The sequence below is a fragment of the Oreochromis niloticus genome, linkage group LG4 (genome assembly GCF_001858045.2).
Source record: "Oreochromis niloticus isolate F11D_XX linkage group LG4, O_niloticus_UMD_NMBU, whole genome shotgun sequence".
Taxonomy (NCBI): domain Eukaryota; kingdom Metazoa; phylum Chordata; class Actinopteri; order Cichliformes; family Cichlidae; genus Oreochromis; species Oreochromis niloticus.
The window spans coordinates 13,448,517-13,592,695 of NC_031969.2; the positions used below are offsets into that span (position 1 = coordinate 13,448,517).

The following is a 144,179-nucleotide window of genomic DNA, read 5'->3' on the forward strand; positions in this document are numbered from 1 at the left end:
TTATAGAATATTCATAACATACTTCACACCGTGTACATTATAACATACCATAATAGACCCATTTCTGTAATATACTTACACATCTATATTATTGCTAATATATATTGTAATATATCTATATCACGGCTAAAGCACTTCTGGATGGATGCAAACTGCATTTCGTTGCCCTGTACCTGTGACATGTGCAATGACAATAAAGTTGAATTCTATTCTATTCTATTCTATTCTATTCTATCCCAGCTGTCATAGGGCGAGAGGCGGGGTACACCCTGGACAGGTCGCCAGTCACACAGAGACAGACAACCATTCGCACTCACATTCACTCCTATAGGCAATTTAGATTGATCAATTAACCTAATCCCCACTAACTGCATGTCTTTGGACTGTGGGAGGAAGCCGGAGTACCTGGGGAGAACCCACGCAAACACGGGGAGAGCATGCAAACTCCACACAGAAAGACTCTGGCCTGATGGTGGAATTGAGCCCAGAACCTTCTTGCTGTGAGGCAACAATGCTAACAACCGTGCCACCGTGCTGCCCAGGTATCAGTAATTCAGTAAAAAACTTTAATATGTAATAAATAAAATAATGCATAAAAATGTAACTAACTATGAAAATGTAGCTAACTTCTTCAACCCTGTCTTACACCTGTAAGTACACTTCTATATAAACTGGTATTTTTCTGCCACACCTTTAATCTCCTCTTAACTGTAATCCTCTTTTGTAAAGCCACTTGCAAAGAAGCCCAACCTACATCTGTCTGCTAGTGTTACAAATTGGTTTCTAACCTCCTGTTTCTTTACTGAAAAAAAGAGAAAGAGGCGGTCTGGGAGAAAGTTACCCGGCCACTTTGCTTACAACAGCAAACATGATCAAAATCAGTCGGGTTTTTGCCTTGACAAGAAAAAAACCCAGCTTTAATTAAGGTTATTAATGACTTTAGAATCAAAGTGACAGATGTAGTTCTTTTGGATTTGCTACATCAGATACTATCCACTACAATATCTGAATTAGAAGATTTGGGAGTTGGGTTGCCCATTTGGATCAGGACTTGATGGGTTTGGGAATTTTACCTGTAAAACATATTTGATCTCACCTGGCGTTCTTATTTTCTCCTTCTGACAGGTAATAGTTATAATAATAATAATAATAATAAATTTTATTTATGAGCGCCTTTCAAGTCACCCAAGGACACTTTACAATAGGAAGACACATAGTAAAACAATGGCAAAATAAGAACAATAAAACAAAAGCACAAGATAAAATTAACAAACAGTGGATTCACAGTGAATATGCAGATTTGAACAGATGAGTTTTGAGTTGGGATTTAAACTGGGGGAGAGAACCAATGTTTCTTATTTCTGGGGGTAGGCAGTTCCACAGCCTGGGAGCAGAGCAGCTGAAAGCTCTGCTTCCCATGGTGGTGAGGCAGAAGGAAGGTACAGCAAGCTGGATAGAAGAGGAAGATCGAAGTGAACAGGCAGAACAGGTAGTGGTTAACAGGTCAGAAAGGTAAGGAGGAGCGAGGTTATGAATGGCCTTGAAGGTGAGCAGAAGAAGTTTGAATATTATCCGGAATTTCACAGGGAGCCAGTGAAGTTCCTGAAGAACAGGGGTGATGTGCTGGTAGGAGGGGGTTCTGGTGATAATGCGAGCAGCAGAGTTCTGAACCAGTTGAAGCTTATGGAGGGATTTTTGGGGGAGACCATGCAGAAGAGAGTTGCAATAGTCAATACGGGGTGTAACAAGACTGTGGACAAGAATGGACGTAGACTGGGTGGAAAGAGAAGGAAGTAATCTGTTAATTTTGCGTAGATGGAAGTAGGCAGAACGGGTGAGATTATTGATGTGAGATTTGTAGGAAAGTGAACTGTCTAGGATGACACCAAGGCTCTTAACCTGAGGAGAAGGGAAAACTGTGGAGTTATCGATCGTGAGTGAGAAATGGTTCACCTTTAAAAGGTTGGATTTGGTGCCAATAAGGAGGATCTCAGTTTTATCCTCATTGAGCTTTAAAAAATTAGAGGTAAACCAGGATTTTAACTCGGATAGACATTCTGAAAGGGAGGAAGGTGGGAGGGAGGAGTCAGGTCTGCAAGAGAGGTATAACTGGGTGTCATCAGCAAAACAGTGAAACTGGAGATCAAATTTGCGGAAAATGGTACCTAGAGAGAGGATGTATATTATGAAGAGAAGAGGGCCTAAGACTGAGCCTTGGGGTCCACCAGAGGTGACGGGGAATAGACGAGAGCGGAATGATCTTAGTTGAATAAACTGGGAACGGTCGAGGAGATATGATTGAAACCAGGCGAGGGGTGTGTCAGAGATGCCGAGAGAGGAAAATCTGCTTAGAAGTACAGAGTGAGAAATGGTGTCGAAGGCTGAGCTCAGATCTAAAAGGACGAGAATGGTGAGAAGACCAGAGTCAGCTCCGATTAGAAGATCGTTAGTGACTTTAAGTAAAGCAGTTTCTGTACTGTGACATGAGCGAAAACCAGATTGAAATCTCTCGTAGATGTTATTATTAACCAGGTGTAAATGAAGTTGAGCTGCAACCACTTTTTCGAGTATTTTAGAAATGAAGGGTAGATTGGAAATTGGACAGAGGTTGTTAAAGTTGTTGGGATCTAAAGAAGGTTTTTTCAGTATAGGAGTGACTAGAGCAGTCTTGACTAAGGAGGGAACGATACCGGTGGTGAGAGAAGAGTGAATGATAGCAGAGATGAGTGGGAGTAAAGAAGAGAGGCAGGATTTTACAAGCCCCGTGGGCATGGGGTCAAGATGACATGTGGCAGGCTTTGATTTACATATGAACTTGGAAATATCAGATAAATCAGGAAGATGAAAAGTGGAAAACGGCTCAAAAAGGAGAAAAGGTTCTGGAGAGAGGGTAGACACAACATTTGATCTGAGTTGCTGGTGGATGTTATTGATTTTCCTAGTCCAGAACAGCATCAAGGAGTTGCAGGTTTCAGAGGAATAGAAGTGTGGTGGTAAAGCGTTGGGGGGTTGAATTAGTTTGTTAAAAACTGAAAACAGAGTCCTTGCATTACCCTCATAAGAGTCGATAATACCAGAGTAGAAGCTTTGTTTGGCCTTGCTGATGGAGTCTTTATACTGAAGTACATGGTATTTATAGATTTCAGAATCAACAGTTAAACCAGATTTCTTATATTTACGCTCTAGCTGCCAAGCTTTGGCCTTCAAAGCTCGGAGGTCAGAGGTAAACCAGAGAGCAGAGCGAGCGAAGGAGCCAGAGAATCAAGGGCAGTGCGTAGACAATTATTATAATATAACAACAAATCATCAGGAGTGGAATCGAAGTCCGGAATCTGAACATTGTCCAAACTGGTAGTGAGAATGTCCATATCAATGTTCTTGATGTTGCGGAACGAGATGAGACGGCTTGGCTTGGTAGAAGAGCAGCAGAGAGTGAGGTTAAATGAAAGGAGGAAGTGGTCAGTTATGGGGATTTCAGTAGCAGAAAGATTCGAGGGAGTAAGACCAGAACAGCAGACCAAGTCCAGGGTGTGTCCTTTAGAGTGAGTGGGAAAGTCAATAAATTGTTTAAATTCAGAGCCTTCCAAAGAGGAAGAAAAGTCTCTGGTGAGCAGAAGGTCATTATTGTCCATGTGAATATTGAAATCTCCCACCAAGATCACATTTGGGGAGAGAGATGAAAGATGGGTTAGTAGATTAGCAAAGTCACTGAGGAAGACAGGGTTAGGTTTGGGGGGGCGGTATACAGTAGCTATGATGGTGTGAATGGGTCCAGTCAGTTCACATGCAAGGACCTCTAGAGAACTAAAGGTACCAACATTAACTGGCAGGACTTTCAAGTGCTGGCGAAGGAAGATCGCGAGACCACCCCTAGAGATCGATGGTTGACAGCCCGATCAGGGTTCCTGCGATGGCGGCGAGTATCAGACCAAAACGATTTAGTTCCATTGGAGTTATGGAAAATCCTGTGGGACCCGCGATGGATGTATCTCCGGCGAGACTGGAAAGTGATGTCCGGGTGGTAGTGGAGCTCCGCCAGCGACGGGAGCGACAGCTGCCCGCGAAGGCGGAGGAGCTCAGCGGCTGAATAGCGGAGCAGTCCAGCCGTAGGATGGTAGACGAGCGTCAGGAGAATCCAAAATACTGCCGACCAGTTCAGGAACATCTTGGCCCACATCTTCGATTATGTGGAGAAAAGGGGCCGAGCAGGCCGGAGCGACGAACAGGTAGGCTAGAATAGCTCAAACAGTTAAGCTAGTGCAACTCACTGAGAAGAAGACGTCAGAGCACATTCAGCTGAAATAGCAGATGTTGAGGACAAGCGTTGCAAATCAATCCCTGGCAGAGACCGATCTGGTCCTGAGTGTGAATGTCCCTGTTCATTCAAATCACATTCAAATCTGAATCCAAATAATCCGAATAAACGAAAATGTACCGGTGAGTAGCGGCAGCCAGGCGCGCCAGCGTTCACTCAAGCCGGAAGCCAAGAGAAACATCTAACCAGGTAGTTAGCATCAAGTGTATGGTCCTTATTTGACAAATAAGGACCATACACTAGTTTTTATTTCAGGCAAGAATGCTTCAGAAACAGTTATTTTGGGAATTGGTTATTGCAATCTGTTTTTGTTTTAAAAATAGCATTCAAATATTTATTGCTGTTAGAATAACTGAATATGACTAACAGTCAAGTGAGACATCAGTCAAAGTCAAAAATGAACAAACCTTTTATCGAGGATGTTGATAGTCAAGTCAATGCAAGCGTAGGTGGCTCACTCGATTAGTAAAGTGCATCCATAATTCAAGGTAAAAAGAGGTGTTATTGAAAGATGTTAATTTTAGCTAACATAAAACAGGCCTATAACAAAAAGTAATTACAGGGAAAACTGAATAATGGACTCCTTAGAGGTTCTTTTAGTACAGCCGAATAAGATGAAACAGCACACACTTGTCACTCAGAGTCGTCAGGCCCTTAATTGTTGATGTAATTACTCCGTATTGACTCACTTTAGGAGACAGGCTCAAGTGGATATTTAAGGAACTAGAACTTTTGGTAGTTAATGTTGGCCAAATTTTCTTTGCCCCAGTAGAAGGAGATGGATCAATCCAAATATCAGTGGTATTGATATCAACACTGGTATTGGTTTTAGATCGATACAAGCAACAGGATCAATACTGTCTTTCGATCTTCTAAGTTCAGTCTGTAACCCACTAAATTGTCCATCCATCCGCTTCCGCTTATCCTTTTCAGGGTCGTGGGGGGCGGTGGAGCTTATCCCAGCTGTCATAGGGCGAGAGGCGGGGTACACCCTGGACAGGTCGCTGCCAGTCACACAGAGACAGACGACCATTCGCGCTCACATTCACACCTATGGACAATTAATCAATTAACCTATCCCCACAAACTGCATGTCTTTGGACTGTGGGAGGAAGCCGGAGTACCCGGAGGGAACCCACGCGAACATGCAAACTCCACACAGAAAGATCCCGGCCTGATGGTGGAATTGAACTCAGGACCTTCTTGCTGTGTGGCAACGGTGCTAACCACCGTGCCACCGTGCTGCCCTCCCACTAAATTGTGTTAAATAAATTATTTTTTAGAAATGAAAAAAGCCCCAAACATACACTTTGAACATTGTCTGAAGTCTTGTGTGATGACTCTGATGTTTATTTTATTTATAGCCTTTAGCACATTTAAACAACACAAGATGACCCAAAGTACTTTAGAGACGTGAAACCTTCAGCCAGTGAAAAGCTAAGGAATGGCAATGTTTATCAATAGGGGGTGGTTCACCTCCACTGCACTGAAAGGGAACTAATTTCAAAAAGAGGTCAACCTCCCATCAAACAGCTCCACTGTTATTGTTATTTTATGTGATAAAGTTTAAATTGCGCTGCTGTCGATTGTTTTCAGCAAAGTGCAAGAAAGTGAAAATAAAGGATCAAGCGTCGACAGGTTAGAGAAAATATAGTTTAGAGTGCCCCATAGGAAGCCATAATCCTTTTATTTTTCCTAGCACTGTGTGCAGCCGGACTCTTAAACTACACCTGACTTTGTGTAAGTAAATGTAACTGATCCTCTTACAAATAATGCCCAGACTTGCAAGAGCTTCACCTTTATTTGCTCCTGTACTGCTCCTTGAATTTAAGAGCTTTTCAAGCATATGTAATTACTTATCTTTCAGAAGGCTTCACTCATCTGCAGCAAAAGATGAAAAGGAGCAAATTAGAGAAATAGCAATATACTCCTCTCATGGCTTGAGTGCCTTTGCATCACCATGGAAACTGAGTTCTACCTGATAGTGAGACAATCAAATTAATCTTGTTGTGTTTTGCAAACCCAAAGAGTAATCTCACAGTTTCTAAAGGTCTGCTTGAGCTGACCCTAAGTACTGCTGGTAAAAGCAAATTTGGTTTACTGGTTTTTTCCCACTTTCATTCTGCAAGCAGCTGTGATCCGATATTGTGCTGCCCACCGCATGAGTTTGCAGACAACAGGTTGCAGGGAACGTGCACATGAATGGTGTTTACTTCATTGAGTAGTTGGAGAGGTCCAGCATGTCGCCTGCAGTTTTTTAATCTAACAATTTACTGTGACTGCTGCTCTCAGAAAGAGAAAAGATAGCCACTGAAAAACACTGTGGATGCCTGACAGTGACTTGAATCTGCAGCTGTAGGAACTGTTTGGTTTATAGCAGCAGCAACTTATATACTGCTACTAAAAATAGTATAGTAAGTTACTGCTGTTACTATGTTAAATTACTGTGACTAAAAAGTACTTTAAATGCTTGATCGATCTATCTATCTATCTATCTATCTATCTATCTATCTATCTATCTATCTATCTAGAGCTTGATCATCATCATTCATGACTTTGTGGATGACGGTGTGTTGCAAACACACACCTACACATGATATTTATAATTTTCTGTGTATCTGATCTGGACGTTCAGCCTAAATGCCTGTAAGCTCCCCCCGAATGAGAACATTCATTTGCATATAAATGTTCCTGATAATAACAGCGAGTAAATATAAAACATTACCTTTAAATAAAAAATTAAAACTTTTTTAAGTGAACAACACTCTATTCTAAAAACAAACACACAAACGCACACAAAAACATCATCATATGTGTGTTTTTTCGTGAGGTGAAGCCTGAACACCCCTCTTTAATGAAAGAGCAGTTTTTTGTTTTTTCCACACACCAGCACCAAAACTGGTTCAGGATGACAGAGTAAGGCAGTTTACATGCTTAAAGTTTGTTTGACACTAATCTGCGTTCATCAGAATTGTTGTTTTTTTTTTTCCATGAAACCATTCCCTTTGACTGCGGCTCTTCCCTAAGCCACTCTCCCTCTGCCTCTGTGAGCCTTCCACAAATTCAGTCTGTAGATTAAAGAACACACGGCGCTGCTGCATGCTGATCCACATCTGTGTTTGCATTTCCCAAAGTGTGCCATTGAAAAATTAGACGCAAATGAAAGCTATAGATTGTATTCACTGGGTACCTGATCAGACACACGCACGTGTTCACACACTCGCACTTATAAAAGGCAGTAGAACTTTTCCAATATCTTGCCTGTGTTCTACCCTGTGAAACTAATCTGTGCTGTGTATCTGCTCAGCTTCAGGTCTTATTATTTTGATATATCTGCCCTGGGATGGAGAGTTTTTGTGAAGCACATTTATTTTTTTTATTATTTATGTAACTTGTCAGAATGTAACATTCATCACTGACTGCTGATATTACGTTAATGACTTTTTGTTATTTGTTGAGACTCGTCCGATTCCAGTGGAAACTCCAGCTCTTGTGCTAAAAGTCGAAGAAAGAAAAGAAATTGAGATAAAAAGCTTGAAAACAGAATGCTCTTTCTGTCTTTTCCCACTGAGCAGAGAAACCTGTAAGACAAAAACAAACCTCTCGCATGCAGTCACACGATAGCAGAGCAAACACGTGCGTCGCAGCAGCAGATGTACACCAACAGTCGGAGTGTATGTCAAGTCAAATATGCTGATGAAATGCACCAGGGGGGTGTTTACTTGCTTTATTCTCAAAAGGTTTACACATTGTACATCACATTTACAGCATTTCACAACTTTTTAAGCGTAGTATATAAAAAATATTTTTAAAAAAGTTCCAACCCTATATACAAGTCCCCCTAAATCCAGTGTCCAAGCAAGATTCAACATCAGCCACTGCTCATTAGGCTAGAGTACATGTCACTACACATTTACTGTGAGCTGAATGTAATATGGAAATAAAAAAATGATAACATAACATTATGACTTTTAACAGACAAGCAAATAATTCTACGCAGTATTTGAATAAATGTGATTGTGGCGATGTGACATGCAAACCTCCTTTTCACAGTCAAAATAAAACTGCCAATAAAACAAGAGTGAAAATGAAGCTGGATTTTCTGCAATGTGGAGATTTTTCTGCCTGTGAATTCATCTGTTCACGTTTTCTGGAATAATTAGATACTCGTGATAAAAGTTATTCAGTCTGCTCCTGCCGAATGTTCAAGTGTACTGTGCCTCCGCTTCACATGACAAGGGAAAGAAAATGCTGTGCTGCCATCAAGTGGGGAGTTTTCAGCAATCAGTGCTGTGATTTTTTAAATGAAGCCATTCAGCGCTTCATTAGTCCAGATTTAAGTTAAACGGTGATTTTACAATCCTTCTCTCCAGATAAAGATTTGCTAAGAATTTCAGAAATTCTCTTTTTGAGCTTCTGGGGCACGACCACCTGCAACTTATAGCTGTTCACATTAAAAATTAGTCATATAAAGTCCTGAAATGGACATGTTTGTTCTATTAACAATACATAATAAGATTCGCTATGATGATTCCCACCATTATATACATCAACTGCACCAAATTTCCTGACCCTGAATTTCTTCCCAGAGCTTCAGGAGATGGTGGTTGTCCAAGAGTCGTGGAGTTGTTCTCTGGAGAACTTGTGGAAGACTCTGTAAAGACAAAAGGCTCTTAGAATAAATAAAAAGAAATCACAAGTTTGTTACCACCTATTAAAAGTGAGCTCACCTTGGACTGTAACAGTAGAGGTATTCTCTCTTGCTCCCCCCGTGGAGCGTAGCTTGCACATGTATACTCCCTGATCAGCTGGGCTTACGTTGATGAGTTTCAGGACGAGTGAAGTCCCATTTATTACTTCACAGCTGTTCTCAGGCACAATGTTTCCATTTTCATATTTACACATCCATTGATTTTTACTAGGAGATACCCAGGACAACTGCTTAATACTTAATGAGTCTAAGTTGGCTTCACATGTCAGTGTCACATTTTGTCCAAGCTGTGCTGTGATATTGGGCGAAGTCTTCAACTCTATTTTTGGGTTGGCTGAAATACCAAAGAGAGAGGACATAGTATTATCAGTTGCTCAAGTTACATCCTTGAACATTTTTAGTCACGTTTTAGCTCAATATGCTAACAGGAGCAATGTTTTAATTAGTTAACAATTGTCATCCTTAAAAGAGCGCTTATTTATAATGAAAATATTTACTAGAAATACTCTTCAGTGGGAATTCACTGTCTGGATTAGAGTTTAATTGGATTTCAGGAAAATGTATCCAAGTATTGCCAGGAAACAAGATTTAGGATTATGACTTTGTAAATGCTAAATTTAAGCCACTTTCTTGTTTTAAGTTTGTACCAGGATAGCTGACACTAGCAGGCTGTTAGCTTAGCTGAGCACAGATAAGGAACAGATACCTCTTTATTACATGTCCCTGTTAAAAGTAATAAAAACTATAAACTATCAAATAAGTAGATGAAGGAATAGAGTTATTGAATGGCTACTAAACACAACTGGATTTTCCTCATTTTGATGCTAAGTTAATAAATCAGCTGCTGACTCTGAGTGCACACGATGACAGAATGTGGGGGTTTTTCTGGTAATTTTAGTTTTAGTTACTTTATTCTTTTGATTTTAATTGTCTTTTCGCTGTTCCCAATACTGATTTTTGGTGATTTATCATTCAGTAATTCTTTTTCTTTTCAGACACAGACTCTCCAAACATTTCCTTTGTGTACTAACTTATTTACTTGCGCTCATGTATTGCTAACAAGGACGTTGCTGAGTGCCCTCTGATGGACAAACATCAACACTCATAACATGGCTGAAGGGTGTTTCTCTCATCTCATTCTCATTTTTTAAAATTTAAAATTAATAATTGTTAGTCGACAATGTGAAACAGATAATATCCACCCACTAAAAACTGTAAAAATAAATAAATACAATGTCAAGCTCTAGTTTTTGATTTTTTGTCATTAAGCTGAGTTTTCATATTATTAATATTTTACATTATTTTGAATTGCTAATCTTGGAGTTATTTATATCTGGTTTCTTGTGTTTTCCTTGCATTTCAGTTTATAAGTGTAGTCTGCCCCAGTGTTCACCTGGGTCTTCTCTGCTTGAGGTTTCTTGTCTTTGTGTGTAATCCAGCTCCCCTGGTATTTTCTGTTTTACTTTGTGCATTTGTGTATCTCACTTTTAATTTCACTTATGTTTTGTCTTTATGACTTTATTGTGTCTAGTTTTCTTCCAGCTGTGTCCGTTTCCCTGATTAGCCCTCATTGTGTTTAAATAGTGGTCTCTCTTTAGCCCTTGTCAGAGCATCAGCGTATCCATCCTTGCTTGATGTTTGTTTTGGCTCATTCTGGATTTCTGTTTCTGACATGGAGTAGTTTTGGACTCCTGACAACCTAAATAGAGTTTTTCTTTGAATCCTGCATTCGGATCCTTCTTCCTCTGAAACCTAACATATTCATTATTTTCACTAAAAGACAACATAGAGACTTTATGTTGAGTATTAGATGACAAAAATGTACTCGGCTGATGTCCCAGAGACACATTCTTACACTTAGTTTATTTATTTTTTCTTGTTTGCTGTAATTGCAGAACGTCACCATGTGTCAGACTAGCTCTGTTTAACTGTGTTTTATTGACATCATGCTAAGCTTAGCTAACTACTGTCAGTTCTTGAAGCTCTGCAGAAAAGTTGCATTCACTTATACTTCCAAGGATACTACACATAATGTTAAGATCCAGATTTTACAGGACATCGTAAAAGCTGTCAGCCGTCAAGTTAGTTGCTAATCTGCAGATCATGCTCTTCTTCTCCCAGACATGGTTATCAAAATGCTCCCATATGTCAGGAAAGTATTTTCAGCAATATCACCAGCATGAATGGGATTAGGTCCATCACACATTTGATAAATACCAGTCTCAGTTATTGGGTCATTTTTATTGTATTCACTGGCAAGAACACCAGTTTGGTATAGTTTACCAGAAATACAGGAAACTGACTTAGAGACAAATATTATGGAGTAAAGTTTACTGCCTCAGTTGGAGGTGGAAGGCTTTTATACTGTCTTTTAAAAAAACAAAAAAACTTTCCCCTGAGGACTTCTTTTTAAGCACTGTTCATGCTCAAAACAAAGACTTACCTTCTGCTGCAGCTAGCCAGAAAATAGAAACCAAGGCAGCAACGTGTCTCCATTCAGTAAGTAAGAAAGCCATCATTTTAACCTGCATGAAAATCAATGTTTTCAACATTAGATGTGTCAGATAAAAGCCAAGCACAGAGAGCTACTACATGGGATAAAACAGGTCTGTCTATACGTACCACCCTGCTGTCTTTGATCCACTGTAGATGTCTGTGGTGTTTAGTTTGACTCTGTTTTATGGTGTCAGAGCACACGGGCAGAGACCGTAGGAAAGAACACACACTGCCTCATTCTCTGCTGTTAAGACACTTCAGCTTAGGGTATCATATTTACTCAGCATGAACAGACATGCCCTGCTCCAACAAATTGAGTTTTCTCTTCTTGAGAAAACAACCCAGGGCAACAAATTTAATACTAGCTCTTACAGTTAGTTTATTTAGTTTTCAGTCATCTATTTTGAACTAGTTGGCTTGTGATTCATTGATTGATTGATTGATATTATATCAACTCCCCCACTAATTGAGCAAATGCAGGAGTGTTTATGTGTTTAAGTGTCCAACCATCCATCCATCCATTTGCTTTCACTTATGCTCATCAGCTTCCCAGCTACCATGGGGCAAAAGGCAGGGGACAGGTCACTCTGGACAGCTCACCAGCCAGACGCAGAGCTATATCATGCTTAGCCCTAAACGTATCATTGGCTAATGGTATTTTCTTAAACTCACGTGTTTACTGGCCATATAACTTTAATTATTAATGTTTGGAGGATACGTCAGAGGCAAAAGAAAATAAGCACAGGTATTACAATAAAAGCAGTCGAATTGCAGACTTGTAAACATCCGGTCTCACAACATCGTGGCTATCAATGCCTCATCGAGGAAGTTGTGATACTTGAAGGAAATATTTCCTACTTTTTTTAAATTTGTAGTTATTTTTTTTACTATTTTACTATTTACTATTTTATTTTTCTACTTTATTTTAATTTACTTAACTAAATGCTGTTTCACCTCTGGTTTTAGTTTTAGTTAAATTTAATAATCTTGGTGATTACAAATAATTACATTTAGGATGTACGTGTATGTCACCAAGCATCAGACAAAAGAAACTCATATTTTCACAAGGTCTGATCTATCCAGAGACTTGATCTTGAATGATTGTTAATAATTTCCTCTTTAGAACTGGAAATGACAGAGAAGACTATATGTGGCGTAACTTTTTACACCACATATAACGACTGGTGAACTGAACAGAGCAAAAGAGAGTACAGTCAACACACCTTACTTTTTTCCCTCAGAGCAGGAGACACTTTTTTGTTACAATCATGTGGTTTGATTTAAGTTTGAAGGATTTTGTAATGTCTGTATCGCTCTGACTCATTTAAATGTAAACCATTATTCTCTGGAAGAAAAGTGAAGAAATGTGCCGGAAAACAAATGCATTTCAGGCGATTTTCACCACAGCGCTGACAAAGACTCATCATGTCTTTTTTCCTCAATATGTGGCAAGTGTCTTTGTTTTATTTGAGATCAGGGTTTGTCTTTGTCTAAATCCTTTTCAGCTTTCATAACTTGAGCTGGAATCTTGGCCACGAGATTCTAGTGTCAGCTATCATGGCTGAGATGAGCAAAGTGCTATATTAATACATTCCATCTATTTAAATTAAGGACAAGCATACATTGGTGCCCATATATTTATTTTTTTTTAAGTGAAAGTGAATGTTTTAAAAGTTCAGTAAACTTTAACAACAAGAACAGAACACGTTGAGACAGGAAAGCAAACATGAGGGGAAGTTTCAGCCTTGAGCATATTCATAAATAACACTTATAAACTATTTTTTTTAGTTTCTGTGGATAAAGGTGCATTTTAACCCAAACCAAAGTCTTTTATTAACCCCAACCAAGTGGTGTATTACTTAAATCTAATCAAACTGAGTTTAAATTAGAGTTTCTATAAAGAAAGAATATATTCTGTCAGAAAGCCTGTCTAGCAGAAAGAGGTTGATGTAAATACAAAGACTGTTTATACGAGATAGACCCAACTTTTGAGGAAGTAGAAGAAGAAAAAGAATCTGATATATTTATATGGCATCTATTAAGAAACCCAGGATGGAATACTATTGTGTTTTCACTCCCAACAGAACTGCATTATAAGCACTCACATGCTTTTTATAGGACAGTGAGAACTAACGGCCTTCATATTGCGAACTGAGAGCAGGATGAATATAGGAGTCTTAGATTTGAGATTTCTTGAGATTTTAGAGGGACCACAGAGACAACACAGAACCGTAGTGTGCCACTCCCCCTTCCACATTGTGCTCTGGAGGGTCAGAGGTCAAGCCAAGTACAGTGACTTGCGAGAGACTTTATGTTCCTATATGCGATGATACACTTGACACTGGGCAGGAGAATAGTAACAGAGAAAAGGATGGCATGATGATCAGAGACAGCGAGGTCAATATAGTGCAGGTCAGAAGGGGCTATATCCTTCCAGTGTGTGATCTTTGGGGTTTTAAACATGGTGACCAATGCTAAAGCAGTCTAAGAGTGACATTTCTGCAGCAAAGGGTAGTTGTGAGAGTCAGTATAGATGTGAAATATAAAATTCACAAGGAGGAGTGTGGAGGGCGTCAGACATACAAAGGTAAGCATCTCAGACAGCTTAGCTGAGGCTTTTGGGGGTGTTGCAACAGAACGTCTTGCAGCTGCACAGACCCAGACAATGTAAAAACAGAGACTTAATGACTTTAAGGGATTCAGGAGTGAGCTGACAGCAGAGACTCTGGAGTTAAAATATAGAAAGGTTTTATTTTATAGTTGTCATGTCAGTAAAGGAAGAACACTGGAAGCTAGTTAGCAAGCTAACCTGCTTACTAGAGCCTAACAAAGACAGGCTGTAGAAGTTAATGCAGAGTATCCAAAGGACTTTTTCATTTCGTTTCATGTTATCCTAAAAAGGGTGAAGTTAAATATCATTTATCAGGCATTTTTATTCAATACCAACCAAGTCGCAGCCTGTCTGACATCGTAATACCTTTACTCACTGATTCACAGTTACTTAATGAGCACTGGCATGTTTCAGCTCGCACTCACACCAAGGAAAAGTGTATCCTCACCTGAAAGATTTTACTGATGTACTTAGAACTTAAAAATCCCTCTAATCATGGCAGCATACACCAAACATCCATACATCAAAAGAGGAGAACAGTCTATAACATGCATTGTGCAATGGAGTTAACAGCAAGTGCCAAAGAAGCAGCTTTTGTTGCAGATGCAGTGAACATGTTTGAGCAGAGGGAAGGAATTTTGGCTTTAGTGTTGTTTTTTGCCGAATCATGCCTTCATACAGTAAAGCACCATGCACCCAGTGTTTATGTCTCAATGTTTTTGACAGCAAACTCAAGTGATGGCAAAAAAACACTGTTCAGAATGTTCAGACCTGCCCAGTGTGCAACGATTGTTTCGAAGTTTGACTTAGGATTTTCCTCATGTTACAGTGTGAGACATGCTGTGTATCCTGAGGGCTAACTCCCCAACATAACTGCATTTATAAGTCAAGCCCTCTCTGGAGTTGACAATTTGCTTCAGGTGATAGTGATCTGTAAATATCACTTTACTGCATGAATGCAGATGACCTATTGGCTCAGCACCTTTATGTATAAAGCACACCTATGCCCAGAGTCAGTTCATGAAATATGAATGAAATAAATATGTTTCAAGTGAGTAAAATTTGACCAGTAATCACATCAAAATCCCCGGAAACTGAAACTAAGGTTTTCCAAAGTGCTCATATATATGTTGTATGTAAGGAAAACTATGAAAGCTGAGTGCAGCTCTCGAAGTGGCTGTAGCAAAAACTCTGATGTGGGAGGAGTTCATGGAACAAGACTTTCAGCCAACCTTAGAGGGATTCTGGCTAACCGCCCGGTGACTCACGAGGGGAAATTGGCGCTTGACTCCCATTGTGTAATGTGGGAATGTGGCACTGCTCACTTTAAGATACAGTAAGGGGTTCAGTCCCACTGACACACTGGACGGGAGGGGGTGTATTTGTTTGCATTTGTGTGTCTATAGCATGCCTGTGTTTTGTCATTGTGCTTCCTATTTTCACACACATGGTTCCAGCATTGTTCCATTTCAAGCACCAACACCTGTCTGATCCCACACATTCCCAAATATTTTGCCTTCTGCCTGTCTGGGAACTGCTTTATTGTTTATCACACTGTCGATCTGCAGGGCCCACAAATACCCCTATACAGGAAGTCTGCCTCAGCTCTCTGATAAAAAAATGTCCTAATCCCTAATCCTGTGGGTTTTACCCAATAGGTATGCAGTGGTCAGCTGGAGCCAATGTAGGTAAGGGGACTCGCCCAGTACTAACTACCTGGATGTTGTCCAGGTGTCTTCCCTGCTAATCCTGATAAGAAGAAACCGGAATGGTCTTCCAAGTCAAATTTGATTAGTCCCGCCTCTTGACTTGTTAACATGGCTTTAGTTGCCTGGACAGCAGGCTCCAAGGAACCAGTCATTTTTAAAACTTTTCATCCTGGATGACACCTAGAAAATCATCCTGATCAGGAGGTGCTGGGCCCGAACAGAGATAAAATATCAAACATATATATCGTCTGTACCTCTTGGAACTGCGACAAAGTTAAACATTTTAAGAAACCAAATATGCAGTGGGTCTACCAGACCTGAGAACAAAAACATGAACGCCACACAAGAGTTAGGCTAACATTAAAAAAGCTCAGCTGTTTTAAATGAATAACATAGCTAAGTTATTGAATCTCACTGTAGCAGCACAGATTCAGTGATAACCTGCTGTTTGTAAATGGGTTGATCACATAAGAGCTGTACTTTAACTGTGGTTGAATAATAGATACAGCACCAAATAAGAAACAAAGTCAAACCTTCAATGTACAATAAAGAATTACATGAAAATAAGTAGTGGAAAGTAGCAGTAAGGTCACAATATGACAAGAGTTGCAGTGCTGTGGCAGCTGAGTGCATGTCTGTATCTTTAAAACAGCAGTTTAAGCAGAAAAGGTCAGACCAGCCTTTTCCCTCTCCTCTAGGTTTTAGCATACTACTTCCACTACTACTAATACTGCTACTACTAATAATATTTTAATTGTAAAATCAGTTGTGAAAATGATAATAATTAAGGTTAAATAGTGAAATTTAAAATCCCCCAAAACAGTGGAGAGAGCATTACACTTTAAAGATACAGTGTCATCGAAGGAAGAATCAAATAAAGGTAGAAAAATATACTCAGATCGATCTGTCATCTTCTGCTTATTCAGCTCATGGTTGCAGCCACGCTGGAGCCTCTACAGCTGTATAAATAAGCATTCACACCTATGGTCAGTTTACAATCACCAATTAACCAAATGTGTTTGGCGGTCATGTGGAGTACCTGGAGTGAATCCATGCAGACACAGGAAGATTATGCAAACTCCAAAAAATGTCTGAGACTGGACGTGAACCCAGGGCTTCTTGATGCAAAGCAGTAGTATTAACCACTAGCTTGTGAAGATAACACAAAGCGAGTTGTGATCAGAAGTATCTAAATTGAGTAATCAATTGAATGATATTGATTGGAATCTGTGAGCTGTATCGGTACACAGCCAATGCTGGGAGCCAGAATTCTGTCTGTGTTGTAGCAGATCAATTACTTATTTCGCTCAATCACATGCAAATCAATTCAAAAACTTTATCTAATTTCTTTTGTTCCAGATTTTTGGTTGATATTCTGTCTCTCTGCATTAAAATGAAACTCCCATAAAAATGTTCATTTCTTTGCAAGTGAGCGAACTTACAAATTCAGCAGGGGATCAAATAATTATTTCCTCCACTGTGTTTGGTGCATGCATATTTTATTTGCTATGACATACACAGTGTATTCATTCAGATCTTAATGGATCTGACTCTTGGTGGAACTGTATAAATGACCATTAAGACTGGTGCTTTGTTTGTGCTCAACACCAGTATCAGTGCATCAAGCACTATGCATTACTTACAGTTTTTTATAGGAGTTATGATATTTATGTCTCTGTCGAGCAGGGGATCTATTTCTGAGTAGTAATCTGACCAAACCCCCACTGATGGAAATAAATCACTGGGTGCTAGAAGTGAGGATGATAGTTTGGAAAGTAATAAAGAATTTAAATGAAATAATGACTGAAGAAAGTGTCAAAAGACCGTGGCTCTGACATGAACTCAGAATCACTGGTAGTGAAACATGTTGAATGATGTGGTTGTCACAGGCCACTTTCATTCAGATTAGCAATGTGTAATGATTGGAATAAATCATTCTACCGTAAGAAGAATAATCTACAAGTGATGTAGATATTAGAATGTAGCAATGTAGCAAATGTATCCTAGAGTGGAGTGTTTGATACAAGAATCAGGTCTGATTGTTTTTAACTTAGAACTTATCCTTTCACTTGCAAACTGCAGAGAGTAATACAAGTCCTTAGTAGAAGATCCAGGAAATTAACTTCTATTCACCTACACCCTGGTGAATAGAAGTCATTGACACAAAGCTCCTAAACATGCCAAAAGAACCATCATGACAGGTCAGGCCCCTGCATGGTATGTACTACGGGCAGACAGAAGAGTTGGCTGATATCGAGAAATGGTATCAAAACTGAGAGACAGCACTGAGGCACTAACAGGTACGACATCTAAGCATAAGATCCATAGATAATACTATATGTGATTACCATTTAGATGTATTCATAACTTGCTTCCAACACCTTTACAAATGGAAATATTTATAAGTTCAGCAAGTCAGAAAGTAGCCAACAACGGTGACTATATGGAGACGTATAGGACAATGAAATTGCTTTAAAATTGCTCGCTGCAAGCAGGTAAAACAAAGCATGATATAAAGCTCCCACTGCAGAAAATGTCTGCCTCTCATTGATCCTTGTCAGGGAGAGCCAAAGTGTTAAAGTGGCCTCAAAAATCTAAAGGCCCTCTTATCCGTGCACTGAGGTTCATGGGGTCTTCTAGGAATGAAGCAATTTTCCAGCAGGGTTTATATGTAGTGATCTCTTATCTCACACTTAACCCGCACCAAAGCAGGTTAGGTCTGCAGCATGAGTTACCATGGTGACACACTCTTTTATGAAGTATACTGCCTCTGTGACCCTGAAAGCCCTGGGTTTAACCTGGTGGCACAACGCTAAGCCCACACACCTTTGTTAAGTATGCGTTGAAACCCATGAACGGTAATAATTACTGGATATTTCCACAAGGGCACTGGATATACGGGGATGTTTTAGTGCTACGGGTATGTGTGCTGCCTTGAATGAAACTCAGCAAGCAAAGAAAGTTACGTGGGCTGAAGAACTGTGCACTCAGTCCCTGATTTTCACCCACACATCTTCTCCTGCTAGACACCAGGAAAAAAAGATGTAATATATTCACTATGACTGAATTTCATGATCACAAATATGAAGCTTAATACATCTGATTTTCTGCCAATATCCTAAAACATTCTGCATTTTCCCCAGGTGCATATTTCCCTATCGAATACTAACTCGGTGTTTGGTATAACACTTTTAAGACTTTGTGTGTGTGTGTGTGTGTGTGTGTGTGTGTGTGTGTGTGTGTGCCCTTGGGCATTTGCTTCTGTGAATTTTCAGCAAAGCAGAGCAAGTCCAAACCAAACAGTGGGAGGGTGGAAGTAGATGCTCAAGGGACAAGTAAACAGACAGAGAGAAAAGATGGTGAGATTAAGATAAGGTTAGATAGATCGAGAGAGGCTGTAACAGCATGTCACTAAAACAGCAAATATTGTGGAGAGTGCGGAGACGGAGGGGTCAGTGAGAAGATGATGGCTTATGATAAGAAAAAAATCAAAAGAACATATTTATTGTAGCTGATATAAATCCCAGAAGTAGAAGAAAGCAAATAAAAGAGAGGAAATGAAAAAAGAAGATATGAGATATTTAAGAGGGTCTCTGTGGTTAAAAGAAAGTAGAGCCAAAGAAAGTTTAGCACTAATTTATAAGTGATGTCTTTACATCTAAGTAGAAACTTTTTTGTGATTAGGAAAATACAGATCAATAAATCTTTCTCCAAATATTTAATCCAAAAACCATTTGCTTTGTATGAACTACAGTATTTATTAACCAGTAGTTTCCCTCAGTCTGATTTTCACCATATCGTTCCCATCCAAAAGCATAAGCATAAAAGAGTCCAGATTCTGGGATTGTGATGTCCCCTTGAGGATTTTTCATGAAAGAACACCTGAATTGAGCCTGAATTAAGCTGGAAAATCCGATGATTAATACTCAGAGGGCATCTTCTAAAAAAGGATTAGCATTTTAGAAATTCTGTAATGCTTAATAATACGGTGTGGAACCCTGTAATTAAATGGAATTTCAATGTATTTCGTTTGAAAATAGAATGTAATTATACTTACAGGTAGGTACACTCGAATAAGTGAATAACAAGTCAGACTTTTACTTGGAAACAAAGAAATAATTCAACTGCAAGTCAGTTTAATTAAGGTGTAAGTAATCTTAAGTAATACATGACTAATCTGTAGTAGTGAATAACTGATGTTATTTTGCAGGGAAGAAGAAATAATTACATTGTAAATAAATGTAAGTTGTGCATATGTAATTTTAAGTACTGTTTAATTTTTTAGTAATTTTGCAGAAAAACAAGCAATATGTTTGTGTATAAGAAGGCTGTACTTTTTAGGACACAGGCTTTATTATGGATTGGAAAAGTCTCACCTTTTCACATCTTCAGCTTTATTTCATTTATGCTGATGTGAATGGTGGATTTATTATTCAGCTTTCCTTTTATTTTAACAATATAAATGCGATCAGGACTGTTCTCCCTTACCATGTTACAAGACAAAAACAGTACTGTCAAAATTTGCAGGCCTATGTCACCACATAGCTATGTCTATGGAGCCAATTTTGTTTCTTTCACAATCATTGTTCAAACATAACTTTCAAATGGAGTGACTCCTTTTCTGTAAAATCCCTGGAAGTCAGGCAAGGTTAAACTACTCTGAAAGCGCCAAAACAGCACGATGACAGGACGGAGCTGCTCGTGCTCAGTTGTGAGGACAGTCTTTATCATGTACATAGAGGGTCCCCCCCTTCTAATTTACTTAAATCCCTCCACAAAACAGACTCCCAGAGCTCTGCAGGCCTATCCAAATGTCTTCTTGCACATTCAAGTCCTCTGTTATGTGTCAGAAATGCAAAACAGACCGAGGTTTTAAGCACGGCCTCTCTGTTGTTCTTCTAATATTCTTCTCTGATGCTTTTGTTCCTTTTTCTCCTTGCGCTCATTTTCTCAGCTGGTGTTTTCAGTTGCCTGCTGCACCATGCGGTTCAAACTCAGACACAATGCTGCTGTTTCTCTTAGAAACCCACACCTCTTAAATAAAGAAATGATTTCTTCTGTTAGCCTTGCCATGTTTGCCGTTCAACCCCAACATGACACTGCAAAGGCAGGATTATTTATACCTGAATCACAGCTGATGCACAAAATCTGTGCTCACTTTGCTCATTTGTGCAGCTGCATCTACATATTGTTTCCAAATAAAAAGATATGAATGACATATGCATAAAACAAACATCATTTTAGCTCTTATAAGCACATAGACACATAATATGCTGTCTGTCATGGGTAACCCTTGCTGGGATTTTGCGTTCTGGAGCCAGTCAGAAGAAGGCCTGTCATGCTGTCATTTTACAGTAAGTGAATGTGATCTCACCGGTGATGAATTTTAAATCTCAGCTTGGGCTCGTAATGTCAGCAGAGCCAGCTGAACTGCTCTGCGGGCCAAGAGCCAGCGTAGCAGCAACAGATATAGCCAAGACAAAGCAAAGCAAACGCAGTTTCTATGGCAACAGAGGAAGCTGTTGTCTGCCGTCCATTAGGATGGAGCCCCCACCCCAATAAATAAATAAATGATAAAAACAATATTAATAAAATAAAGTAATAAACCAAATGGTATGGTAATAATAACGTAAATGGCTCAAGTGTCTAAAGGATGGTGCCAGATTTTATTTGTTTGTTTCCAGAAGCTCACTAGAATTCCTCATGGTGCCAGATCATAAAGCATCAGAAGAAGAACCTTATCTGCTTATATCTGTTTTCCTTGCTTTTACTTGTTTACTTGGTTATTTCCATCTTTAAAAAAAATCTTATTGTTATTCATCTGAAAGGGGTACCAATCCAGCCACTACCTGATGTAAACTCAGAGTTACTCACTATGGACTGCCCGGTGATGTGTGTTTTGAGTTAGTTTAGAATGAACTCAACCTGTTAGTCTGCAGCATCTTATTTTAAAATGATCTGTGGCCTATAAGTCAAAACGAGGCTCACAAGAGGAAGATTACGCTCCTGTTGTTGTATTCTATATCCCGCCCTCTGGGTGTCGCTGCTGATCTGCTGTTTGCCTCGCAAGTGGAGCTGTCCTGGGTGCTGAAACGTCGCCACAAACGGAAACCTGCTGCTGGGGTAGTATGAGTATTTCTGAACATTGACTCCGAGTTGAAATGATTTGTGTTGCAGATTTTCCAGCTTTCATGGACGTTCTCAGCATTCTCAGGCTGAAGTTTTCCCTCTGCTCTGCTGCTGCAGCTTTGGATTCAGTCTATGAGTAAAGAACACTTCTCTATCTGCTCTAAACCAACAACAACAACAAATCCAAAGGTCTTTCCAAGTTGCCAGCCTGCACGAAGGACACATTATTCTTCTCCATAATGGCCATTGTAAAGGTATTTTATAGAACACAGCAGCTCGTGCTCTTTTCTTAAAGGACACTTCCACCGTGTTTTATTCCCTTACAGCACACCGCGTCTTGTCTTCCCTGAAAGGCCACTCGTCATGGCATTATGCTTTGAAAGAGCACCTAAATCTACACTTCAGTGTGTTAGAGTATTTTTTCTCCTAACAGAAGAGCGCCTATACAGAACCTCCAGCTCACCCCTATTACGCCAACAACTCAGAGAACCGCATTACATTTTGTGTACACCAGAGCGTTTCATCATGTTTTCTAGTTTTCCTTCACTTAGAGGACCCTTCTGAGGGCAATCGATTTCAAAGTGTCGCATGTGGAGGCGCTCCATCCGGATTTATCCACAACTGAGAACAAACATTACAGGACTGTGACGTGTTTTCTCCTTTTTGTTGGGTAATTTACGCATCAGTCAGGCTCACTTTAATTATTGCAGATTGTGTGTGTGTGTGTGTGTGTGTGTGTGTGTGTGTGTGTGTGGGGGGGGGGGGGGGGGGGTATTGTTTCGTTGTTCTGTAAAGAAATACAGTTTGAAAAAATATATTACCATTATATTCACATTTTTAGAAATTATGTTTTTACCTTTATCTGCCCATTCATTTCTAAGAACGGTGTCAACTTTTGTATATCACCCTGGATCATTAGATGGCGCTATCAGTAACACACCCCCAGCTAAAGAGCCACTCGTGTAATAGGAACAGAGTCAGAGCTCCATCCACTCAGAGTGATCCAATGAACTCAGCAGTCCTGGGTTATTGCACTTAATGCCGCGTGGATTTTCCAGGACAATTAACCAGCACCGGAGCTACGATCATAACTTATTAAAAGAGACAATCACAGCTTACACCGGTCCCCGTTCGCTCCTCTACCGTATCCTCAGAAGGACCATCCACCCCGCTGTCTGCATGACACACCGGCAGGATTTCCGCTGAACTTGTTCCCAGCGAACCGGGAAGGCTGGGAAGTTGCGTTGTCTTGGACGCACTTCCCGTCGTTGTCCAGGACCCCGGCTGAAAGTTATGCATTTGACGCCGCTCGGCACACACACTTGCACGATGTTAAGCAGAGCCGACGCTTTCTGTGAGTGTGGAAAATGATCGCAGCCAGCAGCGAGCTTTCCATTATGCTGAGGAGATGTCTTCTCACTTTCAAACCGTTCAGGTAAGAACGCGTTGGTTTCGCTTTTCCACGGCTTAAAGCATTTCCTCCCTCCATTATTTAGCCTTTTGACTGTAGAAACGGTAACGCGAGAGCGCATTTCCTCTCCTTTTGATTTTTAATATGACTTTTTTATTTTTCGTGCCGCAACGTCGTAAAAAATAAATGGGATTCAAGGGAAATATAGCAAAACCACTGCAAATTGATCGTTTAGTGTTTCCCAGACTGTGACTGATTAGTGTTTCTTGCTTTTTCCCCACAGTAGAGCAAGTTTTAAAAGTTCAGAGCTTTGCGATTAATTGGAGTAAAGAAGCAGCCGCTGTGCCACAATTAAGATTTGCTTACTCAGCTAAAGCTTCTCCACAAAAGCAGCTTGGAGAAGCAGTGGAAGCAAAGCGAGCAGACAGAAACTCATTAAAACTTCAGAGTTTGACAACACGGGCTGAACGCAAGCTCGTGAACTAAACAGCCCCGCGTAATTAGCAACCTTGACCACGCGCAATTATCTCACATGTGGCTCTATCACACACTGAGGCTGTAGCTGAGCGGCTGCAGTCAGCTTTCAGCCTTACCTTAAAAAAACAAAACAAAAGGTGTGTAAGCGCAGGACGATCTGACCTGCAGTTCTGCTCCATGAACAGGATTGTTTCCAAAACACTTTCTCAGCACGGCTCCTGAAGCGTTCAGAGGAGCCTGTCTTAAGTCAATCGCTCCAAAGCGTTTGTTTTTCAAAGCTTAAGAAATGTCGTGCTTCTCTACCACATGCAGCCATTTGCCTGTAACAGAATACTTTTGTTTTGGATTTCTGCTCGCTGAGCGCAGTGAGATGCAGCAAACCCATACATATCATGGTTCATGTGAAGTGACACAGTCAAGAGTACACGGTGCCCCCCCCCTCCCCTAAAAATTTTTTTTTGGCTTGACTGAGACAGAATGATAGGTCCAAAATGTCATGATGTATTCAGTGTCCTAAGTTTAAACTGAACTCTTCTGCACTTCCTCTGTGACATTACTCTACCTGTCCTTTGTCTTCTGCTTCTTTCTGTCTCCTGAGCTCTATCCTTGGCTTTTGGTCTTATGTCACAAATCGCCCTTTTGTCTGTCTCCCTCTCCTGCAGGATCTTTGTGGTGGGGATTGGCTTCTTCAGCCTGTGCTTTCTAATGACTTCTCTTGGGGGCCAGTTCTCGGCCAAGCGACCCGGAGATTCCCCCTTCACCATGCGAGCTGAAGGTAAGCCTGCGGTTATACATCAGTGCCGCTCGGTAGCCTGTGACTTCAGTGGCTGTGCCCTGCACTTGTAATGAACAGGCTGGAAACATGCTGAGAGCTTCATGGGGCTTCCTTGATTACTGCCAGTGAACTGACAGACCTGCTCACTTTGCTCATCAGGAGTGCGTCAGGGGGTACCGTCGCCTGGAGAGGCTCCTCTCTTTTACACCGCCGTCTTTTTTTTTCCTCGTCTGCTTTCACGTCATGACCCTCTTGTGATCCAAAGGGACTCTATTTTAGTTGTAGTCGCAGCTGAAAATTGACTCATGGTTTTGTCCATCTTTATGCTGGTTATTTTACCCCGCGTGTGGGCAAATAGTGCAGAGCCACACGGTGTGTCGTGCAGAGGAAGTAATCTACAAGTCGGCCAGATCCCGCAAGCTCAGCCAAGCAAGAATAGGAACAAGCATTTAAAAGTGATGTAGAAAATGACTGAGGCTATAATCATATTTACTGGTGATTTCAAAGATAGTTTGATCATTGGATGGCTGGAAGCTGTGTGTTTCAGGGTGACAGCTACAGTTATCACAAGGTAATTTTAAAATACCAACAAAGGCTTTACCGTCACAGAGATCTCTCAAATGAAATCCGTTCCAGAAAGAAATCCGAACTATGCGCAGCCATCCCTCAGAGAAACCGGTTATCTTTCAGGGCACGTCCTCTGTGTTTGCGCTATGTGCCTCTGCATACAAACCACTACAGCACAAGCCATTTGGGAGAGTCATTGTTAGCTTTTTGGACTTTGTGTCGCTCACCTTTTTATCACCGCTTGGCACAATGTTGACACTGTGTGTCATCCTCTGTGACAGAGACCAGCTGGCATTAGAAGAAGCAATGCTCCCTATCCACTGCCACCCATCCAAGGACACCAGTTGTTACCAATTTGTGTTAGCAACACACTACGCTGATGCCAATTCATTCCTATGTAAAGTAGACAATGGCATGAATTTAATCTCTGGTGAAGAATGCAGTTTGGCTCTGGGTCAGTGAGTAAAGGGCACACCGTTGTGTGGTTTTTGTGTGTGCAAGCTTTAAAGATGTTGCTGACTGAATTACTGCTAGACACGTCTTGGTTGTTAAAACTCTTAATAATTCTCAGACCAGGAAAAAAAATCTGTAGTGTAGAAGGGAATGTTGAATCAGGTGTGATCATGGGTGATAATTTCAGGGATAGCATCCGTTTATGTAAGGGTATACAGAGAAATGGTTCAAGGTGAGGAAGCCAGAAAGGAGGGAGTGTAAGACAGGAGAGCTGTCTGATTAATTAATCGCTCACAGGCTGCAGTCAAGGGAAGCCATGAGGCCTCTGGCTCATTAAACGCTGCTAACCAGGGAGAGCCCAACCATGTAAAGGCTCATTCTCCATGTGCATTTGTGTTTATGCACACGTGCCTGCTTGGGAGTGAGGATTAGTGGACCAGGATTTAGAATAATTAAGTTGGGATGAGTTGCTCAGTGGAACGGCACCTCGAAGGCGCTTACTATAGCTATCGCACCCATCGAGCCTTTGCACTGGATGCTCTGGAGAGCTGCAAGAGCAAAGGCTGGATGCATCTGACCCCACATTGTAGCTCTTTTCAATTTCTTTGTGATCATTTCGTAAAAAGCGTAGAAGCGCCTTAACGCCCACAGCACTTTTGTATCGATGAAAATGGCCAGGCTGTGCTGACAGGAACCGCAGCTCTGTTTACTGCTCATCTTGTGAATGACAATAACTGCCTGAAGAGCAAAAGGTGTGGAAAAAAATATGTAATTACTGGGTTGCTACCTTCTGTTTCTCTCCCCTGCCTCTACATTTCTATCATTCTCCTGGCTCTTTTTTTTTGTGTTTTTGGCTCTGCCAGAGACGGAGAATTGCACTGGGATGCAAAGCTCTATCCAGATTTAAAGTGCATGCACTTCCTTCATTACTTCCCTTTGAAAATACGGGAAACTAATGATGTGGAAAAAGTAAGGGGGGGGAGGGTCAGAGGGAGACCATTTCTTCCAGAGTGGGGTGCATGAAAGGCGGAGGCGTTTGATCCTAGATATCTTAAAGGCTCCAGAGGTGTACCGTAGCTTTCTAATAAGCTCTTTGAAGACCACCTTCACAGTATGTCCTTTTGCCACGGGGGTCTTGATGCAGTTTATCCATAAAGAGAGAAATGGGCCTAGCGCGGTTTCAGGTTTTTACCCAGCTCAGAGCAAGACTAAATGGTTCGGATGTTAATGTGCTCTTCATTGTTACATGCAAGCTTCATTACCTGAGTTTTTTTTTTTTAACTGCTTTTCCTGCACCCTGTGAATTTGAATTCCTTAATTTGCCTCTTCATATTAATTAATGAGTGAATATTAAACAGTTTTGCAGAAATTGCTCCTAAAACAATAATAAAGTCATACCAAAGGAAATAAGATTATAATGAATAACAATGAGCTGCTTACAAGCTGCTTTAGCCTCATAAAGTGCTGAGTTACAGCAGGGCAGCAGGTGTGCGGGGCGCGTTGTTCAGCACCGTGTTTACTGCCATCCTTTCACAGACACTGATGGAACTTTTTTATTTCACGGATCGGCGATCTTCACTACGTGATGGATGAAAATGAGCCTTTTCTGACATCGATCATAGCAAAGCAAGGGTGTGGCATCTGCACGTCTAGCAAAGCTGCAAATGCGAGTTTGGTTTTTTGAATAAAAAGTTTGATAATGTGCTTGAAATCGAAGCACTGTCCCTCCAGCGTGTGTGTGTGTGTGTGTGTGTGTGTGTGTGTGTGTATTGGTACTATGAATAAAATAAACCCAAGTTTTCTACTGCTGGAACTTCACCAGCAGTTGAGAATAAATGGGAAATGATTGTGCAGGTGACTGCCTGGATCTGTGCCTGACAAAGAAGAGGTGTGGATAAAAGATGACTGCTCATCGTTCACACTTTCGCCTGGTGGAGAGAAAAAAAAAAGCAGCTTTTTTTTTTGGCTTGGATTGTGAGGCGAATATGACAATGCAGACACTGATTGCTGTTTGTGACAGTTTGTGGCTAGATTCAACCGCTAACATGCTTTTTCAGATTGTTATTTACAGCTTTCTGGTGCTGAGCATCTTTTATTTAAAGAATTGTCATCAGGGTGTATTGTGGCTGATTTATTGCATGCTATTTTTCCCCCCTTCCTTGTTTTTTTGGTATTACAATAGACAGATTTAGGCAGAGATAATACTCATGCTATAGTTGAACTATAAAGAAAACTGTTATTTATTAGTTTTAAGTGGTTAAGTTGACTGGACTGTTGAATTTTGTGTGTACATATTAGTTAATTATTGTGACCTAGGGAAAAATAAGTACAACACTTTTGATTACAACTTTCTGCAAATTAGTAGCAGTAAAATAATTGCTTCCATTGGAGTGTGGCCACAGAATATATCTGCGCTTGTAAAGTCAAAATAGAGAAAAAGGAAGCAATGGATTTCACACAAGCAATATACTCTTACACCATACAGAGTCCTATGCTAGATGAAATTATTATGGTAGGCTGGTTGATTTCAATGGCTTTTTTTGGGTGGAGAGGATACTGATCAAGTATTGTCACTTACGTGAGCTGCAAACTGGGTCAGGAAATTCACTTTCTATTCTTGTTGTTTCTCTTTGCTTCCATGTATTTTTTTCTGTGTGCGTAAACAGGAAATATGTTTATGCAGAATAGTAGGCAGTGAAAGCATGAAAGAGGATAAAAGTACTACACTCCCATCTTGGAAAATAAGTGGAGATGCTGTGCAGGCATACAGTATGTTTCTTAGTAAACTGAGCTTTAGAAATGTACGTTTCAGAAAGTGAATTTGGGAATTTCAAGTGTAATTGATTTTGTTTTTAATAGTAGGTCCATCTAGTCCAGGGGTGGGTGATTAATTTTCTCAAGGACACTGGGACTGTTGTGGAGTGCTGTACCATCCTGATACAAAAATCCCAGTTTTTCATGTGGCCCCTTTGGAAAATTAATCATCTACTCCTGAAGTAGCAAAGTCCCAGTTCTTAAGGTCCCAGCTCACTAGCATCATATGAGAAACCAAAACTGTTACCTTCCGCAGCAGTCCCAATTGTGGCCTGGTGCAGACCTCCACAACAGTCCCAGTTGTGAGCTGGTGCAGACCTCCACAACAGTCCCAGTTGTGAGCTGGTGCAGACCTCCACAACAGTCCCAGTTGTGAGCTGGTGCAGACCTCCACAACAGTCCCAGTTGTGAGCTGGTGCAGACCTCCACAACAGTCCCAGTTTCTCATGTGACCCCTTGACAAAAGCAGTTGCACACACCAGCTCCAGTTGGTATATTTTTAACCATTTTGAGAAGCTAATCACATTATGCTATCACAATACATTTTCCAAAATTAAAGGTAGTATCAGAACAACCTGATGCATTGCAGTGACTGCAGAATGATCCGGAACACATAACTGTAGAAAAACTGCAAGTGAAGAAAAAAAATTGCCCTAAGATACAGAATTTATTTGCTGTAATGCGATCTTTTGTACTATTATTATTGGTCATGTTTTTGTTGTTGTAATTATTCACTTCGAATAATTTGGCAGTTAGACTAATTATCTTAATTACCCTAATTTATTTGATAAGGACCAATCTCGGAGTCATGATGTAGTGATGGGAAACATTTGTCACATGTCCTCCTGTGTATTGATATTTGTATCACGAGTAGATATCCCTACTCAACTGAACCATTTTAGAATGATATGACCTTACCACGGGTCTTCTAATTTCCCTGCAGCAACTGAACACAGCCTGGCTGCTTATTATCCAATTTGGGAGCTATTAGAGAAGCTCAGTGTGTTCCCTTGTCTGGGAACAGGGTTTAAAAAACAGGGTGGAGTGAAAGAGAAGAGGTGGTGTACACCCTATACAGGTTACCAGTTAATTTAATGTTCAAGAATTTGGACTGTGAGGACACTAGAAGACTCTCACAGACTCCAACATGAATCCAGAAAGGTTTTAACTGGGATCCTTCAGGCCCTGAGGCAAGAGTGCAAAACAATTCACCACCATGCAGCTTTCTTATAATAATCCGTAATTTTTCTCCCAAAAGACATAAACACATTTCTTTCCAAGGTCTTTGCCTAAGCACATTCAATTTAAAATAAAATACTGTAGACTGCATTAGAGTTTTTAAGGATCAGCTTTAATTGGAGTAGAATTAGAAAATTATTCAAAGAGCCGCTTGTGGGATGAACCTCTTTCCTCGGAAGTCCAAACATAGCTGGAGACATGCTTACCAAATGGTTCATAGGCAGCAGGTTGTCACTGGAATGGCGGTTCATGCACAAAAGAGTGAGTTTGAGTGAAAGATGAGAGTTGCTATTTAGATTCAGGTTCAGATGCCTTTCAGTAAAATGCATAAACATGTGGTCATGTGTAAGGGAAAATAATATAGAAGAGATGGAAAAAGGTGGTTACCACAGTGCAAGCTCAAACCCCAGTGACTTCACTCATAGAAAATCAAAGTCTGAAGAAAAAAAACAAAACAAAAAGAGGAAAGCACCGGGGGGGTGACCATGACCCAAAAGAGCCAACACATCCCATCCCATCTGCCAAACATGGATAGGATCTAGCATGGATCTTAAATGGCTGCCAATGGCACTGGCACACTGCTGACACAAGCTTCAGGATCGATGCAGATCTATGTATAGGAGGATTCTTTAAGCTTATCTTCAGAAAACTGACAGACTTGAAGGAGCACATTTTATCACTCAGCAGGACAACAGCAATCCTAAACCAACAGCCTGTGCATCCAAAGAGCTTTTCAGGATGTCTGACCGAGCCAGTCACCTTATCTGCTGGAGATTTGGGCAGTGAGACTTCACAGCAAGCAAAGCTGGAGCTTGCTCTGCTGAAGGCCTCAGAGATTATAGGGGAAGATACAAAGAGCTCCCAGACTTCATTGAATATACATGATTTTCCACAAAATAATAAAATTATTTACTGCCACCAGTAACCTTTAGATATATTGTGTTAAAAGGGCTATATCTCACACATAGTTCTTTCAATATTAATATAAACCGACTCAGATGAAAGTTGAGAAGTCTCCACTTCTTTTTCAAAATGTGCTGAAGCGCAAGGAACAAAAAACTGTAAATATCTACAAGCTGTAAATTAGCAACCTCTGTGCTGCTGCTCTGAATAAAAATCACACATCCAATTAAAATATATTTTCACATTTGCAAATTGATAAAGGTGGAAATTCTGCGTTTCGCTCTGTGCGGTGTAATCCAAAAATCATCATGCGTCTGACTAAATGTGTTGGTTTATCTGCACACCTTGGATAGAAGATAAAGGTTTTAATTGAAGTTAGAGGGAGTCGTGTTTTTAAAAAATAGTGCAGGTTGTTTCCATTTTTCCAGGCTGTCGAGCATAATAAGAGGTTGGAGCTACACGCAGGATAAGTGACAAAGGTTTTCTGCTCTAATAGCTTCTGGATCTGGCAGCTCCCTCACATGTGCCAAAAAACAGAGAGCAACTCAATCTCAATCAGCCTTTTCTGTAATGAATATTTGAATCTGCAGCGAGAGGATGGGGGGAGGGTTAGCTGAGCATGTCTGAGTTCAGAGCAGGAGGGAATGTATGATTTTTATCCTGGTGACAGGTGAGGTGGAGAGGTTCAGCTCTAAGCTCCCTCACGGAGAAACCTTGCCAGCCAGAGTGCATAGCAGGGAAGATTGGATTTATTTATTTAGCTTTCTGTGGTGCTAATGGGGAAAAATAATAAATTATTGAGTAAAAGTCAGACGTTAAACACTGCTGCAATTGATAGTTTGGTTGATAGTTTGGATTTGTTTGATTTTTAGCATATACTGTATATAGATAACAAAATCTTTAAATCCCTTATTTTAACCTGACGAAAATCCAACATCAGTTGGGCTTTATTCTTAAATCTGACCTATAGAAATGATACATTTATATATTTTGAAAGGTTCAAAAAAGCAGTTGAATAGTGGTGCTCCTGCTCTCGCATTATTCCATTGGAATCAAACACATAAAAGATCTGCAAGTGATTCCAGGTGTTGAACTTGCACTTGGTAGCCGTTCACTGGCACTCAATGTGTCAGTGGAAGCGAGGGAGGTCATTAGGCTGAAACCCAAACTAATCCAATCAGGGAGATTGGGGGGGGGGGAAATAGGAGTTGCCAAATCAGCAATCTGGTTAATTATTAAAAACGAATGAATGCACTGACGAGCTTAGCAACACCAAAAGGCGTTGAACACAACAGAAGACAGCTAAAGTGCATGATGACAGAATTATTTCCATAGTTAAGAAAAACAACTTCACAACATCTGAACAAGTCATTAACACTCTCAGGCAGGAAGGTGTATCACTGTCAAAGTCTAGAGCTGAGAGACACCTTCTGTAAATACAGCGGGGATATAACAAGGTGCAAACCACTGGTTACACTCAAGAAGAGGAAGGGCAGATCAGACTTGGCCACAAAACATTTAAAAGAGACTGCACAGTTAAAGCAAGAGGCAAAAAACCCGTCTTTGAACCAGAGTGACGGGGAGGGAAAAGTATGGAGAAGGAACAAGTCATGATCCAAAGCATGCGAAATCATCTGTTAGTCATGGTGGAGGTAATGTTACAGCACGGGCAAGTATGGCTGCCAGCGGAAATGAGTCACTAGTGTTTATTGATGATGTGACTGTTGATGGAAGTAGCAGGATGAACTGTGAAGTCTGCAGAGCTACACTCTCTGCTCAGATTCAGCCAAATGCTGCAAAACTGACTGAACAGCACTTTACAGTGCAATTAGATAATGAGCCAAAGCATACTGCGAAAGCGACCCAGGAGTTTCTCAAGGTAAATAATGAGATATTCTTCAATGGTCAAGTCAGTCAGCTGATCCCAGCGCTATAGAGCATGCTTCTTAGTCATTAAATACAAAACTGAAGGAAGAGAGACTCACAAACAAGCAGCAGCTGAAGGCGGTTGCAGTACAGGTCTAGTAGAGCATCTCAAGGGAGGAAACGCAGCACTTCATTCTGTCCAGGGGTTCTTTGTTAGATTTTAAGCTTTCAAGTATTTTAAACAGTCCTATTATGTAAAATGATCTAGGTTTGTCCAATAAATCCTCTGAAAATGGGGGACTGTGTATAAATGACTGTAATTCTAAACCCGTTAATACAGTACTTAAATTAAAGCTGAAACTTTGCACTTTAAATCAATGTGACTAATCTGTAAAGAAGCAAAACTACAACAAATATCATTGTACAAATACTTACTGGTCTAACTGTATGTCAGTACACAAAGCAGTTAAAATCACTCCAACTAAAGCAACCTCAGAGTGCTGCCAATGTCCCTTTAATGCTTCTATATTAATCATCCAACAATGCAGAAGTATAATTCTGGTCTATTACTGTTTTGACAAAATTTAAACCTTTTTTTTAATGACAAATCTTCAAACTCTATCTTTGTGTGCATGTTTTGCAGCTTCAGCTTTAGCTCTGGTACTCTTTGAGCATTTCTGCTGTGCTGCTCTTCCTCTGTACCCGCACAGATTTATTCTCTTTTTAATATTTCAAGCTGTATCAATGATTCTCATTGATCTACAGTGTACAGGTGGGTGGTATGACCTAAAACATGATTCTTAAACCCACTATATTTTTTTCAGACAAAAGGACCCTTTTCTGATTTATTTTGTCATGTTGCATATGTTAATAGTAAACTACCTATCATTTCATTACCTAGTTTTACCAACCCAGCCTTGACCATCAATGACTAGATTACAGCAGCTTAACCTCTAGGACTGATGACTAGCTGGAGATGGATTTCTTTGAGGGAGTTTCTGGCAGGAAGGACCCCCCCCAACTTTTCAGTTTGGTTGGGCTAAGGTTGAAAAAAAGTTAAAATCCATCCTTTAACAGGGTTAACCATATCTGCAGAACCTTGTGTGGTAGAACATCCTGAATCTGTTTCAAACACAAGAGTGATCAAGTTCATCTGGACTTGTTAGAAATGCAGTACTCTGCAAAAGTCTAGAGACACTCCTCATTAATTTACATTTTGCTAGGAAAATGAGAAATGCAATGATTTACTGAAACATGTAAAATGCATAGAAATACAATATATAAGGCAAGTGAGCGAAAAAGCAGTAATTTGCAAAGAAAAACCTTGAAAGACCTTCAGAGAAGATCTATTACTTGAACATTTTTTAAAAAAGGACAAAGTCTGGAGGCAAAATATAAAGAAATGGGGGTGGCTTAAGACTTTTGCACAGTATTGTTTTTGATGAGCTAAAATCAAAGTGAATGTATTTATCTAACGATGGTATCATGATATCCATGTCTTCACACTAAAGATGGGATCCGAGCTGCTGTTTCTGCTCACAGTCATGCAGTCTAACCTGCTGCTGGCCTTTCCTGGTCTGCCTCTGCACTCTTTTGTTCCCACTTACAAATTTGTTGCTGATTTAAGCAGACTTGCTCTTGCAAACAAACAAGGCTTAACCTTTTCCCTGAGGTGTTTTCCATCATTGCAGTTTGTTTCTTTATATTGAATGCATATTTTTGGAAATTAAGTAATAAAATACAAAGTCTTTTCAGCTTTTTCTTGCATGTAGCGCCTAATTACAACAATAGTCAATTTCACAGCTACTTTTATTGTGTGGTATAGACTCCAGAACATTTATATAATTCAGAGGAAGCAGGTGCATTGCAGAGTCCTTCTAGCTTTATCTATCAGTAGGCTAAAGTTAAAATACCCTCTTTCCCTTTAAGTAGCATCTGCACACTGCTCTTTCTTTCAAAACGGTGTACACGGCTGAAGTAGTATATGTATATAATATGACAACATGCATAAATAATAAATAAATAACCATCAATAAATGATTTTTAAAGCAATTTTCTCTACACTGCAATTACTTCTAGTAGGGTAACCACATGTATGGGCCATTATATTAACATTTCAATAAGTCTGTCTGGGAGTTTTGCATGTTCTTTCTGTGCCTGCGTGGATTCTCTCTGGGTATTCCGGCTTCTTCCCACATTTCAAAGACATGAATGTTAGGTTAACTGGTGATTTTAAACTGGCTCTAGGTGTGAATGTGAGCATAAATTGTGGTATTTCTCCCTGTGATGGATTGGTAACGCGTCGCCCAGTGACAGCTGGGATAGGCTCTGTCTCAAATATTAATTTACATAGAATTATATGAAGTGCACGTGTCATCCTCACGGAAACCTGCTGATAGTTTTTCTCCAGGCACACGTGGGGGCCACTTGCTACGTGTCTCTCTGTGCTTTATTGTCCTTACTTATCGAGCTCATTAAAGCAGTGTTCCTTAATTAATTTATTATGTAAGTATTTCTCTTAAAAGAGCAATTTTTGCAGCCATGTCAAATATGGGGAAAAAATGTGAAGACTGGGACTCTGTTAAAGTTGCCCAGAGGGCTGCAGAAGGCAACAGCAATCGGACAGAAAGCACGGTGTGGGCTGTACATGAGCGTGACATGTCCTACTTATTTTTTTGTTATGCTATTATGCCAAAGAGTGCAGGGCTTTTTGTTTTTTTTAATGTCTGCAACTAAAATGAACACACATAATTTGTATGAGTTTTGTGAATTCAGCGTTGAGGTGGTATTAAAATCAATAAAGGCAGTGGCAACGCTCTGTAAACGACTCAGGCTTCACACACTCAAAGCCACTTTCCAAACATACCAACATTTTCTTGGCCCAGCAGAAATGCTTCTGAAAAAGCCCAGAGGACGAGCTTTAAATGCCACTGACTTGAAGGCTGAACATGTAGGGTAAAAGCAAAGTTTGCTATTGTAGACTCAAACACTGAGGCTTGGATGGCACATAAACAATTTGCTGAGGAACTATGGCCAGAGGGCACAGACGCGGCCTAACACATTTCGCGGTGCTGATGAGAAAACTGTGTACGATTGTGGATCAAGTGATGGGGAAAGAATGGGGAAAACACCGAGGGCCACAGCTACAAAGATAAAAAGATGCTGTATATCGGGCGGACAGGCTGGGTAAAAACTGTGGTATTGAACTTCTACACGGAGCCTGTGGGTGTATTGGAAGGCAGTTGTTTATAGCCGGTCAGCAAGTGCTTTGGACACAGCAGCCTACAGTAAAGATGGTGATCTAACTGGAATTTGTTCATAATATTGATTGTGCTGTGGCACTTCTGAAATTGAGCCTTTAAAGGAGATTAGCTGTTGTTAAATGTGCCTTTTATTAACCAGCTGATGAGGAATGACACAGAGGAGGCTCTACATTAGCACGTAGATACACTATCAACTCCTGCTGCACTGCTGTCGGTGCACTCAGATCTGCATGGGAAATAACACATTAGCTAATGTTTCCCAAGAGACGACAGAAAACGGGAGTAAAAGGCTGTCTGATGAGCAGTTGATTGCAAACATATATAAGGTTTAGTGCTAAAAATGCACTGTGCAGGAAAGGTGGGGGCGGTGGGTGGGGTGCAGTCTCAGTAATAGTGATTTACTTGCACAATGTGTGAGAGCTGGATCATTACTGTGGAAAAATGTGAATTCTTCCCACACTTTGGCCCAGGGGCTTTGTTTAGATTTACTGCAGCGAGTAGACGGCAACTGATAGGGGATCATCTGAACCTAGCAAAGAGTCTGAATCCTCCTTATTAAGAAAAAGACTTTCCTTTTTTTTTCGTTTTTTTTTTTTTTTTTTAATAGATGGTTTTAAGTAGTGGTTGTTATTGTTTTTCTGCAATTTTCAAATAGACTTTGGCGTTTATTTATGTGGCCTTACATGCTACAGTTTAGACAGCATGGTAATGTACTAGCTTTCTTCTTTCTAATCTTCTTTTAAGAAAAAAAACCCACTAAAATCCTGGTTCAGTGTTTTATAAAAGTGTTGTATTAAACTGCTGCTATAATGCTCCAAATCGTAAAGGGAATTCGTTTATTCTCTTTCTTTCTGCCCGTAGAATAAAAAATTTGTTGTCTAACTACTGAATTATTCAAAAGGAGACATCTTTAGGCCAGTTTGACTGAGGATAATAGAAAAGCCTCAGCCAAAGAACAAAATATGCACAGGCAATAAAGGAAAGTATATCAGTGCAACATTTCTGTGAACCTTTTTTGAGAGGCACTCCTTTTTGGGGGGGGGGAAGAAGCACACATACTCCCACAAACAGCAGGAGAAGTTGAGTTTTTCTCCCCTCTCCTTATTTTATTTACTGGAGATGTAATGCAGTTTATTTATTTATTTATTTATTTTATGTGAAAGGTGACTTTTCCCTGCCCCGTGATAAATGAACCCTGACAAGGGAAGTGCAGCCTGCACACATTGCAGTTTCCAAAGCCTAATGCAATTGATGAGGGAACGCTCAAAGGTGAGGTTTTATTTTCACTCTCGGAGAACAATATGAGGCTGTTGTTGGTTTCTGATATTTTCTTTTTTCAGGAATTCAGGCTACAAATTCACTCCTAAGTCCCAAGAGTGGAACTCTTTATCTCAGTTCTTCAAATTTTTCTCATCAAAAGCGACTTAAGACCTACCGCCTGAGGCACGCCGAGCTAATTGTGTTTTCTTGGTACTTCGTGCATTTACATTTTAAAATGAATACTTGGCGTTGAGCTTAGTGTGACTGAAGCAAACAGCAGAGGGTCAGGACCTTGGCTCAGCTGTGGTGCATTCTGGGACCTGCTTTGACCTGGTTGTCTGTTTCTGCAAGCCTGTTAATTGACTGGGTATTTGCAAACAGCACCCTTCTGGGTTACCACCAGTCAGGTCATTAATAATCTGAACTAAGCGCCAAAACAAGTCCAACACTGAGAGTCTAATTTGACCATTCCTTTGTTTTGCTGGGTGTGCTGGTTCCCAGTGAGCAGCTGGGTTTAGTTATGAGGGATGAAAGTAAAGAGAAAATTGACTGAGATGATGTTAAAGGTAAACCAGAGTAAACTGGGTAATGAATTAAAGTAATATAATAATTAATATAGTAAGACAGGCTCTTTGAGAATCCATGCATAGGGAGCAAAAGAGGCTGAAGAGGTGGAGGTATGCTCTGGAGAGAAAAGTCAGTAGAAGCAAGACAGAATACATTTGTGTAAATGAGAGGGAGACGGGTGTAACAGTGAAGATGCCACGAGCAGATGTAGTGAAGGTGGATGAGTTTATCTTCATGTGGTCAAACATCCAAAGCAAAGGATGGTGCACAAGAGAGGTGAAGAAGGGTGCAGGCAGGTTGGAGTTTCAGGGGTAATTTGTGGACCCAGGAGAGTTCAAGATGTTAACATTTTCATGGAGAGTGACTGGACACGATTAGCAATGAGTACATCTGAGGGACAGCTCAGGTTGAGATAAAGGAGACAAAGTTAGAGAGACAAGGCTGACATGTTTGGGTATGTGTACAGGAGGGATAGTGGGTAAACTGGACAAAGGATGCTGAACATGGAGCTGCAAGGCAGGAGGAAAAAACAAGACCACAAACAAGGTTCATAGATGTATTGAAGCAGGACATGTAGAGGGTTGGCTTGACCAGAGGAGGATGCTAGAGATGTGTTGAGATGGAGGCAGAGGGTCTGCTGTAGTGACCTCTAAAAGAGGCAGCAGTTTACACTTGAATGACTTCTGTGTTATTTCAATAAATTCTTGTGCCTTATCCTGTTGCTTTTGATATCCTCATCTTCTCTGTGCCATCTTTCTGATTTTTTTTGGGGGGGTGTTATTAGTCACATAGTATTTATCTGTCTCTATTTTTTGTTTTGTTTTTGTTTTAGTACTTGGTGGCCAAGAGTCTCGTGGGGTGCTGAGAAAAATCTGTGACATGCTGGAGGTAATAATGAAGAGGATGGATGTTCTGTCAAAACTGGGCAACACAACTGACACCCACAGGCTGGATGAGCTGAGCTCGGCACTGGACAGGTACAGTATAGCAATGGCTTGCATTTCGATATGTGTATGTGTATATATGTATACATGTCTATACACTTATATATGATGCCAAGCTAGAGTTGTGTGTTCTGTGGTTTCCTTGGCAACTGACCTCTTCTTATGCCTGCACTTGCTCCAGGTTTAAGGATAGGAAGCTTCCTCCTTTTGGTGCATTTGTTATTTGTTTCCCTCTTGGATATCGTGTCCATCATCTCCGTGTCTTCATCATAGACAGGAAATTTCTCCTCTCAGAATTCATTTCTGGTAATCTCTAGAGAGATCTGCAGTGACATTTTCTGTTTACAGTATGGCTTGGTCACTGTGTAACCAATTCGATCTGCATTTAATGAACGAAGGCAGACGTATAGTGCCTCACCTAACCTGAACCCTGATTTCACAAGTGTGATGGGAAAATATTTACTGTACTCTGGCTAAAGCTCCACATATTTATATTTCTATGTTACGGTTTAGTTTGCTCTGCAGAACGCTCCCTGAATATACCCTCAGTCGCACAGTTCTAACAATCATTTAATTGGCCTCTCAGGGACTAAACTGGAAATGTTACGGTGACAAAGGGCAAACAGTTTCAAAACCAACCACAAATGCTGATACGTATTGAGTAAAAGTTCACACTTGAGGTTAGCGTGAAATCTTCCAGCAAGAAAAATTTCGCTCACCTAGTATAATGCTGCGAAAGTAATTAAGCTATCCACTTGGTCTTCACCAGCTGATAGCCTTTTACGCTCCCCGATTCATGGAAATATGAGATGCTTCTGTGTGAAACAACCAATGTATGTTTGCACAATGAGAGGCTGTGTGTGGGATTCCTGTGCTCTACTGTATATCTGTGTGACCGTTAATTAATCTGTGCTGCCCTGTTGCAACTTAAGGGATAGAAAAAGATCTTTGGCTGCCGCTTGCTTCTTGGGTGCTGGCTCTGTATGGACTGAAGTGGAATGAGATTGGGTTATAGAATTATGTTAAGTTATGCATATAAGCACAGTACGATTGCTTTCCTCTGACACACACGCATGCACACACACAAAATAATAAATGCTGCCTAAATGAAATCAGACTTTTTCTGCTCGATCTGCATCTGGCCCTGGACCACTGTTTCATTTGTTTTTGCGAGTTTCTGCGGGTTTACATATTCAGAGCTGTTTAATGAGCAATATAAATTCCAGAAATACTACTATATAACACGAGTGCTCATTTGAATAATTCATTTAAGTGTCATGTAAAACAGCAATGATACACTGCAATAAAGTGGTTCCACTAATGAATGTTGGTTGGTTACAACTCAAGCAGCAACCATCGTTAAAGTTGTGTGCTGATGTGCAAAAGTTTAAGGTCAGGATTTACTTTTCTCTTAGTCTTTGCATGTCAGATGTTTATGAAGCAACGTGTTGAGCCGTGCAGAGACGAGGATCAGGCCGCAAAGGATCGTCTTTAACCGTTTTAATAGTATTCACCAGCAGCTGCAAACATAAAATATTTACTCTTGTGAAAACTCTCCCTGCAAGGCAAATCTAGTAATAGCAACCTATAATCTTATTATATAACTACTTTTCTTTGGACACGCAGTGCATATCTGAAGTAGAAAGTGTAAATAAGTAGGGAAAAAACTGTTCTCCACAGCATCAGCACTATTACACAGTCTAATGCTACGAAGTGCTAATGCTGAAGTTGTTATTTGCTAATTTGGTTAATCAACCAAGAGGATACAGATCTAACTTCTTTCCTCTTCTGTAGTTACAGTTTAATCCACATGTTTTTGGACAGTGAGATATTTTTGTAATTTAGCCTCTGTACACCACAGTGTATTCAATTAGACGTTCAAGATCTTCAGTATAAAATTAAAAACTAAATGTGACACTTCTGCTAAACGGCTTGAATTCAAGTTGAAACTCTGCACTTTAGACACATCATGAATATTTCATTTAAAATCCACTGTGGTGGTGTACAGAGGCAAAGTTGTACACACACACGTCATTGTCTAAAGACTTATGGGAAACAACTGGTTTGGCAGGATCATTGCGTTACCTTGCATAACACTGATTTCAGCCACAAATGGGTATTACTTACTCACTTGCATGTATAACCAGAGAAAATAGCCAGGTTACTCTGTTTTCAGGTGAAGTGATGTCTGAAATTGAGTATTTACTTTCTAGTTGTGTATGATTATACTTGCAAGATAATATCCAGCAAGATTCCAGGAGAATAATTGTTTTGTTTTGTGTATTGTTTAAGAAAACTGATTTGGTTAATTACTACAGCAGAACTACTTCCTTAAGTTTAATGGAAGACCGTGGTTTGTTTTACAAATACACAATGCATTTAAATGTACCTGACATACATTACAGTGAGTGAAAACATCTTCTAGAGCAGTGTTTCCAGTTTCTAGAGGGCAGTTTAACTACCTGCTCTAATTAATTGGAGATAAATTATCTAAATTTCAGGAGCGGTACCACACCTCCAAACACGCCCCTTCTGGGTATTATCTACTGTTGTTGAGAATAGATTGCTTAATATAGATCAGAGTTAAAAGAGAATATAGTTTGGGATTGCTTGCAATATTACAATATGGCGGTTAATGGGTGTAAGAATACAAAACAGAAAATAGGCCTGGAATGGTAACAAAGAACTGGGGTGCAGGGCAGGAGGACAACTAACCCCCACCCCCAGGACAGTAGCAAGAGTTACTGAGGGTGAGGGGCAGACAATTGCCAATGGGCACTACATTAAAAGGAGATGGGGGTCAGGGTGTCAGCTAGGGCTGCCACAAACGATTATTTTGATAGTCGACTAGTCACCGATTATTTTTGCGATTAGTCGACTAATCAGATCATGCATCCATTGGACGTAAAATGTACACCTGAAAATATGTTAAACGTTTATTTTGTGACCCAGAAAGAATAATAATTGTAATATTAAAACTAACTAGCTGCCGCCATTGTTGACAACTGCGCTGGGCTGCGCTATGAATTCTGGGACACAGTTTCTTCTTCTTCGGGGTTTAATGGCAGCTGGCATCCTTGTACATGCAGTGCTGCCATCTTCTGTTTCAGTCCGTTATTACACTCTTAAATACTACTACTTATTCCTGCGTCTTTTGGGATCTTACAAAGCTTCAAACGACGCGTCGACTATTAAATTAGTCGTCGACGATTTTAATAGTCGACGTAATCGTGACTAGTCGACTAATCGTGGCAGCCCTAGTGTCAGCACACCTGGCCACTGTACCAGTGTTTTTCCATTGTGGGGGTGTTTACTGTAGGGAGGAGGAGACCAGAGGTTATAACTGTAACTGTTGTGTGGAATTCTTTAGATCAGCCTTTAGAATAGGACTGCATAGGATGCAGTGTGCTGATCTCCAGATGCATCTGTAAGGAAAATTGGTAATAAAAGGATTGTGTGAAACTTGGAAACATCTCTGCGTGATCTCTACCAAGACAAAAAGAATCGGAGAGAGACCGGCGTTGTCTCCTCACACTGTTCATTCTCGTTTTTGTGCCCCTCCCTCCCTCCCCTTTTTTCAATTCTTTCACTTCTTTCACTTCTTCACTTCTCATTAGTACATGGGGATCTGGCAGGCCCAGGAGCCGCCGCTAGTCCCCATCAAGGCCTTCCCCAAACCGTAGCTCATTTCTTGATTAAGCCGTTCGCCTTTATCTACTAACACCGCTAACAAACCTAAAATGAGGACGTGGGCCCAGCTAGTGAAATGGGTTGCCAACTGCCAGTAAAACAGAAGAAGACGAAGAAGAAATTACATAATAGTCATGTTGTGAGACGACGCAGCATGTAACAGCAATAGATAAATATTTGAAAAGAAAAAGTAGTCAATCTGACCTGGGTCGTGAAGAGAATTCTGACTCAGATGAACGCCTTAGCATGAATAGTAAATGGTAAATGGCCTGTATTTATATAGCGCCTTTCTAGTCCCTAAGGACCCCAAAGCGCTTTACATATCCAGTCATTCACCCATTCACGCACACATTCACACACTGGTGATCATAGTGGTCATAAAAAAAGCAAAAAAGGTGTACTGGGGACAAACCGAACTAATCCTGCTGTACCTGGTGCACGGAGAAAACTTATCAATATGCTTTTTGTGACATTTTTGTTTGGTGGGGTGCCGTATGATTTTTCTAATGTGAAATATGTGCCATGGCTCAAAAGGTTGGGAAACACTGGTCCAGAGCATATATGATAAGAGCAATCACATTGACCACGAGAACTACAGTCTTCCCACAGTAACCGCTCCTAACAATTTCAGGTCCTTTAGATTATTAAAGGCCCTTTTTCCAAACTGTGTTCTGACTTTGAGTTGGCTGTACTGGTTATGTATTTATACTCACATGTACACAGATAAGAAAAAGCCAGCCCAAGCAGAAATGTATAATTTAAAAAGCAATTGGTAAAAAGTCTGTGGGCATACCGAGAGACTGTCATGTAATTTCCACATTCAGTAATAAAACATAAAGCACAATGGTAGACACTGATCAGATGCATTCAGAAAGAATAGGTCAGTGTAATCCAAGGAATACTGGGAAAATAAAGTTGCAGAAATCAAGTATTTCCAAAGAAAGAAACTTAATTTAAGTTTCAGCTTGAACACAAGCTTTTCAGTGTGAATTTTAAATAAGAAATTCTGATCTATAATGATGCCTAAATATTTATACGTCGTAACCAATTCAATTTTAGTCCCCTGAGCTGTTTTCATGGTTTTGATGTAAGGGAGTTTGTGTGCAAACTTTTTGCCATTTAAAAATAAGATGAACTAGACTTTTATTTCTTCCTGCATTAAACATAAACTTTGAGTTAAATGCCACTAAACGACATCAAAGAGGCTGCAGACGTTTCAGGGTTTGTACTACTGAAGGGCATGAACAATAAATAACGGTGTGTTCTGCAGGTTGGGAAATATGGTGAAAAAGTTTTAAAACAAACTTGTTTACGGTGTTAACCATGTGTGTAAAAAGTCTTTCTGGCCTAAAGGTTTTCAGCAGCAAGACCAGGAGATAATCTGGGTGCACTTCAGCTTCTTGCAAACAAAATTACTCGTATGCTGAGGGGATGAAAGTGGTTGCTTAGAAAAAAACCCTCAAACTTTAAATTTAAGAAAAGGTCTTATTAGAATATTTTACATTTTTTCTTAACATGTAAAGATTTTACACTTATCCTTGTAAACACAGACCTGAGGATTTCCTTTGTGTATTAAATTCTGTATACCTTTGAGTTTTCATATAGTTGGTTGGATAAGAGATTATAAGACATAATTCAGGGGACATTGCAGATTACGACATCTGACATTTCTTTTTAATAAAATGTTTTATACATCAGCTGAAAATCAAAATAGTTAATGTTGGAGCTGCAAAAGTTAGTAACATGTATCACGATTTATAGAAATGTACACACAGGTTCATAACAACTTACCGAATGCTCAAACGCACAGTACATAACTGACTACCTATGAATTTTAGACATCTTTAAAAAAGCGTTTTTTCAAATATCAGCAGAAACTCATTGATTTTTATTCTGAGGCATACCGGGGTTTCTCACAAGAGTATTTTATAATTCATCGCATAAATTCTTTAACAATTAATGGGGGCATTCCCAAGGTGTTAGAGCAAATGTTAAAACCTTTGCTTTTTTCCTTTAAAGACTTCTACTAAGATGTACATCAGCAAAACTTAAAATATATTTATGTATACTTACTTTGGTACTTAGTTTTTTTACTCATTTTGGCATACTTTGAAAAAAAAAAAGGGTTTTAACCTTATAATTCAGTAGCATGTAGCAGCACCTTATGCAGTAATAACTTTAACTGATTGTTTTCTGCATGACTGAAAGTTGCTTTACTTTGTTGAGGTTTGCAGGGATTTATTAATGCACAGCTCTCTTGTCTCTCTTCCCAGAGCATTTTAATCAGGTTCTGGTCTGGATTTTAACCGGGCCATTGCAACAACCTCATTCTTTTCTTTTTTAGCCTTTCTCTGCTTGACAGCTGGTATGAGGTTATGTCTGTCCAAAGGACGTTATTGAAAAAGGCTTGTAGCTGGCTGAAATGCAAATTTGCAAACCTAAAGTGTGCTGCCATGTTCTTCTTAGAGATGACAGCCTTTCTCCTTCCAACCAACCTAGTTTTTCATAGAGCAATGAATTCTGTGAAAAAATTTCTTTTTCACATTTCTGTAGCCTCTGGGTTGAAATGAAAGGTCCTGGATGTTGCAAAGTTCCTGAAACTCCCCTGTTGGACTCCTCTGGGTTTTTTTATGCATTTAGTTTGGTTTGTTTTCTCGTGCCACAAAATTATGGTAACTTAAAACTGTGATATTGCATAATGTTGCCGATTTCGGACTCTTCTTTTGTCTTCATCCTATTTGTTCTTTAGTTCATCCACTGCATCGTCTTCTCCATTGTAAATATTGGTCCCTGATCCTTTCGCCAGCAGCTTTTAGGCCACAGAGGTCAATTGGAGTGAAACACATTTGCTAACAACCTAATTGTCTTCTGCTTTTATTTCCCCAACGGACCCGCTTTAATATGCAGAGTTACTATATTATCCCAGCAAATAAATGATCTGTCAGTGTTTTAAAAGCTTTTTCGATTTCACGCCTCAAGATCTAGATAATTAACATTTCTTCTTCTGGTTCACGCTTACTGCGAAGAGTGGGAAAACAACAAACACTTCTGAATGGAAGGAAGCTGTTACAGAAATATAGCGCTGTCTTTCACTGACAGGCCTGTTTGTGGTTCACATTTAAGATATTTCGGGTCTTTACAGAGTGTTTGTGTGTGTTTTTGTGTTTCATATGCTTGATTAGGATCCAGCCCATTGGTCTAGTGGAGCGAATTCAGGCCATAGCCCAGAACATGTCTGACATGGCAGTTAGAGTGGAGCAGATCCTGCAGCGCAGCATGGCCAATAACAGAGGTATGATTTAAAATGCACACACAAACACACACACACACGAAGAAAACAAATACAGCCCTTCTGATGAATCTTCCCGTCAATCTCCAATCCATCTAATCCCAGAGACACCTTTCCTGCTGCCCACATACTGTAAGCCAAACTGTCAAGTTTGGATCCAGTTTAGCACTTGGCTGCACAATTTATGTCTAACATCCACTCGCTCGTTGGTCATATTGAACATGATAGACATTATTCACAGAACATTACCCTGGAGAATAGCAATCCAAACATGCAATATCAAAACGACACAACTGCAGGACATCTAAATCACAAAGATGAATTGCTGCCTCGTTAATGGGATCCGGGTCTTGTCAAGCTTTCTTTATTGCCCTTCATTCTCAGTTACTTTATTGGGAAAAGAATAGAAATCAGCGTGATTTAATTCACAGCTCAGTTCCTCCTCTGTACCCCCACCTTGCACTTGACTGAAAACAATTCAACACGACGTCCGATTAAAATACGCCAGATCATTTTTCTGTTGACATAATGGGCGATATCACTCAAGTGGGGCTGATCTAGTTACCTTTGGTTACAGCTGAATGGCAGTGGCACTTTTCTTTGTGAGAGGTCTGTTGTTATCATGCTAATCAGTAAGAGTAGCTGGCAATTATTTGTCATCCATTCTGCTCTTTGATGCTCGGCAGGTGCTGGTGGAGGAACTGCTGCAACTTTTTTTTAATTAGGCTTACTAGTGCTGGGGTTTAAGACGGGAAAGAGGAAGGGGAGAGATACTCAATGCAACAGGAAGGGGCAAGAGGGGAAAAGGGAAGCAGGATGGTGGTGGGGGCAGATTCCAATTTTTATGAATCACACTAATGCAATCTATCTATAGTAAATCCAGTGAGCTGGCTGGTGAAGAGATTTTGGCCATTTAGCAGGGGACTACGAGCTTTTACAGGAGCTTGTCTGTTATCTGCCTTTCTCTCTAATTTATCTCCGTTCATCCCAAGGGCTGGAGAATTTACGGTATGCTTTAATACAAAAAATAAACAGACTTGAAGCCCAGAGGAAAGACTATAGACTATAGATCATGTGCTAGTCTTATCCTCATTTCAATGCAGCTGGGCTTTGTGCAGCTATATAAAATCTATTTTTAAGAAAATCTAATATATTGACAGGATTTCTAAAAACACTTGAAAGAAATATAAAGATTTTACTTTGGTTGACTGAAAACCGTTGAAATTTTGGTTGGACATTACCATCATGCTTCTCTTATCCTCCTCTACACTATATGGACAAAAGAACTGGGCCACCTACACATTACACCTACATGAGCTGCTCAGCCATGGAAAATGGTGCCATGAACCTCCCAGTGCTCAGTTTTTGTGCTGACGTTAATGCTCGAGTAGGTTTCAAGTTCTGCGGTTATTGAATCAGCAGAAGGCGATGACTTTTACGCACTATGAGCCTCAGAACTCGACCTCCCTGCTCTGTAACTTTACATGGTATGCCACTTTGTGTCTGAGTTTCTGTGATTTCTAATAATAATACCACTTGCATGTGTTTGTGGAAAATCTTGGAGTGACAAAATTTCACAAACTGACTTGTTACAATGGCGGCGTCCTATTACTGTAGCACGCTCAAATACAGTGAATGCCTCAGGACTCTTTTTGTAAATGTAAACAGTCGCAGCAGATGGCTGCTACTCCCGGAGCTTGATTCTGCTGGAGGTTTCTTCCTGTTAAAAAGGAGGTTTTCCTTCCCACTGTCACCAAGTGCTTGCTCATTGATTTTGGGGGTTTTCTGTCTATTTTTGTGAGGTCTTTACCTTACAATATAAAGCACTTTGAGACCACTTGGCTCTATATAAATAAAACTGGCTGCATGTCTGGGTGCCAATGAGACTAAAAACCCCTAGTATATGTGTTAGGCTTTGTGTGGCAATATACAGCGTGAAAAAACCCCTCAACAATGCAGCTTTTCTTTGTTGATTAATGCTGGTGTCTGATGTGTGTGGTTTTTTGTCAGAGTGTGTTTAAGCACTGATAAATACCCTGCTTTTTTTTCTTTTCTCCAGTTAGGGACGGAGCATTCGGACAGTGCGAGATTCCTAAAGATCCCCGTTATCCAGACTGCCCCAGTAAGATGGATGTAAGTCTTTATATCTCACTTAAGTCCAAACACAGAGAGCAATCATCCATTTGTCGTGTCTTGGCGTTTCACCTTGGTGCAAGCCAATATAAATCTGCTCTATTAAGATAAGGGAATGTTTAACCTTCAAGCGACCACGCTATTTTAGTGTCTAAAGTGAGGTCCTATAGAACACTACAGAGACCTTTTATTTAATGGCTCTATTTAAAGCTGTAATACACATATTGATTTCCTCTATGATAGATATTCAAAAATGTCCTACTATAATTACGGTTTACAACCAATTTATGCCAAAAGGAGTTAAGAATACAAATTATAAAAACAAAATGTCTTTGCTTATATAACACTGGAAAAAAAACACTTTAAAATTTAAGGTATTTAAAGTGTGTGTGAAATGTATTTTATAGTATGCTTATATTGTTTTACCAGCAAAATTTATAAAACCTGTGACTTTCTAATAAAATAACGATCATAGTTGATACATACATGCTTCGTTTTACTTTACATACTTGTAGATCTTTAATATTTAAAAGATTTTATGATTAAATATCCAAAAATATGTAAGTTACAATGAGCTGTTTTCATTAACAACCACTTCTTTGCATTTTCTTCACTACAACAGTTTTTGTTAAAGAAAGTGTGGGGGGAAAAAAATGAAAGGCTGTAGGAGACCTCAATTGAAAACTCAAAGTAGGAAACATTTTTTTATGACTGAAAACATCACAATATGTAAAAAAGCTATAAAAAAAACCCCATTTGGCCACGTGAAGGTTAAAGACTCTTAGCTGAAAACTGGGTTGTCTAAGCAAACAGCAGACTATAAAAAAAGATGAGTAAACAGAGTTTCATAATTGCAGTTTGGGAAAAAAATACACTGTTTAAAAAAAACAGGTTGGGTAAAGAAAATAAAAAGTCATTGTGCTTTATGAACAACTATGCTTGTTCAGTATGCTGCTGTAGCAACGAAATGTGCTAGTATAGCTGTGTACCACACTTGTATATAGAGAAAATAGTTATTTGTATGTATTAAGCAGACCTTCATTCATCATCAGTAATATGCCATATGGACATATTTAACATACACTATGTGACAAAAGTACTAGGCCACCTGGAGGAGCTCCTCGGTCAGGAAAATCCATGCCACGAAGCTCCTGGTGTAAATTTTTTTGTTCTGACGTTAATGCCAGAAGAAGTATGGAACGCTGCATTTACTGAGTCAGCAGAAAAAAAACGATCTTTGGGACAGAGTTCAGTTGAGTTCAGTAACTGCAGCCTACTGTAGAGAACACTGGACTGGAAAAGTTTCGTTGAGTCAGACTTCTAAAACTTTTTTCTTTTTCCTGAGTTAACAGCATCCTAAACATGTTTCATAACGGGGATCATTAAATTATTTAATCTAAGATTAATTAGACTATCCATCCAACCATTCTCTTCCTCTCATCCTTATCAGGGTCACGTGGGGGCTGGAGCCCAGCTACCATAGGGTGAGAGGTGGGGTACACCCTGGACAGGTTGCTAATATGACGCAAAGCCAATCAGACTAATTTAACTCAAAAAAGTGGCATCATGTTGAAGCAGACCCCACTGATAAACAGCAAAAGCCACACTCCCATGGTGATATACGACATTATGTATTTATTTAACCATCAATATCTTTGGAAATTTTTATTGTTTTGTATTTAATGCGGACAGCTGATCACCTTATGTGGTCAGTATGCTTTCGTCTGAACTGGCCTGACAGAAATGTCTATTCCTGTTACGAGACGGTGATTCTTGGCCAAAGTCATAAGTATTTCCACATGTTATCTTTTTCTTTATAACATGCTTTTACTCAGGTTTTTGTTTTTTTAGAAAAACATTTTTGAGCTTGTGGTAATGCAAAAACAATAATAATGTGATAATAATGTTGACAAGAGGCCTTCTTCAGGTCGAGCAGAACGTGAAGGACAATTTACGAAAACTGAATTCTGTAACAGCTTTTTATGTTGGTGGTGTATTTGTGGGACCTTATTTTTGCAAAGCTTGGTCCAGTATGTCTTAAGTATTCAACCCCAACTTTTCTTTCCAGTGGATGCGTGCTCGTTGGACCTCGGACCCTTGCTACGCCTTTTACGGTGTTGACGGCTCTGACTGCTCCTTCCTCATCTACCTGAGTGAGGTGGAGTGGTTCTGCCCCCCACTGGCCTGGAGGAATCAGACCACTACACCTACCTTAAAGCCTCCCCCCAAGAGACAGGTGATATAAGATTTTCACATCATTTCTTCCAATTGCTTCTGACCTTCTGGTAGCTGAACAATAACTTGGAACAGAGAGCAAAGTGACAGTGATTTAGGGGCTAAACATTCGCCCACTATGGCCGAGCAATGTACAAGAGCTGGGAGCTTTTTTGCAGAATAAAGGAGAATTCCTGTTGCTGAACTAAGGAATCTTGCTGTGTTGTTTTCACGTCTGTGCATTGATGAAGAAGAACTCAAGAGGGTGGGGGAGTGCAGTGCTTTTAAAGTCGAAATTCTCACCGGCAGGTCAAAAAAGGGGCTGATGCTCCCCTGAGGAAGCACATGGTAATCTGCACTCACATGAAACGCCACCTGTGGTGTCGATCTCAAAGTTATCGTAAGCCTGAAATTGGCAAAAATATAAGAAAATACGTGAAATTGGCAAATAAAAAATAATGGTGTGAAATGGTGAGCAGTGCGCGCTGCGATGTTCGAGGATTCAGTGGCCATATTTGTTAAGTTCCCCGCGGAGGAGAATAAGCAGCTGTAAATTATCGCTGAGAGGGTGCTAGGTGTCGCTCCCAGTTTTCACTGCTGTTTGCTTTCCTGCCTCATTTGATTTTTATTTTCGGCATCAACACGCGATGCGCTGAGCTTACAATCACTCTGCTAGGTCTACCCATCCGTTCGCCCCCGTCCTCTCCCCCGTGTCTCTCCCCAGAGTAATGCACTGCCAGCATGATGGGCCCTGACATGAAGTCTTTCTGCAGCTCTGCCTTCTGCTGTAATTGCCAGCCGGTACTCACTGGGAATACTCCCAAAGCGTCCCTTCAGTGCTCTGCATCTTGTTTTGCTGTACACAAGTTGCTCTTGAGAGCAATAATCCACCTGTATTGAGAGAAGACAGTGCAGCTCTATGTATTTTCTTCCTTTTATAGTATATGTGTGTTAGGGAGAGACAGTTTGGGTTTGTGGTTATCAGCTTATTCTCATGCAGTCTCTCCTTCGATTAATAATCCCATACTGGTTAAGCCTTATGATGCAGTGATTAGAGTGGGTAAAAGAGGAAAGTCTGGGAATCTCTCAGCTGTCCTATCCAAGGAGTCTACCTCAGGGTGACAGTGGATAACAAGACACTGCACACTATTTGTCCCCTATAGATTTTAAACTGCTTTCAATGAAAACAGCTTTATTTGTTAAGAAAAAACAGCCATTATAATGTTTAATTTTTTTCTAATATCTCTCACCCGTTCATCTCAATACCAGCATATTCCCTATTTTCTGGTGTAAAATTCAGTAAGGAATTATTACAACAAAAGAATGAAATTAATTATTGGCTGATGAAAAGCCACATCTAATTTTCCTTACATTTCTGATACCTTTCCTCTCCTGTCATCCAGGCTGTTTTTCAGTCTGACATCGGGGCTCTGCTGGAGCAGGTGGGCACCGGGAAGGAATCTTTGAGCTTCATGAAGAGACGCATACGCAGGCTGGCAGCGCAGTGGGCCTCCGCTGCTCGGCGGCTGGATGACAAGCTTCGCAACCACTGGAGAGAGCAAAAAAGGGTGAATATGAGAGATCTTCACACACAAATGCTTCTGCGCACACTGGAGGAAAAGTGTGCGCAGAAGGAGAAGTAGTCCGTGATGCGGTTTCCTCTTTTCAAAGTGTTTTGACAGCAACATACAGCAGATGAGTGCTCTGAATAAAACCGTTTATCTACAGTTTTTTCCCTTGTTATTTATTTTTTTCCTGTCTTCTAAGTCTGGAAACATATTCCTCAGTTTCTAATTTGATGTAAATCCATCTGGTTAGGCACTGAGGGGAAAAAACTCTCAGCACAGAATGTTTCTACTTTAACAAACTTGCCCACACACCAAACTAAGTTACCATCAACCGTGACATTGAGATGAACTTTCATGTTCTTCTTAATCTTTGCCTGCTTGTTGTGAATTACATTATGCTGAGGTACAGACATGAACAGATGCTGGCTCAGAGTAACTCCTGAGAGGCTTTTGTGCACTTTCACCTCTGACAGCTGCATTTCCACCAAGTGTCAAGAGATGTCCAGTGAAAAAGCAGTGGCATCAGTGCATGGCGTATTTTGGCGAGAATTTAGATGATACATTTGGGAATAAAAAGTGTAATTATGGCATAAAATAACAATGTGTCATGCAGAGCACCCACAAGATACAGCCATGGCAGATTTCCCCACCTCTAGACTTTTATCTGAATTGCTGAGGTGTCAGCCGTTTCACATCTTGATGACGCATTGATTAGCAGTGTTGAACCTTCTGTTGCTGCCTCTGGGGTCCCAGCAGTCTGCTTTGCCTTAGGCTGCTCATATGTTTTTGGTTCAGAACACAGGAGTAAAAAAAACACACCAAAACAAAAAAACCCCACTGTTTTTAACCACTACAACCAATAGTTGAAAATTCACTTTAGACTAATGCAAAAACACACTTTTTGAAATATGAACTGTTTGTTCTGTTCTTAATTGTTTTCATTTAATGATTTATTTATTTGTTTATTTATTTGTGGGGGGGGGGTCAATTCTGATGCTAATATGAGCACAATAATAGTAAAGTAATGCCAATTCAATATCATACCATAAACTGTATATCAAAGATGGACTGCATACAGGATAAATCAAGCCATAAACCTACTTTTTCTCCAAACGCCACCAGATGGCAATAGCTTTGGTTTTTTGGAGCCAGGTGCCACCGCGTTTACATAAAAGTGTAGTGCTAAATTCTCTGCTATTATGTAAAGCTTGGTTAGAAAGGTACTTGCATAGATTGTAGGGGTGCATTACACAGGTCCATTCTAACTAGTGCTAAGTGCTATTCTAATGAAATAACTTCTCTCACCAAAAATAGACCATGGCCTTCTTGCACAGTCTCTAAGGAAACATGGTTGAAACCGTGACATCATCTCCCTGGTCAAAACTGGCCAGTGAATCGTAAACAGACCGATACTGACATTGTTTCCACATGGAACAGAGGTCCAGTCACATCTTATTATTGTAATGAAGGACTTAAATGTCTGAACTAATTTGGTTTGTACATAAATATAGTCATATGTGATTATAGCCATACAATTACACATCCTCTCCACGTACCATATGGCAAGTTACGTGCCGTGCATGTTCGTGTGGAGCATTTTATTAAGAAGCTACAGTGTCATTATATGTGCCTTGCTTCTCATTATGCTGCTACTGTAGTCCAGATCTCAGTTTCACAAGCTATTTTTACTGAGATGGATGTAGGCCGTTCTCCCAAAACTTTTCTGTAGTTAAAATGAAACGTGACGACTGAAAGAAATTCAGAATTGCTGAATTCTGTCTTTTGCAAATGAACTCACATTATCCTGGCATTATATTATGTGTGTGTGTATTTGCGTTGCTATCATCAGCCAGTTTTCAACTGAATAAATCAAATTTCTCTCTGTTAATAGGATTGCGCTCTTCCCAAATGCCAGCTTCTTTTTCCCCCACTGGGAAAAGAGAGCTTTGTTTACTGTAATGGTCTGTGTGACAGTAATAGTTACTGTCCATTAACCAGACCCTGCAAGCTTGGCTTCCTTTGCTGAAACACTGAGAGCTGTTGAGCAAACAGAAATACACTGATTTGTGTGAAATAGAGATCTTTATAGAGTGTACCGGGCCAGCCTGTCCAGTTTTCTGATGCCTTTACTGTTTCGCTGTACTCTGGCTTTTAGTGTTTGAGTGAAAAACTTGTCCTCACCTCCTACTTTATCGTTCAGTAGGTATGACTCGGCATTCATGTGATACTTTAGTAAGTCATGAGTAACTGCTGGTTAGTCTTTTGTGTTCGTTTATAGTCTAACTAGAAGCAAAAAACAATTATTTTTTATCTTGATTTAAATGTAAGGAACTGTATGCATTGCAATTGCATGTTCTTTTAGGTTGTGGGAACTGAAATCTGAGTCATTCTTTGGCAAGAAGTTAGAAATCGTGTCTGATATTTTTGGTTTGTTGATATTGTTGAATTAATCTGTTCAAATACAGTTAATCTGCCTCTGAGTGGACTGGACACAGAATCATCTTCAGATAAAACATTAACATCAGCATCCTGTCAGAACAGATGGTCACACTGGACTAGAGACTAACCCGCTATACAACAACAAGTAACATTAGCTTTGAGTCTGCGTCTCTTTCTTATCTAACTTGACTTGACACATGAATTCATGTCTTGATTTGCACCCATGCTTGATGAAAAAGTGGTGTCTTTGTTGTTTCAAAGACTGTTTACCTGCTCATTTGTATTTTTGCATATCAACCACTCACCTTTTGTTTGATTGTTTAACCCAATTCTACTTTATCCTAAGCCAAAGTCCTTGCAAAAGCTAGTGATGCCACTTGACAGTAAACTAGTAGTGCCTCTGGGCATGGTGAATAACTGTCAACATGGATAAAATAAGATAATAATAAAACAAACTTGACAGTCAAACAATACAATAAGAGTCTGGATCCTTTATTTATTGAAAGAGATTTACCCCAACTAAAGTCATTTGGATGATCTCTGTCAGCTGACGGAGGAATCTAAATCGCCTGCTGAGTCAGGCTGGATTCAGACAGTAACAGTAACGCCAAATTCCCTCAGAGATTAATACAGATGTATTCCAACAGTTAACACTTTAAAGCTTGTTTCCAGTAATGTGTCCGGGATCAGTTTTCAGTCGCCAGTAGTTCAGTCTTTCCGCACTTTTTCTTACCACTGCTCAAAAAGTCCTGACAGCAGATAGGGTCACACTGTGATCGAAGACGTGTGAGTGTGTCAATGTCTCACTGACGCACTCCCCATGATGATCCACCTCACGTTCCCCATGATGATTACTGGAATAGCTCCAGCACTAAAACACCATTGTTTCCTCCTAGCACCTCAGACCTGAGATATGGGGCCAGCACTCTCTAGGCAATAGAATGGTCAGCACAATCAGCTGATGAAGATTTGCCATTACCAATAGTGTAATGCAAAGAAAAACATCTATTAGACTTGTAAAATTTGAATGTGTAGGTTTTCAGTCATCCGGGTCATGGTAGGAACTTGGAAAGAAAGCAACTAGACTTCTTCAAGTCATTTAGATGTTTCACCTCTCGCCTGAGAGGCTCTGTCAGTTCTAGAACTGCAAGAAGCAAATACAAACAAGAAAAATCAACTTCATCAGATGATGAAGTAATTTTTAAAAAAGTCGATGAGAGCTGCTGCAACAGTTGACCCATTCAGCATAAACACCAAGGAAAAGAAGGATAACCCTTCTTCTTTCCAAGCTACATATTCATTGTATAAGACAAAGTTATCAATCACAGGCCCTATTAGTATCACTGTTTGATGTACACTTATTTATAGATATAAAACAACACATGCCAGTGGCCCTAAAATGCCACTGGACTAAAAATGTGTGATGTCACCATTTTTTGTTTGTTTTGAGATCAGCTGCTGCAAATGAATACGTGTGTGTGTGTGTGTGTGTGTGTATATATATATATATAGAGAGAGAGATATATAGATATAGAGATAGAGAGATATATATATATATATATATATATATATATATATATATATATGTATATGAGCGATATAGAGATAGAGATATATAGAGAGATAGATAATTCCCCAAGACTATCAAGACATTTTTAGCAAGCTTATATCATTATCTAAAGGGAGGATGTCATGATGGTGGATTGCCCCCTCACGGGAAGTTTGGTCTGGTTTCAAACCTGCTGGCCAGCTGGAGATTTGCTGTGTGGACTTTGCATGTTGTGTTTGTGTCTGTGCAAGTTCCCTCTGGGTATTCCAGCTTCCTCCCACAGTCCAGTTCAGTTAATTGGCGATTCAAGATTTGCCATGAGTGTGATTGGCTGTGTTTCTGTCTTAGCCTTCTGGTAGACTAGTGATATGTCCAGCGTGTACCCCGTGTCTCTCCCACAGTCAGCTAGGATAGGCTCCAGCCCTCCTGCAACCCTGACTTGGATAAATCAGGAAAAACGAACAGATTCATAGCCTTTTCTAAATAAACTTTAACTTCACAGTTTTACCAGTTTAATCTAATAAAAAACCTTCTCCAGAGAAAAGTTTTAAATCGAAATTTTTTTAACCTACACGTTATACATTTACCACCATCATCACTGTTATGGAAAACTCAACAAATTTCAATTCAGAAGTAAAAATGCTTTGCTGTTTGTTCTGGATGCTCGGTAAGAGATCAGCAGCCCGATCACAGTGTTTGTGCCCACACACTGTTTTTGATCACCCCTGAATGTGATGCTTCTGTCTAGACCAAACCATTCCTCTCTTTAAAAGCATTATCATAACCTCAGCGAAGCCCTATCTATTAAAAAAAAGAAGATTTATAATATTTTTTCAAAGGATCTATTCTTCTTTCGGTTATTATTGAACATATGCTGATAATCACTATGTCCTGTTTATGTACTTGGTTATTTTATTCTTTCAATGTTTGTGCAAATTATAAAATTAACCCTCCCTACACCACCCACCCCTGCCCTCACACCAAACTGAGATCTTTTGTTTGTTTTGTTTTTTATTCCCTACCACAATTCGCACTGTTGTTGCGGCAGTGATTTCAGATCTGATATGTGTGGCTCATGTGTGGGTACAGCTCTGCATGCTAAACAGTTTCGAGGCTCAAGCTGTTTTGTGTTAGCAGTGTAGGAGACAAATGAATCTGCGAACTGAACTAAGCAATCCTTGCAATGTGTAAATTTACTTAGCTGGCATATGTGTGATCTACTGTGAATCTTTTTTTTTAAAAGGTTTTTCAAAACACGTGTGATGGAGAAATAAAAAAAAAAAAAGAAAAGAAAAGTATATACTGCCATCTGTTGAAAATATTTAATACCCTGGGAAAGCTATGCTTCCTGGTAAACCGTTTTAAAAGTCGTGCATCGTTGTGCATATGAATTATCCTCGCACAGGTCAGTTTTTATCTCGGCTTCATGCAGAGTTGAATGAATTGGTTGCCTAGTGTGAAAACGCAGCAAGTCTGCTTTTTCGTTCTTTTTTTCCCTCATTCATTACATATTCAGTATTTAAAATGTAACCTCACTGATCCATGCCTAATATCTGGATACATTTATATGTGAAATTTCGAAACACCTTGGAAAATTGCCCTCTCAATTGCTTTCAGTTATTCCCCATGCAGTGCAGATTGTCTGAATAGCAAAAGTTGAAATTGATGGGGGCCAAAAAAATAAATAAATCCCCAGTTCCCTACTGTAACAGAACTGAAACACTGCACGCACTGCATTAAAAAAACATTGTGCTGTGGTGCACTCAACTCCATTCCTCTCTTGCCTTGACTCTTCTCCTCTACCTTCTGCATTCAGATTCTCGTCCACGTGGGTTTTCTGACAGAGGAGTCTGGGGATGTATTCAGTCCCAAGGTGCTGAAGGGAGGTCCTTTGGGTGAGATGGTGCAATGGGCCGACATTCTCACAGCCCTTCACGTGCTGGGACACAACCTCAAGATCTCGTTTTCTCTCAAGGAGCTGCATGGGTAAGTTAATATAAACCTTGCATACAACACACAGATAAAATTTTATGTGAGGGTATCTGTGCGGGAGTTGTATGCTCTTTCATAACAGCAACAAAACAAAACAACACAAAAAGTGAATGAAAATGCTTTGTTGTTCGTTCTAGATGCTCTGTGAGCCATCGGCAGCCCGATCCCAGTGCTGTTGCCCACACACTGTTTTCGATCACCTTTGGCCACACACAGATAAGCTATCTCCTCCTGCTGCAGAGTGCTGTTTCAGCCTGAGGGCTTGACAGCATCTCTACAGCTTGTGCACCTCCTTCCTGCCGCAGCTCACTGACTCCTGAGTGATAACGGGCTCGTCACTCGCCGCACAGACATAAGGGCCTATGACAGAAGACGTGCAGACGTGTACACACAGCGTGTCTCGCAGTCAGGCTGGTGAACTGGTTTTATCTAAAAGCAACACTATTGATTGCCACGGCGATGAGGTGTAGTATGGAGAGTTCAGAAAGCAGACATGTCCAGTCCTGCCTGCTTGAACATTTACTCAGTGGTGTGGTGTTTTGGAGCTGCCCGGGCTTCACAGTGGCTGCTCAGGAAAATGACTGTGTACAAGTCTGGATTTGCTATTGCTGCTGCTTCTTCTTTTTTTTGGTGTGTGTTAACAGTGCAGTGGCTTGATGCCAGAGCAGACAGGCTGATGATGATATGCACTGGGTATCGAGCCATTGTTGTATGGAAGAGGCAACGGCACTGATGAGTTAGTGCAGCCCTTTCATCGTAAATTTCAGGCTGTGAAGAAAAGCCACTTTGAAAAGACTAGGGAGATCAGTGAGGTGGGAAAGCCGCTGTGGGAATGCTTCTGCTTTCCGTGCCATTATTTACCCCACTAATTGGTGTCATGGCGGCTTGAATCACCGCAGTCTCGTCTCCACTGGGAGCAGCATCAGAAATGTTTTCAAAATTGCATGAGTCCTGCAAGAGACTCACAAAGAGGCATTAGCTAGGGTTAGGGACGATTCTTTCAAACAGCTGAATATAGCTCGTACTTTGTGTGTCCAGTGTGTGCTTACAGTTTCTTTCTTCTTTTTTTAACTTTTACCATTTCAGTAATCAGCAAATGAAATGGTCAGTCATTGAGAAAAGATAATGGAGAACTGAAATTGGCGCTTCTTGGACGCAACTCCCCCAAATATAGCAATTTTTAGATCTCCCTCTCCATTTCCACAGCCTTTAAAAATTGGCCAGTTAATGACAGACGCCGAACATCCATCAATCCCTTTCTGTTGCGATTAATGAACAGAAAAGGAGAACATTTCTCTCCATCCCGTACTTTTACTCTCCCACACGCTATTAAATTGACAGATCGTTATGTGGGTTGCGCTCCCACAGATTCCCTCAGGCATGGATCTATTTACATTTCCTACTCTCCTCTTTTCCACCCAAAGAGCTTAATATCACTGGATGGCCTGCTGTGGTGCTTATGTGGACAGGCCTGTTGCATATGTTCAGGGCTCTCTCTGATAGGCATATTAGCCATTCAGTTACAGTGGGAAGCCTGCTTTTGGTTCGTATCACACAACTGATTAGCAACATCCGTGCTCTCTGGTGGCTTCATTGTGTGGCGACGTTGGCTGGCATCTTCCATTTACTGGCCTGCTCAGACAAATCAATTATCCTCACATGGTACATTTTTAGGCAGACGCTTGTTTACTTTCCCTGCAGATGCTCCATTGAGGTCTTTTTCTTTTGTGCTGAAAGATGCACTGATCACTCCTTCTTGAGAGTAGATGCTGAATTAATAAATATATATAGACTGTAATTATTCCATCTTTTTTATCTGTTGTTTTTTTATTCTTGACTACCTGGAAATTATAACTTTGAAAACCTGCTTCTGTAATGATAAGTATTCTGTCTCTTAATGTTTATCCAAGAAGATGGGAGAACAACAGATGGCACAGGCGTTCATAATTATCATCTAGACTTTATCAGGTGGCAGGGGTGCGTGTCATCCTAACGATATTTTTACCTGGGTCTCTTGGCAGCACAAGAAAGCCTTTTCCAGTGTGGCATCATCAGCACTTCCCGTTAGTGTGACTGAAACATCTCAAATATCACATGGTTTGTGCACATATCCTTTCACAGCTTTGACGATCACAATTTTCATGTGTAGTTTTGAGTCAACGTTAGCAGGTTGCTCGTAGTGCTAATTGGTAAATTTTCAAAACACTTTTTGTCACTATTAGAATGTTAGCATGCTAATGTTAGCATTTAGCTAACATTAGCTACCTTAACATTAGCTAACATTAGCCCTTTATCCAATTTAGAAGCATCTATTAACCTAGCCTAGCATTCTAGTCTTTCACAGGAAGTTGGAGTAGCCACAGAGTACAAAAAACACACACATGCACATCTATACAAAGACATAAGAGAAAGTGGCAGCATAAGGAGTCAGTTTTAAGATAAGATCTAAAGCACTTTGGGTAAACTTAAATGTGCTACAGGCTACAAATAAAAGGTGTGACTGTCAATACACCAAGGTCCAGTTATTTTTGCAAGCCTTATCAGTTGGTCGCATTAAAAATGTTCTAACTGCACCCAAAGCACATTGAGGTAAACACAGTCCACATGATATAAAATACTTTGAAATGAAATGCAGAATTACATGCTGGAAGTGGTGAAATATAAAAATGTGGAGATTAATTCAAGACACGAGCCTTGATGCAGGAGGTTGTCTCATGAAAAGACGAGCAAAAGGCGTATCCATTTAAAGCGAGACAACTATTACTAAAAGAACAAGAGAAGAAATGCAGTCTCTGTCACTCTTCCTCCCCAGATTTGCTCTAATTGAGGTGGAGGCTGAAGTGGCCTTGACATGATTTCTGTCTGTAACATCGGCGCTTGTTGCGCACAGAGGGGAGGGCCCTACAGTAGCTTGCAGAGGCGCAAAGACAGCTGTCTCTTCTGCTTGGGGATCTCCCCTCATCTCCTCCCAGAGCGACACGGGTAATTAGCCTGCAACAGAGCATGGTGTCTAGGCACCTGAGGAGCTAGGAAACACAGGAGGGAAAGGGAAAAAAAAAACAGGGGAGACAACTACACACTGTCAGGTATAGAAATTTCTGTCAGCAGAGTGGAGAGGTAATGTAAGCAGACACTTCTATGAAACAGTGTTGTCATCCAGAGATAATCTGAAGAAAACCAATATTTCAGTGTGCTTTTTGAAAGAGACTCTCTGTCCTCCACCCACAGGATATACACCTCAGCTACAGCTACTGCCACACATCTCCTGTGACGATTCCTGACACACACTCTGTCCATCTCTTTCTGAAACAGTGTTGTTTGTTTGTTTTCTCAGGCTCTTCTGCTTTTTTTTTCATGCCAAGCATAGCCATTTCTAGATCAATTATGTCTAATCTGGATCTGTAGTGCACTTGACAGAGCCCATTAACACAACCGCCAGGTAATTTCACCCTGTTCCTGGCTGCAAACATGAAGACGTGCCTGAATTATGTGATTGCTAACCCTTTGAAATTATTTAACAAATGTCAAATTCAGGGTCAAATGTGTCTGTAATCCAGCAGCCTACCCCGAAAACTCGAATTAATGGCAGACGTGCGCGGGCATTCAGAAGTGTAAAATAAGAAAGTTGAAATCAAAGCGTTTTCGTCTCCGAAGCTCCGGCAAAGACCCCCTCCTCCTGTTACACTGCAAGTCTCAGGTTGTGCCTCTCCATAAGTGCTGATGCACTCTCACCCAGCAGCTTTCTGATTGATGTTTCTATGGTTTAGGATCAAAGGCAATACAGCAGCATTGTTAAAAATAGCCCGAGTAGACATCAGTGAGATAGCATCATAATGATTTGTCTTCGGTACAGGAAGGGAAATTAAAATAGCTCTTTTTTTTCCCCCAATGTGTGGCAACCATACTGAGATATTTCTTCATTTAGATTATGACAGAACCTTCAGTTTTTTAAGGTTCCTGTTTTGGTTTTGGGGGGCTTTTCATGCATTTGTGCTTACAACAGCTATGGCTGGAGGGTTTTTGTCCCAAACTCGCTGGGGCTCAAAGGAATTTGGCCTAAAGTCATTTCACACGGCACATTTTTGGTCATAACTTATAAATGTATATGATATTTGAACTTACATCTTATGCAGCAATTGTCAAACATAAGGCCCGTGGTCCAGAATCGGCCTGCCAAAGACTCCAATCTGGCCCAGTGGAAATTGTGAAGGATGGCATCGATTTGTGACTTCTACATGTGTTTTCATAAGTTTTACAGCTTGTCCTCCTGATAAAGTCCCTCATGGCCATTCATACTGCACTAAAGTAACTAAGTGATAGATAAACATTGAAATGTTTTTTCACTGTACACTCTTTTCTCTTTTTTTAATAGTTTGTCCACAATAAAAAAGAACATTTTCTATGAATTAACAAAAACCTCCAGCTACCAGAGCTTTTTCTGTTATTTTATTCATCTATTTCAGGCATATTTCCTCAATGTAGTAAAGCAGGATTTCTCTATTAGGTAGAAAAACTCGGACGTACTGTTGAAATTGCACCTCAGTGTAAAATGAATTTGACAACCCTGATCTAATGGGATAAAATCAGTAACTGATGGCAACTGATGCGGACAAGGTTAAATCAGTGCAACCTGCAGAGAAACAACGCCTTACAAACCCGAGCTGGTAATTCTCGTTACATATTTTCAATGAATTTTTTTAAAGGCCAAACCAGATTTAAACAGATTTTCCCACAGATTTTTATGTCCCTAGACATCCACGGCTGTTATCATTCTTGCAGCATGAGGACACTTTCAAGAAGAATAAGTCCGCTTGTGATTGTGACAGCTCAAAGTACTCCAAGAATAAAAAGTGTGGGTTTAAAAAGAAAAAGAAAAAATGGGGAGAAACCACAAGTGAGCTGCAGGATTTGGACTCAGCTGTTTTTTATTATTAATATTTTCCCCAGAAAAAAAACAGATGTTTAACAGTTTTATTGTTGCAGACTAGAATAGAAAATCACATTTATACATTCACACAGCTGTTCAACATGAATATGAGGAAAGTGTTTCTTATGTGCCGTGACAGCCGCCATATTTTCATTAGCCGTTTGAACATGAAGTTTGACTCAGACAGTGCACATCAAAGTGGCACATCAGCTGTTTATGATCATAACAGAAACAACATCTGAATATTTGTCCCCTCCTCCTGTCTCAAGTGGTGATTAGCATGCCAGACCCCATTCCCCTCTGCCAGGCCAGCTTTACAGAGAGAGTGGCCCATGTCATTCCCCTCACACTGTGAGCCATCTTTCCAGCTGCCCTGCAGCCCTCGGCAACCTCCTCGCTCGTAGGCTCGGCTCCTCATATGTGTCTGAAAATCTGCCTCAGCCAATTCCCCTCCCTGCTGGACATATGCACCCTTTAAGAAGTAGCACAATGTGACTGTGAAGTCTCTTTCCCTCGTTTGTTTCTCTGGCTCTCTTCCTTTCCCCAAACTGTTGATTTGTTATGGTGCCAGTGGCCAGCTGTGCAACAGAGAAATTGTGCCCAGTGGTGGTTGTCAAGAAGAGTAAATTTATGCAAGTCTTGCACCTTTGTTCTTCACTTTGCAGTGTTCCTTTTATGCCGTCCTTATCTCACAGCTTATTCCTGCTCTATGAAAGCTGAGTGGCCCATTAAAACCCAGATCTTCTTTGCAGTGCAGCTCCAATGCATTGTGTGTGTGCAAAACAATGTATGCAGAGCTTATTTTATCTCTTTTTTTTAAATGAAATTATCCTTATAATTTCATAGTTGTCCAGATGTGATCTATATCTTTGTGCATATTCCTTCATTATGATGAATGTGGCATGCAATTTTCTATAACTGCAACTGCATTTGAAGAATACTTCTATATTAGGAAGGCGTCACTGAGCATGCTCATGGATGTACCGACTGCTTATGAGGTGGAAACAAAATTGTGTTGAACAAAATCTAGTTTTATGTTGTGTTGTGTATGTTTGTGATGACAGTGGAGCTGTATATGATAGACCGCGGCTGCACAGACAGCACTTAGGGGGAATTCATCGGTGGCTTCGGTCTTTTCATGGGATTTGCTGCTAATCATAAAAAAAGATAAAACTAATGCCAGCCTTATCCTTTAATCTTGTGTGTGAAGGAGATAGAGAGAGTTGTTTGTGTACTAATGCGCGTACTGTTTGCGAGTTACAGTATCTTTGCACTCTCATTTCCACACTCCTAGGCCATTAATGCACTTAAATCCCTCTACTCTTCCCTTAAAGTTTCCCTGGATTTGCATATATCCAATTAAACCTCGGAACAGCAGCGGCATTAGTGTATGTATGAGGAGCAGACTCACATACAGCTCTGCACTCAGTCACTGTAATACATCTGCTCTCACATTAATGCATGTCAGTGTTACACTATGAGAGCCCATACAGGCCGTAATTCATACTGAAACTCCTGCAGTGAAATCTGGGAGATGTACTCATGCAAAATACCGGCGAGTGAAACCACACAAAGCAGTGTGCAAATATGAATCTGTGGCTCAGTATGTAGTAGCTGTTATATAGCGTAAAAATTAATGTCACGGTTTTAAGTCATGCTAGGAGCACGGTCCTGTGACAGCAGTCTTGTTTAGTTGACTAGTTTCCCACCACGTTTACCTCAGAGTGAAATATTTTGATTGTTGGCCTTTTTCGTGGAATTTGGTGCATATGTTCATATAGCCTACTTTAATTTGATTTAATTTTGATTATGGAGCATTACCCATTTCATTTTATATCACAAAAAGCGTGCAAAAAGTTATTACTGTTAGTGTGTAAAGATACTCATTTTCATGCTCTAGTGCATGCTCACGAGTCACTAGATAAAAGATGGAGTGAGCCACCGTTTCAGGCGAGCCTCGAGCTGGTGTGTTTTGTGTTTTGGCTGTCACCATGTTGGTGTTTTGAAACCAGGCGTGATAACCAAGAGGTGAATCTAACTGAGACCTTTAAAGACTCTGTCGCCTCTGTGGGTGATCGTGGCTCAAGAGTTGGGAGTTCGCCTTGTAATCGGAGCCCCGGCTTGGACAGTCTCGGTCGTTGTGTCCTTGGGCAACACACTTCACCTGTTGCCTACTGGTGGTGGTCAGAGGGCCCGGTGGCGCCAGTGTCCGGCAGCCTCGCCTCTGTCAGTGCGCCCCAGGGTGGCTGTGGCTACAACAAGTGTGTGAATGTGTGTGTGTGAATGGGTGAATGACTGGATATGTAAAGCGCTTTGGGGTCCTTAGGGACTAGTAAAAGCGCTACATAAATACAGGCCATTTACCATTTACCAAGACTCTGTACATGTGCACAGTTGAAACCCATTTTCACCCTGATTTACTCTGATTTTTGGAACTAAAAGGGATCATAATGTACAAAATGAGGTGGAAACTAGAATCTAAGTGCATAAACTCATCAGAAAAGCTTTTTCTAAGGTCAAGCCAAAAGCTTGTACTCTATATAATTGAACTATTGTTTGCAACCTGCTGGCCGTCAGAAAAAATGCAGGTATAAGACGCTCCAGCGCTGGCTTTGCGCTGGATAGCTAGCTCTGATAGCATGACTGTAAATTTTTAGTTATTTTTGATTATGATAGTTTACGCCATTAATGTGCACAGTAGAAATCTTTAGTAGAAATCTCGTTTTTACCTCTTAACAGTGCTGATCTTAGAACAGCTATCAAGTTTTGAGCGGCAACACAGATTTTTCTTTCTAATTATTTGAGTCTTCAGATTTCTTTTTTTAATTTTTAGTAACACAATACAGTAGAAATACAATATTAAAAAAATATACACTTCATGACCACATAGATTCAAATAAGAATGATACAAAATTCACTGTTATGGAGAAATGTTGAGGAAAACATCCCATACATTTATATGGAGTTTATTAGTTTCACAGTATTCTAATCTACTTAATGTCTTAAGTCTAACAAATAATGTAGATTCACAGCTCAGGAAGTGACTCGTTTAACTTCAGTTAAGTTCCTTTGTGTTTAGTTCCACTGCAGTCTGTAAAGCTCCACTTTTGGGAAGGTTGACATCAGTCGAGGCTTTTAGTCACACCTTGAAATGTTCCTTAGATAACCAGTCACATCTGCTTTTAATTATGATGATTAAAAAAAAAGTCTTAAATGCTGCACTTTTTATTTTGATTACACCTCACGCTATAATGGTCCACTCTTGCTAAAGCAAGAATGTACTGTATGCATGTGTACTGAGATGCCTCAGGAAGAAATTGAGGTCATTAGTTTCTCATATACATATGATGTTATACATACAGCCATAACCATAAACCCCATAGAAATGCATGAATATTTAGATTCATGGCTCCAGGGAAAAATGCAGAGAAACATTTGTGTGTGTTTTTTTTTTTTCTTCTCTTTTCTTTTTCTTTTTTTTTTTAATTACTTGGATTTTCATCAAAGCCACAGTGAAGGTCAGACATGAACTAACAGATAGTGTTCATGTCTACTGAACACATTATGACTCATAGCGCAGGAAAAATTTCAATTCATTTCAGTTTATTTATATAGCACCAAATGACAACAACAGTTGTCTCAAGGAACTTTATATTGTTAGGTAAAGCAACGATGCAGAGAAAAGAGGAGAGATGTAAGGAAACTCTTAAATCTATGCAGTAGAACTTCACTGCACTCAATCATTTCCTGTAGCCATTTAAGAAACATGAAGATTAAATTTAGTTCATTCCTTGTCCAAAAGTCCAAGCAATCTCTTTTAAAAAAGGGTCGACATGGTCAGTAACAAGGAGAGACCACTGAAAGAAATTAAAACAGTTTATTTGAAACTGTTTTAACTTCATCTGAGTAACTGTAACACACAGTTACTCAGATGAAGTTACACAGCACAGCAGATACCTACAGTGGTGGGAGGTGATGAAATGAAGTCTGACACCGAATAGACGAGCAGCCCAAACAACCAGCATCGCAGGCAGACGAGTGGCTGCGGATCTTCATGAGTGAAGCTGTGATCAAGCTTTATGTTGTCATTGTCATTGTGTGTTCGTCATGTATATAGACATCATCCTCAGCTCTCTCTTGACTTTCATGAATCTGTGAAATGCCTCACAATCTATTTAACATCTGAAAAGTTTACTTTATTGTACATTTGTTGCCTGATTATGGTTTTGGTGGATTCTATCCACCAGGCTGCATACTTCAATTGAAGGAGTATAGAGTTAAAACACAGCTTTAGTGAAACAGCCTTTTGTTTGTGTAAGCACCAACTTGCTTGGGTGTGTATCATCGACTGATGAAACTGCAGTTTAAGTATCGTTGGCTGACCCTTTCCTGCTCATTATTCCCGTCCACTGTTGAGGAACCAGCTGCCACGCTGGTTTCCACAAGGCTGCCGTGCTGACTAAATATGTTCTCTGTCCAAAGAAAGATCGATGGCTCTTGTTTTGCAGGTATTTGTGTGTGTATGTGTATGTGTACGCTGCGTTGTGCAGGATTTGCTTCTCAGCCAGGTAGTAAAGAATGGTAAAATGTAAGGTCATGGATTTGACTCCAACTGCTAACAATTTTTTTTCTCAAAGAAATGTTTAAAACTTGTTTCACCAGACCGGTCAGCCTTTTATTGGTACTTCAGTGGGTTTTTTTAGTGCCATTTTAATCACACACTGATCTTTAGAAATAGATTTTCATTGCTTTTGTTCACTTTGATGACGGGCAGGCATTCGTTCATGTTGGAAGAAAGAGCTTTGAGATGCTTATTATTGTTCAAATCTTAAAGATTACATTTTGCGTGTTTGCCATTGACCTTAGGTGGGCTTTAAATTAAAGGATTTTTATTCATTGGTCTTCACATACACATGCATTTCACTACTTCTGAGAAAATGTTTTGTGTTTAGTGCCGTCATATTGAGTTGTACAGAAGTAATTTATTGACTGACTGACAGGGGCGACTGCTTGCTCTGGTGTTTCCATTTTTCTTTTGATGGCACATAAAAGACTACTGGGTTTCTAACCTGCATCTATGTTCTTTTCATCTGTTGAGATTGCATTTGGAGCCAGAAGGCAAATACCAGTATGAAGACCAGAGAAATGACTGTGCCAGAAAAGAGTTCATCTTGGAGAACCACAGCAAAGGGAATCATGTATAAAACATAAACTGTCCTGCATCAACAACTGTTCTCTGGAAGTGATGATTATGCTGGAGCTTATCCTAGCTGCCATAGGGCGGTCAGACAGACAACCATTCACACCTCTGGGCAATTTTAGAATGACCAGTTAATCTAACCCCACTAACTGCATGTCTTTGGGAGTCTGAGTATCCGGAGAGCACCCACACAGACACGGGGAGAACATGCAAAACAGAAAGGTCAGATGGTAGATTCAAACCCAGCACCTTCTTGCTGTGAGGCAAGAGTTTTAACCACTGCTGCCCAAGTAGGCTTGTAATTTACAAAATAACTACAATGCTGCATCAAATCAAACCTGAAAGTAGGATTGAGAGTGGTGTAAACGCTAATGAATATTTTACTTACTTACTGAAAGTGAGACAGGCGCCCCCTTTAACAACGATCCTCAAAGGATGGCCTAAAACTAGACAACTCCCTGCCTTAAGGTAGGGAGTTGTAATCTAAATGTCACCATTGCATCACAGAGCTATTTAACCAAATAATGACTTAAATTTCTTTTAACATTTATCTATTGCAAAACAGCTAAAGGAGCTAGTTGAGGTTGTTTGAGCTTCTGATTAGGATGCCTCCTAAACACTTCCAAAGATTTTTTTTGGCATGTCCCACCGGGAGGATGCCCCAGAGCGATCCCAGGACACACTGGAGAGGTTGTATCTCTTGGCTAGCTTGGGAACAACTTGGTGATTGGATGGATGAAGAAGTGGCCAGGGTGGGAGAAATCTGTGATTGTCTGCTTCTTCCCCGCAATCTGGATAGATGGATTAGTGCTGCAGGACTGAGCATTAAAATGTCTGTGTATAAAATAGACAAGTTTTTGTCTCATTATGTTTTGTTCTCAAATATATCTGTCAAAAGTAATCAAAAAAAATCTTGTCTCACTGGACTGTAACAAATATAAAGCTGAACAGGATTATTGATGAATTCAAGAGACAAATGTGTCAAAACGTGATCTGATTACATTTGTAAGATGAATGGTTAGTTTTATTCTATTGTACCATTTCATTTTAAAAGATACATTTAGAATTATAATCAAATCAATCTTTGCTTTAAAGGTTTGGGTCAACAGAAGTTATGAATCAGGTCAGGGTAAACCTCCATGCAATTAATGTGTGTGTGTGTGTGTGTGTGTGTGTGTGTGTGTGTGTGTGTGTGTGTGTGTGTGTGTGTATGTAGTCTGGGATGAATATAGAATGCATACCCGAGTATCTTTTATACCAGAGTTTATTCTCTCAGCAAACTGCCTTCAGATGGTTTCATGTCACATTATCTTGACAGGCAGTGAGCTCTCTTTAGTATACAGATGATTTTACAAATCTTCACATCCAATTACACTTTTTCTTTTTTTTTCTTCTGCGCTGTTTTGTACTGTGGCGTCGGTCTTCAGAACTGCCGAAGTTTGACGAAATGGATCTTTCCTTTTGTAATGAAAATAGGCGCGCTTAATTGCTTTTTTTTCTCGAACAAAGTGCAACCTTGATCCCGGCTGAAAGCCGAGTGCTCTGAAGTTAGACGGCACTTTGTGATAGCAGACAACAAATTTACATCTTCTGTCTTTCCTTTTCCAAAAGGCTCTTTTGTAATTGCCATTCTCCGATTTTATTTAAGCCTGATTTTTGTTTTATTTATTTATATTCAGGCAGCAGATTTTTCATATCAAGGCTGATCAAGCTGCAGAATAGCAGAGTGACATTTAAAAATACAGATTTTACAGAAGGTGTGCACGTTAAGGCTGAAGGTAAAAGATCTGAAGCCCATCATCATCATGAGCATGGCAGATTGCACATGTGTAATGCAACCACCCTTTCATAGGTGTCGAATGAATGTGGTGTTTGCTTTGGGTAATATGTGTGTTTTTTGTGTGTGAGCTTGAACAAGCCTGCAGACAAACTGGGTGGCTCCCCCACCGCGAGACGTTGCTGGCTGGTAGTGCTAAATTCTTTGTTGTATGCTTGAATAGCTGTGCCGTCTCAGTGAGAGCACTGACATGCTTCACGACGTGATTGGGCTCTTTCATTCACTCTCTCTTCCTCTCACTCGCGCACACATCTTTGGCGTCTTATAAGCTCTAAGTTTCCTCTGCAGGAATATTACTGGAGCTGCAGTGCTTTCTGGGAGCCGGCTTCTTATTATTTTTTGATTAGTTTAGTTAGCAAGGATACTTTAACACAAAGGAGAATTTCAGAGAACTGAAAGAAAAAAAATACATCACAGGAAAACCTATTAAAAGAAGGCAACATTGGGAAACATTTCAAACTAACTTATCAGCGGAAGAAATGCTGTGGTTAGCTACAGGACCGTGTTGGTGAAATGTCCAAGACTTTATTTGTCCCAACTCTCATGGGTTTGAATTTGTTTGGCTCAGTGTGATGATGAAAGCCCATCTGACCTGTGTGCAGGTTTTTGGGTGTACCTCCAGGAAGAGGAAGCTGCCCACTGACAGGACCTCTGCCCTTTGACCTGATCTACACAGACTACCATGGTTTGCAGCAAATGAAGCAGCTCATGGGTCTTTCACTGAGGAAGCACAAGTCAGTTCTTTATGCTTTACTTTTCTGTGTCTATCAAAATATTAATTTCTGTTTATTTACCAAGATCTGAGGGCGGGCGGGTGGTGGTCTCCTGTTGGTTAACAGAAATTTAAACGCCGATCAAGGAGCCCCGGGTTCACTCCCTACAGTGGGGGAAATAATTATTTGATCCCCTGCTGAAATTGTAAGTTTGCTCACTTTCAAAGAAATGAGCAGTCTCTAATTTTTATGATAGTTTTCATTCAAGGACAGAGACAGAATATCAACGAAAAATCCAGTGAAAGTTAATTACATAAAAGTTATACACCAACACGGGCAAGACCAAAGACCTGTCAGGGCTGGAATGAGCTACAAGAAGGAAGAAGCTTGGTGAGAAAATGACAACTAGCGTGACTATTTGGAAATGTGGAAAAAACCCCAAATGATCATCAATCACCCTCAGCCTTGTGTGTACATGCACAATCTTGCTTCTTGGGGTGATGATGACCATTTGAAAGGTGGTGGATCAGCCCAAAACTACCCCGGAGGAGCTTGTTATTGATCCAAAGGGAGTTGTGACAACAGTCACCAACGTTGGTAACAAACTACGCTGTAATGGACTGAAATCTTATATCACGCACATGGTTCCCCTGCTCAAGAAGGCACGTCAACAGGCCCATCTTAAGTTTGGGAGTCAATTAAATGACTTAGACTTGGGAGAAAGTGCTGTTGTCAGATGAAACCATAATCAAGCTCGCTGGCATGAACTCGACCTGCTGTGAAGAGAAATGCAGAGTATGGCTCAAAGAACACCATCCCCACTGTCAAGCATGGCGGTGGAAACGTGTATGCTTTGGGGCTGTTTTTCTGCTAAGAGTACAGGATAACTTCACTGTATTGAGAGTTCAAAACTGGATGGAAAATTTTGGATGAGAACCTCCTCCCCTCAGCCAGAACACAGAAGACAGAACAATGACCCAACAAAGGAGTATCTAAAGAAGAAGCACATTAAGGTCGTGGAGTGGTCTAGCCAGTCTCCAGACCTTAATCCATTAGAAAATCTGTGGTGGGAGCTGAAGCTTTGAGTTGCCAAGCAACAGCCAAGAAATCTAAGAGATTTAGAGAGCTCCTGTAAAGAGGAGCGGACCAAAATCCCTCCTGAGATGGTTACAAACCTGGTGAGAAACATTTTTACCACTGTGCTGGCCAACAAGGGTGTCTTCACCAAGTACTAAGTCATGTTATGTTTGGGGATCAAATACTTATTTAAATTACATGCAAATCAATTTATACCTTTTATGTAATGATTATTTATTTATTTATTTTTCTGAATTGGTTGATATTCTGCCTATTTCCATTAAAATCAAACTGCCATAAAATTAGAGACGGCCCATTTCTTTGTCAGTGACAAACTTACAAATTCAGCAGAGCATCAAATGACAGTAAATGCAGTTGGTAAAGTTTTCCAGCTTTGCAGCGCTGAAGCAGACACGGTATACAAGTGAATCCTCTATTTTTAAACTAAACAGGCGATAAAAAAACTTTCAATGCAAATTGCAAATTTCGTCACAAAATTGATTAATGAAACAAGGAAACAAAAACAAAACACTCAGGCTATAGTTGTATGTAAATGATGACAATCATCTGGGCTTTTTCATCCCATATTTTACTCAGAATGCATAAGAGGAAAAGAGTATTGTATTTATAAAATAACTGGGTAGCACCCAGACACATTTCACAGCAATGAATGTTGATTCTGCTGCATTTTGCGAATTCTCAAATACACCAGCTAAAGCCTACGCTGATTCCAGTCAGCATCAGTTCAAGGTTGGCTGATCGACCAATAGTCCTCTCCTGACAAAGTGACAGGCCAATACTTTGATTGCCTCTCCAGCCCTGACACTGATTAGAGATGCAAGCTATTGATAAAACGTCTCCAATTTCATTACATCGAGCTGCTTCTTCCACTTCCCAGTGTGAATATTTACACCAGATAAAGTGCTGATGACTAATTTTCTCCTCTTAAGATTGTCATTGTTAGCTAAATGTTCTATTTTAGTTTGATCTTAGAGGACAATAATCATTTGATGTTTTTCTGTTGATGCAGTCAAAGCGGTGTAATGTTTATCCACTCACTGCTGCTTTGACATTATCAGAGAGAACCTAAAGCATTTTCTAGTCAAAGCCCTGCACATGGAAAAAAAAAAGCCTCGCCCTAAAATTTATTTCTTTAGATTCTGGCCAGGATGGACCAATACCATATCATGATCTGTTACAGCAGCGTGTCCTGTGGTGGCTGTAAAACAAGTCTATTATTTAAGCTCCTATTGTCTCACCTTGAGGCGTGTGCGATCTCTGCTTATTAGGGGTTAGGGCTGGGGACGTGGACATCTATCACCACTGACAGTTTTACAAACCAAGACTCTGATACCCAGACTGTGTTAGAGATCTCAGACTAGCTCCCATAACTCAAAATTAGATTTTTTTTCTTCATGATAGTTCATGTTTCTCTAGACTCGATCTCACTGTGTACACATGTGCCATTCTGGCAAAGTAAAAAGGCTAATGTATTGTTTTTCACTCAGCTAGAGGAGACAAATAAATGCAAGAGACAACTTTGTTCTAATTCAGGCTAATTGTATGTCTTATTTTGTCCCAGATGCCACATAAGAGTGATTGATACCTTTGGTACAGAGCCTGCCTACAACCACGAGGAGTATGCAACTCTGCATGGCTACAGGACGAACTGGGGTTACTGGAACCTTCATGGGCAGCAGTACATGACCATGTTCCGTATGTGGGCTGCTTGTTTCTCTACGATCTTTGTTCTCACTGAGATTGAGAATCTAAAGTCAACGTCTGCTTTTCATTTACAGATGCTTTAAGTTGTTTTGATGCACATATGTGTGTGATATGTACACTCATGAACCCTTTATTAGATACACCTGTTTACTGCAGAATAGCTAATCAACCAATCACATGGCAGTAACCCTACTTGGACTTTTCTTCACAACCATCTCTAGAGTTTACGGAGAATAGTCCAAAAAAGAGAAAATATCCAGTAGTTCTCCAGGGCAAAATGTCTTCCTGATGCCAGAAGTTAGAATAGAATGACTAGATTGCTATGAGCTAATAGGGAGGCAACACTAACTTAAGTAACCCCTTGTTATACCCAAGGTATACACAAGAGCATCTCTGAACAACACATCAAACCTTGAAGCAAATGGGCCCACAAAAGATGCCCCTCCTGTCAGCTAAGAACAGGAAACTGAGGCTACGCTACAAAAATCTCTGGGGAATGTTTCCAGGACCTTGTTGAATTAATGCAGTTCAGAAAGCAAAAGTGAGCCGATCCCAGTACTAGTAAGGTGTACCTAATAAACTGTCCAGTGAGTTAATGTTTTAAACTTAAAGTGCGAGAACACTGTGTGAGCTAATAAAGGCCTCAGGCTGTCACAGGCGAGCCTTTACAGCAGCAGGCAGGAAACTAATCAGTACAGCTGGGCCTGCACAGATGTGTAATGCCTCCTGTGTGGGATGCACACAGACACACACACCCGCAAAGACCCAAACATAAAGGTGCAAAAACACAAGCACTGACACGCACATTCATGACACTTTTGGTGAAAATTGTAGCAAAGGAAACTTTCTGATGTTTGTCTCCAATTAATTCAGTGACAATGAGCAAAACCGACTGTAGCCAAAACACTTGCTGTTATCACAAAGTCTTACACCAAAAGATGTCAGCTTTAATTGAGTTTCTGAAAAATACAGTTTCTTTGCAAATCCCCGCTGCAGTAGACTTCCTTTGTGACTGCTAGCATTCATGCTGCTTGACTTCCTGAAAGCGGACAGCTGTGGGGACATTATAGCAGCGGTTTTGTGCAGCTTACTGAAATAATGAAGTTGCACTGTCATCATCGACCGCGCAGATGTGACTCATCAAGTCGCCCGATCAGGAGTTAACAGCGTCATACAAGAAAAGCATCCTCAACCCCAGCGAGTGCACCATTTCCTGCGTTTCCCTTTAGTCCACCAGATTAATGTAATACCAAATTACTGAGAAAAACAATGAGCTTGGCTTCCCCTGAATTCCTGCCACGCTCTTTTGTTCTGTACTTCCACAGAACCACGAATCTTCACAGCAGCTGCACTTTGGCTACCTTTTTTTATTTTTTGACTCATGTAATGAACTTGAAACACTGTATTGCCAATTATTTTGTTTGTCCTTGGCAGCCCACACTCCAGACAACTCTTTTATGGGTTTTGTGGCAGAGGAGCTGAATGAGACAGAGAGACTGAATATTCAGAAGAACAAGGTTAAAAACATGGCTGTTGTATATGGCAAAGAAGCCAACATGTGGAAGGTCAGTATCTCCAGCACAAGCATCAATACACAAATAGCAAGCAGGAGGAGAAAAAGAATATTACATCTTGATTCATACCATGTAATAATTTTTGTTCCTAAATGTGAAATATTTAAACCCAAGCATATTTTACACTGTATACTGGAAGTGCTTCAGATTTGATAAAACTCCAAAATATGATACCTTTTTAGAACCTCTAAATATCGCTTTCCTTTTTCTGTGAAACGCCCACTAGGTTTTACATTTCCTGCAAACAATTTCCTCCTCCAGGAATCGGGCCTTAAGTGTGATGCTGCAGGAACAATAGCTTTTGTTTAGAGTAAATTTTCCCTCCGAGCTGCTGCCAAGGCTTCTCCTTCTCTCTGTAACTTTGAAGCGTGCTGCAGCCTCCCTCAAGGTTTGTTTTACTTGAGTCTGGCTGCAGCTTTTGTACCTACACTGCCATGGCGCTCCCTGTTTTCTCAGAACAACTTGAGTTGCAGTGTAAGATTTGTGAAACAGAAAGATTGCTGTGTAGGAACCAGTAGTATTGGAATCTCCCGAGACAGAGAAAACCCCCTCATTGAGATCAGCCTCTTCCTCCAACTCAATTTTGAGGTTCACTTTAGAGAGTTGGACTTCTAAAGGTTCTATGAGAAGAAGCTTGACTAATGCTTTGCTATTCTTTTTGCTCCATACTGTCCTCCCTCGTTTCACTTCTCCCCTGCTTGCTTGTGGTGTCGCTCTGTGCTGTTCTGTCATCTCATGATGCATCTTTGATGGCTCCACACAGCTTCAAGTAAGTAGACCTCCTTTTTACTTAACTCCATGCCAAATTTAAATCAAGTCTTCTTCCTAGACTTTATGTTGCCAAAAGTTGCTGTAAAGGAGCCATTTCTGCAGAAATCATTTCAAAATGAACAACGTCAGTAAATAGTGCTGTGCAAAACTTTCAAACCAGCCTGCATTTCTTTAGAATTTGCTAGGAGAACAGGAAAGTGACTTATTGAAACAGGCAACCATACATAGCAGTACAGTATATAAGGCAAAGACAGAGGCTGAACAAGTCTTGAAAGTCAATATTTTGTATGACTGCCTTTATTCTTCAATACAGTCTAAGCCCTCTTTGGCAGTCTTTAGGAAGAGTTCTCCAGGCTTCCCGAAGGACATTCAAAGCTCTTCTTTGGATCTTGGCTGCTTTTTGTTCTCTTCTCTGTCAACATGATCTCACACTGCTTCAGTAATGTTGAGGTCCAGGCCTCTGGGGAGGCCAATCCATGACTCATAGTCCATTGTTTGTTTTTCTCTTCAGGTGTGCTCTTACTGCATGATGGATCGTGTCTGTGTTAATAATTGCATCAGTTCCAATAAGATCCTTACTGGCTGAAATGCAGGCCCAAACCATGACAGAAGCTCCCCTGTGTTTTACTGATGGCTGTAGACACTCACTGCTGTACCTCCTGACCACATCCTTATATACTGATGATTTTCAGTCCAGTTCTTGTGTAATTTGACACTGAGACCATTTCTGATGAGGCTTCAGTGAACAGTAGATGAATCAACAGATGTCTGTGTGTCTCAGGTCCTGTGTCAGGTCTCTGCTGGAGAAAGGACATGACTTTCACATACTCTTCGTAGTTTTATTTAGCCTGCAATGCCTTCTTTTGTCCTCTACTTGTCAAGTTTCATCAGCTTTTTTTTTTTAAGGACACTTTGCACACCATGTTGAGTTTTGCCTGCTTTTTCAGTTAATAGCTGTTTGGAAATCACCCTGTTATCACTGCATTTTTTAATTCAGTTAAAGAAATGGGAACAAATTATGTGTTTATACAACCGGCCACCAGTAACAAAAGACATGATTTAAAATTGGTTGTTTGCCAAGTTGTCTATTATGTTTAAGCACAACACGGGTCCATCCCTTGATTTAAGTGCGTTTTTTATGTTTCAGTGATTCAGAGATCATTGTTAAGTTGCTTAAAAACAAAATATTGTTCTGAAAATGATCAGCTACAAGGACTGGACTGAAAATAAATTACAAGGCAGCCAATGTCCAAAGAAAAACTTTGAAAGACCTTCACAAATCTTGGAGAACTATTGCTCAATAACACAATAGCACAAGAAAGCCTGGCGCCTTGAAAGCAAAATGTAAAGAAATATTGGGTTGCTCAGGACCTTTGTATATTACTCTAATCTCTTCCAATATATTTTAAACATGCAGACACATGCAATATACCATCCTATGAAATTCATCAATTTAAATTTGAAAAGAATAAAGAACTGAAGTTTTGTCAGTTCACTTTATTTTGTAATCGGGACAGCCGGTCACAGTTTGAACTCTGCAGTTGTGAGCGAGAGATTAAACCGCAAACCTTTTCATCTTTCAAGTCTGCAGGCTTTGATTTTTTTGATGGTTATTATTTTCACTTTCTGTAAAAGGAACTGTTTTCATCACCTCATTGCTCTAAAAAAAGAAAAAAAAAAAGCCTGGAATGAATAATGAGCAGTAACACTTAGTTGACATTTATAAATGATTTATGCCTCAAAGACATAGCTTTAGTAAATTATTCATAACATTCCCTCAGAAAAAAAACTTTTTGAGATAAACCAATTGAGTTTTTCTCAATAAAACGATCCAAGCAAATTATCCCCACGGGCAAACTCAGAGGATACAGTACGCCCTGCTTTCAGTCTTTCATGTTCCTTTAAAATTCCACAGGTACAGAGTGATTTTTAGTTGCCAAGGTGACGGTGTTAGTACTAGTATGGAGAGACTTGGCTCATTAGTCTGCTTTTAGCAGCCTCATTTCCATCAACCAGTACTTGTGCTCAGGTTGGGGTGTTACTCTAGACGCTGTAACACATCCAGGTTTTAGGCTTACCTTTTCCAAGCTGCTGTGTGTAATCGTAAGGTCGTATTTGAGTGATTTAAGGTGTGAAAAGTATTTAGGCATGACATCTTAGCAGAGGATGTATGTACTGTACATTTAAACAAAAAACCCCAACAAAAAACAACAAAAAACCCCCACAATTATACAAAGTTTCTAAATATTCAAAAAAGTTACAGGGAATCTTATAACCAGCTGCAACGTGTGCCGATAACAAAGCTAAGTTAAAACTCAATAAAATGGATTTGAAGGACTGTGGGGAAAAAACGCTAATTTAAATGCAAATGCAGTTCACCCACCTTTTTTTAGTGTTTGCACAGACAAATTCATAATTCATACATTCATTTTTCATTTCTTGTCTTAGTGCTTAGTTCATTTTGCTTCCTTCGTGTTTGTGTTCAAGGGTAAGGAAAAATTTCTGGCAATCCTGCACCGGCACATGGAGATCCATGGGACGGTGTACTATGAGGCGCAGCGTCCCCCAGAGGTGCCCGCCTTCGTCAAGAATCACGGCCTGCTGCCTCAGCAGGAACTGCAGCAGCTCCTCAGAAAGGCCAAGGTGCGCTTCCAATACCGACGCGTCTAAGCTCTGAAAAAGCGTCAATGTTTGCGCACAGTTTCTGTGTCCCTGTGGACTGAAGAAGGCTTCCTGCTTTTGTAGAGTTGGAAAAAGGATTGATCTGATCAGGGTGTGAGCAGCTGTGTAAACACTCACAATCTGCTGATCTTTGTTGTTTTCCTGACTAGTTATTCATCGGATTTGGCTTCCCGTACGAAGGTCCCGCCCCTTTGGAGGCGATAGCCAACGGCTGCATCTTCCTGCAGCCGAAGTTTAACCCTCCTCACAGCTCTCTCAATCACGAGTTCTTCAGAGGGAAGCCCACATCGAGGGAGGTAGAAACTCACAATGTTTGACTTTTTAAAAATATACAGAAGACAGTAATGCTGTCTGATCTTAGCCATGTTTATTGCCATAAAGATTATTAATGTACTCCACTTGTGCCTCCCTCAGGTATCCTCTCAGCATCCCTACGCGGAGCAGTACATTGGCAGACCGCATGTCATCACTATTGACTTCAATAACTCCGAGGAGTTTGACGCAACCATCCGTGAAATCATGAGGATCAATGTGCGTTCATTTTTTTGTGGATGTGTGTGTGTTTGCCATCCAATCTTAACAGCACTCATTCAACAAAATAATGGTCTTCTTATATTGTAGTCCACCACGGTACTCACTGCTGCATAATAGCACACTGAGGTGAAAGTATAATTTACTCTTGCACACTTCACAGTGGGGTTTGACCCGCTTTTGAAGCCCTCTGAGTTTAATAGAGCTCTTAATCATGGCATCCGACGTTACAGCAAAATGCTTAGCTGGCTCCCGCTCTGCTCTCCACACTCCTAATTGCTTGAGATATTGAGCGGCTCAGTAGGTAAACTGTGCCCACACCTGAGTTTACGTGGCAGCGTTCCAGAGGGCAGCCCCACAGGCAGTACGCATTGTCCACAGCAGATCTTATTAATCAATCGCACTGTGCTCAATCTGTCACCAGAACAACACAGAGCTACTGCCAAGCCTCTCGCAGTTCCAAGACTCATGTGTGCCTCTACCTGCCAGGTGTGTTAAGCAGACCTTGTGTTTCCTGCTGATAGAGACAAAATGAAGTACCACTTGTGGTATTGGTAAATGCTTAAGTCTTAAGGGAATGAAAAAAAACAACACTAATCACACAAGATGAGGGAGTTTCGGTTTAAATTTTGAAAGCAGAAAGAACAGAGGAGAAAACAGTGGAAGGTTTTTTTTGTTTGTTCGTTTGTTTTTCACCCTCTACATATTTAATAAGACACGGGTCGAAATGGAAGTTAAAAAAAAAGTTATTTTAAAGATGAAGGAATGTAAAGGATCTTTTTACTAACCTATCAAACAAAACAGTTTAAGAGAACTTCAAACTGTTTCGTAACTTTTTTAAAAGTGTGGTATTTTGGGTATTATACTTGAATCAGATTTGGAACGCCAATGCGGTTTTCATGTCCTTATAATGCATATGAAGTTAGTGCCAACAGCCAAGCGTGAAGACTGAAAAGCAGGTTGGCTCTGTCACAAAATCTGCCTACTAACACCTCAAAAGCTCATTTATTAAGACATCACATCTTGTTTGTTTTTATGCACGCAAAAGCCAAAAATTGCTATTTTTCAGTGATGGGAAGCAGTAACATCCCCCACTGGTTGCCTGGCAACAGGTCCCTTTGTTCACATTGATCACCCCCCCCCCGATAGGTGGATTTTGCTCATTAGACAGAGCCTCACTTGTTGTTTGCACCTGTTTGAGTCTTTTTGCTAAGCTTAATAAACAAAGGGGTGGTAGCTTCATATTTATTACACAAACAAGACAGTCGTGTAGGGTTTCTTATTTATGAAGTTGTAGATCCAAGATGTGCATTTGACAAAACACTGACCCTCCAACTTCAATTTAGTTTTTCATAATGCTACCGTCACGCTAGAGAAAAGAGTGGTTGAAAACTGCTCAGCAGCTAAACATATAGAATTCTTGATGAAATTGTTGAGACCACTCACAGTCAGGTCTGTGATCAGTCTGCAACCGAATGTGGTCAATTACTTGCAATGATGACACTATGGTGATTAACTGGGATAAAATGGGGAAAAATAACAAACCTGTTTTCAGCGATATACACGGAAATTCACATAGAGATAGAGATAGAACATCATAGATCTAAAACAGATATTCTGAAATTCCTAAACTATGGAGATGCTCAGTAACAATACTTTCATATAGGAATAAAACCAGAATACAACTAGCTGGCAACCAGTCATGTCGAGTCGCCTACTGCAAAGTGATGGATTGCAGAGAAGTTGAGCTCATTGGCAAGTATTTGCAAACTTTTGCCTGATAGTAATCGGCATTGGCATATTTGGAGACGGGTTCCCTCCCACCAGTCGTGCAATCACCTTGTGATTGAAAGTGACTCTGACAGCAACTCTCTGGGCCATTCTTAGCCACAAAGATGTTGCCCTCCTATTTTTATTCTTTTACTGAAGCAGTAAGGGACAGTCACATAGTCTAGGTTTGGTGAGTAGGGAGGTTAGGGAGCGTTGATTGTTTTGGTGTATCCAAAGCCCCCTGGATTTTTATTCTGCTGTGACGAGCTGCCAAGTCAAATTGTTTTCCGCTCAATGCTCGTACTCTCATACAGCTCAAGATGCTAAATTAGACGTGTTCATTTACAGTGTGAAAAAGCCACGGTGCGCTACCCTATTAATGTCAAAAAAATAAATGAATAAATAAGCAGGGAGCTCTTGACCTGATGTGCTACTGTGCACTCTTTCAGTGAAAACAGTTGTTTGGTCTCCCAGTCATGGCTGTAATTGCGGCTCCTGTTAGCAGTGTCAGGTCAGTTTGACATAAAATTAAATTTTCGCGCCCTGTGAAAGTTTGAGATAGACGGTAAAACTGCAGACACACACGTACAAGTGGCTAAAATAGGACTTAAAAAAGAGCAGTCAGAGTGCAGAGGTGCACTAGGAGATGACCTGAAAAGGGAAATTGAGTTCATCTTAAATTATAATTAGTTACTGTGTTTGTAAAAGCATTTCCTTGTAATACAATTACTTGGATAACTCTTCGGTTCGTGCAGAGTTTAAGCTCAGTGAGATGAGTCTGAGTGTAAAATTAGGCACGCTACATGTGTAGATGGCATTTAGTGTGGCTCATCTGGTTGTGTAGATTACATATTGTGAGTTTACTTGCACTTATTCACAGACGGCTCAGTGCTTAATGCTTTTTAGGGGTCTGTTCATATTCCTGCAGCTCATGTTATGGATTTAGATAGCTTAAAAAGCTGCTGGCTAAGCTTTAATGTTACTTTAATAGTACTATGCCTCGTGGAAATGAATACTCAAATGTCTGTGTGTGTGTTTTTTGTCCCGTCTGTACCTACTACCAGCATAACTTGCCTTGCAGATAAGCCATCATTTTATGTCACTTCTAATGGTGTGAAATGATGAATGTTGCTGCCATTTTTTTGAGACCAACCGCTTCAGTCAGTTTAGGTATATTAAATGTGCAGTCACATAAAGAATGTTTCCTACTGTTGAATTCAAATCACACTTTATGAAACTTTTTTTTTTTTTTGGGGTCCTCTCCGACTCGGATTCTATTATGTAAAGATGCCCAAAAGGCAAATTGCATTGCGGAATAGCTGATGAGGTGCCAGATACATTTCATTAAACTCAGATGAAATAAAGTAATAAGAGAGCGCTAAAAGGAACACAACGCTAAAAGGAGCCATTTATCAATTTAAGCCTGAGTGCTTTAGTGGCCTGATGGTAAACAGTGAGATCTCACTTCAGATACCACGGGGAGACATTTTGAGAGGTTTCTACACCAGGGGTACCGGCAGGATCTGTTCTGTCCCGATATATTTTATAATTAGTCACGTGTTCAATCCACAGTCACCCTCAAAAATGCTGTTATTGATATAAACACCGTCTCCAAAGATTCCAACCTACAGTCATTATTCCCAGCAGTTCCCTATGACCCTGCCTGCATCAAATATGAGAAAGAAGGGAAAGCTATTGATCAGTGTTCACTTTTGAGTTTTTATGCATGGCGTGCCTTAAAAAAACAATCTGACAGTGACTGACAGGTCTTTACGGCAACACTATTAACTGCACCCAAAGGATCCAGAAGTCACCAAAACAGCCGTCTCAGTGCCGCGTGACCTGTGGTCCGACGTCAGTTTAATCCATTGTTTGACATATTGATGTAGTCATCACGAAAATTAATGAAATCAATTTTCAAAGCTGTCACCTGTGATGTATTAGGTCGTTGATTTTAATGCGAGGCTCATGCCGTGATATAGGCCTTTCACAATTACGCTAATGAATGTGTCAACTGTGATTAACTATCAGATGCTCGGGGTCCTGTAATTACTACGACTTGGCTTTGCGGCCATGCCCGCGCATGCTCTTGTCCACTGTTTGCTCATCTGTGCACGCACGTGTGTCTGCAGGTGGAGCCGTTCCTGCCGTACGAGTACACCTGTGAGGGAATGCTCGAAAGACTCCACGCTTACATTCAGAACCAGGTGGGTCGCTCAACATTTGAATCGTGAAACGTGCTGGCACGAAGCTTAATAAATCTAAGAGCAATGATTTAATGGTGCACGTGGCGCCTCCCAGCAGTTTGCTTTTTTGTGAATAGATGTGGGCTTGAACCACAAGATTCATTGTTATGTGTCTGGCTCAAGCCTTATGGCTCTCATGGTGTTTATAACAGACACAGGCAGTAATTTATTACTGTTATACTTAAAGGAGCACTCAGAGAAGGCAACTCCACCCTGCAGTGCAAGGGCTATACTGAAACTCTGATGTTTTATCATGTTTTTATTACAACATGCTGACGTCAGCCTGTTTTTTTTTAACATTCTCTAATTCATGTGACTCTGACCTTTGACCTATGACCTTGAAGCATTACATACTAAAATGGTGAATTTTATTATCTTTATCCTTATGATTGGAGCAAAATTGGCTGTAATTGGCTTCTATAAGCTGTAAAAACTAAAGACTTTGCAGTGTCATTGTGGCATCATAGGGCGTCCTATCCAAAAACTACATTGTGTGTTGAACAGCTCCCTCCAAACACTGTTATATGATATATTACTCTGTATGGTTTCTTGAAATGTTTTTTCCAAGATCAACGTTGACCTTGGCCAGTTGGTCAGCCAACCTAGGTACTCATGTCCCCCAAGGCCTAGTATATTGATGATAAATATTGAACACGATCCATAAAAAAAATTGGGGTAATATAAAGTTTTTACTGATTTTCACATTTGTTGTAAATTTCTACAGCTTATCATGACCATTTGGATCTCTTGCAGCCATAGTCTTCAGAAAGTTAGGGTATTGATCGAAAGCATTCAGGGCAAAAGGAAAATATTAATCTTTTACAAAACAACACATAACATGGTAATCACACAGCTTTAGACTAGCTAGTAAGCGCCTTTGTTTTTCCACATTTGTGTATAAATGTGAGTGAAGCCTAAGAGACCATTTGGTCCATAATGACTGTGTGAGGATAAAAAAAAAAAATAAAAAAAACCCCAACTTGACATCTAGTTGACCAAACTCTCTTAATTCCTCTTGAAAATGGAAATTAGTTATGTGGGAACTGTGCCAATTGCTATTATACAGTCAGTCAGTTAAGTGTTATCACCTGCACATCCTCTTGATCAGGTTGTGTTGATGATACGTCAGTGAAACCACAAGAAAACTGAAACATGGAACAAGTGAACATAAAAGTTCTAATTGTTGCGAGACCTCCCTTAACGTTTTTGATATTGAACTTGTTTTAACACCAACTAAGGGTATAGAGACAGTGAGATGAAGGGACGAGAAGCCCAGTGTCACTCAGGGGAATACTCTGTAATATTATATTTTCTTTATGATTCAAAAGTCAAAAAGACAGAGGATGTAAAACTGAACAATAAGCGCTTTGTTCTGGGCTGTAAACGGATGTTTTGTAAAGTTAGTTTCAGTAGTTATTAATATGCACTGCATGATGTCATTGTAGAAACTATATAATGCTTCTGAATACATATAATCCATTCATTAATTAATGCTACTTATTAGATATTTTAATAGATTACGACCTGTTTTTTTATATCTATTATAAATCAAATATGGCTGCTAATGCAGTGTTTTGATGTATCAAACAGTTTTATTTAGAGTCAACGTTTGTTTGCCCTGAATTTATATGGATGTGACAATAATTATTATCACATTCATGAGTATGTTGATGCTACTGACAAACTAAAGGCACACATGTGTGCAGTGTTGGGAAATGCCTCAGAGGACTAATCTGACTATATGTGTGTATATACTAATACATAAGAATGCAGGAGTTTTGCCTGCATGCTTGATAAAGGTCAGATGGACTGAGATGTTCTAGCTTATTAAAAATACCAGCAGTAAGTGAGACAGCATGCAAGAGTTCTGCTTAATAGTTTTCATGTCCACCTTTCAAAGTGTGTCTTAATAGAGGTAAATTCAGTCCTAGAGTGGATTATGGCTGGGGAAAAGAAGCGTAACATTTAAACACAAGGTTAAGAACAGAAAGGATGCGTTTATTCAATTCTGCTCATCGGGTCAATCCCCTTGACAGAAGAAAGGAATTAAGTGGCTCTCATGTGAAGCTCCAGAGGAGCGAGCTCACTGTTGCATTTTAAATCTTTGTTCCTGAGCCAGTACATTTTATTTTCATTATATTTTAATTTTTCCAAGTATTTTAGTTATTAATTCAATCTATTTGAAGAGATGTATACACTATATTGCTAAAAGTATTCAGTCTCTCATCTACATCACCGAATTCAGGTGTTGCAATCACTTCCATGGTCATAGGTTTATAAAATGCACAGAGGTGGCAAACTTCTGCAGGGGCAGTCACTGCAAAGAGTTTCATGGAATGCGTTTCCATGCCTGAGCAGCTGCATCTAAGCCTTACATCATCAAGCACAGTGCGAAGTGTTTGATGCAGTGGTGTAAAGCACACCACCACTGGACTCTAGAGCGGTGGAGACGTATTCTCTGGAGTGATGAATCACACTTCTCCATCTGGCAATCCAACAGATGAGTCTGGATTTGGTGGTTGCCAAGAGAACGGCAATTGTCTGACTGCATTGTGCTAAGTGTGAAGTTTGGTAGACGGGGATTATGGTGTGTGGTTGTTTCTCAGGAGTTGGGTTTGGCCCCTTTGTTCCAGTAAAAGGAACTCTTAATGCTTCAACATACCAAGACATTTTTACCAGTTCATGGGGAAATTTTTGGGGATGGCCCCTTCTTGTTCCAACATGACTGCACACCAGTAAACGAAGCCAGAAACGTCCATAAAGACATGGAAGAGTGAGTTTGTGGAAGAACTTGACTGGCCTGCACAGAGTCTGTGCAGAGACTCCGAACCATGTATTCTCTTCCAACATTAGTGTCTGATCTCACAAATACACTTCTGGAAGAAAGGTTTAAACACTCCGAAACCATGTGGTGAGCATTCCCAGAGGAGTTAAATCTGTTATAACTGCAAATAGTGGGCCAACATCCTAAAAAACCTTATCGATTAAGAACCGCATGTCACTCAAGTTTATATATGTGTGTGTGTGTGTGTGTGTGTGTGTGTGTGTGTGTATATATGTATATATATATATATATACACACACACACACACACACACACACACACACACACACACACACATAAACTTGAGTGACTGCAAGCTCAGTTTTTTTTTTTTGCTTATATGCAGTGTAGTTGATTTCTAACATTTGCACACATCAAAATGAGAAATGAATGATCACCATGTGTTTAACTGTATTTTTGGGGGTATTACTGCTACTTTCAAGTTATTTTTAAAAAGAAAATCATCTGAAATATTAACACACACCCACACACACACTCTCACTCTTATATGCAGAATGTTTACAGATGTCGTTGTCCTCAGTCAGATCTGTCATGTTTTGATGGTTGGTATATTGTCTGGCAGTGGCAGGTTAAGGAAATGTGTTAGCCTCTGTTCTGCTCTGACACCCTCTCTTCCCCGCTGTCAGAAATAATACACACACAATAATGTACACACACACACACACACACACACACACTCTCACTCTCAACATGCCGTGACTGACTGAGACTGTGACTAGCCGCCTGGTGTGTACAAGGGCAGACTTCCAATCAGGCTCTCCTCCCTGTTCTGCCACTTTCCTTAAACCTTTTCTTTCCTCTTTTCCAATTTTATTTCTAACTCCTCAAGTTCCACACATCCTTTAGCCTCATTTTTCTACTTTCTGACCAAAACCGTCACACTCGTTATCTCCCACTATGAGTACCTCTCGCTTCTGTTTGCTCTAGCAGAGCTCTAGCCCCTCTGTGACCCTCATACAATAAAGTTTGATGGCAGCTCGCAATTTTTTTTTTTCTAAAAATGTTGCCTGTGTGATGACACAGCAGGGCGCAAACACACACACACCCGCCGGTTACCTGGTTATTCCAGTTGCTTGTTATTGCAAGTATCTCATCAGCCAATCACATGGCAGCAACTCAGTACATTAAGGAATGTAGATGTGGCCGGGATAACCTGCTGAAGTTCAAAGCGAGCATCAGAATAGGGAAGGAAGATGATTTAAGTGACTTTGAACGTAGCATAGTTGTTGTGCCAGAAAGGCTGGTCTGAGTATTTCAGAAGCTGCAGATCTGCTGGGATTTTTCTCCACAGCATCTCTTGACTTTACAGAGAATGGTCTGAAAAAGAGAAAATATCCAGTGAGCAGCAGTTAAATGCAGTGAAAATGCCTCATTGATGCCAGAGGTCAGAAGAGAATGGCCAGACTGCTTCAAGCTGATAACAAGGCCACAGTAACTCAAATAATTGCTTTTTATAGTCAAGGTATGCAGAACACACAGCACGTCAAACCTTGAAGCAGATGGGCTACAGCAGCAGAAGAAGAAAAATTAGAAAATAGAAAAAACAAATGTTGGGTTTTGATTTTTGCTGCAACATTCGAAGGTTAGGGTCAGAATTTGATGTAAACAAATAAATAAAATAAATATTTTTTTATTTATATAGCACCTTTCAAGACAGAATCACAAAGTGCTGCACATAAGATTACAAGTCATAAAAAGATTTAAAAAGACTAAATAAAACAGGCAAAAAATTAACCAAAAGCAGTTTTAAAAAGGTGAGTTTTGAGTTGTTTTTTAAAAACAGCTACTGAGTCCACAGTTCTTAATGCTTGGGGGAGAGAGTTCCACAGTCTAGGGACCACAGTGGCAAAAGCTCTGTCACCCTTAGTCCTCCTCTTAGTATTTTTTATAGCAAGTAAGCCCAGATCAGATGACCTCAAAGACCTGCTAGGGACATAGGGCTGTAGCAGATCAAAGATGTAGGCTGGTGCCAGTCCGTGCACAGCTCTGTAGGTCAAGACCAGGATCTTAAAATCGACTCTAAATTTAACAGGAAGCCAGTGTAACTGAGATAACAACGGTGTCACATGTGAGTACTTGGAGGATTTTGTCAAAAGCCTAGCTGCAGCATTTTGCACAACCTGCAGACGATCCAGAGAACCTTTGCTAAAACACATAAACAGCGAATTACAATAATCCAAGCGTGACGAGATAAATGCATGTATAGCAATCTCCAGTTCAGATCGAGATAAAATCGAGCTTAGCCTAGCCACATTTCTTAAATGATAAAAACAAGACCGAACCAGAGATTTCACATGCCCATCCAATGTGAGACTGGAGTCTAAGGTGACACCTAAATTCCTGATAGAGGATTTAACATAGAGTGAGAGAGGACCAAGGGCTTTCACTATCTGCGATAGAAATCTATCAGGGGCGCATACGAGGACTTCGGTTTTCCCCTCGTTGAGTTGGAGGAAATTTGCAGCCATCCAACGTTTGATCAAATCTAAGCAATCATTCAGACACTGAAGCTTAGATAAATCCTCGGGCATAAAAGAAATGTACAACTGAATATCATCAGCATAACAATGATAAGAAATGTCCTCAAAAGAGCCCATTATATGCTGGAGGGGAAGAAGATAAATTAAAAACAATAAAGGCCCCAAAACTGACCCTTGAGGGACACCATAAGTAAGGGAGGTAGAGGATGACCTAAAATCGGAGACTGCCACAGAAAAGGATCGGTGATGGAGATAAGAGGAGAACCACTCTAATGCAGTTCCAGATACACCAACCCATTTTTTCAGCCTTTCAATGAGGATGTGATGGTCAACTGTGTCGAAAACTGATGTGAGGTCCAACATGAGTAGAACAGAGCATTTTCCTGCATCATTATCCATCAAGATATCACTTGAGACCCTAAGAAGAGCTGTCTCCGTGGAGTGAAATTGACGAAAACCGGACTGAAACTTATCGTAAATGCCATGTTTATCTAGAGCTGCCATAAGCTGCTTAGCCACAACCTTTTCTAGAAGCTTGGTGATTAACGGTAATTTAGAGAGAGGTCTGTAGCTGCTCCAAAGAGAGGGGTCTAGTTGAGGGTTTTTTTTAAAAGTGGGAGAATAGCAGCGTTTTTAAAATAAACCGGAACTATACCAGATGCCAGTGAAGAGTTGATTAAAGTGAGCACACATGGGCCAATAGACTGGAAGACATTTTTGAATAATGATGCAGGTATAATGTCAAGTGAACAGGAGGATGCTTTTACTGAATTCTCTAATTTCACTAGCTCAGATAGTGAAACCGGAGAGAAAGTATCCAAGACAATGGGCCGGGATGGGGTAGAGATCGAGATAACAGGTGCTGAGTATGTAAAACTCATTCTCACGTTATGAATTTTTGCAAGCAGAAAAGAGAGAAAATTATCACAGTCCTCGTTAGAAAAAATAGGGGCCGCAGGCAGAGCAGGAGTAACAATGTCACTAATAGTGTTGAATAGCACCTTAGGATTGCCTCTGCTCTTTGTAACCAAGTGTGAGAAATGGGCAGCCCTCGCATCTCTGATCACATTATTAAAAGAAGCTAAAAGGTCCTTAAGATAGAGGAGGTGAACATTTAGATGAGTTTTCCTCCACCTGCGCTCCGCTTTACGACAATCACGTTCAAGACAACGAATACTGTCATTTAGCCAAGGAGGAGATTTAGAGGCAGAAACACTCCTCATCTTAAACGGACAGATTTCATTTAAAATAGAAAGGCAATAATTATTTTAAAAACTGGTTGAGAAATCAACACCATTTTGAGGAGATAGCTGTAAGTTAAAAGCATCCACAAATTTCTCCGCTGTGGAGGAGTTTAAGATGCGAGAGCTAACCATCCGTCTGACAGGGGATAAAGGCTCATTAAAAGACAAGTTAAAAACAATAACATAGTGATCAGAAATAAAAATGTCCTCAGAGCAAATAAAATCAATAAACAACATGAAAGGGTGGTTCCATCATGCTTTACGTCAATGGTTCAGGCTGCTGCTGGTGGAGTAAAGGTGTGGGTGATATTTTCTTAGCACACTTTGGGCCCCTTAGTACCAACTAAGCATCATTTAAATTCCACAGCATACCTGGGTATTATTGCTAACTGTCCATCCCTTTATGACCACAGTATATCCACCTTCTGATGGCTGCCTTCAGCTTGAAACCAGCTCATGGTGACGCCATATCTCAAAGCTCAAATCATCTCTAACTGGCTTCTTGAACATGGCGTCACTGATGGAATGAAGAATGTCAAAAAAGAATTACTGAAGATTTAATATAGTTTCAAGCCCTCAGTCTCCTTGTCTCGCCCCTTTCACACTTTCTTGTTTTGCTGATGAACACTGCATATGCGTGTGCGCGCGTGTGTGTATGCAATCAGGAATGTAGTCTGTTGTTAGGAGTGGAAATGCAGCAGAGATTGAGAGATTGGAAGTCTGGTTATTGCCTACGGGAACTGGGAGCCTATTTAATAAACGGGTCTGGAGGCCAGAGGGATATGTCAGAGAAATGTTATTACCTGGGTTTTATGAATAGCCCCAGCAAGGTGGGGAGGGGTCTAGTCAGCCTCTCATCAGAGCCCTAATTCTGCCTCCAAATCCTATTTACTACTGGGAGCCATGACTACATCCATATGATTTCCATATAGGATGACAAGGACTTCCCACTTTTGATAAGCAACTCTTTGTATTTAACAGCTCCTTTATTATTTTAGTAGCATTTAATGTGTTGCTAAATATAATGTACTTTACATATGTGCCTTTGTTTGATTGCATGTTTCTGGGTTTTATTATAGAGTTTAGTTTTTGTTGTATATTTTACTTTTTCCCTTTCTTTCCACCTGCAGGACTTTTGTTCCCCTGAAGCTCCGTTTCCTCCCGTAAACTCATCTCAGACTTGGTTGGGCAATGCTCCCAGTCCTTTCAACCTCCTACCCAACTCCAGAATCCTAACCTGGGCCTCCAACGCCAGCTCCTTCTCATCCTGGCCTCCTCTCACCGCACTCCGTGTTGTGGCTTCACTCGAGAGCGAGTCGTGTGTGAAGGCGTGCCAAACCGCAGGACTAATCTGCGAACCCGCCTTGTATCGTTTCATTAACATTAGGGAGACTTTCAGCGCGTAAGATGTCCTATTTTTCTGACTTTGTTGAATGATGATGATCGTTTTTGCGTGCACGTCTTGTGCGCCTGTCCTGGCTCATAAAAAAACAAATATCAGCATCTGAGTGTTTTTTAGGTTAATATGACAAGTTAATTTGCAAAAAACATTTGAGGGATCCTGCTGGCATCGCTAAAATAAAGGTTACAAGTTCCATAGTTCATGTTTAAATGTGAATGTGATGTAAATTTATTCTAAAAAGGAAACTTCAGCTGTGATGTGCACTCATCCGAAACATCTATTGCAGCTTTTTATTTTCTTTGTTTTTTTTTTGCAAACTGTAACATCTTAAAAGTCCATCTCACTGAGCTCATTCTACAAATAACTATTTGATTGCATTCCATCAAAGCAGCACCACGCCTCATTTGCACTTCTAGTTTCAGTATTATACAGTAGTTCAAAGTACTGATGAAGCAACTGGCTCACCCTTTCCTCTGTTGTTCTCCTGTGATTCTGAACAACAGCCGTAGTAAACACATTAAAGGGTTTTATTAGTGGGTTTTTATGTAGAAATTAACATGAAGAAAGAGATTCATTGCTCATAAAATGAGGTCTGATCTTCACATGCAGTTGTTTTTTAGAGGTTTCATTTTTTATTTCTTTATTGAGCGTGCTGAATAATCGTTCACAGTACATGCTGGTAAAAGTGAAACTCATGAGTCTAGTGCTATGTTGAGCCTCCTTCATCTGCAGCAGGCTTCGACAGGTGTTTCATACTGTCTGCTTTCAGAATGCACCTCAATGCTTTGGGAATTTGAACTGTGCCTCCAACAAAACTCAACATTTCTCAGGTGTAGCAATTTATTGACCTACTTGGGCACTCAAAGCACTTTCTACAATATCTGTCATTCACCTATTCATACAAACACTTTTTTCTAAGTCTAAGGGCTAACTACCTAGCATCCACAATTCGATGAACACACTGGAAGCAGCTTCGGGGTTCTGTATCTTGCCCAAGTTTACCATTATATTCAAGGATGCAGACTGGAGCAGCCAGGGATTGATCTACAATTATCAGATTTTGATTAAAGGTCAGGATTCCTATTTCAATTTCTTCATTTTTACCCACTTTCTTGTCTTCATATGACAAGAAAGTGGGTTTTGGTCGTTATGTTTCAGCACTGTGTTGGTGTTCACAACACTTCAAACACGGTACCGTGCCTTCTTTGACAAGTTTTGTCAGCTGTCCACAGAACCTGTTCCAGGATCACAAGTAGTACTCTTTCTCTGATTTTTGCAGGACACACAAACTTTTAGAAGTGTCATTAGCACAGTGGTTTACAGTCCCGTTTATATATACACTGTAAACTGTGTCGTCATCCTTTGTCTTTGTTCCCAGGCTGGACTTTCAATGTGAAGGAGTGGAGTCTGAGAAGAACCACCTCTTTCCTGCTTTCTCAGCAGAGCATGCTGAATGCAGCCTGCAGCAGGACCCCTTGCTGTTCAGCTGTGCCGGCTCCAGTGCCAAATACCAACGCCTTTGCCCCTGCAGGGACTTTCGCAACGGCCAGGTGGCATTGTGCAAGGACTGCCTATGACCAGAGGAGGACCTGGATGATGGAGGCTCTTTTGTAATCCTTGGGTAGGAAACTCACTGGGAAGAGACAGTGTGATAAAAGCAGCAAAGCATACACACTGACTGTGCTACCTTACCTCTGACCCAGAACTGGCTACCAAAGTAGGTAAGGTGTAAACGTCTCAGGGAACTGCATGATTGTACTTTGAGTCTGGAGGGTTTGAAGCTTCACTTTACAGATGTTGTGCATTCGGACAGTCTTTACAGAAATCACGATGAAATGTAAAACTTAATGGATGAGTTATATGAGTAATCAAGAAAGATTTGAATAAAAAAAATGCTTGATTTTCACAAGTGTGGTTACTTGTTGTTGTGTGAATATTTACAGTGTCATAGTGGAGTTGGATATTTGTACTAGATGCACCCAAAGCCATTTACACTATATTGAGATGTACTATTTTAAATGTCTGTGATGAAATTTGTACATAAGTGTTGTTTAATAAAATACATACGGGAAACATCGTCCTTTTTTTGTATTTAAAAAAAGTACTCTACTGGAAGTGCATCCATCCATCTATCTGTCTCTGTATCTAAACACATTTTAATACAGGTCTCTGAGGGTTTTGAGAAAGCACATCTTCCATCAGAGTCAGAGCTCCTTGTTTTAATGTCATCATCTGAAATGTTCTGGATCCGCACCAAAATTTAATGAGGTCTCTTTTCAAATGCTTCACAAATTTTCACAAATTCTGGCTAGACAGATTTCTTCAGTAAACTTGCTGACTTACAGACATGACAATGCACAAATCATGATTTAAAGTGAGGTACAACTATCCATCTTTTATTATCTTTTTATGGCAAAATATAACAATTACTTCTTTCAGCCTGATTTATACGGACATAAAGCTTTGTTGGCACAGACTCGTTGGTTATAAAGCATACTTTGGATACAAGATGACACTTCTTGGTTTGATTCCTGCACTAATATTTGAGGTTTTTTTCCCCCTGTATTATATCCTAAGCTGATTTGTTATAATAATATATTCCTCATAAGGCACATCTCTGCAATCCTTGTACTCTATCCCTTGCAAAAATTTATACTGTCTTTATAGATAAAGGCATGCCTGCTTAAGTAGCAGAACAAATGGTGAAAATAATGGAGTCGGACATCAAACTTCAATACTTGGATGATAAAAACACAGCTTCCCAACCCAAGACACATTTTACAGTATGCTTCTATATCACTCATGGAAAGGGTTTAATATTGTTACCAGGTCGTATCAGAATAGTGTTCATTTGGTAACAGTATTTATTCTCCAGCTCACACTGCCTATGAAATCACTCCTTTCCTGCTAAAGGTGCAGAAAATCTACAGTTTTCACCACAAAATTTCCTCCTTACTTTTTCAACACTATTTTATGCATAGCAGGCGCAGAAGGGTTTTTTTTTTTTTATAACGAAACGATTTAGCAAGATTATGTACCTACTTGATTTAACTGCAGCCTCATGTTACTGTGGAGACTGACCACCTCCTCTTCCATTACAACTGAATAACGAAAGCTCGTCATAGCCAGAGTGAACTGGCTGAATGATTACAGGGGCCAGACACTCTTTCAGTGTGTGTGTGTGTATATATATATATAGATATATGTAGAGTAGGCTGGCGATGACGGAAAGATGGATTTTATCCAGAACGTATGGGAAACTGCATCAGATTTTAAATATTTAAATTATGTCAGCAGTAATGGGACACATTATTCAAGAGTGATATTCATATGCAATATGATATTGTATCTTGGCAGACTGGCAAATCAGTGATTTTATCTCCTGCTAACATACATCACTCACTGTAATGCTGCTATCTACTATCATCTTTTTTACATTTGCTTCTGCTGTTAAAGAAAATATATTCATCTAGAAAAAAATATATAAAAAGAGCCTATATGTACAGACTATAAAGTATTTCAAATTTCACAGCATGGCACAGTGAAGAAGAACAGTTGTGTTTCCCACACACTTCTCTTTAAGTACTTTTTCCAGAATGAGGGAGAAAATATGCTGTATACCATGAGGCAGTATTTATTTATTTATTTATTTCAATTTTTTAAAGGGGTCTGGAAGTACAGTTTTTCAGGTTTTCTGAAAGCCGTCCAGTCCAGTCCTCGTACCTAAACATTTTCACAGGAATGGTTTTATTTTTTTTGTTCTGCTTTTTTCAGCCAATTAATACTGACCTATGAATTATTCAAGCAAAAAATAAGTAACTAAAATACTGTTGCAAAAACAGAGAATTGTTCCCGTTTCTATAAAAAAGTTTGGTGCAAACAGTTTGACAGGCTTAAAAATTGTATTCTTGCACCAACAAGGTGATTTCTAAAACAATATTAGTTGAAAACTTGGCATATTTCAACATGATGTGCAGCGTGTTGAGCGAAAATTGACAAGCGCAGGACAAAAGATGTTTCGAGCCTAAATCAAAGTATGAACAGTATGCGAAGTTATGTCATTAAGAAAGGACATGAAACTCCAGCAGGGACCTGACACAGAAAATGCTGATGTATGCCGAATTACACAAGGACTGGACTGGAAATCTGTTGCCAATATATACAGAGTAGGTCAAGAGGTAAGTACAACAGTGCATGTCTGTAGCCATCTGTAAAACACAGCGGAGGCTGTGTCATGGATTGTGGATCCATTTCAGTCAGTGGTGTTGGGGATCTTCTCAGAACTGACTCATTGTCATTCTGAAAAATGAAACAAACACAATGCCAGTGCAGTATAAGCATACTGGGATAGAAAAACACCAAATGAAACGCTAACAGTTATTAACTGATCATCCCCGAGGCTGGACGTTTTTTGTATTTGTCTTTTCCCCTGTCCTGTCTAAAATACTTCAGTGTGGTTTATGGTGGCTGTAGTTTATAGAATGCCTTCAACAATGAATCTCCATGTTAGCACACATAGGTGATCACTCAATTTTGGGCCAGTGTTCATTATAGTGCACATTAATGATTTTGTTTTACAGTCATTATTATACTACTGACAGTAATGTTAGCATTTTTCCTTTATTTCTTTATCAACGTTAGCACACTTTCATAGGGCGCTAGCACCAATAAGTGCTGTGTGAGTCTGCAGTTCTTTGTGTTGATCTCATACCAAGTAAATTCAGGGTCAGTACTGCTCATAGTGCATGTTTTGAGGTATTTTTTTCCATTTACAATCAAATTGTTTAAGACAATTCAGTGGACTACACACTGAACTTAGAGGACAGACGGAAAGTATTGATTCTATTAACCTCCTATACCGATACCTGTGTTGGTATGTTGGTTGATACTATGGATATTTGGATCGGTTCTCCCACCTAAGCAGCTCTCTGTAACTTCAGCTTTAAAGACTCTTCAACACTTTAGTCGATCTTGTTAACATTTAAAAATGATCTATTCTAACCTCATGTAGACTGCTCTCCTGGGCACTGACACTTCACAGGAAAATTTGTAGCAATATTTTATGATCAATGCTAAAACTTTCCAAGTGTTTTTCTTTTCTTTTTGTTTGTGTGAGATTTATGAAACCACTAAGTGAAGCTGAATATTCAGAGCTATTTAAAATCACCTTTACAGATGGACATTTTAATATGCACAGAATGGCTGCAATGTCACTGAAGTCATTATCATGTGAGCCGCTGCTCCACTGAAGCTGAAACCCTTCACTATGATAAGAGGATTTTAATGAGAATCCTCTGAAGACAGAGCTAGAATTTGCCAGTTTTCATTTAATGACGGCACTAGTGTTTCTTTGACTGATAGTAAGGACCATTTCACAATGTGCCCATTTCTCCTCTCCAATTTATAATCTCTAAACTAATATTGAAATTTCTCTTGATCCTCCGAAACCACAGGATGGAAATTATATGTGTGTGGCAAGAGCAGTCAGGAAGGCTTTGAATCTTTTAGGACTTTTATGGCGAGAAATGGAGTGTTGAACAAAAACCTCTTAGACTTAAACTCGCGTATAAAGAATATAAATGTAACACTTCAGAGGCTTTTTTTTAAGATGGTATTTTTTTTCTGAGGTAACCCTACAAAGCTGCACCCACCTTTAAGTGCTGTTCTATTCAGCTCTCTTTTTCTCCTTTTCACCACTTAAAAAATATCCCTAATTTTCCAGGAAGAAAGAACTGCCACAGCAAGAAACGGATTTTGCACAAACCACGCAATGACGGGTTGACATCTTGCAGATAAAATGTGCTTCTTTCACACGTGTTTTGTCTTGAAGACCCGTTGACGTCAGGCCTCAGGCAAAATAGCCTGTGTGCTGCTGCCGTGTTCCAGAAAGAAGGCCTGCAAGCTCCAAGCTCAGCTGTGCGAAGCCCCTCTGTAGCCAAAGAAGGAAAGAAAATCTATTTCAAGGCTGCGTTTTACAACTTTACCGAGATTTAAATTGTGCACTTCAGACAGCTTGCAAGTTTTGATAAATATATGCACACAGTTTGGTTAAGATAGAATGCCAGCTCAAAAAGCCAGCCTTTTTAAGCTCCTGCTGCCTATAGCTAAATAATCTTGAAACATAATTTCTTTATCCAGCTGTAGCCAGCAAGCTATAATTGTTATGTTAAGTGATTTTGGTAAGACTGTTTAAGTTATTGAGAGAGCAAACTTATTAGTTAAATGTGCTGGCTGCAGTTCATCCTGGAAGTTAAAAGCTGATGAGAACAGCCTTAGCCTCGTATCCAAACATTGGATACGAGGCTAAGTATGATACCCTGATTTCCATTGGCAGTATCCCCAGCTGCCAAACGGCACAGAGATGCTTCAGCTAAGACAGTCCAACATTGTCCAAACTGTTTTGCTTCCAAGTGTAAATCTCACCCAAATCTGGAACAACAGTCTTCTAAAAATGTTTTGAAGATAAATATTCCAGATTTAGGATGCCGCGGTTGGGAAATTCTCAAGGTTGTGATTTAAAAAACAGGTCAGTGCAGCATTTCCCGTGATTTCTGAGTATTTCACTCCCAGCTCCACTCCTCCAAGACGGTGACACTGTGGGCAAAGTGAACACGTTAGTCCAGATCTCTCATCATTAAGAATCGCATAAAATCTCCTACATATGTTCAGTATGTGTTAGCTCTTTAAGCAACAGTTTTAGCAACGGACCAACTTTTACACGTCACTATATGATTCATGGTGTGGCAGGCCACCTTTTTCAAAGAGAGAGATCACACAGACTAGGATTAATAAGTTTTCTCAACACACCGCAGGCATCTTCATTCGTCCCGCTTCACGCTCAGCTCCTCACCAGTGCCCCTCGCTGCTCCCTTATTCTCTTCAACTCCTCTTCGTTTCATCTTTTTCTAGTGCTTCTCAATTTACACAGGTTTCTCTTTCTCCTCTGCCTCTTTTGAAACCACCATCATCCCTTCCTCAAAATTGAAATGGTTCCTTTTTTCTTATTTCCTCACCCTATTTTTTTTAAAGAAAATTTCTCCATGACCAATTCCCATCCTTAACATTGCTGTAGTTTTGATACTGTTTTTCAAACTGCTCTCTTCCCCTCTCTGTCTCTCTCTCTCTTCAGCCGGTATCTTTTTAGTATGGGTGATGGAGTGGAGGCTATGCTGCCTTCTGTTCATGCTGCTTCACCGCTGCCTCCCACAAAGATAAATGTATCACACATAATGGTTCTGCCCCCCCGTGTGTGCACGCTATATGTGGATATCTTTCTCTATAACAATAGGTGTGAAAAACTGACACTCTCATAGAGAGTGTACTTAATAGAACGTAACAGACTGAAAGAAATATTAGTCAGATTGCGATCTAAACTAGAACAGCACTCAAAGTACTCGTCCTCCTTCAAAGCTAGCGTCCAGTCACATAACTTTAAAGACGGTGAACCACATCAAAGTTTTATCGGTTCACCGGTTTGCCAGACCCCACGTCTCCAACAAGTTCTAAAAATTTTGATCTGATAGTTTTTGTGTATTCTTGCTGAGAGACAAACAGATCACTTGGCAGATGAACTGTACTGTTTCTGGTCACCAATATGTATGAAAAAATGATTTTCAGATGTAGTTTTGTTAGAGGATACCTCTCCAGCAGTCACTGCAGACAGTATCTCTGCCACAGTGAGAACCGAGCCAGTGGTATCTGGTCACTGCCTTCTTTGTCTTTGAGCATGATTACACAAAATCTACCTCAGAAGTGACACATTCAGTTTGGTGCAGATGCAGATAACTTCGGAAACAGTGAACTGCCTTTGGTGGAGAATGTCCTCTGTGGGTTTATAAATTTACATACTTTTTCAGTCTATTTGCTTTCCTTCATTTCAACCTTTTGTTTTCAACTTGTTCATCACAACTGAATAACAACTAAGTGGTCTATCAGCTATTAAAAATAACTGATTACAGTATTGTTTGATTTGTGGATTTAGTCCATTGTTACAGGGTTGCTATGCAACATGATAATGCCATATCAAGCCAAATTAAGGTGTTATAGATGCACGATGAACACTTTGTGGATTATGTGCGCTATGTTAGCTAATTTTTAGGGTATGTGGTTGCAAATATATATGAACCTTCAGGGAGCAAAGGTGCACCTTTGTGCCAGTTTTGGTTGCTTAACTCCTGATCATCTACTCGGAGCTAGCAAAAAAACAAAGCTTTTGTTTATTATGGTGTTTACATACAGTCACAAATCAACTTGGCTTTTAAACATGGCATCCAAATTTTCAATAAGATTGAGGTCAGGGTTTTGGGAAGGTCAGTCCAGAAGCTCTATGGGCCATTCCTAAGCAACTGCAGACTCTAACATCATCAATACAAACTACTGTTCGAAGTTACAAGTTATTCAGATGTGTCAATACTTTGCCATGTCCTGGAAGAAGACCCAAACTGTCACCCTCAGATGAGAGGAAATTAGTTAAAAATTCACCAAGGCTCAAGCCTGCCATGAACTGGAAAATGCTGATACACCAGTGTCTCTTCACAGCTGTGAAGTTTTAAATCTCCATGAAACGAGAGGGTTCCAACCAAGAAAGAAGCCCCTGTTCCAAAATTCACACATTCAAGCTTGACTGAGATTTGCAGCCGTCCACATGGACAACCTAATGCCTCCTGGAGAAAAGTGTTATGATCAAACAAAACAAAGATTGAGCTTTTTGGACACAAAGATAAGACGTATGCTTGGAGGAGTAAAGCTGACGCTTTAAAACCTAAGAACATTGTACCAACATTGTGGCGGGGTTGTTGTACAGGTAGTGGTAAATTACACAAAGTAGACTGAATAATGAAGAAGGTGGACTACCACCAAAGTCTTCTACCACCAAACTTCATCTCAAATCAACAACTAGATGGATGAAACTTGGGCACCACTAGGTGTTTCAACAGGACAATGATCCCAACACATTATTTTGAAATACTTTCGAAACAGACAAAACAGGCTAACATTAAGCTGCTGCAAAGGCCTTCCCAGAGCCCTGACCTCAACCATACTAAAAATGTGTGGTCTATGCTTAAAAGCTAGGTTTGTGCCAATGTAATATAAATCAGTGTAAATTAAATCTGCCAGTTATGTCAAGAAGACTGGTCAAATATACAGCCAGAATTATTCTAGTGGTTGGCTGATGAATGCCAAAAGCAACTTGCTAACTTGCTTTTAACTTAATGTAACATATGTAACATTTTGACCCTGTATGTATATTTTTGGAGGTAAACTAAAATAAATTCAAACTTGTGCATCCAATTGTTGAATTTCAAAGTTGTTAAAGATTCATGCTGTAGAATAATTCCACTCTGGAAAAAGAGAAGTTTAAAGAAATCATTAAGAGCCCAAAATTGCCATGACATTCATGTCCACGATGAGTTTATGTAAACCTTTGACCACAACTGTATTTTGTCTTTTATTAGCACATTGCTTACTATTTTAAAATTGGTCTGCTGCTATATAGCGAAGTTCATTGTCTACCACAATAAAGCAGACCTCATTTTAACTGGGGCCTTAGAGATATGAGAACTAGAAAGTGCAAAGAGAGAAAGTATTGAAGCAAACAGACTCATGTTGATTTTTCAGCTTCACACCCTCCAGTACAGCCAAACCAGAACACACACTATAATTAAAACAGGATACGCTTCAAATTTGATCTGCAGTGTTGCCCACAGATGGTGTTAAAACTCTTTCATGGTTCGCTAGAAAGTTCACCAAAGGTTACACACTGTTGAGGCAGTTTGAGTCAGAAGTGGCATAATTATTATTGATTGTTTAGCACTAGAAATCGATCTGCCTGAACATTTGTAAAGATTTTTATATGTATTTTTCTAAAACCATACATCTGCAAACATAAGGTACTTTTAAAGGGTGGATGTATGCTCAAAATAATGGACGACACAACAGTCATTGGTTTGATTAACCAACTATAATGAGACTGCATACAGTGAGGAGGTGCTAAACCTGGCAGCATGGTGTCCTACCAGCAATCTCATCCTAAACATAAGACAAAGGAGATTGTGGTAGATTTCATGAAGAAAAGAGGTGCACAGAGAGTCCCCAGCTTCTGATATCTGGGGTTGAACATCACTGAGGCCATCTCCTGGTCTGCACACACCTCCACTGCCATCTATGTTTAAAAAGGCTGGGCAGACTTTCACAAGATCTCCCTTTTCCTGAAACTGCTCATCACTGTATGGTACTGCTGTACTGCGCCAACTCTTCCTAGAGTTGGCTGCCTGGCCGATCTGAGAGATTGTGGTAGAAGAGCCTTATTCAAGAAGGTGACCAAGAACTTGATCGTCACTCCTGACAGAGCCCCAGTGTTGATCTCCAGAGAGAGGAGAACCTTCCAGAAGGAAAACCATTTCTGTAGGACTCCATCAATCAGGCCTGTATAGTAGAGTAATCAGATGGAAGCCACTCCTCAGTAAAAAGCAAACGACAACCCACATGGAGTTTGCCCATGTGGGCTGAAGGACTCTCAGACCGTGAGAGTTCCCTGGTTTGATGAAACAAAGATAAAACTCTTTGGCCTGAATCATGTCTGGAGGAAATCAAGTACCACTCATCACCAGGGCAGTACCATCCCTACAGTGAAGCACGGTGGTGGCAGCATCATGCTATGTGGATGTTTTTCAGGGGCAAAAACTGATAAATTAGTTAGGTCCAAGGAAAAGATGAAAGCAGGAATGTAAAGAGACATCCTTGATGATAACCTGCTCCAGAGTGCTCTGGACCTTGAACTGGGACAAAGGTTCATCTTTCCACAGGACAACAACCCTAAGCATACAGCCAAGATAACAAACAAGGGGCTTTGGGAACAGTCTGTGAATGTCCTTGACCGGTCCTGTCAGAGTCCAAACTTGAACCTCACTGAACGTCTCTGGAGAGATCTGAAAATCGCTGTGCACATCCAACTCGATGGAGCTGTAGAGGTTCTGCAAAGATAAGAACAGGCCAGAAATAGTTGTGCTTAGCTTGTAACATATTCTCAAAAAGACTTGAGGCTGCAATTGCTGCCAAAAGTGCATCAGCAAGGTCTGTGAATATTTATGTATATGTTATATTTTGTTTATTGTTTGTAATAAATTTGCAACAATTTCAATCTAATGTTTTTTATTTTGTCATTATGGGTTTGTGCATGTAGAATTTTGAGGTGAAAAATTCATTTAATCCTTTTTGAAATAAGGCTTTATGGATGCACCTTATACCTGTTTTTATTTTTTGTCCATAGAATCAAGGGATGCCTAGCCAGTATAATTGTATTTGCACTCCAATACAACAACAATATAGTCTTCTTTAGTCTTGAATGGGAGAAATTAGATATGACATATTATTTTGAGGGCTTGTAGGTGTTAGATACTTTTGTTACAGCCAAGTTTGCCAAGCTTTTTTCCCCCTAAATGTTTGACTTTCCCATCGTACGTATTAAGCTGTGCCATCATTTGTTTTAAAGTCAGTTTGTCGACTTTACAGAAATTTAAAGTCAAGCTGAAAATTCAGATGTGTCTTTTTTTCTCCTAGATGAGGGGAGGCGTGTGTCGCAAATCCTTTTTCACATTTGCGTGTTGATATTTTCTACATTTCCAACCTCCTGCTGACAGAGTTATGGCCTGCAGGCTGTGCCTCGTTCTGCAGGAAATTCCACCCTCTTAGAGTAAATCACATTTCACATTTGACATATCTCTATGTATTTTTTCAGTAATGCATGTCCTGAGTAGCAGCGTAGTGCACAATGACAAGTCGAGAGGATACTCCACAGTCATTCTCAGTTACTGAGTCATCCTGGCTTGAACTGGCAGCTGGCAATTGCAGGCACAGACTTCCAGGCCGCAGCCTCCGTACAATACCGAAAGCCACTCTGTCGCTGGATTTATAGATCTGCATCTAAAGCTAACTAGAGATAAAGGAACCAATTCTTCATAGATCCTCAGCAAGGGTGTGGAAAAGTGGCAACTTTTGACTGAAGAGCAGAGCTGGCTGTCTGTGGAACATCTTTTTGCTTGATTTGAGAGCCTCTGTGACTGCATACATTCAGTCCTGACAAAAAAAGGTAGGTGGAAAGAGCAAAGGGAGGCAATGAGAGAGAAAGATCCTCATTCCTTATAGACAGCAAATCCGCCCTCATGACCCTGCTGTCTGATTGGACTGTCAAGCTGTAATAGAAGTGATTGAGAAGGTGTGAGAGGAATTAGGCATAGGGGGGAAAAAGTGGAAAAAGACTGACCACCCTGCAGAGAAAATGAATCAAATGGAAAGAAGATATAGACGAGAAGACAGATGATTGAAAAGTAGGCTGCAGGATTAAAAACCAGGGTGGCAATAGATAAGAGAAATGACAGAAGGGGAAAAAAGGCAATGCGAATATATTCAAGTTTTTATTGGTGCTTCTGTGGACAACTTCGAAGTACTCTACAAAGACCATACAGAGATACACAGGAAAAGGCGAGAGCTCTCAAACGGGAAATCATCGAAAAACATGTTTTCTTGGATCAGTGTTGGCAGGACCTTGATGTAAAAGTTTTCAGGAGGATCAAAGGTGTCTCGCAGTTTTACAGCCGGCACGCTGCGTGTCCTCATGAATTATTAAATAAACTTCGGATTGATGCGGGAGGTGAGAGGGCTGGGGAAGAGATGAAGATAGAGAGCGTCGCAGCAATCAGCAGCAGAAATAGTTAAAGTGCCATGCCGGTGTTTAAACGTTGTTTGTCCCTGAAGCAGGAAAATTAAGTTAGCAGTCAATGAATACTTGCACTTAAACAGGTCATACTGGCCAAAAATGCCCAAGTGCACAAAAAGAGAAATTCAAAGAAATAAGCTGGGTCTGATTCTATCTTAGCTGGTGAACATGTTAGAACAGAAGAATGAGCTATGATATATAATCTCAGCTCACCTCCACAATTGCCCAAACCAGCCTAAGCATTCATTTTCATCATCTCATTTCTCACTCATGACCTGATCTTTGCCATCTTTCAAACTTCACGCCTAGCATTCATCAGTCACTGGTACAACCCACTTTGATCGTGAGTGCACTGAATGAGTGAAACTGCACATTCTGTCAATGTAAAGAAGCTTAACTGCACATTTAATCCCTGGGATATCTTAATATAAGATAAAAAAAAAAAACTGCGATTAAACAAGCACATCTCCCTTTTCTACATGACAAATGTGTAAAATTGCAGGAAAAACCTCTGGTAGCTCACTGTCCACACGGTCCTGTATTTATAAAACATAACGTTTTTGTTAATTAACCACTTTGGTGTTGTATGACCGGCTGTGAAGGAGGACTTTATCAGAAGCAAAAGCTGTAAAACTTATAAAAAAATAGAGTTAAAAGCCAAAAAATGTATGCCGTCCTTCATATTTTCCAAAGCCGTCCAGCAGGCCTGATTGGAGTCCTCGCCAGGACGATTTTGGCCCCCAGGCTTTATGTTTGACACCACTAATCTAGAATGTGCATGATTCTGGGCTACGACTTCTGCAGTTTTAAGCTACTGAAGAAGAATTATGACTTTTATGTTCAGTGACACACTGAAAAAGCCAGTGACTCCAACAGTACTTTTTCATTTTTGGTACACTACTAAACTTTACTACTTCTGACCACAGTGACACCCATAACACATTATTATATATATAATATATAAATGTCACCCAGTCAGTTACAATTTATTAGTAATCGGGGGGAAAACACTCTCTCCTTAGAGATCCACATAAACATTAAGCATGAAGAGAACCCTCATAGGTCTTTGTACCAAGTCACGGATGTCAGGCTGTGATTGGACAATCGCTGTGCTCAAACAAAGTTTATTAAAAAGGTTGTAAATAGCAGTTTTAAGTCTAAATAACAGTACAAATCATTTAGTTTGCTTTCTACAGCAGATTTTCCTGCACAGTGTTTCTGTGAGCCTTCCACGAGCCCTGTCATGGATGATGTCTGTAAGCGGCAAGTGGCGTTGCGCCAACATGCACATCCTGTGTGGTAAATCATTAAGATGTTTACTCATGATTAAAGACGTTCTTTCTGCCTGAAAAGCTTCAGATGTGTACCACGGTACACTAAGAGCAGGCGTAAGATGGTGTTTGATAAATGATTCAACGCTCGGCTAATCAATTCCCACAAGATCCTGGTTGCTGCTTTGGATTAATCCATGACTCAGTTATGGGTTATATCACAGAAAGTGCTGCGTTTGTTTGTGCAGGTCCTCGTGGGACACGAGCTGACCTCTGTGTGTGATCTGTTTTTCTGATCTTTACAAATGAGATGAAAGCAGCAAGAGTGAATCCCATGAAACGTCTCTGGGTCTTCTTTCGCAGAATCTTTGGACAGACGCTTCATTTTCTGTCACTACCAATTATTTTTTAAGAGAGAAACTAAGAAAACCATGATTATAATAAAATATTGGTACTATAGAAAGATGATTATTCAATTGATTTAAGCTACATAAAAGTAATTTCACAGCATGACAGAGTAAAAGTAAATCACTGTTTTCTGAGTTGCAAAACCTTTACATGTAGAAACTTTATAATTACTGATTTTCTTCTTCTTTTATCGCTAAAACTAAGTAGAACCAAAAAGAGGAAGGGAGTGTGTATGAGTGTGTTTCTTTGTGTGATATCAAGCTTGCTACCAAGTCTTGATGCATGGATCAGACCGGCATGAACAGATATTCAGTCTGGAACATAACTGTCACGCTACCTGCTACAATGTCTTACTTTGATTGGCCTTAATTGATCTAATTTAAGTTGTTAGAGCTTTCTGAATTGATGCAGCCGTTATAGCCACTTTGAGAAATTACTAAGTACATGTCACAACGATCATGTGACACCAAGTTAATTCTGGCAACACAGAATGGTCTCATAGCAGTAATTAATTTAAAAAAAGAGGCTTAATAAAGCTGAGACAATCAGAACACATGACTGAATATTGCCTCCTACACGCTCTGCTCTATAGAAGAACAAATGTTGACACAGGTTACATTATGTGCTTTAAGCAATATTGAGCATGGGAACATCTTTATGAAAGTGAGTTTAATGAGCTGCAATGCAAGGAATCACATGCAAAACAGGGAAGCATCATCATCATAGTTGAAGCATGCACACTTCAAATATAGTAAAACAGAGAGGAATCGCTGCCAGCACCAGAGATGTTGACAAAAATATTTTCAAAAGCTCCTAAAAATGCACTCTGTGGCTGCGTGGACTCGCATTTGAGCGTATTATGCCACAACGCCGATACTTTAATAATTTCCGAAATCCCACAAACACCAAACAGCAACTGTCCCTCGTATGCGTGTCTCAGCCATGACTTGACCTTTCCCAAGTGGGCCTTTTTCACAGCAGACACTCTGACTTGTCACAGTGGGAAAAGCCTGGGGGCGTTAGTAATGACTACAATCTACTTAAAGGAGGGCCTGCTTTTGTGAAACATCAATACACCTGTGCTTTCCCTGGAGCCACGAGTCAAAATGTCTGCTGTGAAAAATCACCTTCCAGCTGCCTGCCTGTGCTTAAAACATGCTTCTGCCCCATGCGAACGCAAGATTAAAAAACATCACAGCAGGAAGTTAATTTAAACCAGTTCAGTCCCAGTCGATTTTCAAATGAACAAACTCAGATTTTAAGCTTTGCAGATGCTTAATCTACAGTCTGTTTCTCTTTAGAGTTTGACAAGCAGCTATTTAAAGTATTAGTTTGGCATTTGGGAACTGTACTTGTTATTTATTGATTTTAATGTGTGGTGATTTGTTATCTTTGGACAGAGGCAGACTAGCTGTTCCCTTTCCTGCTTTTAGTCATTACTGTTAACCGTCTGCTAGCCATGGCTTCAATTATCAATTTAAAAAACAAGAGAAAAAATCCCCAACAATCTGTAGTTTTTATCTCTGCCTTTAATTGTGCCTTATAACAGCATAAGGGATATAATATTTTCCATGAGCTAGTCACTACACAAACACCTCATGAAGGTAAGATCGCAAGATGGTATTTCCTGACTTAATGGGTGAAAAATGTCCGATAAACTATTGACATTCCAGAACTGGAATGAAGTAAGAAGAGCAAACACGGCTAATCTGAGATGGTGATCATAGCTCCTTTAAACCTCCTGAATGGGTTCACATTCCCGCAGCTGCCCAGATACTGTACGCTCCAGCGTCCTCCTCATTTGAATATGAAAGGGCAGTGGGAGCTTACATCAAGATGACTGATTCTGAGACGAATGTCTGGAGACTCGTTTGTCATTTTGTGTCTCAAAGTTCAGAGCCCTGAATCTGTCTTTATATCAGAAGCCCAGCACATTAAAGATTTACTAATTAGACCTTTGTATATTATCATAAGACCTGAGTCAGAACTGGCTGCCAAGTGTGTAGAAAATGCATGATTTCTGGCAATTGCAGCTCTGTAGATACTTCCATGTGCACCTATACTAGCATGTGGCAAACAGGCTGTTGAAAAACAGTTGCATACTTTAAAGTTGCTCACTGTTTGTGCACCAAATACCCCACTAATTGTAGTCATGTATTATTTCCAGGGCTAATATACCTGTTTTTCCCTCAAAGAATATGAGATCTGATGTATTTTTCAGGATAGTTTTGCATGTGTGGGCTCGCTGATTGGTCTCTCATCTTGTTTCACTGTCTGCTGGGTCTGTTTCCTATTCTCCGCAGCCTCTTTAATCTGATGTTGAAATGTATTCCTCTCACATGAAATTATTTTTGCCTGCTGCCAAGACATAGTAACATGATTTTCTTTCTTAGAGGCATTTTAGTCCGCAAATTTTAAGTTCCCCTACTCTGCTTGATGTTTCTCTGAACGAGTATGGACTACAAGAATCTTTCTTCTTAGATGAGAGGCATGGGATTTAATAAATCATACCTCATTTCTTTTCTGTTTCATTTTTTTTTCACCTTAGGGGGTGTAATAGAAGCTGCCACATTCTGATGTAGAGTTTTTACTGGGGATGGATGGCATGTATTTCATTACTGTGTGATTGTATAGAGCTTTGGCTCTATACAAAGTGTGACCACACTGATCTGTGATAGACTGGACATCTGACACTGTGCTAAAAAAAGCTTGCAGGTGACGGCTGGAGGTGGCAAATATACAGGCTGTGAATGAAAACCTCACTACAGTACTTGTTATGTATTTATATACATATCAAGTACTGTAGTGAACATGTGTATGTAATGCTTTACATGTATGAGGAATGTCAAGGTAAAAATAAATACATAACCCCTATTCTGCACACAGATGTGACAGTTGCACCACCACTCCTTATTAGGTGCACCTTGCTAGTACTGCTAGCACCATTTTCCTTAATAACTGCTTTAAGTCTTTGTCGCATTGATTCAACAGGGTGCTTGAAATATTCTAGTCCACAGCGACATTACAGCATTACACGGTTGCTGCAAATCTGTTGGCTGCATATCCAAAATGTGAATCTCTCATCTGACCATATACCACAGGTGCTCTATTTGACTGAGATCTGGTGACGGTTGAGGCCATTTGAGTACAGTTGTTATATTGAAGAAACTAGTTGTAGATGATATGATCTTTGTGACATAGTGTGTTATCCTGCCAGAAGTGGCAATCAGAAATATGGTCATAAAGGGATGGACGTGATCAGCAACATTTATCAAGTAGGTGGTGTTTAAATGATGCTCAGTTGGAACTAAAGGGGCTAAAGTGTACCAGGAAAATATCCCCCACACTATTACACCTCCACTGGCTTGAACTGCTGACACAAGGCAGGACGGATCCATGTTTAATGTTGTTTACACCAAATTCTGACCCGAAACACAAGACTCAACAGATCAAGCAGCATTTTTCCAATCTTCAGTTGTCCAATTTTGGTGAACCCATATGAATTGTCCCCTCAGTTTGCTGTTTTTAACTGGCAGAAGTGGTACCCGGTCTTCTGCTGCTGTAACGAGATGCTCTTCTGCATGACTTGGCTTTAAGGAGGGGTTATTTCAATTAGTGTTCCCTTTCTGTCAGCTCAAAGCAGCTCTTCTGAACTCTGGCATAAAAAAGACATTTTCTTTCAGAAAACTGCTGCTCACTGGATAATTTCTCTCTTTTTCTGGCCATTCTCTTGTTTTGTGGAAAAATGCCAGCAGATCAGCCGTTTCAGCCCATCTGGCACTAACAGCCATGCTACATTCAAAGACGCTTAAATCATCTTTCTTCTGTATTCTGATGCTCAGTTTGAATTTCAGCAGGTCATGTTGACCATGTCTCAATGCCTAAATGCATTGAGTAGCTGCCATGTAATTGGCTGCCTAGACATATGTATTAACAAGTGGTCGAACAGATGCACCTAATAAAGTGGCCATTCAGTAAACATATGAATATCTCTCATACTGTTTATATCTCTGAATCACTTTCTGAATACATCTTTAAAACTTGGACATTTATTTGGACAAAAATGAATCAAAATAATTCTGATCTGTTTTCCTCGAGAAAGTCAAAAAATGCCTCATGCTTGTTGTTCTTTTTTTCCTCGCTAGCCTGGTTTAAGACTAGATTCATGAATGTCTTCGACAAAAAAGCATGGTGCTAATACACAGGCTAGTGTGTGTGGGTGGAGGAGGCCAGTGGAGGAAATTGTTGTGCTGTTAAAAAAAAAAAAAAAAGAAAGAGGAAAAAACATGCAGAATATCTCAGACATTGCATTTGTATTACACCAGTTGAATTAAATAGTTACACATTTTCCTCCCACTTCAATAAAATGCCCAATAATAAAAAAAAATCCCTCAGGCACAGGGCGCATGTAAAAATGTGGTTCTTCTGAAACTAACAGAGCAGATTGTGAACATTTGTACTGTGCAGGTCAATGAGTTTTCTTTCATTGTTACGTTCACACTTTACAATGTGCTATTGCTACACTGAAGCACCACTACCTAAAGTGGTAGGAATATTAAAATAAAATCCTGTTACACTTTTTCTGTCTTCTTGCAAATCATAAAATTTACTTAATCTTAATCTCACAGCTAATAGGACCAGAGTTGGAAACACAGGCGCCCTGCACTTCAGATATGTTATGGAGAAGCTTCAAAAACTGATATTAGTCTAAAATTGGACATTGTGGTGAAGCATCGTGCTTAAACATTTTAACCTTGGGTTACAGCTTATACAGAACTTACCTCCACCTGTTAGGAGAGAGGTTACATCTGTGTTCCAGGAGCACTGGAATGAATATGACAGGAAACAATTAACCTCACATAAAATGTCCCTTTGTTTTGTTATTTTTTCTAGTTTTTGCCAATGGACTGAGGACCTCAAGTGGATGGCAAATGAACAACAACCATCTATGTGAGTGCCACATGCCAGGAATGAAAAGGTCATAACACACTGTGCTAATGGGGTTTATCAAGCCTGACATAATTGGCCTTGCGTTCCATCTAACGCACAATTTTCCCATTCAAAGAAAAGCAGCTCTCGGGAGCTGCCATAGATTGAATGGCTAATAAATGCAGTCCTTTTATTTTAACCTTTATGTTGTCTGACTAAGTGTGTGAGGTCGCATCTGACTAGCTGCCAAATCCTCAGGCCAGCATTCATTTGGGGATGCATGTTGTTGAAGACTGCGTTTCTGTAAAGCTTTTTATGATAATGATAGCAAAACGCTCCTTAATTGGATCTCACTGAAAGCTAACACGGCACAGTGAACTGAGCTGAAATGCATCGCAGCCACTACAAACAAACAGAATCTGTGTGGTTCCCAGTGTGGTTACTCAAAGACTGTTTTAACACTCCATGTGGAATCCCTTCACTGTAAATAGAAACACCAAAACAGTGCTAACCTTTCACCTTTTTAATGAAAGCTTAAAAAACTGCAGTAGTTTGTTCATATTTTGTAATAAGCGGACACACATTTTAACCAAGTAATTTTGTAAGTTAAGTAAGTTTTTTTAATTGCTTACCCAGTTACAGTTGAGTTAAAACAGAGGCTGGAACAACCATTTACACCCACATCCACACCTTCTTCCACAGCTACAGCCTGCTTGGAATCCTCAGTTAACCTTCCATGGGTGCGCTGGACTGTGAGAAATAACCGACCCACCTGTTGAAAACAAATAATGACTCATGGAGAACATGCACATGAAGGCTCCAGCTAGGCAGCAACCCTCCTGCTGTGAGGCAACATTGCTAACAAGTGTACCTCCACCCTCCCAGTTCCTTCTGTTAATAAATAATAATAATATATTGCCAAAGTTCATCTATTATTTCTACTTTCAACCATGTAATCATTGCTCATTTTGTCTGACTTTTCCATCACTGTGTTTGGTTAAATACTCCAGTTACTTATTAACTGCCTAGCTAATTTATCACTCTTTCTTGTCCATTTATAGTTAACAAGTGGGTTACAGCTGTGAGCTGATGTGCAACTTGCTCATTTTTTTTAAATGTTTTGTGATCAGTGTCGGTGTTTAAAAGAATTTAGGAAAATGGGAAATGGATGCAGCGGTTTATGGAAATGTATACAAACATACATGGAAATACAGGCAACGAGGCAAAAACAGAGTTTGTACAATTCTGACAAGCTTGAAAGTCAATATTTGGTATGATCACCTGTATTGTTTAACACAGCTTGAAGTCTCTAAGGCAGCTTTCTTGTAATTTCTTGAAGGAGTCTTCAGGAATAGTTCTTAAAGGACATTCAAAGCGCTTCTTTGGATGTTTCTGCCCTTTGTTCTGTTCTCTGTCAAGATCATCACACGCTGCTTTTGCTAATCAGACATTTTCTAAATAGTATTTTTCAGTGTTTATAATTTCATCAGTTTTGACAAGATCCCCAACACCACTGACTGAAATGCAGCACCATCCCATGATACAGCCTCCACCGTGTTTTACAGATGGCTACTGACACTGTTGCACCTCTCCCCTGACCTGACCTGATGACATTTTGAAGCAGAAAGATCAGATTTGGATTCATCAATACATAAGATCTGTTGCTGCTATTTTTCAGTTCAGCTGTTGTGGAATTTTTCATATTTCAACCTTTTCTCCCCGTTTTCCTTCCTTAAAAATGGCTACTGTTCATCTGGATAGTTTTTTTGGTTTGCCATTTCTCCATTTGTCCTCCACTTACCCAGTTTCCTCAGACTCTTCAAGGACACACTGCACATCAAGCTGAGATATGTGTTTAGTTATCAGCTGTTTGGCGATCATCTTGCTGGTGCAAAAATATCATTTTATGTCTGTCACACTGTGTTACTGTTGGCATTTTCAATGGATTCAACTTAAAAAATGGGAACAAATTATATTTTTTGTAACAGATAAAATTTATAGCTGGTTCTTTTCTAAACGTTCTGTTATGTGTGTGTGTTTGAGTTGGTTTTTATGCTTGAATGATTCATAGGTCAGTATTCGGTGACTTAACAAACAAACAAGAAAACAAAAAAACAAGAAAACATTCCGCTGGTCAGATACAAGGACTCGACTGAAAATAAAGAAACAAGCAGTCAATATCCAAAGAAAAACTTTGAAAGTCCTTCAGAAAACATGGAGAACTGGAACTCCTTGGAAGCAAAAAATAAAGAAATGAGTGGTGGTTCAAGATTTTTGCACAGTACTGTAATTAGGTGGTCCGCACACTCACTGGCAGCTGCAGGGCGTCTACCCCTTGCTGGGGGTCCTAGAAACATCCAATACTCATCTCAAAATAAATTTACAGGTATGCATATAAACATCCAATTCACAGTGGAGTCTTTTTCATCCGCTGCACATTGGGTATGAACAGGTAGGGGGTATTTAAATTGAATTTCAAATGATCTATTTCATGCTGCTAAACATGGAGCCTTCCAGAATAATTCTCTGTTTGTCCGAAAAGTATTTGAAATTCCTCACAGCTCGGCCTATTATTTTTCTCTTAAATAGCCTCCATTTTAATGAACACTGACTTGTTGCTTCAGGCGCTTTCCCAGGAGAAACAGAAGAGAAAAACAGCGAGGAACCTGTAATCACTTAAACTAATTAACTGCAAAGAGCCTCATCTGCATTACTGCACATGCATTTTATTCACTCAATTAATGTTGAACAAAAATAAAAACATTAAAAAATGTAATATATATTCCGAGCAGAAACGACTAAAATCCAGCTTCTCCTGATTTTTGTTTGGTATTTATGGCTTTATGTGCTCTAAATATGGACTCTCCGAGGTCATACGGTGCTTTTATTTTGGAAACTGCATGACAATTTCATTTGTAAGAATCATATTTGGGCACCTTATTCATATGAAGCTGAAAGGCAGATCAAAAGAGATGTATTTATGCTCTGAATTACCAATGCATGAATGCAATGCTCTACTGAAATGCTGAAATGCAACAAATGAGTCATTGTGAAGTCTGGGCAGCATTGAAGACAGAAATAAATCTAAAGTGCTTTAGTCATTATTACAGTTAATTAGACATGGGAGCTAAGAAGGGACTGAAAAGAATGATGAGCTCAGAGAGGTGATGAGCCGAGCTCAAAGGAAACAATCAGAAAACTTCCGTGTGCATTTCCCCCCCGTCAGACTATTACCACAAACATCTGAGGGTGTAGGTGATCATTTTAGTCAAAGGGAGTAGATGAGTCATTGTGTTTGTGATATTCTTCGCCTAGGCTGTGGGATATGGCAGGATATGAATTTCAAAGTAATCATCTTTGTCATAATAGAGTCAAGGATGCTTTTTATGGCCCTTGATCATAATTAGAGTATCAGATGGAAGAGACACACCAACTTTTACACCCACGGTGAAAACAACTAAAGCACCCACGCAGGAAAACAGAAAAACTTGTCTTGGAGTAATGGCTGACTTTGGTTTCATCGTAAATACACAGTCAGTTTTATTTAAAGCACGTTTTATCAAGTCTTTCAATCTCTAAGTACACTCACCGTGATTTCATTTTCAGTCTTTTATCACCATCAGCAGCTGAAATCATAGTTTTGTAAATGCCAAACCTTTAAAACGGTTGACAACCTGACAGAGGAAAAGGAAAAAAACTAAACCTAAACTAAACAAATGTCACATCTTTTGTGGTACTTTGCAAGAAAGAAAAAACAGAGTGACAGTGCAGTTGCACAACCGAGGTGCAGTTTGATCCATATTTTTTGCAGAGACAGTTGGTAAGAACAGCTTGCTCCGTGGTAACGTTATTCTTTGTGCCTGAGGCTGATTAGGAGAAACAGCTTATCTGAACTCCACTTCCCCCTCTCAGGATGTCCCCCGCTGGACCGCACTACCTTTTGTAGGCTGCCAGATCCAGAACCTTTGAATTCCTCCACAGATGCTGCTTCTGGAGTCTCAATGTGGGACCAGCTGTATCTCCATGGGACAGCAAATGTTAGGCAGCGAGGACACAGTAAACACCTTTGCAAAATAATGGCATGAAAAACGTGTCTCAGTAACCAAAGCCATGCCTGTCATCACGCTAACAAGGCAGAACAGCAGTGATGGATTTAATAAGCCTATTGTATATTCAGTACAGTCCAAAGGTCTGAGGCCAGTAGCAAATAATCTTTGTCGTTTTAGTTCTTGACTTAATTTGCTGCAAATGACAAAATGAGCTTAATAATTTAGCGATGGCTTAAGTGTCTAATGAAATATACATGCGTTTGAAAAAGTTTTGGTCTGCATCCTTTGTTTCCTTTAATGGCAGAGTACACTTGTTGCCCCAGCACGATGTGACAGTGTTCCAGAGAGCTTCTTGTATAGCTGGAGTGTTTGGCTTTGTGCCCCACAAATCTTTAATAAGGTCAGAGGTTAGTGGCTGATGATGGCATGGTCACTGATGGCCTTCCTGATTCTGATTTAGATACAACTTATCCCTTATCTACAAAGCTTTTTAGAGAAAGCTTCAGTCATGATCTGACACTTAAAGAGTCCCTCTTCACTTAGAATGACAATTTGACTTATGATAGTTTCACTTTGCTTTCATGCCATGTTTTATGCTATAACAGCACTACTTAGTGAGGAATGTTCTGCTGGAAACCAGAGGCACAGTCACATTTAGAGATGATGAGCAATCTATTCAATTTGATTCACTTGAACAAGGCTCTGAAGAGCTATTCAGAGCTACGCTGTGCTCCAATGGAAGGTGCAGCTCTAGGAAATCCGACCTTTTGTTCAAAGGGGTAAACATGCTAAATGCGACCTATGTAACTGTAACAGCTGACCCTAGAAAGTAAGGATTTCTATTTCTTCTTTGTTTTAAGCAAAATTTTCTATCAGTTGTTTTTATGTTTATAAATCCTAATGCCTTGTTTCCAGTTGTACATGAGATTATCAGAGATATCACAGATTTTCAAAGCTGCTAGATTTGGACTTCCTTCCACACAGTCAGAATTCCCCTTTGCTCACCTTTTTATTATTAGCCATCCATGAGTTTACAACTGTGTTTTTGTTTCTACCACATTAACTGTCATTAACACAAATATATATGCATGTATATATATATATATATATATATATATATATATATATATATATATATATATATATATATATATATATATATATATATATACATATATATACATATATAGTTTCACCTAAGAAATTAAAATGACTTGTCTCATGACCCAATGAAAGGATCGTGATATAAATCAATCATACTGGAAAATGAGTCAATTTATTTGCAAGTAAACATACCAATATGTGCAACCTGTTAGATCAAAGTAATACATTTAATTCTGAAATATAATTACTGCTATTATTATACTAAATTACTATATGTTAATGTTTATTATTGCTATCCATGAAATTTCAAATTTACAGTTTTAAAAAAAGAAGACAGATAAGTAAAGCACATTGTTTTTATTATTATTTTTATTAAGATGACAAATGTCAGCAATTTACTTGCATTTATGAACAGAATTGGTTTTAGTCGTTTAAATATTTTGTTTCATTAATTTCTGACTTATTTAGATTAAAAATGTGAAGTTTGTCATTTTTCTAATAAATAACAATACACATTTTTTTAACAAATTTTTGACAGATTTTTTAAAACATTTTCCGTTTTTATGACGTTGTCCAGTAAGTTACTACAACAACAGCTTTAAAAAAAAAAAACCTTTGTATATATGCCCTCCTACGTTTGTGTCTGAATCCAGAAAGGCGGCAGAAAATATTCAATAATGTTAGACAGATTAAAAAAAAAATCACGAATTTACAGTCTTTTGTTCATTTCGTGTTTGTCGGTGTCGGCTTGAAATTTTGCTTGAAAATGTGCGACCAAAACGACTTTTTTTTTCAAACATCACGTTGATTTCCTGTTTGGCCGAAAGGGGGCGGAGTCAAAAGGCTGCTGTGCGGTCAAAGTGACGGGTAGGAAATGTTTTTCTTTTGCGGTTTTCATTGCAGGAAAGTAGGCGACAGGCTCGCTTTCTTCTCTCAGCCAACGATATGGACCCTCATATAGTTGGACAGCTACAGTAAGCCAACCTGCCGGCACGGAAAGAAAACAGCTCTGTAAGTCAAAGTGTCTTTCTTTCCGCTATAGAAACTGTTTGTCACTGTGTTTGCTTATGTGTCATTACATTGTAACAAACTTTGAACTTTGACATTTTTTTCTATAGATCAAAACATCCCAACTGGCTCCAAAAAAACTTTCTGAAATTCTCCTTCTCCAGCACACAGCTTATATTTCAACCCTAATTATGGTCATGTGAATGTCACTGTCCTCTCTTTCTCCCCTCATTGACCTTTACTCAGCTCATGTTATGTAGACTTTTTTTTGAGAAGAAGAAGAAGACGTGCCCTTTCCACTAATCTATACTGACAGCTGCCGTGTCATATCTCTGTGGCAGTTTAACAGAGTTTGCTGCTGACTGAGCTTCAGCCATGGTGCAGGAGTACCAGTCCCCTGTTCGGGTCTACAAGCACCCGTTTGAGTTGATAATGGCGGTAAGTGACGTGCTTATATTGAGGAATCTTTTAAATTCACAAATTGTGTGTGTATGTATATATACAGCCTCCTAGCTCACAGCATTGGATATGAGCTTCATATCTGCAAAATATCCTTTATACACAAACTAGGGATCAAAGTTTGGCGATCTGCTTTTCACTCTAGGGCACTGACCCTTTGCAATCCAGATGCTGTTCAACTTTTCCTCTCATGAAAATAAATAAATAAATAAATTTTAGATTTCAAAAGTTTTCCAGCTAATTCCATGGTTGGGTGGCAATGTAAAAGAGACCAGACACTTTCAGAAAATAGTCTGTAGCCTTGTCTGCCTCGAAGGGTCATTTGTCTCATTCTTGATATTCACTTACTTGCAGTCTGTGCTGCATGTTTACTGACTTACTGGAATGCTGCAGATTTTTTTTCTTGCCTGCTTGTGCTGCTGTAAATACAACAATCTGAAGGGTGCTTTTTTTTTGCATGAAAACACACATCACAATAAAGACTCATTTTTTCAAAACCAGACTTGCCATTTAGTGTTTGGCAGCTGGCCTTGATGTTGAATGGTTATGCAAAAACTCTGTTTATATACACACTCATCAGCCACTTCACTTGGTACGTCAGTTTAACTGCTTGTTTGGCACAAATATCAAAAACGGCCAAATTTCGGTCAATCTCGTTATTTCTTATGTAAACAAAGTCTGGCAAATCCAAAGGTTGTGGGGTTTCATCAAGAATATATCAGAATGAGAAAGAAAAGTCATTTAAGTAACCTTGAACGTGGCATGGTTCTTGTTCGGGGTATTTTGTAAACTGCTGATCTATTGTGATTTTTTTTTTTTTTTGCATTAGAATTATATTTCTTAGACTTTTTGTCTTATTTATGTCAGAAATCAGAGGAGAATAACCAGACTGCTTTGAGCTGAAAGGAACCACTCCTTACAGCCAAAGTCAACCCAGTATCACAGCAAAACATGTAATAAACACACCAGTACACCGTGTCCACTTAGTACTTTGGAGAGGGAAAAAGATAATGGTTGCATTACCGGCAGGGGGAGATAGTATATTTAAAGCCAAGATGTCAGTAGTAAGCAAAAACATATGAAGTGCATTCAAAGGTCCTTAATAACCAGAAACGATTAAGCTAGGTGGCTAGTATATATTTAGATTTAAATGTGTTAATGATGTCAATTTAAATGCTTTCCCATGATTATTTTCGTGTTGGGTTGAAATAAAGTATCTCCCTCTGCTGTTACTGTAACTTCTACATGTGTGTATATTTCACGCTTTGGAAAGGCAAAGTGTGAAATGGTCTTTGACATAATGCTGTGATACTGGGCTGCCAAGGTAAGCAGAGTGCAAAGCACAGATGGAGCAGATGGACTACAGCAGCAGAAGACCGCACCGAGCGCCATTCCAAATAGCTAAGAACAGGAAACCGAAGCTCACCAATATTGGACAACAGAAGATTGGAAAACGTTGCCTGGTCTGATAAGTCTTGAGTTCTTCTGCAACATTCAGATGGTGAGGTCAGAATTTGCTGTAAACAACTTGAAATCATGGATCCATTCTGCCTTGTATCAGCGGTTCAGGCTGCTGGTGATGTAATGATGTGTGGGATATTTCCATGACACACTTTGACCCCCTTAGTACCAGCTGAATATTGTCTAAACACCACAGCCTACCTACAGTGTGCCCATCTTGTGATGGCTGCTTCCAGCAGGATAACACTCTGTGTCAAAAAACTCAAATCATCTCAACTTGGTTTCTTGAACATGACCATGAGTTCACTGTACTCAAATGGCCGCCTCAGGTACCAGATCTCAGTCCAATAGATTGCACCTTTGGGAAATTCACCACAAAGATGTGAAGTCAGCAAATCTGCAGCAACTGTGTAATGGTGTTGTGTCCATATGGACCAAAATCTCAGAGGAATGTTTCCAGCGTCTGTCTCAGAAATAATCTTAGTTCTGAATGCAAAGTGTCCAACCCAGTGCTAGTAAGGTGTAACTAATGAAGCGGCTGGTGAGTGTGTATTTGAGGTGTCTGTAAGTCAGTCAGCGTGGTTGTTGTTTTCTTATCATGTGTTGCCTGGGCGAGGTCGGGAGTTCTCGAGTTGTTTTGTGGGACAGTTTTTTAGAACAGCTGTAAGTTATGTAAGTGCCACGCTGACCACTTCTCTTATCCTTTAGAAAGCAAACAAAATGCAACGCTAAGAAAAAGAGGCCACAGCAGAGTTTGTCAGCAGAAAACTTTGCAGCTATATTTATATAACTCACTTTCCATTATTCCAACAGTATTCAATAGTTATACAGGGGGAAAAAATCCATTAAAATTCCATGCTATAAGCTGGCTTTTCTTTAAATGGAATATTTTTTGTTATGATACTGATGCATTGCTTTCCCACCACTGCAAATTGCAGTTCTTGGCTAAAACCATAAGCACAAGAACACCAGGCAAAGCAAAAGTAGGGCAAAAGAAAAATAAATGCGGATTTCCGTGAGGGGCACCTTCACCTGTGCAGTCTGCTCTTGGTGTTTTCTCTTAAGTTACACATTAAGCCAAAGTGTTGCACAACCTCCTTGGTGAAGGTTTGCAGAGACTGCGATGCTGCAGCGGTTACAGTTTGCCGTGCAGCTGCTACACAGAGTTAACACAATAGACTTTGTGGATAACACCTACACCGGAGCCATTTGATGCTTCCCCATGGAACATTTGCAGGTCTGAAATTCTTCCTGCGTCACTGCAGGTTATTGAAAAGACTCAAAATAAGCCCTTTGTGAAAGCTAAATAACAGCTCCTTTAAGAAGAGGAAGAAGCCTGTGACAGCTTAAAGAGGAGAATCCAAATGAACAGCCTACCACCTCTTCTGCTCCCATTTATCTCAGAGCTTCTCATTAGCTCCCTCAATGCTACTGACAGCTGTTGCTCAGGCTAACAGTGCTAATCAGTGTCCTGGATATTACTGAATGTTTAACCAGTGACGGCATTGTTGTTCCTGTCATGACATCTCTTAATGACCCTTTGGGGGCTTTATGTAACAGAGCTAGGTGCCTGTAAACGGACGACACTTGTTGAATTGCATTTGATCAATATCCCCAGAAGAAGTAAAACATTGTTTATGCCCCACAGCCACACAGACCTTTGATTTGAATGAGCTTGCCAATGCCAGATAAAATGGTATGAAACAGTGAAAAGTGCTGTCTGTCTGGCATTTGGCTTACAAAAAGTCCTCAAGGTTTGCTTTGCCTAAAACACTAGAAACCCATGTTTTCTTCTCCCCCCCCCCCTTATATATATATATATATACATATATTATTAAATATTTTGTGCCTCCATTATGTGGTTATGCTCATATTGCTGAAGGGGGAATAGGCAGAACAGAGCTTTCAATTTGTCTGCAATCAGTGAAACATACTGTTTTTGTTAGTTTGCCTGTTGCACAGCGCCAGTCAATGCTGCTTAATTAGCACGGAAACATTTCCCAATAATTTTCTTAGTGAATAATTTCATCCTGTTGATTGGATTGTTCGTACGCTGTGCTGTATTGATGCGTGCAGGATGTGTGAGTTTGTCTGTGTGTGTGTGATTTTGAGAGTTTAGCTTTTTAAACTTTTAAAATCTTAAGTCTTGGCTGACTTGGTGATTTTACTGCTTAACGCAGTTCCTCCAGATATTGACGGTACTTTTCTATCCCATGGTGAAATGCTTATTCCTCTATCCGCACCATTACACAAGCAGCTGTCCGTATCATAAAGGTCTAGTTCATCCCCTGCCTTTGCTTAGTTGTCAGTAGTTTGCTATCAGAAGCTGCACTGCCCCTTGTTAAGTAACATCTTTTACTGCAGATCTTGAAACGCCTGCCTGGCGGCTCAGTCAATGCATACAGGTAGCCCTGGTGATAGTGGCTCGGGCAGATGGTCACATACTTTGGTCTTTAAAACACGTGGCAATTACTGCTTGTAAATGCTGCAGGCTGTTGCTGTCCGCAAAACATAACATTTTAATAGGCATTTACATAAACTCAAAATGCTAACTACAGAAAAAAGCACCCTAACCTGACACAGTAGTCCAGTGCTAAAAATCTATTCAGCCAGCAGTTGTGATTATAGTTTTCTATAAGCAGCTTTCCCTTCCTAACAGTGAGCTACCTCACTGAGGCAGAGCTCCCAGTGGAACAAACTGAATGGACCCAGGCAAGCCATTAATACAGACAACATAATAATAAACCCAATCAATCAATTTTTCTATATAAATGTCTTTCAGGCCTACGTGAGACGGTTCCCAAAGTGTCCATTGATTCCAATGTTTGTGGACAGCGAGATCATAAGTGAGAGCCAAAGTGATGATGGATGCGTGCTGGTGACTGAGAGGCGCTGTACGATCGACATCGAAGCCCCACGACTTCTCAAACGGGTACTTCCACTCTGACCTTATAGGGGATGAGGGCGGTAAAGCAAAGGAAGTGGTCGCTATAATCTGATCTTTTTTTGTGAAGTACAAAAATCAGATGCTTAACCCTTTATTTCATGAAATACTTGTAAATGATGCATTTCAGCCTTGCGCATGTTATTGGAGGATAAAAGATGTGACTTTTTGCAATAGCTGTCATTGTTCTGTTGCAAATCAAGTTGCCGTATGTGCCTCCTGTGAAAATGCTCAACAAATAGTAGCTTTTTTTGTTTCTTCTGCATGTAGATCGCCGGTGTGGATTATCTGTACTTCATCCAAAAAAACTCTCTGAACCGCAGAGACAGGACCCTCCATATTGAGGTTCACAATGAGACTTTTTCTAACAGAGTCATTGTCCGTGAGAGGTGCAGCTACACGGTGAGTCTGAGAGTCAAACATGGTAATCAGGTGCTTAGAATGTGGCAGCGTGTAGGAGGTTTATTTCTTTGTTTTTATATAAACTTTTACAACGCCTAGTGCTTGCCGGATGGTACAGAGTCCCTGCTAAAGGCAATGCAATATGTGGTGCATGAATTATTCATCTTAGGTGATCCTCCCATAGTGTGCTCAAGGCACTAAAGAGCTAGTGTCACCAGGTGTCTTTAAAGCTGCTGTTGTCTCAGTCAGAGTTACTTTAATACTGCTCTCCCTGTTAAAAGATTCTTCGCACAACTTTTTGATGTCTGCTGTGTATCATGTGGCAGTCTGCACAGAAGAAAGTAAGAATTTTGTATGACAGTAATTTTGCAATTACTGAACCAGCCACTTCATTAGGTATACCTTGCTACTGTTGCCTTCTCATCTTTTTTAAGTCTTCACGGCACAAATTCAACAACCGTCCCTCAGAGATTTTGGTTCGTGTTGGCATAATAGCATCACATAGTTGCTGCACGTTTGTTGGCAGCACATCTGTGGCCTAAATCTCTTGTTCCGCCACATCCCAAAGGTGCTCAGTTGGATTGCAATCTGGTGATTGTGGAGACGGTTTGAGTTTAGTGAACTCATTGTGATGTTCAAGAAACCAGTTTGGCATGATCTGAGCTTTCTGAAATGGTGTGTTACACTGTAGTCATCAAGAGATGGACAGCAACAATACTCCAGCCCATCTGGCGCCAATTTTCTTCCTCATTCAGACGCTCAGTTTGAGCTTTAGTAGACTGTGTTGACCATGTCTGCATGCCTGTTGCTACCAAGTGATTGGCTGATTAGATATTTACAATAACAAGCAGTTGAGCAGGTGTACCTAATGAAGTGGCTTGTGAGTGTATATTCTTGCTTTAAATAATCTGTGCAGTACATTTACTCTAAAAGGCAGTTAAAATTGTGATGACGAGATATGTAACCATTTATGCACTGATGTAATATTTTGTATTAAACCTCAGCTTTTGCTTTGTTTACATAACAAACTACAGTTTGGTTCAAGTTCAAATTCATACACGTGTCATCTTTCACAGGTTCATCCAGAGAATGAGAGCTGGACTTGCTTCGAACAGTCGGCTAGTCTGGATATTAAGTCCTTTTTTGGTTTTGAAAGCAGCGCAGAGAAGATAGCAATGAAGCAGTATGCTAGTAGCATTAAAAAGGTTTGCATATTTTACTTCATTTGCCTTCACTTCTTGGTCCAGATGCTTCCCTAACTGTCAAAATTAATTTAGTCTTTCATTTCCTTCAACTGATGAAGGGTAAAGAAATTATTGAGTACTACCTCAGAGAGCTGGAGAAAGCAGGAGTCACTTATATACCTCGTTGGACCTCCACTGTTGACTCTGGCACAGTCACTTGGAGGCACCAGCTGCCGCCCCCCTCTGCTGCCAGAGCCATCCCAGTGAACAGTGCCAAGGACGGGCTGCACTGTAAAGACTCGTCATGTTCTGCAGAGCTAGTGGCGGGTTCGCCTGACGGTCAGTGTGCGCTCGCTAATAACAACAAAGGTTTAATATAAATGTCAAAAGATAACACTACATAGAGTGAATTTACCGACTGAGATATTAAAAGTGGGGAAATAGATCAGTGGGTGATTTATACAGCAGTGCAGGAATTCTCCTATAACTGCACTGCCAAAAAACCTCAAACAAACAGAAGCAACATTTTAAGTGTTTGATAAAAACCTCTAATTATTTTCAAAAATGCTGAAATTGCACTATAGTCTTCAGTCTGTTGTATGCAATATTGTGTAACATTATGCTGTTATTGTGTTTTGGCCTGTAGACAAGTTGGATGCTGACTACATCAGACGTTACCTAGGTGATTTAACGCCTCTGCAGGAGAGCTGTCTTATTCGGCTGCGTCAGTGGCTGCAGGAAACCCACAAGGGCAAGGTCACAAATAAACAAACCCAGTTTCTTTCATTAGTGAACAGTTGGTGCTGCGATATACAGTATGCCTTTATTTCTAAGACACTCACGCAACCTGTTATTTTCCTCTTGCTTCCACTCTTACTCTAGCTCAGTTTTGATGCTCAGAGACATACAGTGCTGTGAAAAAGTATTTGCACCCTTCTTGATTTCTTAGTTTTTTGCATATTTATCATGTTTATCAGATCATCCAGCAAATTGTAATATGAGACAAAGATAACCCCAGTAAACACAAAAGGCAGTTTTAAAATTTTTTTTTATTTATTTAAGGAAAAAAAGTCATTCAGACCTCCCTGGCCCTGTGCAAAAAAGTCATTGCCATCGTCTGCAAAGGGTTACAAAGCCATTTCTAAGGCTTTAGGACTCCAGTCAACCACAATGAAAGCCATTATCCACAAATGGAGAAAATTTGGAACAGTGGTGAACCTTCCCAGGAGCAGCTGGCCTACCAAAATTTCACCAAGAGTGCATCAACAACTCATCCAGGAGATCACAAAAGAACCTAGAACCACATCTTAAGACCTCCCGGCCTCACTCATCTCAAATAAGCTCAAAGTTCATGATTCAACAATATGAAAGAGACAAAAGATGAACATTATGGAAGGTTTGAGTCCCTTTGCGTCTGCGTAAAACTAACACAGCATTTAATAATTAGAACATCAAAATAAGAGTCAGACATGGTGGTTTTGGTGTGATGGTCTGGGGCTGCTTTGCTGTTTCAGTACTTTTTTGCCAACGAAGCAAAACCAGTTATTCAGTTTAGGGGGCAATTTCTTTTTCACTGCACTGCATGCAATTTGCAAAGATTGTCGCCAGCAGAGCATTAAAAAATTCTTTGGATTCGTCAGCATCTTTAACGATGCACCTCTTATGTACAGATTCCAAAGGATCAGCATGTGCTACGCTTCCTCAGGGCCAGAGATTTCAACCTCGATAAGGCCAGGGAGTTCCTCTGCCAGTCACTGACCTGGAGGAGACAGCATCAGGTGGATTTCCTGTTAGACACATGGAAGCGCCCACAACTGCTCCAGGATTATTACTCTGGAGGCTGGCACCACCACGACAAAGGTACCGAGTGAGCGATGCTGGTTGATATTGCCATTATTGTGAGGCTTTTTTTCTCCAGGCAGAGGGAAATTTTATCAGCTAATCTTAAAAGCCACGGGGATTTAAGCTTTTGTGTTTATATAGTTCTCAAACTGCCTGTTAATTATTGACTGCAAAGTCTGAGCACCATCTGTCTTCACTCCCATGTTTGGAAAAGGTTTCATTGCTTTTAACAGCTCAGCTGATCCACTTGATCACAGTTAAGACTTGAACACAGGATGTTCCCCTTGAGTGTTTACATGCTAAACTGATACCTTTTTTAGAGTGGTAAACACCAGCTTTGTTTACAGGTGGAAGTGTACAGTGCAGTTTGTGATTGTTCTCTGTGTTTCCTTCTCATTCAGATGGCCGTCCTCTGTACATTTTGCGTCTGGGTCAAATGGACACTAAGGGTTTAGTACGAGCCTTGGGTGAGGAGGCGCTGCTGAGACAGGTGACATAATTTAATACAAATATATGACTTAATTTACATGGAAACAAAGCAAAAAGTGAAGATATTCTACATGAAGGTGGTGCTTAACAGTGACAATGTTGCAGGTGCTTTCCATTAATGAGGAGGGACTGAGGCGCTGTGAGGAAAACACCAGAGTCTTCGGACGACCTATTAGGTACCTAAATCTTAATTTAGTTTAATCCTGCCCGTGTCCCGTTGGTTAATGGGCAATCAGCAGTGCACTTTAACCAAAACAATGTGATGTCCGTTTTTATGTGTCGCTAGTTCTTGGACTTGCCTGGTGGATCTGGACGGTCTAAACATGCGTCATCTGTGGCGACCCGGCATTAAGGCGCTGTTGAGAATCATCGAAATTGTTGAGGCCAATTACCCTGAAACTTTGGGTCGCCTGCTCATACTGCGGGCACCGCGAGTTTTCCCTGTGCTGTGGACCCTGGTGAGAATAAACTGACTGCATCATCTGAATATGGAAGAATGCATAAAGCTGTAGAGTACAGATGCAGAGATTATAAATAGCTAAGTGCACTCCAGCCACGCTGGAAAAATGAGCAACTAATAAACAAAGAAAAATCAATGTATGGACCAGGAAAGATGACTGTAAAAATAAAACCCATAGGGGCACATTTAATTCTTGCTGTATGCAGTACTATGGATGGCAGGATTGTAAGAAATTACAGAAAGAGAATGAGCTACTGGGACGATGAAGCCGATATAAAATACTATGGATGCTTAGTAACACCATCAACCAGCTAACACGTGCATTTTTCACGCTTGAATTATTCATTGATTATGGATTGGCTTTCACAGTCCATAGTAAGTTACTTTGCCCTTTCCTGTATGTTCTCTCGGTCTCACCGCCAGGTCAGCCCCCTTATTGATGAAAACACTCGTAAGAAGTTCCTTGTTTATGCTGGAAACGACTACCAGGGTCCAGGAGGTTTGGTAGACTACATCGACAGAGAAATCATCCCCGACTTCCTGCAAGGAGACTGCATGGTGAGGTTAAGTCTTCAGCTTATTGACCATACGTGTGAAAGTCAGTCTTAGCCCAGCCAGAAATATGCATATCTTACCTGCAGTATGTGGTTTCACCAGTTTAGGAACACTATATCTGGGTAGACATTTCTCTACAAATCCAGTGAACATCAGCTTGCACTTCAGGCCCTTGACCCTGTGTTGTTTTGTTGTGAAGAAATGATATATTGGAGGCCTGTATAGATCTTTGAGCTGCAGGTTATTGTCAGATAGGACCAGAACATACTGTACCCACTAGCCACAGCTGGCTCAGACTCAGCACACAATAAAAGATCAAGTTTTCTTTTCTTTTTCTTTTTTTACCATAAAGGAAAAAAATTGCATCTGGGGCACATCACGATGTCCTTACAGGAAGACTCGCATGTTTGAATTCTGTGACAGCTCAGTCGGTTCTGTGAGCACTCGACAAGTTGTTGCTCAGCTGCAAACATGGCAAAGTGAAAGAGGTGTAGCTAGTTGGAACTATAAAATGGCATTTCATACTGAGAAAGGTTATCCTTTAACTAAACCTGTATATCTAAATTCATGGCGTATGAACTGCGGTAAAACTTATTACATAAGATATTACTTTATTACACTACGCTTATTGTTAAACAAGCTAGTATGTCTACATATGTATTCGATATATATTAGTAAGCGTTCTGCTTTAATCACGTTTATTTCTGTTTCTTCTTCTTCAGTGTGACATCCCAGAAGGAGGAATGGTTCCCAAATTTCTGTACAGAACAGCAGAAGAATTAGAGAGTGAAGAAAACCGCCTGTTGACTGATTCCATCTATAAAAGTGCCAGTATCTACAAGGGGGCTCCATACGAGGTGCAGTCTCAACTTTTACGATTTGCCTCCAGTTTTACGATGCTAAGAGTTAACAACAGGGCAAGAAAGGGGACATTTCTTTGCATTTGATAGATTTTATGCATTGTGTAATAGTGCCACCTACTGGAACAACTATGCATCGCATGCTGAAAATAAATAGCGTGGTTAATGATTTGCTGTCTGCAAACCTGTGTTTCTGATCTCCTTCCATCTTTCTACAGCTCCTGATAGAGATCACAGAGGCCTCCTCTGTCATCACATGGGACTTTGATGTGTCTAAAGGAGATGTGGTCTTTAACATCTACCACTCCAGGAGAGCCCCTCAGCCTCCCAGAAAGGAAACTCATGGTATCGCTTCGCTAGGGGCTGTTAATCCACAGCTTATAGACAAGAGCTGGGTACTAGGCCAGGACTACAGCATGGTGGAGAAAGCCCTCATGTGTAGGGAGGGAGAGAGTGTGCAGGTGAGGGAGGACATAAAAAGCTCTTTTGATCTGTCTTTGTTTAACAGTCTCAGACAACCTTCGTTTGTCCCCGTTCGCCGTCTTAAGTGCTTAATCCTCCGTCACCGCGAACACAAATTGATCCTGCAGATTTCTCTGGTTTGAAACAGGGCTCCCACATAACACGCTGGCCCGGCTTCTACATCCTCCAGTGGCGTTTCCTAAGCTCCGCAGCCTGCGCAGCCTCCAGCATGCCTCGAGTGGATGATGTGCTGGCCTCTCTGCAGGTTTCCTCCCACAAGTGTAAAATCATGTACTACACCGAGGTCCTTGCCTCCTGTGACTTCAGGTCAGTTTGGTATTTTTATTTTTTTGGTGTTATACTGAGGCTCTTTTTCACGTAAGACCCGTGCAGTGAGACTTTAAATATATATGCAGGGACATTTATGCAAACTGTGTTTCAAGCTTGCCAGACATGTATTCCTTATGCTTGTGCGTAAGCTGCCTTTTATTTGCCGCAGAGATTAGAATAATTGATTAGTATTTGATTGGGTGTAACTACGTCTTCAAGTTAAGCTTAATGTTGTTTGTTTGTTTTTGTTTGTTTTTTTAGGGGTTCCATGACCAGTCTGGAGTCTTGTCACAGTGGCTTCTCACAGCTCAGTGGCACCACAACATCCTCTACTATTTCAAGGTAGCGTCTGTTAAGCAGACGTCCAGATGCAGCGATGACCAAAGCTCACTTGCATCCACCAGCTCTCCTTGCCCCTGGTACCTTCAAAGAGAATATTTTTTTTCAAATATGAGCTGTGTCACTGAAGACTGATTTTTGTTTCTACCAGAGTACATTTATAATGCAAATACCTGATGAAAATGCACTTTCATCTTATGTCCTTGCAATACGACAATGCATAAAATGAAAAAAGGAGATGGCTCACGCACAGTAGCGTTTATATATTCTTAGATTAAAATTTAAAAAAGCACACATCAGCTTCTGTCCTTGCTTCTGTTGTCCACAAGGTGTCAGTGCAGTCTGCTGGAGCTGCTCTCAAATCTGCAGCGGCCTTTCCGCTTGGAGTTTAACTCACAGTCATTTGGTTGTCTATGAAATTGAAGGGAGAATTGTTCCGAATTGTAAAACAATAATAATCGATGTCTCTGGAGTGTCTTGCACCAAGCGTTTCGAACAGCACCTGCGCTGGCAAAGCTGTGCTGAAGCAATATCTTTGATTTATCATCGAGATTATTGTTGCTCTTAGAGCAAACGGTGAGGTTTTAGGAATGAGAAGCAGGTATGAAATCTCTTTTTTTTAAATCTGCAGCACACTCCCTAGATTTCATGTAATGTTTTTTTGGCTTGTTAGGCAGAGCTGCTTAGTTTTCTCAGGCAGCTAATTTAAATGCAATAAAGTGCAGCCTCTTGTGATCTGGCACTGGGCCAGGCAGACTACTGATTTACATAAAACTTTAATTTCCATAAACTTATCAGATGCTTCCAGCTAAAGCTTAATTGAATTTTCCTGCGTTATTATTATTATTTCTTTTTTTTGTCTTCTTTATTTGCAAACTTGTGTCATGTTGCTGTTTATCCCACCACAGTCAGGTACGTGGAGTTTTTTCTTTTGGTGAGGCTGATTTACCAGCATCCTGACTTCCTGCTGCCATGCTGCTGCGGTTAGACAGAGAAAGTTCACCGACTTAGCCTGAAGCTTGTTTAGTGAATTATTCAGCCTGCTCTAATGACCTCCCAAAACCCACATTTTCCACACACAGAATAACACTTCGGTATCTTGATGTGCCTAATTTTCTTGTAAAAAATGTTTTTGTTAATATAACTGTTATATATTTTAAGGCCAAAATATTTTACTGGCTCACATTGGCTTGAAAATGTCTACATATGTAAAATTTCATAAGCAAATGAAATATTGGATAATGCATAACATCGTAATGTGGCCACCTGTTTGGTTGACCTGACGCAACCTTCTGAGGGAGTCCTGGCTGACCTTAAGCCACAAATCACTCGGCTGATTAATCATTACACTCATATGCTGATGTTTACTAGGTACAGTGTAATGTTAAAAGTGGGCAGGGGGAGGAGGATGGGAACATTTCTTCTGCAGATTTTTGTTGTAAACTGAATGAATTTCGACTTGATGACATCTGGTGAAATGAAAAAAGATGTCCTGAATATATATCCTAGGTTGTAACTGTAAGAAACCTGAAATATTTTGAAAGATTTCAAGCTACACACAAAAAATGTAAATCTCTTTCTGAGCTAGAAGAGAGGTCTCAGGATCAAATGTATTGTCCAATATAGCTTTATCACTCTTCCTCACCAGTTATGACGAAAAAACTGATAAATGGCTTTTAAGAAAACCTCTGTGACGAGGCTCTACAGGCAGCAATACTTGATATTTTCCTGAGGGACATGTTGTAAGACGAAATATTCATTGCATTTCATGGGTGTGCAATAATTAGAGTGTATGTTTCTCATTTCTGTGACAAATACATACGCTGTGGAGACATTAGGTATCTGCAGTCTCTGTTCTCTCTAGGAGTATGTTTCTTTGACTTCCAATTTGCATTTTTAAGATCTGTTTGAGCAAATACATTCAGTCACTTCTTTCAGTACACCTCTCCAACTGCTTGTTAACACATGACTGCAGCTTAGTGCATTTAGGCATGAAGACGTGGTCAAGATGACCTGCTGAGGTTCAGACTGAGAATCAGAGTGGAGAAGAAAGGTGATTTAAGTGACTCTGAATGTAGTATGGTAGTATTTCAGTACGAGAGCTGATGCACTGGGATTTTCCCACACAACTGTCTCTAGGGTTTACAGAGGATGGCCAAAAAAGGGAGTTTCCAGGGAATGTCTTAATGTAAGATGTCAGGGGATTGCCAGATTGCTTTGAGCTTATAGGAAGGCAACACTAACTCAACTAACCCTGTTGTAGCCAAACAACGATCTCTGAACACACAACTTGTTAAACCTTGAAGCGTCAAACCTTGCCTCTCCTGTCAGCTAACAACAGGTAAGTGAGGCTGCAGTTCACACACACTCACCAAAATTGAACAGTAGAAGGCTGGAAAAACGTTCCCTGGTCTGATGATTCCCAAATTCTCCTGCAACATTCAGACGGTAGGGTCAGAATTGGGTGTAAACAACATAAAATCATGGATCCATCCTGACTTGTATTGGCATTTTATGGTGCGGGTGGTTTAATAACATAGGGGATATTTTCTGGGCACACTACCTGAGCATTGTTGCTGACCATGTCCATCCCCTAAATGACCACAGTGCACCCATCTTCTGGGGAAGTCATGGACATTAAATCCAATGATACTCTGATACATATTTTAAACAACAAAAAGAAATATTTTGGCTTCTTTTAATGTTTTTTTTTTAATTTAAAACACCTTTAAAAGCTTCTTACATTCATTGCAATCTTTTCTGTATTGAACAGTTACCTGATCTCTCAAGAGATACCCATTCTGCACCTGCACTTTGACTTCTTATTACTTATTCGTTTGTTGCGCTGCTGAACATCCCAGATAAGACTCCAGCAAAGTTGTCTGGAATTTGCCTCCCCATAGGCACAAATCAAGACTCAATCCCTCTGTTATTTCCCTAAGACATTTCACATTGTCTCTCTAACCTGCCTGATAAGCGGCTGATTGAATGTGCTTTCCCACCACGGCGGAGATTGGACTTGTCTGAAGTAAGAGTCAAATTAAAATCAGTCTGGAATAAGACCGCAACCTAGAAGACTAGAACTCTTTATTCTTTGGCGAGCACAGCAGGCAGGCAGGAGGAGGGCTGCATTCATAATATGCTGCTGAAATAGTCCTCAGACTTGTTACCGATATTAGCATCCCAGCCTTCACTGGGAATATGTACATGATAATGAACGATCTTTTCTCGGCTTTTCCAGACTCAGACATGGAAATAGGCAACACGGGGATGACTTTGAGTCTGTCTTTTTTTCTGTATTTACATCTCATGAATAGAAAAAAATAAATAAATTACAAAAGGTAGGGAGGTTGTGCTTTGCAAAATAATGATTCACGCACCGCTTACCCATGTCAACACACTCCTCTGAGTCTATTTGCAAGAGCTAACAAAGTTGATGCATTAAGAGAAGCCAAGGTCGGCTGATAATAGCGCCTAAAATACAAAGCACCGAAAAATAAAATAATAAAAAATAAGGTGAAAACCACTTATCGCTCAACCAGTTCTCTTTATCCACCACAGGCTTCAGCTAAAATAGATTTTTTTTTTCTTGTTGAATTCGATAATAAAAGAGAAAACCTTATCAGACATAAGGTTGTAGGCTCTCACTGTAGTGTGGAGCCTCATTAAAACCTAAGCCGTGTTTCATTTGCTTCCTTCTGACAATCTTGACCTTCCCACTAATTGAAAAGGAGAGCTCCGGATTAGTGCGCCACATTATTTTCCGGAGGCTTGATACACTGGCAGGAAAACTTTCCCCGGGATTGTTGGTCTCAAAACAACTGTGCGGCTTAAATCGCGGCCCTGGTTTGAGTGTGACGTGCGGAAGCTGAAAAACAAACAGTAAAACTCCTCCTTCGTTTGAGTTGTGGACCTGTCTGATTAGCTAATCTTATATTGGCCGGTTACAATTTCATTTTCTGACTTGATATACTGCTGGGCTTGATTAATATGTCCACAAACAAATAGATACAGTCACATCTATTTATCTCTGATGTTTCGTACCATCTCTCATATCTTGTTACATTGATTTTTCCCTGCAACAAGAGAGACCATCAATCTAGCTACAATTTAGGGCAATTTCTGAGCTCTGCCCTCATTTGCAACAGACTGTCAAGGTTCTGCTTTAAGTTGTGTTGTTTTCATCTGCTTTCGAATCACACCTGCATTTATTTCTCTGGGTTTCCTCGGCTCACTGACTGCTGTAGTTGACATTTTCATTCTTTGCCCTCTAATTGGTCACTGAACTGTCAAGGTCAATATGGGTTTTTGCCCATCCCCCCCCTTTTTAAACACTATAGTGGAAACACTACAGCAGTTACTTATCTTTTTGCCTGTTTGGATCAATTACCAAGCTGTGCTGAGTAACTAACCTGTCTAATGTAAGAATGAACGCTAGGAGACGTCGAGCACCACATCACAGTCCTGTTTCACTTTTAAAAAGCAATGTGCACAAATTAATGTCATTTTATGCGAAGACGAAGCGATGTGATCTTGGGTGTTCAGCGTTCCTCTGGTTATGACAGAAGCACAAACATGTTTTGTGCTACGTCCCTTTCCTGTAATAAAGAAGAGTGCCAACGCACGCTTTATCGTCAAGCCATTGATTGAGTCCTGACAATAGCTGCCCCAGGGTTCACATAAAATATTGAATTACTTTCCTCCTCAAAAAAAAACAACGGACTTTGAAGGCTGTGTGCAAATGACATTATGCTTTCCTCTTTTTCTTTTTTTCTTTTTTTTAGAAATTTAGAAAATTTTGAACAATGCTAAATTAGTTAAAATTCATGCTAGGGAAAACAGCACTGGGAGCAATAAGATGGCAATAAGACAGAATCAGTCTGTGTGATGATAAAATGATCTATCTATCTATCTACACATCGACGTAACTTTGTGCTGAACATTGGGGGGGTCAAGATCTCTGTCTAAATAAATAAATAAATCTGGGTAAATTCCCAGATGATTAAACATGCAACTATTTTGCAGGTAAAACCTGAAATGAGTAAAGAAAATCAACAGCCTATTTATGCAAGATAATTCATAATTTTATTGGGGGGGGGTATATTGGTTGGGTCTGATTGTTGTGGGGGTCATAACCCCCCTACCCCCCTGGAAATTACGCCCCTGTATCTACAACATGAATGACGTTAAAGCATCAAGTGCGACTGATCAGATGATGCAAGCAACTTGGCTTTAACATTTTCATGGCTCTTGGTTTCTGAAGTCAGACATGCCACGCTGATGCAGTTTAATAGAAATACCAGTCCTTTTCCTACTATAACAAGTCAAAAACTCTGCTGTGGAAAGTTACTACTGTAACTTCTGCATGAGGTGTGTCCTATTAAATGCTACCACGTGAAATGTTAGGGAAGTGACAGGAGGAAGCTAGTTCTTCCTGCCTCATGGTGCATGTCCCTTCCATAGACAGTATAGGTTCCTCTATACTACTTCGTGTTAGATCATGGGTAATCAATAGTGTTTCTGCTGGCAGAGAGTAAATGTTGACATTCAGAGCACCTGTCTTTGCTCTCCTCTCGAATCAAGCCTTACCACCAGCTCTAAATGAACACAGGGCTGCCTTGCTGAAAGGCAGACTGTTGGGGGGTTGACGTGGGCACCTGCTGAGAGGCAGAGAGAATAAAGCAAGACAGACAGGTAGAGAGACTGACATAAAGGTGTGAAGGTAAGATTAAGGACGAGGGGAGCAGGACGATCAAGGCAAATGTAGATATTGAAGAGTTCTGTATATCTCATGGGAGCGTCTGCCAGCTCACCTGCCAGTCCTTTTTATCCTGTCAGACTTTATAGAGGGATGCCTCAGTACGTGGTGCCATCACCCCTGTATCCACTGCACACGCATACCTAAATTTTACTGTATTACCCCTTCCTTCTTTTTCCTATAGATGTCTCTGGCTTCTGTTTTTCTGTTCCTATGCTTTTCTGTTTTATTGTGTTAACGTCTCAGGACAGCCTATTTTATCACCATTATCTTCATAAGCTATTGTACAGTAATCTTAAGTTATGATCAGTAAGCAGTGTTTTTGCCAACTAATTAATGGTGAGGTGCTTAGTTAATTAATCAGTTTGGCCTAGTCTGTAACCAGAAAATTAAATAAAATGCAGTCATCTTCTGCAAACAGTTTTATTCAAGGAAATAAAAGGACATTATTGCTTATAAAACTACAGGTAATTTCATATAAGCATTTTATTTCTCTTAACAGCTTAGGCTAAAAATGTAAATACATTTTAAAAATGAATATAAACAGCAATTCAGGTCAGTTCAAGACTCAAGGTGACACCATCAAATTATCTGAGCAGCACTTTAAGATGAAGACATACAGCAAATCTATGAGAACAAAAAGTGTCACCTGGTTAAAAAAAATGGCAGATCGGCTTCTGCAGACCGTCCAGAACAAGTCTGGTCTGTTCCTCTTGTTGTTTTAAACAATGCTTCACAGATGCATTGAAGCAGAGAACAAGAGGAGATAAAAACACAGACAAACTGTTGTCTGAAAATGTTTCCTGGCACTAGTGTTCACTGCTCTGTCTTCGTGCCTCTCTCCAACATTATGAGGTAGTTACTGTAAGCCAGGGCCGTAAGTGATCCCCAGATGCATGCTGGCGCTACACCACTCAGTGTGTTTGTAGCATCTGAGCCCTCCGTCCTTGTCTAAACTGCGTGTGTCAATGTGCTGTGTAATTAAAAGAAACTTTCCTCACAGTAAAGGGACACCTCTATTCTCCGGTGACAGTAAACTCATTTTCATTTGGAAAGAGATTAGTGGAAAACACAGAATGGCTGTTTGATGCAAACTGGCACACACTGCGGCTCAAATCCCCTATAGCCCATGTTATGAAGAAATGAAGAGGCTTCTGCAGCTTGGGTCCTGTGTGGTTCTTGATGTAGGTAAGCATCATTTTTTGTTTTCTAAAATGCTGCGCTTGTTTCAAACCCGATGACCTTCAAATCTGAATTTTACAGAATGTTTAATCCATCACTGGTCAATGCAATTCATAATTTGATCCATGCTGTTTGAATTAGAATCACAAATTTAAATACCTTTAGAGAAAAATTCTCTCCCTGGCAGAGAATTGCACAACATGATTAATACCGCTGTCACATCTATCCATAAAATGTAAGGCTGTAGCCAGCAGCCAGTTAGCTTAGCATAAACAAAATCTGCCTACTAGCCCCTTAATGTTCAATAATTAACCCTCGTTTGTGTTTAATCCATAAAGCCTGTAAGACTGAAAGGGAAGGCTTACAAGAATGTACTAAGACCTGCTGTGATGTATGGTTTGAGACGGTGGCACTGACAAGAAGACAGGAGGCCGAGCTGGAAGATGCTAAGATTTTCACTGGGAGGGGACAGGGGGACGGCTCAGGTTGACCAGTTTGGAGACAAAGAAAGGTAAGGCAAGGATGGTTTGGATATGAGCAGAGGAGGGATAGTGGATATACTGGACAAAGGATGCTGGATATAGAGCTTCCAGGCAGAAGGAAAAGAGGAGGATCACAAAGAAGCTGCATGGATGTAGCGATGGATGCAGAAGGTTTGTGTGACAAAGGAAGAAACCCCTTGCAGCCCAAGCCTATTGCAGTACAGCAAAAGGAAGATTCGGGGTCAGGGTCTAATTCAGACTCAGTGATACGTTTTATCAAAAATTAAAGCCTAATCTTGAAGGCAGAGAGAATGTCTGTCTCCCAAATCCAAACTGGGAGCTGAGAGAAGCCTGAGCTGAAAGCGCTGCCTCCCATTTTACTTTTGAAACTTTTGAGAAAGGTGTGATCTGAAATGTGGCTACTTTAGAGTGAGTATTTTCCACCATGCAAATTTCCTTGAATGAAGACCAAAATATTATCATAAATGTATGCCAGCAGTATCCCTAGCATCAAGTAGGGATCCATCTAACTCTTGTCTCTCCCCTGTAGCCTGCATCTCACCTAAGACCGGGGTGATTTCCAGCCACCCCTTTGGTGTCTTCGTCTTTACACTTGAAAAGACATTTACTGAACGTGTAAATAAAGAACGTAAAAGTAAAATCATTCTCTGTGGTCCTTGTTTGGGTTCTGGACTTGAGTCCATTATTCCCACCAGTTTAGCCAGTTTATGACATCAGGTAGGGAAAGACAAGCAGTTTAGCCATCACTAAATTTCATTTTCACAACTCATGTTTAAACAGTGCTGCCAGAAATTGGTTTTCATTTTTTTTATTATGCAGATATAAAAAAAAAAATCTTTTTTAGGAAGTTGGACTTCTCTATGAATTTTAAAATGCCCTCTTATGAAATTGGGTTACTGTTTATGAGGACGCTGTTTCAAGACTCTGATTCAGCTGGTTTTTGTCAGTCCAGTTGGGCAAACTGAATTTAAAATTATTTATTACAGCAGGAAATATAGTTGTGTTTGTCTGTGTAGTCTCCAAGCGCTTCGAGCTCCTCGGTTGTGATGCATACAGTAATTGGGGAGTGATGAGTAAATATCCCCATGGAGCTCAGAGGTGCAGGGACAGGCAGATGCTGAAGGTGGAGGGTTTTGAAACAGCAGGCAGAAATGCTCTGACAGAGTATGTCAGACAGAGAGATGGAGAGATGGGAAATTTTGCTGCTTAAATAGACCACCTAATTGAGGGGGTATGCTTGGTATATCGTGTCAGGAGAGTGAGGCATGTCTAAAGCAATGCAGCTTGAGCTGAATGCTTTGACTAGGTTGGAGGATTTGCTCCATTTGGAAAAAAATGCAAATACAGTAATTTACTTCCTTTTAATGCTCTAACCTGTATTTGCCCTACCCTAGTATGCTGCTCAAGGTTTCACCATGTCAGTGTTACATTTATAAACCTTTAAGGCAGGTGTTTTCAAAATGCAGATGTGGAAAATGTTTTTGACTGTCCCACCTGTAGTTGGGGAAAATTGCTTTGACAAGCAACAGAGATGAGATATAGAGCTTGACAGGTCTGCCTATTGTATGTGCCTGAGGGAAACTCATCACCTGTCAGGGCTAAAATAACTTTGGGCTGGTGTGTTACCCATGTTTCTTGCCTTTCAGATCCTGATTTGGATATTGAAATGATCAATCTCCCCTCTCTGCATCCACATGAGACCGATGCAGAGAGTCTCAACAATGACAGCTTTAACTATCACCACCCCCGCCTCCCCCGGCTAATCCTCTTTCCGTCCGTCTTGCTTACATGTTGTGTGAAGGCATTGTGCTTGTAATTGCCTTCAAGACTGGCTTAGGCTCTTGACCAAGGATCTTTCAGCTGTGATCTGTTAAGCCTATTACATACTTGTTGCATGCAGGCACACACTACCGTGTGGATGAAAGCCTGAATGTGAGAGCCAATTTGTGGCACTTGCTTTGGCAACACCGCTACATCCCAGTGTGCTGAAATTTAGTGTAAGTCTTTTGTTCTGTGGATCATTAGCACTTCAAAACAAAAGAGACAGTGCAATGTATCGAGGGCCTTTGACTGTTAGAATCCGATGGTTGTTGAATGATCTTAAGGAAAGGATAAGGCAAAAAACGTCAATTCATTAGACAGAAAAGAAATGAAATTTGATTCCGTTTTATTCATATAGCGCTAATTCACAACAACAAGTGCCTCATGGCACTTTATATTTTAAAGACCCTACAGTATTAGAAGGAAGCCCCAATAATCAGCAAGCACTTAGCAACAGTGGGAAGGAAAAACTCCATTTTAACAGGAAGGAACCACCTGCAGAACCAGGCTGAGGGAGGGGAAAAGAGAACAATGAGACAAGACAAAAGGCAAACTACAGGAGAGAGAGCGCCAGGGTTTAATAATTGGTAATAATTAAAAACACTAATGTTGTATGAGCACACAGAGAAAAGATGCAAAGAGGTGAAAACAGGTGAGTGAAGCGGAAATGCTCAGTGCATCATGGGATGCATTGAGCATTTCCCTCTCAGCAGTCTAAGCTCATTACAACATGACAAGTGGTGGATTCAAGGTCACCTGATCCAACCCTAACTAGAAGCTTTATCAAAAAGGTTAATCTTAAAAGCAGGGAGTGTGTCTGTCTCCCAAATCTAAACTGGGAGCTGATTCAACAGAAGAGGAATCAGGAGTCTCTCCCATTTTACTTTTGAAAACAAAGCCAGCAAGCTGAGAGCAAAGTGCTCTGAAATGTGGCTACTTTAGAAGAAGCACTTTCATTTTTCACCATTCATTTTGATCTTTTATCAATACAAAAATGAGAATCTCCTTAAATGAAGATCAGAATATCATTATACATGTCCGCCAGCAACCAGCTGAAGGATAGTGTAGCAACAGAAGAAGACACCTGGAGAAAGAACCACTCTTGGTTTCTACTTAGTCTGAAAACCTGTCAGAAAACTGGCACGCTTGTATGTGTAGACTCACTGATGAATGTATTTCTCAAGGTAAAGAGAACTTGAGACTACATTAAAGAAACTCATTATTACCTTGGACAACTGCGAGATTAATGTCCTCCTGGTGTAATACAATTTACAACTGAATGTAAAGGGAAAATCCAGAACCCAGTAAAAAGACTAAGGGCTTTTTTCCCTTTCTCCTTCTTAATTTAACTCTTTTTACTGCAAAGTAATGTGAAAGTGCTATCGGGGTTACAACTACATTAAACACAGCAAACTGGCTTGTGAAAATGTTACGTTTTAAGAGTTATGAGCACTGATCTTGTTAAAAAGAAACAAGTAAGGTTTGACATGTTGCAGTATAGTACAGTACAGTGGCAGATCATACATTTTCTGCCAGCTTGTAAAGTGCTCCGAGATCCTGTATGCACGATAAATCCTGATCAACTGACTCCAAAGTTAGCATCAACCACTCTTCCCTGTATCTGTTTAGCTGCTCCTTTAATTGTTGCCATGTGAAAACGATACAATGTATGAACATGTTAATACATTTACTGTATGTATTTTAGGTCCTATTGTAAATACAGCTAGCTAGACAGTGCAGCAAGAGGGTAGCACAACAAATATTTACTTGCCACCAGTCTTTATATGATCTACCTTGACTCTGATCCGAACTCCCATCAGACACTGTTTTGTGTGTGGGTGTGCGTGGCAGTCACCATATGTGGACACCCCGTTGTTTGTGTAGTTGGAGCCATATTGTATGATTAAACAAGGAATCCTGCAGAGTTTTGCATCTGTTGTTGTTTATGGCTCTTTCAGCATGTGGAGTCTGAACTGCGGATGGAAGTTGATATGAAATGGGAATGGCTCTTGGCTAAATTCACGGGCCGCATCTCATTCATAATTTATAAGGAAAAGAAGTATTTTATGACTTTGGGGTTGCAAATTTGTTTGTGTAAATATTACTGATGATCAGGAAGCTGTGAAGAGAGGTCAAGCATCACAAATTCTGCCTCCAGATATTTTCTAAATGCCTTTCAAACAGTTTCTGTAAGCAGCGTCTGAAATATAATATATACTTTACTAGATAAAGGAAAACACTGTTTTTGGATTTCTTAATGTGTCATTAATCTGGACTGTAAGTTTCTACATTGTGCCCCTGAAAGGGTTTTGGATTACAGGAAAATAGTGCATATTGGCAATTATTTTTAAAGCAATTCAAACTCATACAGGGTGTTATGATGTAGGTAGTTGTTTAACAGATCACTAAACATATACAGTATTGTGCTTAAATCATTACTTTGTATTTTCAAGGAGTCAGGATGCTTTTTCACTCAGTTTCAGAACACTCATTTTGCTGATGTGGTCAAAGGCTGAGGTGTGCCAAATTACACAAGAACTGAACTGAAAGTCAGTGTGAACATGTCTTATGAAGTGATATATCCAATTTTGTCATTTTTGTTCAAATCATCAACAATATGTACAGAAGAGAGGAGAAAGGCACAACAGTCAATACAGCCATCTGTAAACAGGGTTATGTCATAGTTTGATTGAATTCTGAAAGTATCACACTTTGAACAAACACACAGTACTGTGAGCATCATTTGTCAGCATGACTATGATCCCAAGCACACTGTCAGTGCAGTAAAAGAATACCTGAATAGAAAAACACAATATGGAACACTATCAGTCATGGATTGGCCTCCCCAGAGCCCGGACCTCAACATTGTTGAAGCAGTGTGGGATCATCCTGACAGAGAACAGAACAAAAAGGCAGCCAACATGCAAAGAAGAGCTTTGAATGTCCTTCAAGAAGCCTGGAGAAGTATTCCTAAAGACTACTTAAAGAAATGACAAGTCTTGCCTGAGGCTGTGTTGAAGTCTGTGTCAGTTCTTATTCATCCAGGTCATGGGAGTCTTAAGTGCTCGAATGGAAGGCAACTGGACTTCAGTGTTCAGTTGCCTTCATTTCAAGTGCTCATGACAGGCTGTACTGAAGAATACCGGTGGACATGTCAAATATTGACTTGACTAGGTTTTTGCCTTATAACTTGTATTTCGAATTTTTTTAGAAAAATGTGTAAAATATAGAAAATATAAAGAAATAATTAGTGTCTCAAGGCTTTTGCACATTACTGCATTTATTTAGTGTGAGCCAGCGGATGACCATAACATAAATTTTATGTGATCCTGAGCTAGTAGTTATAGTCAAGAGTTAGAGGGTAAAGCGGGATGTAATAGAACAATACGAGAATGACCTTACGACAGGTTGTTCACTTTGTAAAGCTCATTGAAGAGTTCACAACCCCTCTAAACTTTGATGTCCCGTCATAAAAAGAGTTATTTTCGAGGAAGATCTTTCCAGGCCAAAACTTGTATGATATCTTGTGAAGTGACTGCGGGTATATAGTTCTTTGTACAACCCTTTGATTGTATGTGATCAGATAGATCATTGTGTCAGATGCAATCAAGAAGTCCTGATCAAAACTCTTCGTACATCTGAATACAGATTACCTGTCTGCCTGTGGATCAAAGGTTTCAAGCAGAGACAGGATTATCCGCCAGTGGAAGGTAAAAGAATCCGGGGCCTTTGCCCTGAGCTAATATGGGGATTTCCATTTCAGAATGATTAGAGTCAGAGAGGAAGACTCCGCAGTGTTAAAACGCAATTTCGTGTCATGCCATTTAATGGCCGTCTGCTGATCATTTAATTGCTTGCAAGGTTCACTTGACATTGCTGCTCAGTGGCACCTATGATTGGATGAGTCCGATCCTATCTTGACCCTTACATCCTGTGATTATTTAAGCTGGACTGCCCCTATTCCACCTTTCCCTCTTCACTGACACATTTGGAAATTATTCATCAGGTTTTTAACTGCTCGTATCTTCGCTCAATTCAGTACCCATTGCCTGTCCAGCAATAAAAATTCATTACAGTGATTTGCCTTAGGTGAGTGCTGGATATGTGCAGAATTTCATTCTTACGCTCTCCGGGACTTCACCACTAAAACATAATTTCAGTTTGAATGGTTTTACAGAGGCCCGTGAGGCTTTGGCTTATGCGGAGAGATTTGACTCTATGGTAACATGTGCGTCAGACTGTGTTTCTCAATTATTTCTTGGTTTTGTTCTCTCGGGTTGTACTGCCGTGCTTTGTTTATCTGCCATGTTTGACAACCACGAGCCACATATTGCTGTGACACTGAACCTGCAGTCGGACATAAAAATATCACTTTAATGACTCTTGTTTGTTGTTATGTGGAACAGAGGATTTCTACAGCACACGTGTCTGGGCATTACATAATTTCAGTGCGCGGTACCGCTTTTGTGTTTTGTTGTGCGGAAGGGTAATTTAGTTCAAATGAATCCTTGGGACATTGCAAAAACAGCAATACGCCCATTTTGTACAAAAGAAATTGCCTCTTCAGGCAATTATGCCAGCTGTTAACTACAACCCAGTCCACAAGATGTTGCCTTTGATTTGACTTTCAGAAATAATTTAGCCTCCAGCTCTGCTCATTTCTAAATTAAAGTAATAGCTAGTTTTATATTCTCTATTGTGCGTTGTCCAAATTTATTTTTGTAACATTTATTGAAGAAGAAAGTGAAGCTAATATGATTAATAAATCTCTTTTTCCAGAGTATTCATAGCACAATAGTCAACATTACCCATGCATATTCTCCAATAGTGGGAGAAGCCGGCACTCCTGTGGAAAATCACGGAAGGACAAACATATTGCTGTGGGTGCTAAACACTCAAACACCATGCTGCTAAAATCCTACTTTAGTTTCTTATCTCATGCACTAGAGATGTCCAGTAATGAACTGTGTGCTGCGGGTTTTAGGTGCCACTTGCTCTCGAAATGGCAATAACATCCCCTGTTACTAATATTAACCACAACAAATTCTTATTGATGATAGTTGTCTCTCTCTGCTCTCTTCTCTTTCCCCCCAACCAGTTGCACCTTTGGCTGCCCCTCGCTGAACTTGCCAGAGGTTTTTTCCTGTTAAAAGGGAGTTTTTCCTTCCCACTGTTGCCAAGTGCATGCTCATAGGGGGCTGTATGATTGTTGGGGGTTCTTTCTATTGTAGGGTTTTTACCTTACAATATAAAGCACTGTGGGGTGAACGCTGTCATGAATTGAGGATATATAAACAAAAAAGAATTGAATGAATTCATTAATGCAAGTCCTTAAATGTATTTAGTGTGTTTCTAAAAGACAAGTTTGAGTAAGCCACACTATGTATGTTACAGGTACAATAAACTACCAAATGAATCAAAGATAGAAACATAGTTCAAGGATGTTTAAGAAAAATCTTTTAAACCTTAATTGAGCTTTAGTTTCTCCACCCTGTTGCTATGGTAAGTAGAAAAAAAATCCTCTAAAATGCCCTCATGTTACTCGCTTTTTTCAACAGCCTAGCTTTCGTCCACTGTAGCTGCATTTAGGTGCCACTAGGAAGTGTGAGTACTTTATCGGTACCTAATTCATTGAACAAAATTACATTGTAACTTGCTCCTTCCTCTGTGGTCTGAAGTAGAGCCCGATCAATACTGGCTGGGCTCTATAGGCTGACGATTGAGCTGTGCCTCTGAGCCAGTGGGCTGAACTTTTCAAGACAAAGAACAGAGCAAAGGTGATTCATGGTGATTCACTCCTGTGGCACAAATTAGAAGGCCTGGGGTTCTATTACGCGCAGTGGTGGTGGTGGTGGGCACTGATATAATGAGGGTTAGTCGGCCAATGCTAGGACAGAAGGCATGGGGGAAGCGCAATTTTCTGAGTGGCTCCCACTGCAGTGCTGCCGATCATGAGAAATGCTATAGAGGAAAGAAAGGTTACTACGATTGACATTGATTGGCCATCCAGACTTGAATCTCCACTAGCTAACTGTAATCTTAAATTGGATTTGGTATAATAAAACTGTCAGTCAGACCTGTCACATATCCTTCTCGCTGGTATTGCTTTTTATTCCCATGTCACCATCTTATTCCTGCATGTTTTGCTTTATTATTTGTTTTCGTTCGCTAATTGCTCTGATTGTAGCTTCCCATTTTCATTTAGTCATGTGCTTACCTATCAAGCTGTTTATCCCAGTCTGAGCTCCAGTAGTCTACAAGTACTTACAGTAAAAGTCTACCAGTGCTTAAAACAGGCGCTGGTGTGCAGTGACAAATGAGTGAGAACCTGATTTTTCTTGTTAAATCAACCCCTGTATGTTTTCTTGCACCGCTTCTGTACAAGTGTAGTATTCCACTAATCAATACCATCGCTAAGTGGCTACCTCTCATCCACCTAATTACTTGGATAATTGCTCCAGATACAATAGCCCGCTATATTTCTATAGATTGCAGGTTTCATTAGAGGTGAGTCGTGTGCAGCAGGGAGACAGAGGGGAGAAATGTGAGACAGAGATAAAGAGGATGGTTATTAAAAGAAGCTGAGGTGGGGGAATGCAGTAGAGGATGACAGATTTTGAGGAATGGATAAAGATTTAAAGCCAGGGAAAGGAAGAGGAGAGAGTTTCCACTGAATCCCAGATTCCAGCAGAGCCACTGATCCTACTCCCTTGTGACGTCTGATTTGTCTGCTTGATCTTAGATGGAGCCTGTTAATGGCTCCAGGCAGGGTTTTTGTCTTGCCAATGTAATTAGGAATCTTTATATGTCTGTAGACACACAGACGACAGGGACAGCCGGGAACTTTAATATGAAAAAGTGTCGTGTTTGTCGAATTTGTGTTTCTGAATTGCAGTTGTTATTTTTTCAATAATGTCTAATAGAAGAGAATGATGTCTCAGTTGTCGCTGTTTTGGATTTATTCAGTGGATGGTTAATTTCCTGACTAAATGTATGTTTTTGTGGCTGTATCTGATTTTTTTCCCCCCACATGTTCTGCAAGAGAATGAAGTGAAACCAATGTCTGCTCCTGATCAAAGTGTAAATGATACGCGGTGCTGTCAGTTATGGGTTTTTTTCTTTTTCCCATTTGTGCATATTTGATGTTTCCCAGCACAAAACAGACAGTGAAGCACTGATGTCTTCTGCTCTTGTATGAAAAAAGAACCGAGACTCCAAATGATTTACAGATGAAAA

The 144,179-nt window shown here is 40.1% G+C and overlaps 2 protein-coding genes, 1 long non-coding RNA gene and 1 other non-coding gene across 5 annotated transcripts; 2 read left to right on the top strand and 2 right to left on the bottom strand.

The window, feature by feature from the left end:
- Window positions 1–8,027: 8,027 nt before the first annotated feature.
- Window positions 8,028–11,766, bottom strand: LOC106098887 (uncharacterized). Its single transcript, XR_002061923.2, has 4 exons — window positions 11,649–11,766; window positions 11,470–11,551; window positions 9,046–9,360; window positions 8,028–8,969 (listed from the first exon to the last, which is right to left on the bottom strand). It is a non-coding gene; the product is annotated as an uncharacterized LOC106098887 (transcript).
- An 11,156-nt stretch (window positions 11,767–22,922) lies between these two features.
- On the top strand, window positions 22,923–92,485 carry mgat5b (alpha-1,6-mannosylglycoprotein 6-beta-N-acetylglucosaminyltransferase B). The gene is made up of 18 exons (XM_003454025.4): window positions 22,923–23,406; window positions 24,522–24,634; window positions 38,399–38,543; window positions 45,383–45,492; window positions 47,549–47,622; window positions 49,691–49,858; window positions 51,240–51,404; window positions 57,209–57,378; window positions 69,951–70,082; window positions 72,721–72,854; window positions 74,298–74,428; window positions 75,201–75,206; window positions 77,696–77,851; window positions 78,040–78,186; window positions 78,305–78,421; window positions 82,324–82,398; window positions 90,137–90,408; window positions 91,787–92,485. Exons 1-18 carry the CDS (start codon window positions 23,339–23,341, stop codon window positions 91,983–91,985), a joined length of 2,382 nt encoding a protein of 793 aa, XP_003454073.1. The 5' UTR covers window positions 22,923–23,338; the 3' UTR covers window positions 91,986–92,485.
- A 1,551-nt stretch (window positions 92,486–94,036) lies between these two features.
- On the bottom strand, window positions 94,037–110,578 carry LOC102077033 (uncharacterized). Its single transcript, XR_001225209.2, has 5 exons — window positions 110,364–110,578; window positions 109,584–109,626; window positions 96,832–97,002; window positions 96,173–96,337; window positions 94,037–94,707 (listed from the first exon to the last, which is right to left on the bottom strand). It is a non-coding gene; the product is annotated as an uncharacterized LOC102077033 (long non-coding RNA).
- A 5,133-nt stretch (window positions 110,579–115,711) lies between these two features.
- Window positions 115,712–129,518, top strand: sec14l1 (SEC14-like lipid binding 1). 2 transcript variants are annotated; one of them, XM_003453995.5, is made up of 16 exons: window positions 115,712–115,895; window positions 116,234–116,330; window positions 120,595–120,744; window positions 121,027–121,158; window positions 122,235–122,363; window positions 122,462–122,681; window positions 122,989–123,098; window positions 124,013–124,202; window positions 124,586–124,674; window positions 124,779–124,849; window positions 124,960–125,131; window positions 125,557–125,691; window positions 126,411–126,545; window positions 126,767–127,009; window positions 127,159–127,337; window positions 127,602–129,518. In XM_003453995.5, exons 2-16 carry the CDS (start codon window positions 116,268–116,270, stop codon window positions 127,684–127,686), a joined length of 2,103 nt encoding a protein of 700 aa, XP_003454043.1. In that variant the 5' UTR covers window positions 115,712–115,895; window positions 116,234–116,267; the 3' UTR covers window positions 127,687–129,518. The 2 variants fall into 2 exon arrangements, with proteins under 2 accessions (XP_003454043.1, XP_005468346.1); XM_005468289.3 differs by lacking the exons at window positions 115,712–115,895; window positions 116,234–116,330; window positions 120,595–120,744 and adding an exon at window positions 121,440–121,499.
- The last annotated feature ends 14,661 nt before the right edge of the window (window positions 129,519–144,179 follow it).

Bases quoted from the DNA above. Each gene is read 5' to 3' on its own strand.
- sec14l1 (XM_003453995.5), top strand. From the start codon at position 116,268: ATGGTGCAGGAGTACCAGTCCCCTGTTCGGGTCTACAAGCACCCGTTT. The intron at 123,099-124,012 runs GTCACAAATAAA...TCTTATGTACAG, and splicing joins AGGAAACCCACAAGGGCAAG to ATTCCAAAGGATCAGCATGT. The intron at 124,675-124,778 runs GTGACATAATTT...ACAATGTTGCAG, and splicing joins AGGAGGCGCTGCTGAGACAG to GTGCTTTCCATTAATGAGGA.
- mgat5b (XM_003454025.4), top strand. From the start codon at position 23,339: ATGATCGCAGCCAGCAGCGAGCTTTCCATTATGCTGAGGAGATGTCTT. The intron at 47,623-49,690 runs GTAAGTCTTTAT...TTTTCTTTCCAG, and splicing joins ACTGCCCCAGTAAGATGGAT to TGGATGCGTGCTCGTTGGAC. The intron at 57,379-69,950 runs GTAAGTTAATAT...ACCTGTGTGCAG, and splicing joins TCTCTCAAGGAGCTGCATGG to GTTTTTGGGTGTACCTCCAG.